This window comes from Panthera onca, chromosome A3, assembly GCF_046562875.1.
Source record: "Panthera onca isolate mPanOnc1 chromosome A3, mPanOnc1 haplotype 2, whole genome shotgun sequence".
NCBI classification, from domain to species: Eukaryota; Metazoa; Chordata; class Mammalia; order Carnivora; family Felidae; genus Panthera; species Panthera onca.
This window is the reverse complement of record NC_138341.1, coordinates 130,273,038-130,417,216: the sequence shown is the minus strand read 5'-3', so window position 1 is coordinate 130,417,216 and position 144,179 is coordinate 130,273,038.

The window sequence follows — 144,179 nt, the reverse complement described above, 5'->3', positions numbered from 1 at the left end:
CCGAACGAGAAGCGATCGGCTTTCCCTTTCTGATTGAAAAGTCATTTTTGAAGCATTTCATTAAGAAATGGTAGAGGAAACCTCAACTCTCATGAAACAGGACAGCAAGGGCTTAAGACCTTCTCATCATGAGAAACGCTGCAGCCAGAGTCACTCAGATGTAAACTTAAAGGTCAGTTCTTCACCAAGGAGGCTTTGTAACAGTTTGGAAAACGTGACCGTGACGCTGCCCGAAGCCAGCTCGGGATCCTCGCTGCTTGGTCAGCAGCTTCTGTAGCTCTCGGCTTCAGGTAAGAGAGTGGCATTTCTTGGGACAAACCCCTCTCTTCGTCCTCACGGTTTAGACTCTTTCCACACTTCATACCAGAAAAGGGTTAACTCTATCTTCCCCTCCACCGGAGCCCCAAGTTCATCGAAGCCCAACAGGCCCAGGTTGGCTAATTCCTAGAGGCGCCTTCCAAGCACAACCCCTCCCAGGAGCTTTCTCAAAAGCCCTCTTCATGTCTCCCCACGGGCTGCCAGGAGCCATTTCTCCCCTGTCTGGGTTGTTAAGCCCCAACCTGCCTGTAACACTCGCTTGATGTGCCGGTATGTTATCTGCGTGTGCGGGTACAGAGGAGAGGAAGTGGGTGCAGGCAAGCAAGGGCGAAGGTGGATGCCAGTCTTGCTTCCGAATATTTACAACACATAATGATAGTTATTGACTTAATATTGAACATTTATGCTGATACCTAAGGGCTGAGGACACTGGTACAGAAGCCAAGAAGTCTGCTCTTGGAGGCTTATAAGACTATCAGAGGGGGGTAGGCATTAAATCAAGTACTCGATATGTTATTTGCAAGTGTAAGAAGTGTTTTTCAGGAAGAACAAAACCCTGGAGAATGTGTCACAGAAGCTGATCTAGTCTTCCGATGGAGGTCAAAGAAGACCGCCTTCAGGAAGTACTAGATGAACAGGTGTTGGGTGGTCAAGGGAGAGAAAGGAATGCTTGCGAGAGCAAAGTAGCATGCACAAAGGCCCTGAGGCAGGCAGCATGGAGGTGGATTTTTTTTTTTTAAGACTTCAAAGACCAGCAGCACTGAAGCAAAGCGAAATCAGTAGAGGCTACATCGAGGTTCCAGATTCATGCAACACATTTCTCAAAAGCAATTGGGAGTCACAGAAAGTTTTGATAACTGATGTGGTGTGATCACTGATAAGAAAATCAACTGCAGGATTTTATTTGTTTTTTTTTAATGTTTATTTATTTTTGAGAGAGAGAGAGAGAGAGAGAGAGAGAGAGACAAAGTGGAAGCAGGGAAGGGGCTAAGAGAGAGGGAGACACAGAATCCAAAGCAGGTTCCAGGCTGTGAGCTGTCAGCCAGAGCCCGACATGGGACTCGAACTCACGAACTGTGAGATCATGCCTGAGCCGAAGTCTGATGCTTAACAGACTGAGCCACTCAGGTGCCCCAAGACTGCAGGATTTTAAATGGCATTGAACCCAATCTATAGAGATACTCACTTCCTATTCTTCACCTTGCTTTATGTGCCTGGGAGTTCTCTCCCCTTCCTGCTATTAGAGTATATATTCATTAGTTTATCACTTGTATTTGTCTTACTAGAATCTGAGCCCCAAAAAGTGGGCCCCTTGTCTTGTTCCCTGCTTTAACACCAGTGCCCCAAGTCCTGGCCCCCAGTGGGCACTCAGTGACAATGGGTTGCAAACAAATCAGTAGAGAATAGGTCAAATGGAGAATAGGTTGAATTCAGGACATCCATTCAGGAGGTGATAAGTACTGAGTCAAACAGGATTTGATTTTTTAAAAAAGATGATTCATATGACAAACTTCAGTCTTACTTTACTGTGTGCCAAGTACAGGGCTGGGACCTAGAGATGAAGCGAATTTTTTAAAAAATAAGATTCCTGGGACGCCTGGGTACCTCAGTCAGTTGAGCGTCTGACTCTTGATTTCGGCTCAGGTCATGATGTCACAGTTTGTGGGACTGAGCCCCGCATCAGGCTCCGTACCGAGCATGGAGCCTGCTTAAGATTCTTTCTCTCACTCTGCCCCTTTCCCCCACTCACACACACTCTGTGTGTGTGTGTGTGTGTGTGTGTGTGTGTGTGTAATTTTTAAAAATAAAAATAGGGGCACCTGGGGAGCTCAGTCAGTTAAGCATCAGACTTTTGGTTTTGGCTCAGGTCATGATCTCACAGTTCGCGGGTTCAAGCCCTGCATTGGGCTCTGCACAGACAGCGTAGAGCCTGCTGGGAGTTCTCTCTCTCCCTCTCTCAACGCCCCCCCCCCCCAACTTGTGCATGTGCTCACTCTCTCTCTGTCTCTCTCAAAATAAATAAACTTTAAAAAATAATAAAGATAAAAATAACAAGTAAGATTCCCATTACAACAGAGTTTGCAACCTAGGAATTTATTACCTGATGTAATAGGACAAATGACAGGAAATGACAGCTTCCATTAACTGAACACCAGACACAGGGCATGCTGTCACACACATTCACCCCTTTAACACGATGCATATATCAGTTTTATCTCGATTTTACAGGAGGAGAAACGAAAGCACGGAGGGGAGGGCCCCTGCATGATGGCGAAGGGACTTGCCGTTAGGATCATATGGTTCCAGAAGCCATGCCGTCACCCCTGACCTCTTCCTGCCTCCCCGATGCCATCACTAGAGTATCTAGCATTAACCAGGCACCTGTTGGCCCAGCACTTCATATGGATTGTCTCACTTAATTTTCCCCAAAACTTCAATCCCAAAGTATAACTATTACTATATCGGTAAGGATTCTTTTTTTTTTTTTTTTTTTTTTTTTTTGGTCAGATTTAAGGGACTGAACTTCAATTTAAACTGGATTACTGAAAAGAAAACTTAAGGAAATGCTTTAAGAATGACTTTCAAAGAGAAATTACTGGTTTAAAAAACTGGAAAGTCCCCACATACCACAGGCTTCAGGCAGGGATGGACGGAGAATCTCAAACAGGGTGAAGACTCCGTCCGCCTCTCGGTCAGCCTTCGGCAATACTGGCTGCCCTCTTGGCCACGTTCTGTCCACTTGGTGCTCCCAGCAGGTCTTGGGTTACAGAAGGCCCATCTACGTCAGGTTCAGTGGGAAGATGGGTCTCCTTTCTTTTCAACATCAGGATGAAAGTACCAGGATTGTATCCCGCTGTCCCAGCTCGGTTCACATACACACGCCTCTAAACCGGTCACTGAGATGAAGGAAGACAGAACCCTACATTGGTCAGGCCTTGATGCAGGTGATAACAACACATCACAGTGACCAGGGGGGGAAGCTGATGACCTCATCCCCCCAGGCCCCAAGAGCCCTGGAACAGGGATGGCATCCGTCCCAGCCAAACCACAGAGAGAAGAGGGAAGAGCCGTTCCAGGAGAAAACGGACTTTGTCACCAGCTGAAGGGGACAGGATATATGGGGCAGGTGAAAGCAACAGAGGCCTCTTGCACATACTGTCCCATTTCACGAATGAGGAATACAGAACTCCTAAAGGAGTCAGTTTGCTTGAGGCCACACAGGTGACAAGCAGCTATGGAAATCCAAGTGGCCGAAGCCCAGATATAGGTCACTTCATCCTCTACATACCTGCCTACCCAGGTATCTCTGTGTCTAGCAGATTTGTTAAGAAAGAAAGTAACCTCTATGATTGCTTAAAAGATCAGAAAATCACCAAATATTAGAGCAAGCAGTAATCTTTTAAGTCACCTGGTTTAGAGTTTCAAAGATGAATGAGGCCCAGAGATGTTAAGTAACTCACTTAAGGACATACTGCAACCTAGACTTGAATATAGGTTATTTTTTCAACCCTTTATTCAGCAAATACTTACTGTATGCCTATGTTTTCCCATCACTAGGCTATGTGCTAAGGACACAGACTTAAGTAAAGCATCTTTGCTGTTAGAAAGTTTACAGTCTTGCGGGTCAACGGAACCTTTTCTCAAAGCTCTTTATCTGTGACATCAAAGTCTCCCTTGAACTACAGTGGTTCTATTCCTACTAGCGATGGTAAATAATAATAATCATTGCTTCATTTGTCACGAATTTACTATGTTTCAAACACTGTCCTGAGTATATGGCATAAGTTAAGCAATTTGATGCCGTTAGGATGCCTTTAAAGACCAAAAAGTGAAACACAGCATTGCCAGGCACGGAGTTTAGGCACTTTGTAAATTGGGAAACTGGTCTGGCTGACATAACAAAGACAAAAATAATAATAACATAAAGAAAAAAAAAAAAGGTGTTTTTTGTTTTTTGTTTTTTCCATGAAACAGCCCAAGCACCAGCATGAGGCCGGATATGGTCGCTCCATGGTAGGAACACAGTCTCCTGTATTTTGTCGATTGTCTTTCTCGACACACAACTTCTCACCAGCTAAGGTGGCTGATCCAATCCCCACCACTTCCTTCCACATCTCAACCAGCAGGAAGGGGAAGAAAACCAGAGGAAATGCCCCCACTCTTTAAAGGTTTGATTACCACTTCTGCTCACTTTCTCTGGGCCAGTGCCCAGTGCAAAGGAGGCTGGGAAATGTAGTCTTTAGCTAGACTGCCATGTTCCCAGATGAAATCAAGGATCCCATTACTAGCGGGGCAAAGGGAACAACTGACTTTGGGGGCAACTAGGTCCCTCTGGCTCAGACAGAATGACAGGCAGCAGACATCATGGTCATAAGACTAGATACTCATGGAGGGTAAGGACAAAGCTTTATTTATCCCCACAGCCTCAGGGTCTTATACTATGGGTGCCTCTCACATAATAGGTGCCCCGCATAAAGTGAGAAAACAAAACCAATGGAGAATTTACACATTTGTTTAAGAAATAAGCCCACACAATGTCTTTCCCCTTGCAAGACAGCAGAGCAGTCATTACCCAATAGTCATTAGTATAATGCAGTCATTCCTTGACAAAACTACTCCTAGGACCTGACTGCCTATGTCAAGGACTCCTAGGTGGGGAGGTGGATACCCTACAAGAGTGTTAGAAAATGTCCAGATTAGATACATGTAGACACACAATGGTAGAGAAATCCCTAAATCACCCTTAGCTGTTTACAAAGAGTATGATCTTGGGAAATAGTCTGAGTTTGTTTTTTCTGAAAACTCGTTTGGTCAATTATAGAAATGGTGAAATTCATAAATTAGCACCCACCTCACATCGTTATTAGTAAGGTTACATTAGAAGTTTTACGTAACATATTTGGCATCATCTTGGGTACATATCTCTACTTATTGAGCTCTCCATTTGTTTAATGCTTGTCATTAACAACAGCAATACTAATCAGCAGGGTGCGAAAAAGACCATATACGATAAGAATAGAAAACCAACATTTTTCAGCACTGCCTGTGTGCCAGGCACGTGGCAAAGGACTGCATGAGAAACTGCCTCATTTAATTCGACCCTCGTGAACTAGGTCTTGTCATTTCTCTCGTTTTGTGAATAAGAAAACTGAGACAGAAAGGTGTGGCAGGCCACCTCCAAGATGGCCCTACTTCCCGCTACTCATGGGCTGTGTAATTCCCTCCATGAAGTAACTTGCTTCTAGCAGGAGAACATGGAAGCACTGAAGAGAAGTGACTAACCTCTGTGATTCCATTACTTAAAGACTCCAACTTCCTTCTTGAGAGCAAACTCCCCCTGCCTTGATGAAGGCGATAAAGCAAGCGGCCATTTTGGAGAGGCCCACGTGGCAAGAAACTAAGGCAGCCTCCAGCCAACAAAGAAGAGAGACCTCAGTGTCACAACCCTAAAGGAACTGAATTCTGCCAAGGATCATGCGAGCGAGCTTGGAAATGGGTCCTGCCCAGCTAAGCCTTCAGGTATGACTTCAGCCCTGACACCCGTATTACAACCTCAAGACAAACCAACGAAGCTGCACCCAGGTTCCTGACTCACAGAAACTCCGCGATAACCGCGTGTTGTTTTAAGCTGCTCAATGCAGCGGTAATCTGTTATACAGTAGTAGATAACACAAGAGGCTCTAAAGCTTGCCTAAAATAAAAGGAAAAAACACTAGCCCGCAAGGCAAGAGGCCCACTAGATAGCAAATCCTTACACGAGCAGGGGTGAACCCTCAGCATTTAGCGCAATGCAGGGAAGGATGGGGAAAACATCTGGGGGCAAAGAGACAGCATGGAAAAAGGCTCCAAGATAAAAGAAGGACATTGAGTCTGCTTTCAAAAGTCCTTCTCAAATTTTTATTGTGTACATGATCACCGGAGATAATGTTTAAGATGCTGATTCTGATTCAATAGGTCTGGGGTGGGCCTGAGAGTGTGCATTTTTCCAGCTTAAGTACTACCCAGGCCCAACCCTGCTTAGTTTCCGAGATCAGACAAGACCAGGCACATTCAGGGTGGTACGGCTGGCCGTAGACCAGATTTTGCGTTTCTGACAAGCTCCCAGGGTATGCCCGTGCAGCTGGTCCAAGGACCACACTTTGAGTAGCAGGGGCTGAAACCATAGGGATATTTATTGCTTCTTTAACAAAAGAACTGCCAAGTGGGTGGTCCAGAGATAATCAAAGCCGCTAGGACTTTTGGCCCAGGGTCTGACATTTGGGAGGACTTGACATAGGTCAACATATGTATATTCCACAATATAATACAGTGTCACGCAATATAAAATGATCTACGTAACTTACATTTTCTTCACATTTGTTTTTGCATTTCCTTATATTTTCTCACATATGGATATACGTTAACATAACAGCTTGTAATTATTCTATATGTATGGTGTACAGGTTTTAGCAACTGGCACTGCATGGTCACTGATCGGTCCAAAGGGATGAAAGGTGGGAACGGCAGGTACTAACATTTACGTATACGTGTGCGTACACGGGCCCAGTTGCGTGAATTCACACATCAGTGTATACGCAGGAGTGCCTGTGTGTGAGAGAGAGAGAGAACAAGAGCCCAAGAAGACAAGCGTGTTTCAACTCTAATTTCTTAGGAGCAAAGGAGTTGGGACACTCACACACACATTGCATGTACAAGTTTTCCATCTCTGGCCAAGGCACCAGAGCCCCAGCCCACCGTGACTCCTCCTTATTCACCAGAGAAAGAGTGAAAACCAATGTTGCAAGCCAGATCAGTCCCCAAAATGAGATTGGTTTGGCCTCAGCTCTGTTTTCAATTTGCGCCAAATTTAAGAGTCCCTGCCTTTTTTATTTTGGTTTCGTTTATTCATTTTTGAGAAAGAGTGAGACAGGGAGCTAGCAGGGGAGGGGCAGAAAGAGAGACACACACAGCATCTGAAGTGGGCTCCGGGCTCTGAGCCGTCGGCAGAGAGACGACGCGGGGCTCGAACCCACGAGCCGTGAGATCGTGATCTGAGCCCAAGTCGGGCGCTCAACTGCCGAGCCACCCAGGCGCCCCTCATTGTCATTATTTTCATAAAGAAAATAACATGAAAATCCAGGCTTCGGGTGTCTCAAAACAAAACAAAACAAAAAACAAAAAAAAACAAAAACAAGAAAAGAAACCAGGATCTTGGGGAAGGCTGAACCCACATCCCACACGGCAGCCGCTGGCTTGAGCTGCAGGCCTGTCCCATTCAGAGGCTACGGGACACCAGTTGGCCTGCCTTGACCCCTGGAAGCTTTGGAGCCTGAAACTCCTGCTTTAAAGCTCCTGTCCGTTTGGGGCTATGGCTCTTTCACAGTCTCTGTAGGGGACAGAAAATTTCGAACTCCCTTAGCGGGGCTTTGAGTGGTGACTGCCCAGTGCCTCTCCCGTAAGAAGGACCACCTTCTTTCCACCCTTCCACGCCTGTCTTGGGGGACAGCGGCAGACACCGTGCCCGTACCCCAGATCCCAATACCCTGTGCTTTGTACCGGATGAGGCCCTGCCGTTCTTGGTCACCCCTGACACTGTCTGGTACTCCGCTGACCTTCCCGGCCCCCGCGCCACACAACTGGCTTTAAGAAGCCTCTGTGCGTGAGCACAGAACCATTGAATGGAGGCACTGCCCTTTCTCCTCCCTTCTCTCCTCTTAATGTTGACAGAGGTTGACCAAAGAACTAACCCCCAGGGGCCGGGCTGTCCCGCTCTGTCTCGATATCTTTACAATACCAGGCCTGGGTGTCAAAACACACACATTCGCCTTTTCATCGTAATCCACCGTAACCCACGTTGAAATGGCTCTTAACTGCTACCTGCAAACACACAGACGCTTGAGATAAAGCAGCGCTAGTTAAAATGCTTATAAATTACATGCGAGGTTAAGCCAGGGCCCACGGGTAAAGTGACAGATATAGATACAAGTTAGGCATCTGGGGGATGCTTCCAGGTCCTAGTGCATCAGTTCTAAAGAGTTTCCCAAACTTACCGGGTAGGAAGGGTCAGCCAGAGTGCTCGTTAAAAATATATATTCCCAAAGGCCCTCCTTTGGAGACTGTCATAAATAGAGAATGGAGCCTGGGCGCTTCTGCTTTTAAAAACTTGCCCCAGGTGATTCTGATCATCAGGTAAGGCTGGGAAATATGCACACGAGGCAATGACCCCATTGCTGGCTGAGCCTCAGAATCACCTGGGATGCTTTTTCAGACGTTCAGATAATCGGCACGTTTGGAGGCCATCCAATGATGGCTGAGCCTCTCAGACTTGAATGGACAGGAATCATCCGGGGGTCTTGTAAAAATGCAGATTCTGAGTCAGCAGGTCTGGGGTGGGGTCTGAGATTCTCCCAGGTGATGCTACTGTTGACAGCCAGGACCAGCTACACAACTGGTAAAGCCAAGTGCAAAATGAAAATGCAGGGCCCCTTGTACACAAAGGGGGGGGAAAATGTTTCCTTTCTTCCTTTCTTCCCTAGTCCGTCTTTCCATTTGTCAGGGAGGTTTCTGATTTGCTTCTTGGCACTCCCTTGAGCATGGGGATCAGAGCCAAGGGCAGCAGCTGTCCCTGGGCAGCGTGGGGGAGTAGGCTGGGAGAACCCAGGGAGCCAGGCAGGCAGCAGAAGGGAGGATGTAGTGTGAGCTAAGGCCCCAAGTCCCTGGCACAAATGATGTCCCGTCCGACTTACAAAACAAAAATTTTAAGATAAAATTAATGATCTCAAGGTGGCAACCAAGAACATTCAACCCCAAACATAGGTTCCGCACCCCCCCACCCCCCGCTCCTGAGTGCAGGATCCTGTGGCTCTGAGCTGGTCATGTGCCCATGAAGTGACCCCCAAACCGTTAGCATCCATAAAGACAGAGTGTCCCCTTCTTTGGTTACTGACCCAGCAAGGGACACTTTGAGAAGTCAAAAATACCGTTTTTGGTAAAGGAGTCTTTAATAGGTACATAGGCTGGACTGGTTTTCTTACCAAGAAAAGCACGAATTCCACCAAGACTAAAGGAGTCAGTAGAGATAATGGCTTAATGTACTGAACCCAGAGCCAGATGGGCTGGGTTCACACCCTCTTCCTACCGCTTATTAGCAGTGTGACCTTGGCAAAATTACTTAATTTCCCTGTCCCTCAACTTCCTCGTTAGTGAAGATGCGTGATAAAGCTATCAACATACCTACCGAGTAAGGTCCTTGTTAGAATTAATAAGCCAATTCCCATAAGAAGCTGAAAACAAGGACTGACTCTGAGCCTTACTACAATATAGATGGCAAAGCAAAGTTGGCAAACTATGGCCCATGGCCCACCACCTATTCTGTAAGTAAAGTTGTATTGGAACGTCACTATGCCCATGTGTGTCCATTTTCATGCTACAGTGAGAGGGTCGAATAGAAGCAGGGCTGGGACGTATATTCTCTGGCCCTTTACATGCAAAGTTTGCTGGCCCCAGTGGGAGACTGCAGCAACACGGCTTTCAAGATCCGGTCTCCAGGAGTCAAGGCTTCACAGAGTGGATTCAGCCTTCATTGTGTTTAAACTGCACCTAAGTCCTTTTAAAACTATGAAGAGCAAACACACACCCTCTCAAATGTGTTGTAGATCATCCCGTGATACCACCGAGGCCACCGTCATTCTGATTCCAACAGCCAGATCAACTCACTTTTGTGCAGATCTCAGAATAAATCTCCTGACTCTGAGAACATATTTGAAGTACTTGTAAAGCATCACTGCTTGAGAAGCCTGTAACTCTGCCCTGGTCTTTTTCCGAAGTTCTAGGCCATGCATATCTACTCCTGTAAATTCATACATGCGAACGTACAGGGACAGCACACGCAAGACATCAGCAGTGAAAGGCCAGCCTCAGTGTGGACATAAAGGGACAGACAAGAAGTCATTCCGGAGGAATATTGTTACCCAGCTGTTGTAGCTAATGTGAACATCAGACCACCATCAATTTGATTAAATAAATATTATTACAATTCTCATTTTACACGTGAGGGAACTAAAGGTCAAAGAGGTTATGTAACTTGCCCAAGGTCACAGAACTGGTGAGTGGTGAAGCCAGGGTCTGAATAGGCAGTCTGGCTCCAGGCAAAACCCTCTAACCCCAGGGCTGGCAGATGTTCCGGTAAGGGACCATCAGATAGTTAATATTTTCCGCTTTGCAGCCCAGATGGTCTCTATCACAACTGCTCAACTCTGCTGTGGTAGCAGAAAGCAGTCATAGACACCTTGTAAATAAATAGACGTGGCTGTATTCCAATAAAACTTTATTGACAAAAACAGGTGGCAGGCTGGATTTGGCCCCTGGGTGCGGTTTGCCTACTCCTAAACATGACGTTTACTGCTTCTAATACATGTATCTGGTGCCTCTAAAATATGCCTGACCACCCAATAGAAATGGAACAAATAATCATTAATATTATTTGGACTGCCATTATGAAAATAAGCACAACTTTCTGGCTGTGCGTTACACAGCCAGCTCAAGCTGTCTTTTTTTTCCCCTCCCAGAGCTACATTCATTTCTGAGCTGAAAGGCTTCTTTATGTAATTTCATCTTGCCGCCATCCAAGAGAGGGACGCTGCGTCAGAATCCTCTCCGGTGGGATTCAGTCAATCACATCTACAATACGGCTTGACCTCGGCTTTCAACGAGGGCAGCCCGGACACATGCTACTGCTCCTGGGTCACGGCACAGCGAGCTGCTGCTATGCCAAGGCAGTAATCAGCTCACGGGTTTCTGCCCGACTCCTGGGGGCCGGGGATGCCAAAATGTGCCCCAAACTACCTGTCAGTAATTAGGAGCCCAGGAAACAGGGATCAGGCTTGCCGGATAGGGAGACGTTTTAAGCATCAGAAAGGCGAGCAAACGTCACACGATGGTGGCCCTGGCGTGGGGGTGGCAGAGAGCGACTCCCAGCCATCAAACGGCAGAGCCCAATTCCCTCCATTATGAAGATGCGACGCACCCTTTGATAAAGAGGACCGTATGTAACAGAAGCCGACAGAACTGGAGAAAAACTCATTTTTAGATTCAAAAGCAGTGATCGGTCTCGACAGGCTTCGTTCTACTCGTCTCTACCCCCTGCACTCCCCGGAAGCCAACGCCAGCCACGAGTGTGTATTCTCCTTCCCCCAAAGTTCAAAGGGTGAGTTGTGAACACAGGCAATAAAAAGCCCTGAATGTCCGTGGCTTGTAGGGGTCGTAATTCTTCCCCACAAAGTTACCTTTCCTGTTTCCATGAATTACTCTTACATTCTTGTAAGAGATATGGTTTGAGGTATTTATGGTGCATTCAATTCTGCTATCATTGATTTATTGAACGAAACCAGCTCGGGGATATGATGGAAAGGCCCTGATTCCAAAAACTCTTATGTCTCGGCACGAAGAGCATTTTCTGCCCTGTTGGCCTCCCGCAGATGACCAGCCGAGATAAACAGAGGGCACTCCACTCTCTGTTGCAACGTGCGTGGTGATGTGAAGGAATCAATCAGACAAAAGCAGATTATTACAGTGTCTGAGAGAGATCAAACAGTACTGGCATCCGCACCCACACATGCCTGATTTACAGGCGAGCTGATAAAGTGCTACAGCTCACTGTCAGGAGAACATGACAACTCCTTGAGCTCTGTGGATAAATTATTGCTGAAGCCCATGATAACATTTCTCCACCTAGCAACCAAACATAACAGGATGTGGCTTTGAGTACTAGAAGCCAAATGATACAAAGACAAGACGCCAAGAGCTCCCTGAGCTCTGAAGGCAGAGTCTAAGAGGGAATAGTGAAATAGCAGCCTGGTGAAACAGACATGAAATCTATGAGTGATTAGAATGCGGGCCCAGGAGCCCCAGACCTTTCCTATCCGTGAAGGTGAGCAGCAGAACGTGTGCTATTTGATGGTGAGTATTACTGCAGCCAAAAGTAGCTCCGATGAGCATTTTCCCCGTGCCAGGAAACGTGCTAAGCGCATTACTGGGTCAGATCTGAGTGGCATCTCCAGTGGAGGAACCTGTTGATGAATGAAGTCAACTGGGACAACAGAATTAAACGACACCGAATCGCACATGGAGAAAAGCTCTCTCTTTTCTGGGTCTTTATTGATTTTCCCAGTGATGCCAAGGAGAAAGCCTCAGTGTGCTACCAGTCAGTCCAAAGCACCCCTAACAGTTGAAAATCTCCCTTTTAAACAAAGAAAGGGCAAAGCTATCTAGCCGGAATCTGTGAGGCCAACGTTGTTTTGCTTTTACGACTTTCATTTTTTTAATGACCTTTTTTTTTTAGGTTATATTGGTTTTCAATTGACAGCAAGTGTCTTTGGTATCTTTTTTTTTCATTTGAGTGCTTTTAGTCAAAAGGCATATAATAGTTTCATTATATTTTTCAATATAATTTCTTGTCAAGTTGGCTAACATACAGTGTGTGAAGTGTGCTCTTGGTTTTGGGGGGAGATTCCCGCGGTTCATCACTTACACACAACACCCAGTGCTCATCCCAACAAGTGCCTTCCTCCATGCCCATCACCCACTCTCCCCTCTTCCCCACCCCCCCATCAATCCTCAGTTTGTTTTCTTTTTTAATTTTTTTTTTTTAACGTTTATTTATTTTTAAGACAGAGAGAGACAGAGCATGAACGGGGGAGGGTCAGAGAGAGCGAGACACAGAATCCGAAACAGGCTCCAGGCTCTGAGCTGTCAGCACAGAGCCCGACGCGGGGCTCGAACTCACGGACCGCGAGATCATGACCTGAGCCGAAGTCGGCCGCTCAACCGACTGAGCCACCCAGGCGCCCCATTGTTTTCTGTATTTAAGAGTCCCTGATGGTTTGCCTCCTTCCCTCTCTGTAACTATTTTTTCCCCTTCCTTTCCCCAATGGCCTTCTGTTAAGTTTCTCAAGATCCACATAGGAGTGAGAACATATGACATCTGTCCTTCTCTGGAACGGGAGCGAACGTCTTTTGAAGAGAAATGTGACACAGGAGCTCTGCGGAGGCACAGGGCTTTGTCTTACTCGTTCACTGCCGTGTCCCCAAACTTCAACAGTGCCTAGACAAGTAGATGGTCGGCAAATACTTGGTTAAGGAAATTAATTAAATGAAAGTATTAAGTAGATGATATAAGCAGTATCACGTAGGTATAAGCAGTACCTAAATATGACAAAATTTGTGATAAGTGTGCATGAGGAAGTGGAGATACAACGAAATACGTGAATGCTGGACCAAAGGACTAGGTTTAAGGAAGCTGGCAACTCACTGCAATTCACAAGACAGGAACTGCCTTGAATGAAGAAATGGTGTTCAAAGACATTAGGCAACACGCAAAAATCACAGGCCTAAATGTCGGTCTCAGAGGTGAGCTCCAAGTTACCCCATTCAACTTCCTCCCTCTTGCTTAAAAAACTACATTCTGAAGTGGCTGCTTGTGATCCCCCTTTTCATATGAAAGACAAAATAATTTCAACGAACCTGCCCAAGGCCATGGAATGCTCAGCACAGCAAGACTGGGATTCCAACCCCCAGGCAACCTGCCTCCAAAGAAACCTGCTCCAAACGATTGTGCAAACTGGCATCATCTGATTCTGGCAATCAGATTTTAAATGGTAGCTAATTAAAACTTGGGTCGCACTTGCCCTAGATGCTCTACGCGTATTCCAGAGAATAGAGCCATCGTGTTGTCCGTAAAAACAGGAAATTAGCTCAGCACCAGAATGCATTCAAAACATCACTTACGGTCACCAAGGACAGTGGCCAAAGGTGAGAACAATAGCCTCCGTAGCGTCTAATTTAGAAACATACAAACAGCCAGTTGCACAAATGGAAAAATTGAGTCCTTTCCTCACCTTGTTCCCACAGGTATCAAGATAAGCAACTGTTAATGGTAATAAGGAATCATGTCACACCTCCTCCAGAGGGGAAAAATGAACAAAAGGGCTAAGAATCCTATTAAATTCTAATCTTCAAAAAGTTGAAAGCATGGCTCATGTACAAATATAGAATGAATTTGTGTCAAAATGTTTATTCAACTCATTAATAAATGAGGGAACCAATATGATGGCAAGGGAGACTCAAAGCAGAAGTCAGAACGCAAATTTAGAAGTTGGACAAAAGGAAGCTGAAATGAATTTGTTAAGAGATTCAAAAGCAGGCGATGTCCTGCAGAATCACTCAATAGTAACCATTGGGGGTTATTTCTCCCCCCCACACACAGAAATCTATAAGTTAACATATAACTTACATTATCTGACTTTAACCAGATAGCAAATAGCAAATTGAACACAGATGCATTCTCCTAGATATTAAATAACCCTTGCGTGAGTCTGTTCAACATTCACAGTAAAACAGAACAAAGGAAACACACAGCCTTAGCTTTATTGGCAAGTTTTGGATAATTTTTCTTTTTTTTTTAAATTTTGTTTACTGCTTTTATTTATTTTTGAGACAGAGAGAGACAGAGCATCAGCAGGGGAAGGGGCAGAGAGAGAGGGAGACACAGAATCTGAAGCAGGCTCCAGGCTCGGAGCTGTCAGCACAGAGCCCGACACGGGGCTCGACCTCACGGACTGGGGCTCGAACTTTTGGAATGTGAGCCGGAAGCCACCCAGGCGCCCCTGGGTAATTTTTCTTTACAGAATCTCATCAAGCTGATGGTATTATTTCCAATGCCTTTGTGTGTGCGTGAGAACGCAGATGCCCCACTCAAATTTGAATTCAATATGTTTGCCGGAGGGGGGGGGGGGGGGCGGGGGGGGGCAGACTCTGTGCTTTAAGAAACCGCCCCCAAAGATTCTAGTACTGATAGGCCACAACCGTTTATTAAGAAATGACCAGTGTAACTAATTCCAACCATAGCTTTGGGGAGGTGTTTCCATTAAAGACGCTTTCACTTGCAATGCCAAGTTGCGCTGAAGCGTTTCAAGAATGACGACGTTTTATCAACAAAAAGGTAAGAGGTAATGTGGGTCCCAGGGTGGGTTGAGTCAGTAGCTCAGTGATGTCTGTATTAGAGAAGGAGGATCTGCGTCCATCTCTCATTTCTTTGCATCCCAGGGGTGCTATGGACAAAGGTGACTCAATGGCACGGGTCACCTCCTTGCCCAACGTAGAGAGAAATACGACTTCTCTGCCTGCGAAGCATCTCTTCCCTGGGACTGAAGAACCCTTTAACAGAAGCCTCCTCCCCTCCCGCCCCAGCAGGCCTCCCTTCACAACTTATTGGCCAGAACGACATCGAGTGATCATGCATGAGCCAATCACTGCCAAGCGGAATTTGAATGGCAATGCCTTAGACCAATCAGGTGTAAAGCTGGCCTCCCTCGGCCCCGGATTGAATGGGAAGGAGGGGCTGTCTGAACACTAGGATTCTATCAGGAGGGAAGTAGGGGGAGGGGGCGCCTGGGTGGCCCCCTGGCCTCAGCCCCAGACCCTTGATTTTGGTTCCGGTCATGATCTCATGGTTGATCCAGTGCAGCCCCAGGTCAGGCTCTGTGCATTGCAGAGCTTGCTTGGGATTCTCTCTATCCCTCTCTCTCTCTCTGCCTCTGCCCCTCCCTCTCAAGCTCGCTCTCTCTCTCTCTCTCAATAAATAAACTTAAAAAAAAAAAAAGAAGTATGCCGACGTGGGAGCGGGGAGGAAATTAGATCAGCAACCAGCATTAGGTGACTTAAAAACGAGTTACAAGCAGCGTCTTTAAATTAGGCTGCAAAGATGCGTGGGAAATTACTTTCAGGCAATGGTTGCCCCCCAAACACATTACCAGATCCCAGAAGTCACACCACAGAAGGGTTCACAGACCAAATGAAGATGCTTGAATCAAGTCTAACAAATCAGTTTAAACACCTATCAAGAATGGGGAAGGGGAGTGGGGGCAGATGGATGAATAAGCAGAGGATTGGGGGGGCAGTGAAAATACTTCGTAGGACGCTAATAATGACGGGTAGGGGTTGTCATACATTCATCTAAGCCCACAGAATGTACACCACCAAAAGTGAACCCTAATGTAGACTATGAATTCTGGATGAAAGTGGTGTGCCCATAACAAATACCCCAGGCTGGTGGGACATGTTGATGGTGGGGGAGGCTATGCATGCACAGGGGCAAGGGGGGTGGGAAATCTCCATACCTTCCTTTCAATATTGCTAGGAGCCTAAAACTTCTCAGAAAAACTGAAGTCTTTTTTTTTTAAAGTGTATTTACTTATTTTGAGAGAGAGCAAGCATGAGTGGGGAAGGGGCAGAGAGAGAGGGAGAGAGAATCCCAAGCAGGCTCTGTGCTATCAGCACAGAGCCCAACACAGGGCTCAGTCTCACAAACCGGCCAAACTAAAGGCTTTAAAATAGTGTTTAAAATTATAAAGGAAGAAGGGCGCCTGGGTGGCTCAGTTGGTTGAGCATCAGAGTTTTCATTTCAGTTCAGGTCGTGATCTCCAGATTGTGGGTTCGAGCCCCACACCGAGCTCTGTGTTGAGCATGGAGTCTGCTTGAGATTCTCTGTCTCTCTCTCTTTCTCTGCCTCTGGTCCTCTCCCCCACTCACGTGTGCTCTCTCTCTCTAAAATAAAAAAAAGTTTTAAAGATAAAGAAAAAATTTTTTGATTATAAAAGAAGAGGGACACCTGGGTGGCTCAGTCAGCTGAGCGTCTGACTTCAGCTCAGGTCATGATCTCACAGTTCGTGAGTTCGAGCCCCGCATCAGGCTTTGTGTTGACAGCTGGGAGCCTGCTTCAAATTCTGTGTCTCCCTGGCTCTCTGCCCCTCCCCCACTCACGCTCTGTCTCTCTCTGTCTCGAAAATAAATAAATATTTTTTTAAAAAAAAACTTTTTTAAAGAAGAAGCAAGGAGAAAGAGAAGGGCGGTTAACACACTTTGGATACGGCACAAGCAAGTGGAAGGATCCCAGGACTTGAGTTGTGGAATTAGAAACATTCATAGGTCCACTCTCGTTAGCACCTACTCCCCAACCCTAGAGAGGAGTTGCAAGGAACAGAGCTGTGGTTTGAGCAAGGGGGCCGCAGATGGAAGATGCTTAGGACCAGGGACACACGACTCATTCTCTCCGAGCAATGCCGCCTGTCCACAGCTGTCGTTAGCCACCTACCCTGCCGAGCAGCGATGGGTTTTCTCTGTGTGTCTTGAGTGGGGCACAGGCAAGGACAGAAGAGGACTACACTGGGTGTCTGCTGTGGGGGCTGATTTAGGGATGACAGAGCGGTCAGCCCAGAAGTGTCATGATCATTCATTGTGACTTGGGCTTTGCATCTCTATTTACTTGTAAGATTCTTATGGGTCCCACTGAATATCCCACTTATTCTGCCTTTATCATTCTTGTAAGTTACCCGCTTACACTGCATATTTCACATGTCTCATGAATTCCACCTACATCCCATAAGGTTCTTCCTTAGTCATTGTTTATCCTTAACATAGACTGTCACTTGCACCTCATAAGCCACTAGCTCGATGCTTAAAACTTAGGGATTTCATCCACCCCATTTGCTTTCTTGTCTTGTCTAGATTTTCATATACTCAAATAACATACCAAAGCCACATTATAAAAGACCTAAAACGTCATGATGAAGGGGAAAGAAAGAAGCAGGAATAACTAATAGATTAAAAGAGATTGAAAAGAAATGTTAATCCAATACAGTGTTTAAAAACTATTTGAAACAATTGAGGGACGTGAACTGTGGCTGGATAGATACCTGATGATCTCAAGACATTGTCATATATCTTAGATGCAAATGTTATATTTTTAAGTGTGAAAAAATGAAGAGTTTTTATGGTTTTGAAATTCATACCGAAGTATTTATAGACCGAATTGCATGATGTCTGAAGTTCGCTTCAAAATAACCAATGCTTTTCAACTCACATCAACAAAGAGTTCTTCAGCTTACGCTAAGTAGAGCTTTATAAACTGAGAATCATGACTCATTAGGAGATAAATTGATCTGCGGACTTTGGCCAGCACACGTTTCATGACAAACAGAATAGAATGGAATAGAAAACATCAGAGTGAATGGCATTCTATCATCGTAAATTTGGTTCCATGAAACTCTTGTTTCGTGTGTGTGTGTGTGTGTGTGTGCGTGTGTGTGTGTGTGTGTGTGTGTGTGTGTGTGTGTTATGAGCATATGTAGTAAATCACGGTGTAAAATGTAATTCATATCAGGGGTAGCCATTAATGAAGTTTGAAGATCACAGTTGAAAGCAGAATCCTGATCACCGAGGAGCACAGCAGATACAAGAAGACGTGTCTCCACTTTCCGGAAGAGACGGGCACAAAGAGGCAAATAGTGTGGAATGCTACGAGCTCTGTCAGATTCAAGGACCGTGAGAAGACAAAAAGAGGTGCTGAGTAACTCTGGCATGAGCTTCACAGAGCAGGTAATACGTGAGATGTGTGTCGAAGGATGGAAGGAGTGGACAAGGGTGAAAAGCCCATCTCTCGGGGAGGGAATGATTGGCAGGAAGGTGTCAACACGCACGTGGTACATTGAGGCACGTAGTTGGACGAGGCTGTGATCCAGCTGAGAAATAATGACGGCTTGGAGTAGAGCAGTGGTGAAGGAGGGGATTTTAGGCTGTTTCATGCTTCCTAAAACTCGGGTGCTTGTGAGTCATCATCCCCCCCGCCCAGCTCCCCTCCCAAATTCCTTTTCTCTACTAATGAGACGTCCATTTGTCAGATCACAGAGGAGAGCACTCAGATCGCCTCGAGGCCTTATTTTTCGTGGTGGACACTGTCCGCACTCCACACAGATGCCCTCGGGCCCCTTTGACCATCTCCGGGAACATGCCTTCTGGATTATGGGTGCTTTAGCTTTTAGACCGTCCCCTGCTACCCTCTTTGGAAGACTGCTCTCTGACTAAGGAAAGCAGGATGTTCTGGAAGGTACATCCCACACGACAGCCCTGAGCCAATGACTGGCTGGTTCAGGAGTGGGAAAGCCCAGCTCGCTTGGCTCAAATGCGGATCGACTTGGAGGTGTAACTTCTATCCCAGGGATCCTCTGTGGGGTCGGACTTCAGCTACCCTCCGGGGAACTTTGCCTGAAATCGCGCGTTTACTGGTTCCTCCTGGGAGCCCATGCCTCATAAGTCACTTTTACATGAACTCTCATCTCAGGGTTCTGCTCCGGTGGAAGTGGGACTAATACACGTACGTCCCGTGTAGAAAGAGTCACACAGTTCCTCTGACCCGCCAGTTTCTAATCACAGCAACCCATATTAGATATATATGTAAATAGTTATTACATTTTAATCTGTACTTTTAAATTAGTATTATAATCATCTATATTAAATTTATTGATATAAGTTATTATCATTAATAATATAAATATTATTTTATAATTATTGATAGTTATAGTTTTATACGTATCATACTACTGTGTCTGTGCTATCATCCAGGCACTGCTGTGTTCGACTTAAAGTCGTCCTCCATTAATTTGTCTTGAAACACCATTTTTACGAGGTCACCTTGTTGATCAAAACCTTCCAGTGGCTCCCAATCACTTAAAGGAGTTTTTCCTTAGGCTTGAGTAGTTTCCTTTGTAAGGGAAATATATATATACACACATACACATACATATATATATGCATATGTAACATACATATATATGTATACACACACACACACACACACACACACATATGTATTCTCATGGACTCTCATTATAATTTAATTTCATACGTATAAACATAAACCTAGTGAGAAACTCCTTAAACTGACAGCTTTGATAGGACTACAAATCCAGAATAAATTTTCAAATGATATTCAAGTACAACCGCAAAACCAATAAAATTTAAATTCCCAGCATTAATTTAATGTGACAGATGATGTTATTTGGCTGGAACAAAATCTCTGATATTTGGTTGAATAGGAGAAGGATGTAACCTCAGGGTTGTTTACTTAATCTGTTTCTGTATTTCAACTTCAGTAATACCAACGCAAGGAAGAGCCGTGGTCAGAAGCGTGTGTCTAAAATTGTATCAATCACGGACATTTTTTATTTCTAGTTCAGGATAACCGGAACCAAAAGCCTGCCGAAGAGTAATCCTCGTATGCCAGTTATATTGAGGCGTAGATTAAGAACTCCGCAGAACTGTTTCGTTCAGTTACAGATAATGTGAGCGCTGTGTTGGAATGGAAATAGTCATGAAATGCTTTGGGATCAGGATCAGGCTAGGTTCTCTCAAAAGCAAACCTGAGACAAAGATTTGGAACAGGGGTTTGTTTGGGAAGTGATCTTAGTAAGCCCCGGTAAGCAATGTAGGGAGATGGTACAGAAGGAAGGGAGGCCAATAGACCATACACTGATAAGCAGGTTACTGTGATAGGCGAATAGAGCTCAGGGCCCCTGGAACCACAGAATTAACCCCCCAGGAGGTAGAGGAGACGGGGGTATTTATCCCCCCAATGCCCCTTTGTCATTGTGGATGACTGCTCCTCACATTAACTCCCGAACACAACCGGTCTGCCCCAAGCACACAGGTGCCAAGAGAAATCTCCTAGGGAAAGACTCAGAGGTACCTGTAGCTGAACACCTAGGCACACGCAAGAACACTAAGTGTCATTCGGATGTGAATGGGACACCAACAGCATCTGCCTCCAGAGCTGATTATTTCTTCGTTGGGTTTTAATAAATAGCTCTACTGTCCAATACCGAAGGGTTTCACGTTGGCAAGTTTCGTAACGGGATCGGCTCAGCTGGGTAGGACGCGCACCCTGTAAGGGAAGTCTGGTATGTCCAGCCTACTGGATGCGGTGTGCAGATTCAATTTCCAAAACCTTCCTCAACGCGACAACTGCGAGATTTTGATGCGTTTCAGCAGCTGTGCTATTATCTAGCCTCCACGTGGCAAGACCATCACGAGATAGTATGTATACACTTATTGGGCTGGTTTTCCATCATGTGCTCACGATTTTTTTCTCATTATCACCAAGATTTAGAAAATAAAAAATGAACTATCCTGGAGAACTTCAAAACCCCTGAAAATAAGAGCAAGGAACCCCAAGGTGGTGTGGGAGGAGGGATGGAAAGACAGTCCACTGACCCTGGTAAGAGCAAAACTGACCTACTGAATGAAAGTCTAGAGAGCCTGAAATTTATGACCTGTTGAAGGCTTTCTTTAAGCTTCCTTCATAAAACCTTCCGTAGTCAAACGAGCTACTAACAACGCAACGAGCACACCTTGTGCTTATCACCTACAAGACTCATAGCTTCCAGCCTTCCCAGAATTCATCTGGACCTATGTCCTACGTAAAGGCGAGGCCTTCCCAGGTCGCCCTGCCTCACAACAAACTCACGACTCCTAGCTCTCACTTGCCAGTCAACCACAGGCTGCATTCTCATATCTGCATGCTAAAATTTGTTTTTATTTGTTAACACTTCATGTTAACATTTCCTACCGCATATCCCCAACTAGGCTCTGCTGTCTACCATGAGCCTGAGCCAACATGGCTCCATGGAAGGGCGTAGATTCCGTAATTTACTCTCCTGCTCATGGATGTGGGCTCCGCTATGTAAGTCGTGACCTTGAGCCTCTCTTTCTCCATCAGTAAAGGAGAGACCCAGCACCTTCCTCACGGTGTGGTTGCGTGGTAAATATACGAAAGCATGGTGCAGAGCGCTTACATACAGCAGGTGCCCAATAAACAGGAGTTCCCTTTCTTACTTCGCAAACTTTTGTTTTCATGGCACAGTTCTTTCCAACAGCCTTGAAAAACCCCCAGCATCGTCCCGAAGTTCTGGCCCTCGCGACGAGTTGAGAGACCGTCAGTTCCGCTGTGATTTGCTAATAATCCAAACAGCCTGAAAACACATTTTTATAAGACACTGTTCTGGGGAGAGAACATCTGGATCTCTCTCATCTGTCTCTTAAAAATTATCCTGCCTGTGCCCATAGAAAGCTAAGGAATTGATAAGGAGATTCTCATGGCCATAGTTACATTTTGTTTATAAGAAACATCTTTATTTGGCTGAAACAGATGTTCCACTAAGAAATTTTTGCCAGTGCACACCCTATCCCAGATGCATGTTATTGATTTACATGGAGACAGTGGCCACGTAGCCAAGGACTGTGCAAACCTTGGTCTTTCCTCTTCATGGGAAAGTAGAATTAAGAAATTTGATTTCCACGACCCTGACAACCAATGGCAAGTAAGGATTCTATGAAGCAGACACAGTAATCATTCATGCTTTCTTTGATTTGTTTGCCTTTGTTACCTAATATAGATTGTTGAGTTTTGCCTCATTTTAGCCTTATTTCTTTTTTTTTTCTCCCAATGTTTACTTATTTTTGAGAGAGAGAATGAGGGGTGGATAGAGACAGGGGAAGACAGAGGATCTGAAGAGGGTTCCATGCTGACAGCAGAGAACCACTGTGGGGCTCAAACTCACAAACCATGAGATCAGGACCTGAGCCAAAGTCAGACGCTCAACAGACTGAACCACCCAGCTGCCGCATAGCCTTATTTCTACGAGACCCGGCCCCAGGGTGGTATCCCAAACAACCCACTCCTCCTCACACCGAGGTACACTGAAGACAAACATTTAAAGCTCATTTGTGCTGGGGCACCAGGGCGGCTCAGTTGGTTGAGCATCCGACTCTCGATTTCGGCTCAAGTCATCGGCTCCAGTCCCGCATCAGTTTCCGCACTGAGCATGGAGCCGGCTTAAGATTCTCTCTCTCTCCCACTGCCCCTCTCCCCTGCTCGCGCTCTCTCATGCTCTCTCTCTAAGAAAATAAAAACTAAAATGTCATTTGTGTTCTTTGAAGGCACGATAATAAAATCACAATTAATATCGGTCAACTTTTAAGAGAAAGTTTCTCCTTGCACAAGTGAGATTTTAAATCTGTAATACACGACGGTCTCCTATTTTTGTGTGTGTGACGAAAACCAGCAGCAGCAAGAGAAGTCTCCAGGTCACTGAGCATTTATATCATTTGAGTTGCAAAAAGTAAAATAAAATAATAAAAGAAATAAAAGAATAGAATAGAATAGAATAGAATAGAATAGAATAGAATAGAATAGAATAGAATAGAATATCCTTTTCAGTGGGATAAGCCTTTGAAGCTGGGGTTACTATTCCAGACACTTTCCCAATATCCTGTCCCAATGTTCTCCCAAGCCCAGACAAACCATTTTCCAAGGATATGTACTTTGAAAATACGTGGGCTTACACAGTCACCTTTGTTACCAAAGTTTCTGACAGAGCTGGTTCCACCCCGTGGCAGCAATTGTCTCGTTTTTATTTTTAAATAATGCCTGCGCGTTTCTTAGAAAAGTGACGGCAGGTAACAAAATACTCAACACGTAGGTCTATTTGTTTATAGTAACCGAAATTCAGAGGGAGCAGCTCCACCTGTATGCGTCTATCAGCCAGGATCAAGGCTTTGTCTACACCTTGCTTCTTCATTTTTGGAGTATGTGCTTTATCCTCTTGATCGTAACATGGCTGCTGAAGCTGCAGGCATCACGTCTGTGTCCCAGGTAGAGAACAGAGGCAAGAGGCCATAAAGAAAGTGCCAGTCCAGTCTAAATCTTTTTGCAAAATCTCTCCCAGAAACCCTAGTATTTATATCTCATTAGATAAAACTGGGTCAGTTGCCATCCTAGCTGCAAGAGTCTTGGATATGAATGTTTTCAATGGACATATTTCCTCCCCAAAGAAAATCAGAGTTTTATTGGTACCATAAGAAGAGACCAACAAACAACTAGCAGTGTCTATTATATCAGGGTTTATGCATAAGAGTCATCTCTTAGTAGAAAATCACTTCCATTAAAAACACTAAAACTACCTTTTTTTTCTTTCTTTCTTTTTTTTGAGACATGTCTACTCCCAACAGCATCATAAGCACACTTAGCCAAAACATCAAAACAGGGATACTAACTTGATTGAATCGGCAAGCCTCAAACATCAGTGAAATGAACTTTGAATTGCATTGCCTTTCCTGGAGTTATAAATATATCTCTGAAAATATTTAATTTAAATTTTAATAGGTCTTTTCCATCATAGGGCAAGTTCATTCTAGAACCACGTGCATTAAAACCATATCCTCCATTACATCTTATGATCACACTGTCTTTCATTTTAAAATGAGAGCTCTATTCGTCTAAAATGAATGTGGGCTGCCTAAAATCACATCCAAGAAAACAGCCAGCTTCAAGCCACGCTGTTTTTCCTGTTTTCCCCAACTAGATTATTCAATCCATTAGGGAAAGAACCACATCTACTTTGTTCACTGGGGTATCCCAGACACTCAACACAGGATCTGAAGTGTACAAGACAGTCAGTACGTATTTTATTTTAAAAATTGATGTATTTAAAAGAAAAGTATTGTTTTCCTAAAAGCATCATTATTGGAGCTCAAAATAAATTTAAGATACCAGTATAAACGAGAAAACCACCATAATCTTAATCCTCTTAATCTGAAGACAGTAGATAAAATTCAAGGCTAATTTCTGAATGAACAATGACAAATTCTTCATAAACTTGAGGTCCAGGTAAACTTCGGAAACACAAGAAGAATATCGATCTCAAATCAATAGATTGGATCATGCTTTAAAGACTGTAACAACAGTCCCATTAAAACCAGAAGCAGGACAGATAAATAAATGAAGCCTTTGCCTTTGCCAATATTATTAGACTTTTTTTTTCAACCTGGCTAAGAAAATCAGACTTGAAAATAATCATAAGTACAATTATTGGAAATGATAAGGTGAAAGTATTGGACAATTATATGAGAGACTTTCCTAGAAAACTCAAGAGAATCCATTGAAAAGCCATTAGAAATAAAGTTTAATTAAGTAGGTCCGTTATAGAATTAATGTTGAAAATATGCCAGCACTAATCAGAAGATATTGGTGACATAATGTTGATGAATAATGCAGACTTTAACACATATGTACACACACAGATGTCTACCTCAACCTTGAAGTAAGAGTGGAAATGGGTTTATAGAGGTAGATGTTAAGGAAATTATTTCAGCTCACTAATGTTAGCCAAACAGCATTAAATTAAGAAATCCCTGCTGCTTTTCACCGGGAGCAGTCTGGAGAGCAGCCCATGTGAGAAGACGTCATCAGAATAATCAAGTTGGCGTGTGCACGATTGGCATCTGCGGCCCAGGGGCCCCTATTTGAAGCCACCAGTCCTTTGCGCACGGTACCTTAATACATGCGCATTTCAGTCTGTGCTCACGCCCATCACACATTCTACCCTAGTTTCACTTCTCCGAAACAATGACCATAGGCTTTGTCAAGTTGTCCTTCCAAAGTGGATTTTGTAAATGGCACGTACCCTTAGTTTACGAGAGGGCATCCTAAATCCACCCTCGAAATCAGGTTTAAATCAATCCAGACCAAGAGTCAAAAAGTTAATTTTATTTTCATCGATATATCAAAGCTTGAGAGGAAATACACTAAAACATTTATAATGGGATTAGAGCTTTTTGTTTGTTTTTATGCTTTTATATTATCAAATTTTTTTTACAACGAACAGGCATGACTTCTAGAGTTGTTTTTTTTTTAATCTTGATCCATCCTCTTCCCTTGTCCTTCATTTCTTATCTCTCAGTCGATCTTGCCAGGGTGCGTGTCAAATCCCAAATCTTCCAAATAACGTCTCACGTCTGTCTGGCACTTTGCGGCTACCAACCTGGTCCAAGGCCCTGTCGTTTCCTTCCAGGGTAACGCTAATAAACTCTTGATTCACCTCCCAAGCAATCTAGTTCTTCAGCCAATATAGGTCAAAGGAGACCTTACAAGGGATCTCGGTGTGAACGACAGGAAGTAGGCACAGAGTAAGTGGACAGAACGATGAGCAGAGGAAGGGCCGGCAGCTCCGCCATGAGACGGACTGTGAGACCAGGAGAGCGGCCAAGACCTATTCAGTCCCAAGGCCGAGCCACATTCATTGTCCTAATTAATTCCCTGTTTCCTAGCTTAATTTCAATACATCTCTGAGCCCAGTGAAAAGAATTAGGCAATGAGCAAAGACCAGACATTCTTGAAATAAAACAGTAATAAGCGAGCACCAAGACTAAAATGTGGTGACAGTTTACTACTGGATCTGAACACACATGCCATCAACAACTGTAACATATATAAGAATTTAGTGTACAATTAGGCAAGGTCCAAGGCCCTTGGACCAAGGCGTCAATCAGTGTGACGTTATAAACTATCCAATAAATGTGGCTAATTGGAGAGAGGAAGAAATTTCAAGTTAAGTCCACTCAATAAAACCAGTCTGAGATTTTTTTTTTAACTTCCCATTTAATTGATTGCATTTATTATTAAATGCATAATTGTCTGACTTAATTAATTAAAAGGATACATGTGAAAAACTGCCATAATTAAAATTAAAGGCAAAGTGCCAGGTATTCAGTGGCATTGCAAGAGATATAATAATGGTTCTGATCTTAACAGAAAGCATACTCTTATCATCAGCAAGAAAAAGAATGCATCCCTTTGGAAAAGGAGCAAAGAACATGAACAGGCAACTCACAAAAGAAAAAAAACATATGTGGCAAATAAACATGAGAAAAGCTCAACTTTAACTGTAGTCGGTCATTGCTAAGATCAAAGAAGGTGAATAAAATTGGCAAATATGAACAAAAAAGTTGATATTTATGGCTATGGAGCATGCCACCCTGAGACAAATATTCACGCTCTGTTAGTAGAAGCATGAACTGAAACTATAATTCAGTATCCCTGTTCTTAAAACATACTAAAATATTTACATCCTAGAAACTTATGTGTGTGCAACACACAGAAGGACTTATTTACAAGGACATTTATTACTTATAATAGTAAGAACCTGGCAACAATCAACAAATTAGTTAATGACAACATTTGAAATATCCTGTCTAGATACCATATGGTTTCACTCTTATGTGGATCCTGAGAAACTTAACAGGAACCCATGGGGGAGGGGAAGGAAAAAAAAAAAAAAAGAGGTTAGAGTGGAAGAGAGCCAAAGCATAAGAGACTCTTGAAAACTGAGAACAAACTGAGGGCTGATGGGGGGTGGGAGGGAGGGGAGGGTGGGTGATGGGTAGTGAGGAGGGCACCTTTTGGGATGAGCACTGGGTGTTGTATGGAAACCAATTTGACAATAAACTTCATATATTGAAAAAAAAATGAAATATCCTGTCTATTTAATGACACTGGAAAATTATTATGAATAAGTTGCTAAATTTTAAAAACAGTGCATAAAATAACAAAGTTAACATGATGCCAATCCCATTAAATTTTATGCATTTCCATGAAGACAGACAAGCGCCTGGCTAGAAATACAATATTAATAATGGCTACTTGGTGGTATTATGAGTGAAAATTATTGCATTCTTCCTGTTTTTTTCTGTTTTCCTAATTTTTCATAAAACTACTGCATGCTCATAGTAAGCTAGAAAAAAGCACCATAACTACACACATGTATGTATATATGCATGTACGTGGGTGGGTGGTGTCCTAAAAACTAATAAAAAGGATTGTCAATAATGGTTTCATAGAGAATAATAATGGTATTTTTTTAAAAATCAGGTTTGTTAAAACTCCCTCCCACACTCTGCCTTCTCTTATTTTAAAATAAATTCTGGGGGAGGGGGAGCGCCTGGGTGGCTCAGTCAGTTGAGTGTCTGACTTCAGCTCAGGTCATGATCTCACAGTTTGTGAGTTCAAGCCCCACGTCGGGCTCTGTGCTGACAGCTCAGAGCCTGGAACCTGCTTCGGATTCTGTGTCTCCTTCTATATACATTCCTCCTCCGCTCCTGCTCTGTCTTTCAAAAATAAATAAAAACTTTTAAAAATACAAAAAACAAACAAACAAACAAACAAACCAGGGCACCTGGGTGGCTCAGTCTGTTAAGCATCCAACTTCATCTCAGGTGATGATCTCATGGTTCATGGGTTTGAGCCCACACTGGGCTCCATGCTGACAGTGCAAAGCCTGCTTGGGATTCTCTCTCTCTCTCTCTCTCTCTCTCTCTCTCGTACACACACACACACTCTCTCTCTCAAAATAAATAAACTTTTTAAAAAAGTTCTGCTCTATTCCAATTGTGGAAAGTCGTATTGGGTCATCTGTCTGCATACTCCTGCGTGCACTGCCTGGCACATAGTGGGTCCTCATAAGTACTCACAGTAGGAATGAATGGCTGCCACAGTACAAATGAGGACAGGGTCTTCCAACCTTTTAATGATCTTTTTCTTGACACAATTTAGAATCCATCTAAACAAACTATCGGTCTTGCTGTTTAACTACTTTTAGAAATGTCTTAATATTAACTACTCTAAAAACAAAAATCATTATTTTTGACAGATGCTCTCTAAAATTTAATTGGTTTAACACCTATAATCCCATATAGCAAGTTAATTTACTTAGCTACTTGGGGGCACATTTTGCAATTAATTCTTTCCAGTGAGTTCACCATGATGTTCATTGCTTGAATCTAGATGATTCATAAGAGCATCGTTGAGATTTTCTACAGCTGCACTGGGTGAAAGCAACACCTATGGTGAAATTTTTCCAAAATTACCTTGGCCCTGCTCTATAAAGTGGGAATTTCAGGAATTAATTGATCAATCATTTATTTGTAGAGAAGGTACCAGAAATAATGTTTCTTTTATGGTTTCTGGATTCAAAACCTCTGCTCCCAAGCCAAGGTTACAAACCAATTTTTCTTTCTTTCTCTATTTCTTTCTTTCCTTCCTTCCTTCCTTCTCTTTCTTGCTTGTTTTATTTCAAATTTAAATGTTTACATTATTTGTAATCTCCGTTGGTGTACAAATTTGAGGTATAAATCCAATTAAATGTTTTCTTCAAAGCCCCCATACCATTGTTGAATAGTTTCAACTTCCCACCCCACTCCCATCTGAGATCACATTCTACTAACCTAGAATACAATGTCCCCCATCTCCCGGTAACAGCCTGTGAGGCTAAATGAATGAATGGTAGTTATCAACCACTTTTAAAGCATGCTCAGAATGTTAACAAAGCTGCAACGTGTGCTTTAGAACAGGAGCTGGCAAAGCAGATCTGGCCCACCACCCGTTTTTGCAAATAAAGTTTTACTGGAACATAGCCACACCCACTCATTTCTGCCTTCTGCACACTGAAGGCAGCAGTGAGTAGTTTCAACAGAGACCACACAACCTGCAAAGCCTCAAACGTTTACCACCTGACCCTCTTCAGAAAAAGTTTTCCAGCTCCTGCTTTGAAATTTGCAGAGCACTTGAACCTGCCTCGACTCCACAAAAGCCACAATCATCTAATGAGCGTATCATCCCCCATTTCAGCCGTAAAGAACACAAGACTTGGGAGGATAAGCAGCTCGTGAGGGGCAGACCCAGGGTCCAACCCAAGTCCGGTGAGCAACTATCTACAGATGTCTCTTCTACCATTTATACTACGTTTTGTAGTTTCCAAAGCCTTTGCACATACCTTCGTCCTCTGGATATTTCCAATAATTCTGTGAAGAAAAGCTGCGTCCCCTTTTATAGATGTCAAAACTGAATTCCAGAGAGGGTAAAGAAAATCCTGACGTGCTCGTCGCTCTTAGGTCTCTGAACCTCAGTCTCGACAAAAAAGATCTACTGTCTCTCCAATAGCTCGTGGCTGCTGATCTCAAGGCAAATCCTGGCTGCACCACCCAGAACACCCCAAGCATCCAGCTACTCTTTAGCTAGTGCTCATATCGCTATCTTTTTTTAATGTTGATAATGTATCAAAAGAAAACAAAATTAAGCCTAAGAAAGGGAGAAAGAAAATAGGAGGAGGGACGGCAGATCCTCAAAGTCAGATTTTTAAATACGATTAAATTAAATACATACGTACTCTTCAAAGCAAAGAGGAATCTTTTGAAAGGAAGAATTGGAAGAGGGGCACTGAATTTCTCCCAGCTTGGGATGCCCACTAGTGCTGATGTAAATCCCTCCCTAGTAAATTCCAGCTAAATTACACAAGCGTGTTGCACCCATTTGCTGAATTCACTTTCCCAAGGCAATGCCTGTCTTTTGCAGGAACCAGGAGGGCTCACACAGAGAGCAGAAAGAGGGATATTAAGTGTATTTTTTAAAGCCAACTTTTTAATAAATTATATCCATAATCTCTAAGCAACTCACACTATTCTCCCACAGACTTCATCTCCACTCCACCGGCCCCACTGGCTCAATAAAGTCACCTCTTTCTGTTATTAATAAGGAAGTTCACCTCAGGTACTTCTTTAATTTCCTGTATTTTTTCCAACACAAAGTTAATTTACTTTATCCCTTATCCCAAAAATGATAACAGGGTTTCTATAAAAGTGAACATCCATGATCAAAGAGAATCTTGTATTATAAACAAATGAGTGCAACTGGGCTCCCTTTGAAATATTTTAACTTAATTAAGCTCACACACTTTTGGCAAAGGCTTAAAAACTTGAGAGTGATTGAAGAGCCATTCCAGTTTGGCTGGATTTTCCTTTGAATGTTGGAACAGGGGGAGGATGGTTCACAGGCTTTGCGCCTAAAATGTTGCACTGGTATTATTTTTTTAGCTGCTACTTTGTTAAACAAAAGATATTAGGCAAAAGTGATTTTGTTTGGGCAAAGAGGGAATCGTGACTTAGCTCGGATACAGTGGTAACGACGGGACCCTATACATTGGTGAAAACACACAGAGAACTGTGTGCCTCCAGGAGCTGAATTTTACTATTTGTACGTCGCATCTCTGTGAACCTGACTTTCAAAAATGTTGGATTCTGACTACGCAGGTGAGTTGACAATATCCTCAAATGTTTTTTGAAGCGTTGTCTGTAATGACCAAAATGGAAAAAAAAAAAAAAAAAAGTAACTAGAAGCTACATACATAAATGTTGATAAAGTAGAGAATTTGGTTGATAAAAAAAAAAAAATGACTTCCTATCTGAATATATTCACCTGGAACACTCTGTAAAATATTGTTAAATTGGGGGAGGGGAGCAAACTGCAGAATAATGTCCCAGTGAGAGCAGTACCAGCAGCCCCTGAAGGAGTGGCTCTCATTTAATAAATAATTGTAGAGACGCCTGACTGGCTCAGTCAGGAGAGCATGTGACTCTTAGATCTCGGGGTTGTGAGTTCGAACCTCACGGTGAGTGTAGAGATTACTTCAAAATAAAAATACCTTTAAAAATAATGAAGAGGGGCGCCTGGGTGGCTCAGTCGGTTAAGCGGCCGACTTCAGCTCAGGTCACGATCTCACGTCCGTGAGTTCGAGCCCCGCATCGGGCTCTGTGCTGACAGCTCAGAGCCTGGAGCCTGTTTCAGATTCTGTGTCTCCCTCTCTGTGACCCTCTCCCGTTCATGCTCTCTCTCTGTCTCAAAAATAAATAAAAACGTTAAAAAAATTTTTTTAATAAATAAATAAAAATAATGAAGAAATAAAGAAAAAGAAAGGAAGGAACTAAGGGAGGGAGGGAGGGAGAAACCGGGGCACAGGGATGCAAGACGAGGGTCCAGCCCCTCTCTGCTGATGAAATCCGAAGGCAGAGAGACAAGCGGTAATGAAGCAAGAAAGGAACTCATTTCATGAGGCCAGTTCTGGGAAAACCGCAAAGTAGTGGCTCAAAAGACTGCCTCCAAAGGGCTGAAAATACGTCCAGGTTTACATAAGGAAACTGGGGGGCAAAGGTGGGTGGGTACGTGCAGGGAAGCAGTGCAAATCACACCAAACATTGTCTTACAGTCAATCACTGGCAGGGTCTTGCTGGCTCAGGGCAGACCCTTTTGCTTGAGGGGGTAGTTTCGGTTCCCATCAGGGGAAGCTTTGCCCTCAGGATCTCCCCGCGGGGCCAAGAGACGAGCTGGAAAGAAGAACCCAACCAGAAAGTTGGAGATCAAAATGGAGGCAAAGTCCTCTTTCATAAATGGGGGGGGTGGGGGAGGGGAATCTTGGTAAGATTGACAGTAACTGACATTTACTGACCACTTCAATGTGCCAGGCATGATTCTAAGCATTTTACAAGTATTATCTCATTTAGTTATCATAAAAACTCTATGAAGTAGGTAGGACAGGTCCACTGTCTCTCATTCAGGTTTTGTTTTTACCTGAATCTTTCAGGCCCAGAAATGTTTTGAAAATCAGATTACTTTAAATCTTAGAAAAAAAGAAAATGCGGTTCTGTGTCGGCTATTTATGGCTGTGAAACAAAATACCCAAAACTTGGTGGCTTTAAAACAGAAAACATTTGGGGTGCCCGGGTTGCTCAGCTGGCTAAGCATCCAACTCTTAATTTCAGCTCAGGTCATGATCTCTCAGTCATGGGATTGACCCCTGCATCAGGCTCCACATTGAGCATGGAGCTTGCTTAAGGTTCTCTCTCTCCTTTTCCCTCTGCCCCTCCCCTGCTTGGGCTCTCTAAAAGAAAAAAGAAAACATTTATTCTCTCACAGATCTTAAGGTCCACGAATCAGAGTGTGGCTTAGCTGGTGTCTGTGCCTCTTGGTTACGCTCAGGATGTCGGCCAAGGCTGTGGTCTCATCTGAAGGCTTGACCAGAGGTAATAGGGAAACTGCTTCAGCCCCACCCACACAGTCGTGGCTTGCCTCAGTTCCTCACCACTTGAATTTTTCTACCAAGATACCTCACAACATGGCAGCCAACTGCCCCCCCTCCCCAGGGCAGGTGATCCTAGAGAGAACACCCAAGACGGAAGTGACATCCCATCTAATCTAACCTCAAAAGTGGCATTCCACTACCTCTGCCATTTTCTATGTGTTGGAAGCAAATCAAGAAGTTCAGCCCACATTCAGAGGGAGAGTTTACAAACGGGCATGAATGTCAGGCGATAGGGGATCTGGGAAGCCACCTTGGAGCCTGCCTTCTCCAGAAGCACATAGCATGGATTACCGGATGCCCACAGCAGAGTCTGGGACAGCACCTTAAAAGAAAGAAATTGATATTTCTGCATCAAAACATTTGAATGTCAGTTTAGGTCAGATTTGCTTCCAAATGAGTTATGAAAATCTTTAGGTTTTCAGAGCCTTTTGGGTTCAAATTATGGGAGAGAGCCTGGATATCAATGCTATTGCCTTCTACTTTACAGATGATGACACCAAGACCCAGGGAGGTTAAGCAGGTGTATATACGTTTGCGTAGCTTTGCATGAGCCCAGACAATAGGCTCATGTACATCAATCACTTAGTGTTCTCAGAACAATGAGAATAATGAGCACAGGGGCTTTTATACATGTCTCCGTGACTTTCCTTTTTACAAAATCATTCAGTTAGTACTCTTAGTTTTTAAATGAATAGAATAGATTAATTTTTAGAAGAATAAAATAGCATTTCTCCCATAAGGTAAGGAATTTACGTGTTACAAGAGTCAAAGATCTTATGCCGTGTTATGCTGGATTCTAATGCGCCGGGCTGTTTGCGCCCTGTGGTATCACAAAAAGGAAAGAATTAAAGAAAAAAGTGAGAATAACAGAACAAGACGAACAAAAAGTGTAATCAGTTAGATGAATTTCTTCAGCTTACCTATAGATGGCAGTAGTCGGGGGACACACATGAGCCTGCAGTTTTAGAAAATGCCTTGATACATATGTGAGTGTATGAGGGAGAATTCCGGTTTGATACGGTTTTGATGTAAGTTAATGAAAACCACTGCATCATTTAAAGGTTGGCCAACCTTGACTAGAACTCAAATGCCAGTCAGGCTGAAACTTTATTTCTGCCTCTTAACTCATTCTCTCTCCTGGTTTGCACTGATTCCTAATCAGAATTTTGAGCATGTATTAAATATTGTAGGAGGGAGGGGGGGGGGGGTAGCCCTTTACTTTAGACTCTGCGTTTTTTTGCGACCTGTTTAAACAGATAAAAACTGACTTTAATAACTGCAAGCAATATCAGATATACTAAACGGCCCTGCTTCTGATTCTGTATATGTTTAACAAATTAAACATTTTGTCTTTATGACCAAAAGTAAAGTGCTTAGCAAGGCAAGCTGAGAAATTCATACGCTCTCCTTTAAGGGGTATGAATAAGCCAAAACGTCACTGGCTTCTGCTGTAATATTGTAACTTTCATTGTAAAACCTCAATTCCAAATGCATTCATGTCAGAATCCGAAATGGCTTTGAGACTATGACACGGGGAAAAAAAAAAAAATGTTTTAAGCACATTAAGGAGCCGAGACAGAAAAGGGAACCCGTAGCAATTCCAAAAGGGCAGCCAACACTGTCTTGTCATGACTCAGCCTCCCACTAGGTGGCGATGCTTTTCAACTGCTATCCGAGATATGGATGGATGGATGGATGGATGGATGGATGGACAGATAGACAGACAGACTTCATATGTATATATGAAGTAAAATAGGCTTTTCCTGACATTGACGATATGGCTGTTGTTGACCTCAAAGAGCTCATTAGTCCTAACCATCATGAACCACCTCTTTTCCCAAGGGGGAAGGATTCCTGGGTTGGTTCACTTTTAGCAGCCCATTTTTAAGTGTTACATGGGAGGAGATTAACAGTAAGAGCCAACAATTTACTGAGATGGTGTGGGGATGGTGTGGTAGTAAAGAATGTAGATTCTAGACCCAGACCGCCTGGGTTCAAATTCCAACTCTGCTCCTTACGGCTGTGTTACCTGGGGGCAAATTACTTGACCTCTCTGTGTCTCCATTCCCTCATCTATAAAACAGAGGCAGTCACAGTAGCTAACTCCGAGATCTGATGGGAAGCTTAAATGGATTGGTCTAAGTAAGGTCCTCAGAACGGTGCCTAGCACGAAGCAAGCAGGACTTAAGAGGCGGCTACCAACCCTATGAACACCCCGAGAATGCATGCCTGCCGTATTTGACTGAATCTGGTCAACAATACTGAGAGTGGTTTGATCTATCGGACCCATTTTACAGATAAGGAAACCAATGCCAAGTAAGTGAAATGAATTTCCCAAGGTCTAAGTTAATGGCAGGGCTAGAACATGAATCCACATCTACCTACTCTAAACCCATGTTCCTAACTGCTAGAATATATCATACCGGCCAAATATTATAAGCAATAAAAAGCAAAAAAAAAAAAAAAATGTATACAGTTCAAACTAAGAGATAATAGCAACTGTTCTCCCAAAAAACATGTTTTTCTCTTTGTCTTCCCCTCTCCAACATAATCCTATTTCCTTTCCTTTACATGATTAACCCCCCCCAAAAGTAAACTTTTGCCTTTACATTTATTTCTAAACCAGCAGGCAGTATCTATAACCTAAATCTTTAAAAATTCTTGAGATACGGTTTTGAGATGAACTTAAAAGATCCCACTAAAAAAGGTTAGATTATTTAAAAGTGGAGAAAAGATGATTCCTCAATTCTGCACCAGGATAAAAATAGAATTCGAAGTTCTCTACCCAAAAAACTCTACCAACCTTCCAACTGCTGGTTTTTTCCCTGTCTGTCCTTGAAATGACCTTGGTTTAATTACCTGCATCTCAATGAATGAATCTACATAGGAAGTGAAGGTTAATTAATGAAGGATCATTTCTTTTGCTAAGCCCACCAGGCAGTGGCTGACAGCAAGAGCCGACCACGCGGTATTATCCTATATCTCATTAGAAATGGTCAGATTGATGTGCTCACTCTGCACCAGGAAAACAAATGACAATAGTTGACCAACAATGGCCAATTGCGCTGAGCAATCACAAAGCTTCCTGCCTGTACCTCTAACCTTAGGTAACACCGCTCTTGAACTCACAGAATCCAAAATACCAGAAATGCAGAGATCACATTCTAATGAGGCTTAGAGATTTGCATGCCAGTTGCATATTAATATTCACATAACTTCTATACCATAATATTTCATACATTCCTTGTTTTCATGTTTTTTTTTTTTAAACTGGGTCGTTCTTGGGGCGCCTGGGTGGCTCAGTCGGTTAAGCGTCCAACTGCAGCTCAGGTCATGATCTCACGGTTGGTGAGTTCCAGCCCCGCGTCGGGCTCTGTGCTGACAGCTCTGAGCCTGGAGCCTGCTCCAGATTCTGTGTCTCCCTCTCTCTCTGCCCTGCTCATGCTCTGTCTCACTCTGTCTCTGTCTCTCAATAATAAATCAAAAGTTAAAAAAATAAAAAATAAAAAAGCTGGATCGTTCTAGAACAGGGTTTATGAAGCTCAGCACTAATCACTTTTTGAATTAGATAAATTTTTGGTATAAGCAGCTGTCCTGTGCAATGTGGGATATTTAGCAATGTCCCTGACTTCTATCCACTGGATTCAGTAGCACCCCTCCCCCAGTTGTGACAACCAAAATTGTCTCCAGACATTGCTAAATGTCCCTACAAAACTTCTCAGGTGCAAAACTGTCCCTACTGAGAACCACTGATCAAGAAAAAATATAGTTTTAGGGATACCTGGGTGGCTCAGTTGGTTGAGCATCCAACTCTTGATTTTAGCTCAGGTCATGATCCCAGGGTCATGGGATTGAGCCCTGAGTCAGGGATTCTGACTGTTTGGGATTCTCTCTCCCTCCTTCCCTCCCTCCCTTTCTTTCTCTCTCTCTCTCTCTCAAAAAAAAAAAAAAAAAAAAAAAAAAGGAAAGAAAAGAAAAAACATAGTTTTAGACTTTGAGGCTTCTCATGTTGAAATAATTTCAGACTTATGGGGGGGATTTTCAAAAATAGTATACCTGTATCCTCTTTACCCAGACTTTTCAAATATTTCCATTTTACACAACCATAGTCCAATTATGAAAAGCAGGAAATCAATGTTGATATAATAGTATTAGGTAGTTTATAGGTCTTACTCAGATATCACCCGTGTCTCACCAATGTGCTTTTCCTGATCACAAATTGCATGTAATCGTCATGGTACCTACAGTTTCCTCAAATCTGTGACGGCTCCTAGGTCTTTCTTTCATGACCTTGATATGTTTGATGAGCACTGATGCATTATTTTTGTAAAACATTCCTCAGTGTAGCTTTGTCTCGTGTGCTTTCATGACTAGATTGGAGTTACGCCTTTTTGCCACGAGTGCCACGTTAGTGTTGTGTCCTTCCCAGTGCGTCATGTCATGAGGTACGTGATGTGCTATTAATTTGGATCGCTTGGTGAGGCAGAGCCTACAATTTCTCCACTGTCAAGTTACTCTTTCCTCCTTTGTATGTCGTAAGGGTCTTGTGGGGAAATTCCCTGAAACTGTGTAAATATCCTCCTCCTCCCCTTAATTTCATCCACAAATGTTAGCATCCGTTGACGCCTCTTGCCTGCGATAATTATTACGGTGGTGTTTGCCAAATGGTGATTTGCTATTTTTGTCATTCGACATTCATCATTGGAGCTCCATTGTAGGCAGTAGCTGTTTCTTTTCCTCCACTTTTTAGTTATTTTTATTTTTATTTTTTTATTTTTTTTAAATGTTTCTTTTTTTTTTTTAATTTTTTTTTTTAACGTTTATTTATTTTTGAGACAGAGAGAGACAGAGCATGAACGGGGGAGGGTCAGAGAGAGGGAGACACAGAATCCGAAACAGGCTCCAGGCTGTCAGCACAGAGCCCGACGCGGGGCTCGAACTCACGGACCGCGAGATCGTGACCTGAGCCGAAGTCGGCCACTCAACCGACTGAGCCACCCAGGTGCCCCCACTTTTTAGTTATTTTTAAAGGAAGTTTTGTCTTACTACCATAACTGAAAAATCAGAATTCAAACAAGTGTTGTGAGGCTAAAAAATAACAGTACAAAATAAATTCAGTGAAAACCATTTATATCAGTTTCTAGCTGGGTGTTGCAGCTTTTCAAGGCTGATGTCTTGTGTCTTTCTGTTAAAGAGCTTAATAGGCGTTAGAAAAGTATTACAAACATATTGGAGTCCAACTGACTTTCTCCTTCATATATAAGCAGAAGGATTGGAAGACAATTAGAAAAGGAATCGCTACATGGTTCAATATTGCACGAGGTCAGATCTAAATAATATCTAAGATTTCATCTTTCTCCAGTGGTCTGTGTCCTGCATTTTGAAAAACACTAGCCAGCTTCTCCCATTTTCTAAAGTGACCGAGGCCCAGAGAAAGTAAATAACCTCTTCCATATTCACTGTTAGAGGATCTTTGCAATAAGGAACAGTAATAACTCAGACAAGCCTAAGAGTACGATGCTGGACGTAAGATGGGCTGGTAGGTGGAGACTGAGTATCAGGGTGCCATAGTGTCTCAGAAAACCCAAGGGCAAGAATGCAGCCAGACCAAGAATGGACAGGAACCTGGGAAACGAGAGTAAGCAGGTCCCATCTCTCATTTCTATTTTCCTCTGTACATACACCTGTGTTATTTTTCTCTCCCTATCTCCCTCTCTTCATCTCACAGCTACCTCCGCTTTTCCATCCAGATAGAAAAATGGAGCAGCCCCAGAACGACCAAGTCTGCTGTGGAAACCATGCTCGGAACCCCTCTGGGTCTCCCTGGCTCCCAATTCTCAACTCCCAAAAGAAGAATCTGATTGGCCCAGCTTAAGGGAGGGGCACGTTCTCAATCCAATCAGTTCGATGAGGGGCAACATCTCGTAATTCAAAAGGAGGGGTAGCCATCGTCGGTTATCCTAAGCAAGTACCACAGGGCAAGCACCTGGATCCAAAGGTCTAGAAAACTGGCTTCTCAATGGCCAATCCAGGTCCTCAAAATAGTGGTTCCCAACATCAGCCATTAATATACTAGGCATCCAAATACCACGGGTCGTATTTTTTTCTTCACACCATTTCTTGAATCGATGCAATGTTTTGTCTTAAAAAAAATAGCATTGAGTCAGGAAACTTATGATAGTATGAGCCTAATTAGGAAAATCGGATATTTTTCTAATACTGATTTAAATCCACGCATGTTACTTAAACCAAGAGTGCACATCCTGTGCCATAGAAAAGCCTCAGTCTTATATGCACCCCTTACTTAGGTAAGAACTGGGTCCTCTATACTTTGGAGTCTCTTCCCTGTTTTCTCTGTCCCCTGCAGCGAGATATTCTATGTTCAAATTGTTCAGACAGTTTTCAATCCATTCCTGCTTTATTCTTCCTAAAATTAAATTATTCTGACTTGAAGAGTTGCACATCATCGAGAAATTGGCTTTTGATGTTTCCCTGAGCCCTTCACACCAACTTTTAAAAAAATAAAGCCTTCTCAGTTTTTTACTCATTTATACCAGTATTGACTTAGTGGGAGATCATCTCAAGGGTAGATTTGGTTCATGTTTCAACCTTGCTTTTAAAGGTCAATGCAGATAAATGCCTTATACAAACTTTAGAAGATCTTACATTCTGGGGATACAAAGATGAGAAGCCCCTGAATCTCGAGGGGGGCTCTCGTATCTCGAGGGGGAATAGAAACCTAAATAAACAATCACAGTGAACAGGATAAGTGTCCCGCATGGGCCCACCAGGTACCCTGCACCCCTCCGCGCCCCCCCCCCAGAAGATGCAGAGTGAAAGGTATGGAAGGGGTGCTGAGTCCATGAAGGGACTGGAAAACCGAGGCACATTGGGGAAACCATTTGTATCAGAGGAAAGAGGAAGCACAAAAGTCTTGAGGCAGGAGCTTGCTTGGAATACCCCCAAGAAAGCTAGGAACTGTCTGTAGCTGGAATAGAGTGAGCGAGGGAGAGAGTGATAAGAGGATGGAATCAGGGAAGCAGTTGGGGGGTGGGATGCAGGTCAGGTGGGACCTTACGGACGACTTTGGCTTTTCCTTGGCCTGAGATGGGAGCTGCTGGGGTTTCTAGACAGAGGAGTGACCTACATTTTAAAAGGCTTCCTTGGGATGCTGTGCAAAGAATAGAGCATAGGGGCCAGCGGTGAAGACAGGGAGCCATTAGATCCTTAAGAATAGACTAGCTGAGTAGTAATGGCGGCTTGGCCTCTGGCTCTATTTTGCAGGTAGCACCGAGAGAATTTCAGAAGACCAGACCTGGGGTGTGAGACAAGGCATGAAGTCAGGCTGCATGTAAAGTTATGACTTGAGATACTGAATGGGTAGAGTTTGTAGCCACTGGAGCTGGCTGGTGGGAGGCTGGCAACCAGGGGTTTCATTCTGGACATGTCACGCTTCAGGGGCCAATGAAATGCATCCACGTGGGGATATCAAGAGGCCAGTTGGAAACACGATGCTGGCGTTCAGGAGAAAGCTCCACACCAGATCTATTGGGCAGGGTAGACACAATTAGTTCAATACCTGGCATATAGTAGGAATTCAATAAATGGCAAATGCATGAACCCCATGGCTTACATCAGCCCAAACATCTGTGTACCACTGGGAAAGAGCTAGGCCTTCACACCCTACTAATGATGGGTCACCAAGAGTTTCACATGAGAAGAAAAGCATTTTTTTTTCTTACCCCGAACGATCTGCAAAATCACGCAGTGTGGTTTCACTTAGGTTGTTTTCTATCTCCAACATAACATTAATAAACAAATTTGAAATCATACAAGTATGAACGTAAATTATTTACAGTGTACTTGAAGAGCTCAGAAGGGCTTTGTAAGCTAAATAATTTATAAACTCATAGAAGGAGTTTCTTTTTTCACTAATTAAGGGTGAAAATTCTCCCAATAAATCACGAGAGGTTTCGGGAAGTACGCAGAGTGGAGATCAATCCAGGACAACAAACATTTACTGAAAAACTACTATGTCCCAGGCACTTAGCTAGAGACGAGTTGTTCAAAGATCTGCATGATGGTGTTTGCACTTTGAAGGAGATGCCTGTGCCCTGGGGGAAATGGCATCCTTAGGGCCAAGCGTCGGGACTACAGCAGACAATGGTGCTGCCCACCGCGGAGTTCAGATGCTCACTTCGCAGGTGCACAGTAAGATGGCAATTCCCCACCCCCTCGAGGAAAGGCGTGACCCTGTGGCTTGCTTTAGCCAAGGAAATGTCAACAAAAGCTACCTGTGTTACTCCCAGGTGGAAGCCTTAAGAGGCGGTAAGTGATTTGCCATTGCTATGGGCTAAATGTTTGGGCTCCCCAAAATTCATGTATTGAAATTCATGTATTGAAATGTATTCTCCACCATTATGGTATATGAAGAGGTGTAGCCATTGGGAGGTGAGTAGGTCATGGGGGTGGTGGCCTCCCAAATACAATTAGTGCCTTTATAAGAAGAGGCCAGAGCTATAGCTCACTCTCTTTCCACCACATGAGACCATGAGAAGTCTGCAGCCTGCAACCCAGAAGACTCTGGCTCTCACCAGAACTCAACCATCCTGGCACCCTGATCTCAGACATCCAGCCTCCAGAACCATGAGACATAAGCGTCCTGACTGTGCCTGAACTAACAAAGACAGCAATGTTCTGGTCCACTGTTGCAGTGACACGGGTCAGTGTGGAGGGATCGCTTCCTTCAACCTCGGGGGCCCATTGGTGACTGCTGGGAGCAGATCGTCCCCACCCCATGGAGATGCCCTGCTGGAGGTCTAGCATGAATACGAAATAAACTTGTGTGTGCTGAGCCACTGATATTAAGGGATTGTTAGCTACTACACTGACTATCCCATCCTAAATGATACCAGCCCTATTTTGACAAAGGATACCTCCTTTGTGAATTTCCGAGTTCCAGATACTCCCTTAACCCCCATGCTTCGGGTTATCCACCTGCATTTTAAAATATAATGTCTTCCCTGTGTTTCCCAAATCACTTTTCTATGTTCCTTTATAGAAACAAAGCCATAGACCCAAGACCATCAAATACTTTTCTCCATTCCTCAATTTATTTAAAAATTCCACTTTCTAGTTAGAATCGTATCTTTCTATCCCCCATTGCCCTCCTCCTTCCTTCACCTCTACGCTTTTCTGTGCAAGCCATGGTCATCACCAGAAGCAAATCTGTACTTGTTGTTAACTTCACAAGCGTTTCCAGGTAGGTGAGAAGAGCGGAGGCCAAGAGAGTCACGTAAACCCCTCACTGCAGTTGACGAGCACGCCGAGACCAGACCTCGGCAAAGGTTATGAACGCCTATGCGCTAAGGGCCTTCCAAGGACAAGCAAGTTAGCAAAAACCATGAAAAACATACTGTCTCTGTGTGTTTTGTTGCCCGCGATCTTTCCAGTGCCTAGAAAATGAGTAGCACAGAGCATCTGTGATGGAAGAGAAGGAAGGAAGCATGGAAGACAGGGACGGAGGAAAAGAGGGAGGGGAGGAGGGTGAGAAAAGGGAAGGGGAAAAGGGGGAGAAATAAAGAAGTGCAAGGGCAAAGGCGAGCATGAGGCGAGGGTGCCCTGTGGGTACCGGGAGGAAAGGCAGGAAGCGCAGAGGGGAAGAGATACAAGCTGTGAAGTCTTCCCGGAGAACAGAATAAAACAAAAGCCGCCAGGTACTTTTCTTAAACAGTTCCGGGAAAGTTCCACCATCGTTAATTTCAGACCATAAGGAGAATTTCTGTGCAGGTCAGCAGTTGTTCTAATGGTTTGGAAAATCTACACTGGATCAGGGGCAAATGCTACCTACAGCAAAGGTTCTGGATGTTTCCTTAAGAGCAACCAAGTGCCATTTCAACTGTTATGGTAGACTGAGTTGGGAAAGGTCAAGGGGAAGAGAAAATGTGCTTGCGGCAGTGGAGGGGCCAAGATGGGATGGGGGAGGGGGGCTGTGGAGGGCTTGAGTCTGCCTCCAACCAGATGAAATCCATTATCCTCAAAAGTCAGCCCAAAGAAGCAGTAGCATAATATCTTTGTCTTTATTAATTGACATCTTCTTGATCTTAAGAAAATATGACTAGCGGCTATTTACTTTTCAAAACAGCTATTTATATCGATCTGTAATGCAACCTGAACAACAGTGTTCTTTCTACAAAAGTCCAGCTTCGGGACAAATTCCATCACCACTTAACCAGGTCGCTCTGGTACTGAATTTTGGAACAGACCTCGGCTAGGAGTGAATTATTTATTTTCAGCATCACCACCAACAAAAGACAGGGGTCCCGGCCTCAGCTGCCCACTCCCCCAGCTCCAACATGGGAGCTGTTCTTATTTGCTGAGTTTGACCACTGGCTTGTGCATTTGCTAATTACAACACACAATATCAGTTTTCACATACCCACCTGGAGACAGGAGAAACCCAGTCTTCGTTAAGATGAGTTTTGACTGTAAGGATAGGAAATCCAAAATAGCACTGAGGGAAAGTTCTTAAGTCTGGTGCTCAGAAGCAGAGGGTTGACACGGAAACTACAGAGTGGCAAGATTCCAGGCTCCCTCTGTCTTATTTCTCCCCCATGCACAGTTCCTATTCCCATGACCACTTCTTGCTCCAAAACGGTTGCTGGAGCTCCAGCTGTTACATCCACCTTCCAGCCATCAGGAAGGAATACGGCGGCGAAGGCGAAGAAGTACCCACCACCTCCTTTTAAATACATTTCTCTGAAGTTGTCACTGACTCTTACAACTAATTGGACAAGAAGTCGGGTTCACGGTCCCACTTAGGAGCAAGGGAATCTGGAAAATCTCGCTTTATTTGGGGCTTCCACGAGCCACTCAACAATTAAAGGTCAATTGTTAGGGAGTGAGGGGCGATGAGCACTGAGGGATAATCGGCACTTGCCGATTCCAATATGGTTTACGCCAGATTTTAATTTGTCTTACTCTGCCTCTTCTCAAGTGCTAAGAAAAATAATGAGCTATATAAAGTTTTCCGAAACCATGAAACCGAACTCATTTACCTTTATAATTTTCTATTAATCTGCTACCAGAATTCATTTTACATTTAATTCCAGCCTCTAACACTTTAATGTCATCTCTTTAGTCTTCACACATTAGTGGTCTCAGCCTTGTCAGACTTTTTCATCTCCTTTATGTTCATTTATTTTAACTTTTAGTGGTCTTCTAGCCAATCCTTTATCCTTTTTATTACAAGAGCATGAAATTTTATAATCCCCTAGAGCTTTGTTAGTCAGCTGCTACAAGGTTCTAAACCTCCACTAATTTATTCCCTCATTTTTGACTTTCAGATCTGAAGCATGCCTTAATATTTTGTTTTTGAATACGAAAGTAACTTTTATTAAGTGGGTTTATTGCATTAATAGATTTTTATTTCAGTTTTTACAGTTATATTTAAGTTCTCTGCTAGTTATGCCGCAGATCGCTTTAATAACAATTTATAATGCTATGTAATATAATTTATACTTTAATATCATAAAAATGTACGTAATATAATAAAGCAAGAGCAATTTTATAAAACTTTACCTGGAAATCGTTTCAAATAAGCATGTATTTTTTAACTCCCAAATAAACAACTTTATTGATATTTATTATAATAGAAAACTCCCTAAAACAAGAATAGCTTCTCTTGTTAAGAAAAAATAATAATAAAGACAGTGCCCCTTAAAATACCACATATGTTTTGATTTTTTATTTGCCTCATCCTTCCTTCTGTTTTGGTTTCTCAAAGGCAGAGAGGGGATTGTTTTTCTTTCTTCATACAATTACATGAATGATCAATACCCAGCTGTGAACGTTTCTAATTCACGTTACAACAGCAAGAACAATCATGTCGGCATTAACTGAGATATATATGTGACAATAAAATAATACTAATAATTATAAAACACTCTCTCCTCCTCCATTGCAAATCTGGCAGGGATTATAGAAAGACTGATCAAAATGCAAATGTTGGGCATATATTTGCACAGCAGGGGAAGGAAAACCCAGAGCATGAACTTGAGGACCTTAAACCTTCCAGGCTTTACAGTGAGACCAAATACAAGGGGGAAAAAATTGGTCACCAGAGTGTTGGACTCTGATAGTATTGCCATGCAGGCAAGAACCTATAACTACATCAGTGAACGTGCCTCACATGACAACACCCTCCTCCCCCACCGAAAAACAAACAAACAACTCAGTGACTTAAAACAAGAACTTTATTTTGCTCTTGAGTCTGCAAATTAGCAGTTGGGGGTGGGAGGGTCCGCAGATCCGGGCCAAGCCTGTTTGACCTTGACCGGGATTCACTGGCGACATTTGATTGGTTTCTGAGTGGGCTGGGGGTCTGGCTGGCTGCTGGAAAGCACCCCTCAGCTCTCGTCCACGTGGTCTCTCACCACCACCCCTCTCCGCCCCACCCCCCCCTCCGGCAGTCTAGCTCAGCCTGGCTCAAAGGGCAACAGAGTTCAAGAGCAGCAAGAAAACAAGCCCGATACACGGATGCTTTCCAAGCTCCTACTTGGGTACTGCTTGCTGATGTCCCACTGTCTAAATGAGGTCAAGTTCCCACCCCAGATGCGAGTGCGGAGTGGGGAACGAGACTTCACCTCTTTATGGGAGGAGTGGACAATTGTGAACATTCCATAATCATTTTATAAACACATCACACACAGGATTATCCACGACGTTTGCGCTCAGTTCTTAAATTCCTACAGCCGATTAAACATGCCATTCACTCAGTGGATGCCTGTTCCTTCGTGCCAAGCCCTGTTGTAGGAGTAGTGACCAAAATAAAAACTCTGGCCTCCTGAAGCTTACATTCTGGTGGGGCCTCGTGTTTTTCAACCAATATTTTTGACCACAGCCAGTGTCTCTTCCTCCTATTGCCAAAAATAGACCTCTGTGAGTTTTCCCCATTTAATATTACTTCCCTTCTCTTCAGGCAATAGCCTCCTCCCTTTCCCTTTGGGAATTGCCCCTTCTGCCTCCCAGGGGACTGTCAAACGTGGAGCCCCTCCTGCCACACACATGGCCATGAGATCCAGTCTGGCCGATCAGAATACCTCCTTCTGGACACAATTGGTCCAGGATTGGGCAAATGAGCCAGGCAGGACCGAGCAGAGACATTCTCAGGCATTGCTAGGGAGCTGCTTAAGAAAATATAGGATCTTGGGGTGAGCACTGAGTGTTGTACTTAAGGGATGAATCACGGGAATCTACCCCCCAAACCAAGAGCACGCTGTATACCCTGAATGTTAGCCAACTTGACAATAAATTATATTTTTTAAAAAATGAACTGTCGGGGCGCCTGGGTGGCGCAGTCGGTTAAGCGTCCGACTTCAGCCAGGTCACGATCTCGCGGTCCGTGAGTTCGAGCCCCGCGTCAGGCTCTGGGCTGATGGCTCGGAGCCTGGAGCCTGTTTCCGATTCTGTGTCTCCCTCTCTCTCTGCCCCTCCCCCGTTCATGCTCTGTCTCTCTCTGTCCCAAAAATAAAAAATAAAAAAAAAAAAACGTTGGAAAAAAAAAAAAAAAAATGAACTGTCAAAAAAATTTTTTAAACTGAGATTAAAAAAAAAGAAAATCTAGAATCTTTATCTATCGATACCGTGTGAGCTAGCAATGCCAATAATCTTAGACACCCCATGAGAATAAATCAACTAGAGGAAATAAAGAGAGAAATAAATCAATGAGAGAAAGTAAGGAGAGAAAGAATCCCAGTGACGTCATTGGAGCTCCTGGAAACAGCCATGCCTAAAGCCATTTCTACGTCACCTCCTGGTTACATAAATCAATGGCTTATCAAGTAGGAGCTGGGTTTTTGTCATCCGCAACCAAATGAGTTGTAAGTAATTCGACCTTCCAGAATTTAACACAGCTGTCCCAACCTCCCAAAGCCAGCTAGAGCCCCTGAAAGCCACGTGTACTGTTTACAGAACACCATGAAATACAGGAATCCACCAGAGAGCAATCAATTAGGCAGAAAATAACTACATGCTACAACTACATTATAACACCATAAATGGAATATTCTTTTATTTAAAAAAATGTAATATTCTTTATTTTAAAAAATGTAATATTCTTTTATTTAAAAATGTAATATTCTTTTATTTAAAAAAATGTAATATTCTTTATTTTAAAAAATGTAATATTCTTTTATTTTAAAAAATGTAATATTTTTTATTTAAAAAAATGTAATATTTTTTATTTTAAAAATGTAATATTTTTATTTTAAAAATGTAGTATTTTTCATTTAAAAAATGTAATATTTTTATTTAAAAAATATTAAATTAAATAAGGTCTGCCATTTACAATTTTTTTTTTAACAATCATTTGATTCTTGCTCATCCATTGGGTCACTTGAAGCCGGTACTCACAGTCTGTCTTGAGACAGACTCAAGAAAGAGTAACAGGAAGGAAAATAAAATGGAACAAAACTGTATCTGGTGGGTCATTTTTTTCCTACAAAGTCAAAAAAGATTAGCTTCTGCCCAGGTCATGGAAAACTCCAATGATCTTTTAGACCACTGACTAAAATCTTTTTCTAAAGTAATATTGGAGATTCTATTAAAATAACCATCGCAAGTTCCACTCTTCTCCAGCCGCCTTGCCAAGGAACACCCAGACATTCAAATGGCAGCCCTCTGGAGTATATTCCCCAAATTATTACCCAACCCAGCCTTTCTCAGATGTGACCTATGAAATGTAACACACAGACACACACACACACACAGCACACACACAGGTTAAAGGCTCTGGAAAGGAGGCTGTTTAACTTTGTCCGACCTAGCATTTCCCAAACTTATTTGACCCCATTTCTTTTTACCATGTCATACTTAATGTTCATGAAAACAGTTGTCCATGGAGTAGATACTAGTCTACCACCTAAACTAGGGGTCGACAAACTTTTTCTGTACGGGACTGAAGAATAAATAGTGTAGGCTTTGCAGGCCATGCTGTGTCTGTCTCAACTATTCAGCTTGGTCATTGCAGTAGTAAAGCAGCCATAGACGATAAGTAAACAATGGGTACGGCTATGTTTCAATAAAACTTTATTTATAAAAACAGATGGAGGACCAGATTTGGCCTGTGGGACATCGTTTGTTGGCCTATGTCTAACCCAAGGGGAGATATCAAGCCTAGAAGAGAGTGAATAAGACCATGGACTTAGAACCAATGTTGGGGGGCGCCTGGGTGGCTCAATTGGTTAAATGGCCGGCTTCGGTTCCGGTCATGATCTCGCAGTTTGTGAGCTCGAGCCCTGCGTGGGGCCCTGTGCTGACAGCTCAGAACCTGGAGCCTGCTCGGATTCTGTGTGTGTGTGTGTGTGTGTGTGTGTGTGTGTGTGTGTGTCTGTGTGTGTCTGTGTGTGTGTGTGTGTGTGTGTGTGTGTGTGTCTGTGTGTGTGTGTGTGTGTGTGTCTCTCTCTCTCTCTCTGCTCCTCCCCTGCTCACACTCTGTCTCTCCCTCTCTCAAAATAATAAACATTAAAAAATTAAACAAAAAAAGGAACCAATGTTGGGGTCCCAGCTCCATGCACAAGCTGCATAGCCTTGAGCCACTTAACTTTCTCGAAAACCTGTTTCAAAGTATAAAATGAAGAGTAGGTGTACTTCATACACCTATTGAATTTGTATTTCTACGCAATTTCTCCGAGTGGATGATGTGCAAATTATATGTATGTGTAATTTTAACACCTGGGCCACCAGCAAGGTGGGAGAGTGGAAAGACTCGTGAGCCCAAGTCATGCAGCAAACACAGCCCTCAGATCCAAAGGTGGTCGAGTTTAAAAAAATAAGCCTCCTAGGAATTTCGTGAAGTTTGGGGAGACTGTTCCGAACCTCCATTGTATGCAGTGAGGCTCCAGCCTATCTTATCTAACATCCAAGGGCCAGAGAGACCCAGTTAATGTCTTGTTTCCATGCACCTACCAGAAGCCACACTTGGGTTCATATCGCGTCTAGAGAGACAAGAGAAAGCTGCCATCCAGCTCACTCGCAAACACGTATTTTTGCGTTTTAATTTTCAACTGGAGCCTCTGCTGAGCAGGTAACCAGCAGAAAGTTCTCTTTTCCTGGTCTTGGTAGGACAGAATGAAGACTTGTGCTTTGTTTCTAAATGATTGGAATTTTTAACCCAAATGTTTGCTTTCACAAAGTTTTCTTCACACTCATCCTGGCAGAATTATATTTTTATTTTGCCACATGAACTGTGTTCATGATTTCGATTTTTACTGCATAATGTAGAGAGATCTTCTCCATTCATTCAATTTTTTTTTTTTAAATGCAGAGATGACAGAAGAAAAGAGATAAAATGCTCAAATCCCTCCAGAATTCCCCTTTGGTTCCATGGGGACCTAACATTTATCATGATTAATTTTTTTCCTTAAAAAAAAAAAAGAGAGAGAGAGAGAGAGAAATGAACATTTCTTTGTCAGGTAGAGGCTTTTAGTCATCCTGACACCAGGCTTTCACGCAGCAAAAATATTACTAATACTATTTTCCCTCTGAAGTGCATTTGTTATCAATATGCACTTAAACTGGTGATCAAGTCTGCTAGGAGAGACACCTGCTCTGCATTTTCTATCTGTTTAATACCTTAGGGATACATCACTTAATAATTTAGTGCTAAACCATTTAGCATTTTAGCCCATCATTGCTTATATTACACACAGGATTTCAGTAATGTCTGATAAAATTATGTGTTAGCTGCCTTATGTGTGTGTAAAACTTAATAAGTCTTCTTTACCCCCTCAAGTTTAATAACTGATTTTCTTACATTTATGGATGTGAAATTTTATTGCTCATGGATATAGTTTGAACCTAAATCTTCATATCTTATAAATTGATTTTTAGTTTCCTTTTTGACCTTATGAATTTCAATCAGACATTGACCTCTTGTTGCTCATGAATCTGACTGATTTAATGCCTTATAACAATAATAGTGGAGAAAAGCATTATCATAAGAGCCCACAGGGTTTGCAGAAACCCATAACTGGATCTTGGAGGCCTCAAGTAATAATAATTCTTGACCTAAGACCATTCTCTAAAGCCGGCATTCTTTACCATACTGGCCCATCCTTGTTGCCGCTTAACTAGGGAGAGCAATGAACAAGTCTCAAAAGGAGACTGGCTAGAATTGTTTCAAAGACACAGCCTTGAATATAAACCAGTAATAGGAAAGGTGCAAAAAGCTAACTTTATCTCAATTTTATCATGAACGGAAAGAAAAGAGAAACAACATACTGGAACTGTCTATTGGGGCAGAGGGAGGCATTTTAAATATTTTAACTTGATAAAAACGTGAAAAATCACTGTGAATGGTCTCAACAGACCGTATCGTTACTCCTCTGCCTCATATTGTGACTGCTGAGTCTATAGTATAAATGCAAGAGTTGAAGAATTGTTCCTTCGTTTCCCTGGCTGTGCTAATTTAATTTAATTGGTTTACTGAATAACTGGGTGTTGATGTTCATCATTCCTTATTAAGAAAGACTCTTAGGGGCGCCTGGGTGGCGCAGTCGGTTAAGCGTCCGACTTCAGCCAGGTCACGATCTCGCGGTCCGTGAGTTCGAGCCCCGTGTCAGGCTCTGGGCTGATGGCTCGGAGCCTGGATCCTGTTTCTGATTCTGTGTCTCCCTCTCTCTCTGCCCCTCCCCCGTTCATGCTCTGTCTCTCTCTGTCCCAAAAATAAATAAAAAAAAAAGTTGAAAAAAAAAAAAATAAAAAAAAAAAGAAAGACTCTTAAACCCAAAACAAAAGCAGCTCTCCTTTTCTTGTTCTTTCTTTTCATTAGGAGCACAAGGGTCCAACTTCTTCCTGCGTGGGGGATCAACACTTCCCAAAGGATGCAGGCTTACCCGAGAGCTTCCCCTCCATGATTCATTCTCTCAAAAACCTAAAAAGCCTCCAAATTGCTACAACAGAATGCTGGCAGTGGAATGCTGACTAAAACGGAAAATTACTTGGGGAGAATAAATCTTTTCTGCCGAGACAACTGAAGTAGGTGCCCTATTTAGCGCACTTGCTCTGTAGGTAACTGTTAAAAAAGAAAAAGAAAAGCAGACCTTTGAATATCTTCCTCTGAATGAGCCCCACCTCAAATCCTAGACGGAGTCCAACTATTGAGATTCCAAAGTACCTAAGACACTAATACCCATATCCCTGTTCGCCCACCGTCATACTAGAGACTCAGAATGACAGTCCTTGATTCTGCTCACCAAGATTTCCAATTCTGCCAAGCACTGGACAGGATTATACTTTCCCACCCGTGTGGCTGCTCTGACCAATGAGATTTGAGCAAATGCATTTACAAGTCAATGGTCAGTTAATTCCGCAGTGTCCTCTCCTGCTACCCGGACATGTCTGCAGGAACCTCTTATCCCCAGATACAGAGCAGGGTCATTGAATGCTACCTCGAAAAGTTGTGCAAACCATCGCAGATTTTACAGGAACAAGAAATTAATATCTAATCTAAGGAGATCTTGGCATTGAAGCCTATTGTGACCACCCCATCTACCCTTTCTTCATCTTCATTCTGGGGAGAAGATATCCTCGGGATAAGGGAAACAGGGAGTGGGATGCATGGAATGACTACCCAATCCCAAATAGCAACCCGATGGGTGACCCATCTTTAAGCTAAAAGGTCCCTGCAAAAGGATCCTACGGGAGCAAAATGCAAAGATAAATAAATATTTACAATCAGTCATCATTAACACATCAGAGTGCATTAGCAAATCTTTTCTACCAAAAGGGTTGGGGCCCTAAGGTAAAAAAGAGCAAAGGAAGGTCATCAGGTCAGAAGCTGAGGAACCGTATTTCTAAGAAAACCAGGGGAAGCCGTAAGGAAAACGAGAAGGAATGGAAACAAAACGAAAGCTGATGTAATTTATTTCACCATTTCCTCCACCTAACTCTTGAACTGGTTTTCCAGCATCTTCTGTGGTGAATGCAGAGTTAAGGGTTACCACAGGCTCCCTGAAAGAACCCGAGCAGTCGGTGGCTCACTCAGCCCTCGAACCCATGTTTGTGTACCATGACTGAGGGCCACACACCTTCACACGGCGCCATCAGGGGCTCTCACGCTGCCACTGGCCTCCAGCCTCCCATCACGGAAACACATCAGGCAGAGGAGTCCGCTCCCAAGTGTGAATAGCAACACGTAACCTCATCCCAAGTTGTCTGCCGTAACCTGAGAGCGTGTCCCGCCCCTGTTCTATCACCACTGTGATATGACAGACCAGGAGGCTCTGGACCGACCCCTGCTCCTTCAGAGGGGGTTAGGTTAGTGGGGGAAACAAGTCCACAAGAAGAAACCGTTGTTTTCAGAAAGGGAGATGGCCCAGAGCCACCAGAAACTATGAATGCCACTCCAGCCTCAAAACTCTTCACATCAGTAGGGATAAAGGACGATTTCTTCTACGTTTTACTTTTGCTTTTTAATTGCTTAAATGTTTCAAAAACACACGCAGCCTTTGACAGGACATAAAAAGACAAAAATCACATTACTTTCTTTCCGTGCCAATTGTTTTCATCCCTAAGGTTATAGTCTAAGCTAAAAAAAAAAAAAAAAAAATCTCAAAATCAGATATTGTCAAATCGGTGGCTTGACATCTTGAAATGTGACCGTCTATTCCAAAGTTATGTGAATGCTCCTGCAGTAATATCCTGAGGGGGCGGGGGGAGAGTCAATGACTTTTCTAAACTACAACAATTTATTTTCAGAAGATGAGACACAAATTATGAATCAATCGATCAATATTAGTTTCTCCTGATCATCTAAGGGCCTCTCCTGGTTCTGTTTTCTAGGATTCATTGGAAATAAGTTCTTTGGGGGAAAACTCATGGTTTCCTGGGATCTTGTTTGTTTCCTTTCCTTTCCTGTTAAGCCGTATTACTCATAATAGCAGAGCGCTACCTGACTACACAAACGTGCCCCTCCCTGTGTATCCTGTAGTTTCCTGTCAAAGCGAATCAGCCTGCTTTGCATCAGGGCTTGGAAATTAAATTGCAGGAGAGGAAGTCCCTCCACTTAAGGTAAACCAGAGTGGCGGCTTCATACCCAAAGGAGCGCGCAGCCAGGACACCTGCATCCGTGACAATTAGGCAACCACAGAGTGGGAAGGAAAACATTTTCGAAAGTGCATTTCTATAGCCAGCCAGTTTTCGCCAGCATAAAAACATCCGCTTTTTAAAGATCTTACCTTATGAAGGTCGAGACGGTAACAGTTAATTCTCACCGATGCCGTGAACATAACTAAGGAGGAAAACTCATTTCCCTCGTAGCTTCCTCTACCGCGGGGTCATAATCTTACATGGAACTCAAGTCGCTAAGAGATTCTCTCTTAAAACAGAGAAGGTACAGAAATCCACTTCCCACATTTCCCAGAATACTTTACATTCATCTCGGGTGAATAGTAATAAATATCATTGAGTCTAGGCCCTGGATATGCATTATCTTTCTTCAATCCAGACAACTCCAAGAGCTACACGTTTTTGTGCTCATTTCACAGATATCACAACTGAGATTCAATTAAGTAATTTGCCAATTACAATTCATTATTTTTTCCGAGTTCACATGAAAACACACGCATAACTCTTAAACTTAAAAAAATATACACATTTCATACGTGCACTATATAAAAATTTCTCTCTCATGCTACCTGTCACCTATGCACCCCGGTACGGAAAACTCAAGGGGAAGAAAACAGAAAACATCTGCCGAACACCTCAACATGCCAAGCCCGGTGTTTGTGCTTTCCAGATTGTCTGTTGGGACTGTGCAAACACAGGCTGCATTATCACAATCGAGGCAGAGCTAGGACTAGAGCTCGGGTCTCTCTGAGAAGGGTCTGTGGGGGGACCAAGGTCACCTCCACGCTCTGAACTTGGCCGTGTAAACTGCAATCCCGGCCCTTCCGCTCTCTAGCTGTGCGGCCTTAGACAAATTAGTGAAACGGATTTGTTTACATTTCTCATAATAATAGACCCCACCTTGTCCTGTTGCTGCTACCCTGAGAATCAAATGAGAAAGCACACGTGTCTGACGTACAGCAAGCGCTTATGGTGAGTAGCCTCCAGGATACCCCAGGGATGCCAGCCTCCTGATGTCACCAGCAGAGGGGGATATATGCCACTGTCACGTGAAATGGGAAAGAGCTGTGTAGTTTTGTGGAAGTGACTGTGCGTAGTTTCGGAGACTGGGTCACAAAAGACGTCGTACCTCCTGCCTTGCTCTCGGTTCACTCTGGGAGAAGCTATCCATTCTGCTGTGAAGACGCTCAGGCAGACTTCTGGAAGGGCCAGAGGGACAGGGGCTGAGGCCTCCTGCCAAGAGCCAGCACCAGCTTGCTGGCCCCGTGCGTGGACCCTCTTGGAAGCAGACGCTCTCGTCCACTAGACTCAAGCCTTCAGACTGCGGTCTTGGGAGAGACGTCAAGCCAGACTGACCATTTAATCCGCTTCTGAATTCCTAACCCAAAGAAACCATGAGGTCCTAAGTGTTTATTGTTGTTTTAAGCTACTGAGGTCTGGAGCAATTCGTTCTGCAGCAACAGATAACTGTTACAGCGCTCCAGAAACCTCAAGCCCTTCGCGGAAACCAAAGCTCATGTTCATTCTGCTTCACCAAGAAACCTCCTTCCCTGAAGGAAAGACTGACTAGTTTTGCGAGGCATTTTAAGCCCTCCAGCACAGGGTTGGAGATGTAAGTAAGGGGCTGGGGATTGTAGGGATGGGGCTCTGCGTGGTGCTACTCAGGTGACCACATGCCTATTCACGTGCACACAGTGCATAGTTATTGGGAAGTTCAGAATCCCCTTACTACCGCCACCAGCCGGGGACACCTGCCCCACCACTGCCACAAATCAGTAGGCTACTTTGCATTCTCTAGATCTATTTGCTCAGACCCCAGATATGCTATCTGTCCCCACAGTTCTGGCTGCTCACTGCCTTGTTTCTTTTCCTCGGATTTCTCCCGGCCACACAAAACAATGAAAGAGAAGCACGCAAAGCCATATTTCTGGTAAAGAATCCTGTTTTCCTGTATGGTGGATCTCTCCCATCGGAGGCACGCGGGGAGCAGGAACCGGCTTAATATTTTTGCGCTAACAAGACTCGCGGTGGTAACATCCCGGTGCAGCCCTCACACCCACATCAAAATGAATCACCACCTCATCAACCCACCCGAGCACTCCAGGTTCTGTTGCCCTGTACAAAACTCCCCATCTATTGTTCCAGAAAATTTCAGAACTGTAAAAAAAAAAAAAAAAAAAAAAAGAGTCCCTAGTCTTTTTCCCCAGGTCCTAGTGATAAATGGATCGACTTCTCTCCTGTCCTGCTCTAAATGTAAGGACACGTAGGTGAATAAGTGGTCAAAAATCTGGCATCCGCTCTCTCTACGGCATCCACTGGTGATGGGACCATAAGTGACCAAGTTAGAGCTCGTTCCGTGACACAATGATTTTTCATCAAGAGCTAATGTCACAGCAACTTTAGACCCTGGCGCACTTGTCAGATGCAATGTCGCTGTAAGGCAGAAGGTCAGGAAAGCAATACCAGGGGCAAGAGAGCAGAGGCAATGGAAGTGCCAACGTGGTGCCAATTTAGGGGCCAGGGAGCCCCCCTCTTGTCAACGAAGCAAATGTGTGTTGAGCACCTACTGTGTGCCAGGCTCTGGGCTGGGTTCCTCTTGCCTATGCTACTCTCCCCTCCGTCCCCAGAGCAAACCAATCCATTAGCAGCTGTCGTGTTCACAGAACGGCAGAAAACCAGGGGTGGGCAAAGAGCTTCCTGTTTTGTAAACAGGTTGAAATGGAACACATCTGGTCTACGGTATTTTGTTATGGCAGCCTGAGGTGACTAATACGGCCCACCGAACCTAACATATTTGCTACCTAGGCCTTTACCGAAAAGGTTTGCAGGCCTAGGGAAACCTTCGAGGCAAGACAGAAAACCCCGAGAATCTTCTCCACACTCTCCGTTTATGGCAGGGAGACCTGTCGTTCTCTCCCAGGAGGATGGTCTGGTCTGAGGAACCAGATCCGTGCTTATGCACCTTCCCTCTGCTTCTGTCCTGAGTCCCCAGCAGTTCCCAAAATGTGGTGAGGAATCTGCAACATAACACGTCCAGAACTGAACTCCAGGTTCACGGCCCCTTCCCAAACCTGCTCCCCCACCTCTGCCACCCCCGGTCCATCTCTCCCCTGGTGTCTTCCCAGACTCCTCTTTCTCTTTCAACCTCCCACCATCCAACCCACCAGCAGCCAAGCCTCCCTCCGAAGTCAGTCCAGAATCCAACCCCCCGCACCCAGCCACGGCCCCGCCACCAGTCTGTCTCCACCTGGGCTCTGCGTCCACCCTTGACCCTCTCAGCCCGGGCTTCACAGGCAGCTGTTAAACCGGAAGCCAGATGGCGCCCCCGTTCTCCTCAAACCTTCCACAAGACTCGGGACCTTCTCCAAGCGACAAGCCAGAGCTGGGCCCCGCCTGCCCCCTCCGCTCCCCTCTCCCACCGCAGCTCCCGCTAGTCTCCCTCACACTCGCTCTGCTGACCTCTCACTGTTCCTCAGACGTGTGGCGCACCACCTTCCTTCTGCGACAATGCTTGTCCCTCACTGCCTCAAGTCTCCATCACCTTCTCCGTGACTTCTCCCACCAGGATCCTATGTACAGCCACAGACTCCCCCACAAGCCCATCACCCTGAACTGCTGAGGGAATGTAAGAAACTCGTCCCAGCTCTCAAACTCCCACCTACGAAGTGAAAGAGCGAACAACAAGGACACGGCATTACTCTGGGGAATAAATAAGATAATGTGTGCACAGATTTTCTGTCAACTATAAATCTCTAAACCAGGAACTGGCAAGTGTTCTTCGCAAAGGGCCAGCTAGTAAATATTTCTAGGTTTCTCGGGTCATATAGTTTGTCCCAACTATGCAATTCTGATAAGGTGGTACAAAAACAGCCAGAGACAATACCTACAAAATGGGTGTGGCTATTTACCAATAAACCTTTATTTACAAAGACAAGTGATGGGCCAGATTTGTCCCATGGGCTATAGTATACACATCCTATTCCAAACCATTGTTTACTGTTATTATTGGTAACGATAAAGAACACACATCTACATGATAACCAAAGAGGTGAACAACCTATACGCTGAAAACTACAGAAAGCTTATGAATAAACTGAAGAAGACACAAAAATGGAAAAACATTCCATGCTCATGGGTTGGAAGAATATTGTTAAAATGTCAATAATACCCAAAGCAATCTACATATGCAATGCAATTCCTATCAAAATACCACGAGCATTCTTTACAGAGCTAAAAGAAACAATTCTAAAACTCATATGGAATCAGAAAAGACCTCGAATGGCCAAAGTAATGTTGAAAACGAAAACCAAGGCATCACAATTCCACACTTCAAGCTGTATTACAAAGCTGTAATCATCAAGACAGTATGATACTGACACAAAACAGACACAGAGATCAATGGAACAGAATAGAGAACCCAGAAATGGACCCACAAACGTATGGCCAACTCATCTTTGACAAAGCAGGAAAGAACATCCAATGGAATAAAGACAGTCTCTTCAGCAAGTGGTGCTGGGAGAACTGGACAGCAACATGCAGAAGAATGAACCTGGACCCCTTTCTTACACCAGACACAAAAATAAACTCAAAATGGATGAGAGACCTCAATGTAAGACAGGAGGCCATCAAAATCCTCGAGGAGAAAACAGGCAAAAACCTCTTTGATCTTGGCCGCAGCAACTTCTTACTCAACACATCTCCAGAGGCAAGGGAAACAAAAGCAAAAATGAACTATGGGGACCTCATCAAGATAAAAAGCTTCTGCACAGTGAAGGAAACAATCAGAAAAACTAAGAGGCAACCAATGGAATGGGAGAAGATATTTGCAAATGACATATACAAAATCAATAAAGAACTTAGCAAACTCGACACCCAAAAAACAAATAATTCAGTGAAGAAATGGGCAGAAGACATGAACAGACACTCTTCCAAAGAAGACAACCAGATGGCCAACAGACCCATGAAAAAATGCTCGACATCACTCATCATCAGGGAAAGACAAAGCAAAACCACAATGAGATACCACCCAACACCTGTCAGAACGTCTGAAATTAACAACTCAGGTAACAATAAATGTTGCCGAGGATGCCGAGAAAGAGGATCTCTTTTGCATTGTTGGTGGGAATGCAAACTGGTACAGCGACTCTGAAAAACAGTGTGGGTGTTCCTCAGAAAATTAGAAATAGAACTACCCTACAACCCAGCAATTGCCCTACTAGGTATCTATCCAAAGGATACAAAAATGCTGATTCAAAGGGGTACATGCACCCCAATGTTTAATAGCCGCACTATCAACAATAGCCAAAGTATGGAAAGAGCCTAAATGCCCATCCATAGATGAATGGATGAAGAAGATATGGTGTGTGTGTATATATATGTGTGTGTGTGTGTATATATATATATATATGTATATATGTATATATACACAATGTGTATACATATATATATGTATGTATTCCATTCCACACAATGGAATATTACTCGGCGATCAAAAAGAATGAAATCTTGCCATTTGCAACAACATGGATGGAATAGAGGGTGTTACGCTAAGCAAACTTAGAGAAAGACAAATATCATGTGATTTCACTCATATGTGGAATTTAAAAAACAATGCAGATGTACATAAGGGAAGGGAAACAAAAATAATATAAAAACAGAGAGGGAGATGACCATAAGAGACTCTTAAACAGAGGACAAACTAAGGGTTGCTGGCTGGGTGTTGGGTGGGGAGAAGGGCTAAATGGGTGATGGACATTAAGGAGGACACTTGTTGGGATGAGCACTGGGTGTTATACGTAAGCGATGAGTCACTAAATTCTGTTCCTGAAATGATTATTACACTATATGTCAACCAACTTGGATTTAAATTTTTTAAAATGTATGAAAAAAAAGGATGGTAAATGCCACATGATTCAAGACATACTGTATATGTTTGTACTTCATTTCTTATTTGTTTTCTCCTGGGAGAATATAAGCTCCAGGAGGGCAGCGATCTTTATCTGTTTTTATGTGCCCTGTATCCACACCATTTCTAGCATCAAGAATAGCACATGGCACGTAGTAGCCTTTCAATAAATACTTTTGCAGGAATGAATGAATTTTATATTTTGTCAGTGATTAAATAGATCCTTCAAGTGTATTTTTTTTTTTACTATATGTAATTTTTGCCTTACAATCTGATTTTAAAGCAGTGCTTCTCAACCAAGGGACATTTAGCAACGTCTGGAGATAATTTTTCTTGTAATTGGGAAGGGATGCTGCTACACATCCTACAATGCACAAGATAGACTCTCATGACATAAAATTATCCTGCCCCAAATAGCAAGAGTATTGAGGTTGAGAGACCCTGCTTTAGTGTCTAATGTTCCGTGAAATCCAACTTCACGGTACGTACCAACGTTTAAATATACATACTCTACATCTGCTAGAAGCTTAAACAAATAAGGCATTTTTTTACCTTTCCATAAATAGAAGCCAGTGTTAGAGAATCCAAGGCCGCTAAACGTTCTGTGTAATATTCCACAATGTCTCCTCCTCAGACAACTGAGAACCTGTTGCCTCACGTTCACAAGACGGCTGCACCACCTCCAGCATCACATCTCTGTTCTGGGCAGAAAAACGGGAGGGTCAGGAGGCAAAGGACATGTTCCAGGTGAATGTGGCTGCCATTGCCTTCCACTCCTGTGGAGCCCCATCCAATGACTTCCGCTTACATTTCGTTGATCAAAACGGTCTCTGTCTCCAAGGAAGGCTGAGAAGTATGGCATGTTTTTAACTAGGAATGTCAGTGCAGCCAACAAGTTGTTGTTCTGTCGGTAAGGAGAATGGAAAATGGACATTGTACAGGCTTCTAGCATTCTCTGCCACATCCTTTGGTTTAGAATTTTCACATCTTATAAGAATTTCTCATAGCACACAAAGATAGGAGGATATTCATCACAGTAGGTCAATAGGAAAAAAAAAATGAAGACTGGCTACCAAAAAAATATATGAAGCTAATGCTGTTGGTGTCCCACCCAGATCCCTTTAAGGGTCTGGTGTCCCTCCCTCCAAGCAAAAGTGAAGGTTGGCCACTAAGGGCTCAAACCTGAGCCTTCTCCGGAGGGTTGGCTGGGTTCCTCTCCACTAGTCTAGCATGTGTATACAAATGCTTCTCTTAAGCGCTGCCTCTAGGAAACCCAGACTAAGACAACATTCATCAATAGAAGACTGATCATTTAGATTAAATCCTAAGCATATAATCATGAATGCCAATCAGAATTAAGCAAAGCTATTTACGGCGATGTTGACAAGAAGTCTAAGATTTTTTCCTCAAAAAAGCAAACAACATTATGTATAATGGACACTGACTTTTATAAAATAAAAAAAGAATGTGCCTCAATATGCTTGCCTATATTTAAATTTTTTCTATTAGAACACAAAAGAAACTGTTAACATCTCTTTTCTCCAGTAACCTTTTCATCTTTTATCCTTCTGTAGCGTTTAAATCAAGAAAAATATGGTTTTCTATTAAGACTTGAGATTTTTCACTTAAAACATCCTCATTATCAGGGCCCCTGGGCGGCTCAGTCAGTTAAGCATCCAACTCTTAACTCAATGAGTCAGGTCGTGATCTCATGGTCATGAGATTGAGCCCCACATCATCAGGCCCTGCACTGACAGCACGGAGCCTGCTTGGGATTTTCTCTCTCTCCCTCTCTCTCTCTGACCCTCCACTTGTGCTCGCTCTCTCTCTCAAAGTAAATAAATAAACATTTTTAGAAAGTTTCCATTATCCAACGTGATCAGAGTTTGGAATTTTTGGTTAGCATAGTATTTGCCACCAAAAGATTTGAAACTTTAAGAGAATTAAATAAAGGGCTTGGATTTCGGTCCTGCTCTGCTATTTACTAGTTAACTCCGATAAGCCATCCCACCTCTCAGAGGCTACCTTGTAAAGTGTGAGTTAAATACAATATATGAACCCCCAGTGGTCTTTGAGGAAGGATGAAATGAGCACTTGTAGGCTCTCTGTGAACTAGGAGTCTTTAAAAGTTACTGTTGTTATCGGTAACCAAATATACATCGAGACTTTGATGTCCATGGATACAAATTAAATACTACTACCTGGTGTGCCTCAGCCATGGTTCTGTGATGCAAATAAGAAAAACTGTCTACGGTTGATTCACACAGGAGAGCTTACCGAGAAGCTCACAGAAACACGGAGAAAGGCTAGAGAAAACGGCTTCTAAAGACAGTCGCACAAAAGGTGGTTTTTCATCCAGAATTACAGACGAAGCACATTACAGCTTTCGTAATAGTCTGACAAGGATGTGCTGTGGCCACACGTGGGGGGACTGCAGCCCGCCTGGCCAGGACCACCAACCCGGCAGCCCCCAAGCCCTGGAGAGAGGCTGTTCCCATGAACTTGGTGCTGCTGGGGCGGGCGCTGCTGGGGCAGGCACTGCTGTTCCAGAAACATGAATGTGGCTGCAGCATCACTAAAAGAGAGTCCTCTGCCATGGTTTCTTGATCATCACTGGCTACTGGGGTTAAAAAAAAAAAAAAAAGGAGTTTTGCCACAGAGAAGTCCGGGACATCCTAGCTGCAAGGGAGTCTGGTAAAGTGGGCCTTTGATATGTTCAGTTTTGAACAAAAAGATCTGATTATAGCCAACATTTATATGGTGGGAAAATCCTTTTAGAAGGGGTTTCAGATACCACAAACAAACAAGCAAAATGCTCATGGTTACCTATTTTGCAGAGGCATAGAAGTCCTTATGAGTAGCCAAAATCTAAATCATTTTTATTTATATTTTTACCAATATATTTTTATAGATTGGGCTCCCAGGGAACCTGACTCTGAGACGGAAATCGGCATCTGGTTTTTTATCGGGAAGTGCTCTTGGGATCAATGTCTGGGAGGGGAGGGAAAGAGGATTGTATAGAGGGAGAAATTTTTATTTATATATTTACAAATATATTTTTATAGATTGGGTTCTCAGGGAAGCTGACTCTGAGACAGAAATCAGCATCTAGGCTTTTATTAGGAAATGCTCTTAGGATCCACATCTCAGAAGGGAAGGGAGGGAAGGAGGATTGGACAGAGGGGGAAGTTGAGCCGTGATGCAGCTTCCAGACAGGATTTGTGGCACTTTGGCAACAAAAGAGTTGTCACAATCTTCACCATCACAACCACATGCCAAGGCAGGAAGTTGGAGGTATGGAACGCAAGGTACAGGGGCCCTTTCCTTTCCCCGATCCCAAATTTTTCCCAGAGGTCCTGAGACGACTCTGCCTTACATCTCATTGGCCAGAACTAAGTCACATGACGGCCCTCAGCTGGAAGGGGGGCTGGAAGAGTGAGTCACTGGCCAAGAAGAGAGTCAGCCACATTTGAGTTAGACTCACTAGCAAAACGACAAAACACACAGAGCGCCCACCCTCACCTTGCTGACAACCTTCTGGAACTTTCACTGAGCACCTGCTTGGCGCTAACTGTTGAGCAAAGACTTTTTACATCAACAATCTCTTCTGAGTCTCACAATAAACTTATTAGGCGAGTTCTCTCATCATGCCCGTTCTACAGATGAGGGAACTCAAGTTCAGAGAAGTGATGGGTCCAAGGTCACACAGCTTAGTCGGTAGCAGAGCTTCAACTCGAACCCGAGCTTGCGTGACCCCAGAGTCTGTGTTCACAGCTGCTTCCCTGTGTTGCTTCTCAGCATGTTAGAACACATATGGCTACACTAGCAGAGTGAGAAAGGGACAAATCCAAGGGATCTGAGAGCCTAGAAAGACTTCGTAGCAGTCTGGGACCTGGGTTGGACCATATATGGCAAAGAAGGACAGAAGGCATCACTTCTTTGACCCTGCTTCTAGATGCAAGGAGAAAACTACACTGAAATGAAAACGTTTGAGCCAAACCATCTAGTGCCTTGCTGCCCAATGTGTGGTCCACAGGTCGGCAGCACAAACATCACTCGGGAGCTTATTCGAAGTGCAAAATCTCAGGCCCTGTCCTAGACCTACTGCATCAAAATCTGCACTTCAGCAAGGTCCCCAGGTGATTCTCATGCACTGAAAAGTCTGAGTGGCACTGTTCTGGAGGGTTCAGTGACAGCTCGGACTAGGGAGTAGGCAGAGCAACCCCTTGAATTCTGACTTTGAAACTAACTCTCTGTATAATTGACTGTGGACATCATCATAATAAGCCAGTCACCACGCTTTACACAGATGATCTCATTCAGTCCTCATGGGCCATAAACAGAGCTATGGGTTACCCACTACAATTACTGGCAGAAGAGGAAACTTCCCCGATTCAGTAACTTGAACTAATGTCACATCGCTAACAACTTGGCAAAAAGCAAGACGTGAAATCCCTACAGTTTGGTTCTTAAAGTTCCATTCTTCCGAACCACACGACCTCCCCTAATTATACAGCGTTGGAGGAAGGATGAGATCATCTTTGTAAAGGGCTGGATACAGTGCCTGGTGCTTAACATACACGAACGATGAAGAGAAATAACCAGACTCGCTTTAATGAGATTTGGGCCAGTGAACTCTCAATCACCTCAGTGTGGCTATCCGCCGAAAACTTCTCCTGCCAGTTCCTGCAACCACCCAGAATACACTTCAACAACTTTCCTCCCCCATCGATCCACGCTTTATCAAATGAAAACACGTTTTCCCACTCGTCTAAAGCAAAATGTAATTAGAAAGGTGAATCTGCAGCCCTGAGTAGACCTGCAAATGGACCTCCAAAGTCTCACATAAATGATTTTGGGTTTTCCACTGTTTTGAATTAACCATGCTCCTGCCCTTATTGGCGCTGATAACTGAGCGTTAACTACATTACATGCAATTAAATTCAAAATATTTGTGCAGCAATTATACGGATTCATCAAACCTAATGGCGCAGTCACAATTTCATGGGTACTCATCAGTACCGCTCAGGAAAAAAAAAAAAAATTGGCATATAGAAATATATTCCCACAAGCTGATAATTATAAAATAAACATTGTGTCTAATGTCCTCACATGTGCGGGTATCTATCAATAGTAAACAAATTAGAAGATCCTAACAATACAGACCCTCTGCCTCGAGTATTTTTTTTTTTCAACTTTTTTTTTTAATTTTTATTTTTGGGACAGAGAGAGACAGAGCATGAACGGGGGAGGGGCAGAGAGAGAGGGAGACACAGAATCGGAAACAGGCTCCAGGCTCCGAGCCATCAGCCCAGAGCCCGACGCGGGGCTCGAACTCACGGACCTCGAGATCATGACCTGAGCTGGAGTCGGACGCTTAACCGACTGCGCCACCCAGGCGCCCCAACCTCGAGTATTTTTATGCATTCCCCATGAGCCACCAGATCCATCAAGAGAGCGTTTGTTCCGCAATCAGTGAAGAAACCACACTTGGGTTTAGTCTTTTATAAGGTTATTTCTTTTCTTTCCCCTTTGGGGTTCTTCCCAGACTCCCCTTTTTGGTTACCAGTCTACGAACCCACTGTAACGGACTTTGCGGATTCCCACCCTTAGACTCAAGGCCACTTCCAAGCTTGCCAGAAACCAAGGGGGACGTTTTCTGTGCACGCTGACCGCTTCCCACCTCAAGCGTCTAGGACGCTTTCTCTCCCTGGGACGAAATGGATCTGCTTTGGGGAGAAACCCAAGCAATGCACCCTCTTCTGATGAGGGACTAGACTCTCTTATGAAACTTTGGTGGAGGCGTACGCTCCCCCCACCCCACCCCGTAGGAGATTTATTCTCACTTCCGCTGTAGTTAAGATGCACAGAACAGGCTCGGACAGTCAAGTGAGTCTTTAGGACAAAGAAGCGGGGCTTGTGTATCAGCTACTCTGCCAAAGGCACCAGCAGCTGTGACAGAGCTACACCCAGTTTCTAGAAATGTAGGTGGCGGTGGTTCCCACGGAAGCCCCAGCCCCGGTGAGCGCCCCGGTGAAGGCAGCAGCACCTGGGCCCCGCAGTGTGGACAGCTACCCCGGTGCGATAAAACCTGGTTTCTCTGGCCCTCTGGCCCTGTACAGACCCTCTCATCAATTCCTGTTCTATCTCAAAAAGCCAGAGTTCATTTTCCGTGACTTGAAACCGAAAAGACCAACTGACGTGGACTATGTTCTTCTGTATAAAACCAACAAGGATATTCATTATGACATCGTCTGTCAGAGGCAGATGCTGGAGACCGCCTAAATGCTCAGAGTAGGAGGCGGATCAATCACGAAGTATCAAATCAATGGCTAAAAGCTAACAAGGTAGCCCATATTGTGCATTCTGAACGCCCATACGTGGAATTATTCAGGATTGAGTGTTTAAAAATTAGAACCGTGTATACGGTTTGCTACCCTGTTATAAATGCATGTACCTATAGACAGACATGTATACATGTATATGTGTGTATGGGTAAGTCATATATTATCAAGAGAGAGAATCATCTATACGCTTACACAAGCATCACATGTCTGGTAACAGGGTTTGTACCTCAGGGGAACGAGGATCCTGAAAATCAGATATGGGACCAAGTCTTAAATTTCCCTGTATATCCTTTTAAATCTTTTGAGTTTACGCGTATAAACACACATCCTCTAGGCAACAGTCAACAAAATCTCCATTTAAAGGTGTCAATAAACTCAACAATCTGAACAAGAAGGAAAAGACAGATTCCCAAACCCTGACCGAACATCGTGCATTCTTAGCAAATACCTCCAGTGGCTTTAACACCAAGACCTGCTTCTAAAGCCCTGCTCCACATTCTCAGAGAGCAGGCGTGGTCAGTGCAAGGGGCTGCTTTCTACTGCCCAGATCTCTGCACTGAGCCCACATTAATATTGCATTTTGAAGTCAATTTTTTACAAAAGAGTTCATGCTGGAAAGAGCCGCGTTCGTTGGCATCCGGAGATTTCACCAGGCGTGTGAAAGGAAGCATCAATATATTGACAACCGGCAGAGTTTCTAGACCAGCACCAACTGCCCAAGGGCTAACGTTCTGATTTTTACCAACTTTCCCACCTTTCCTGGAATATTAAGTGGAGAAGAAGATCGTGGGCTCACAATGTGCGTTTTATTTCTACCTCGGGGTGCACACAAACACACCCTCACTCACACAGGCACATCTGCGCCCTAGTTCTTCCTCTCAGAAACCTTTCAGTTATGGGAGTGTTTTCCACCAAAACGTATTTTCAGCATGAGGACAAGGGTCACTCTTGGAAAGTTGACAGGTCACTACTGTCCTTGAATATTGGTGTGGTTGCCTTTCTCCGGTAACACTCTTCCCGCTCTCTCCCAATTTGGGTCTCTTTCCTACTTTTTCACGTTCTTTCTCTGGGCATCATGCCAGACATGTAAGGCGGTGACCCACTTTATCAATCTATTACGATCTTTTAAAGCCTCTGCCATTTCGAACCAATTTATTTTTATGTGGCATCTTCCATAAAAATTATCTCAAAATACTTTGTTGAGACAAAGCAAAATTATGATAAAGCGGTTTAAGCATTTCAAGACTTCTTGGTTGTGACGATCAAGAGTTAAGCACATTTCAATAATTTCCTGTAAGTTCACAGCTCTTAATGTAAGAGTCTTATTATTCTTAGCGATTCCTGTTTTAGAGAACGGTGGCTGGCAAAAACTTACACTGAAGTCTAGATTATTCAGTGTGAGAAACGTTTAAGAGCCAAAGTGGAAAAGCATGACTGCATTCGGTTGAGACCAGTGTCCCACCCTGCTCCCCACTCCTCGCGACTTTCCCCGTTGGTCCCCTCCAGTTACCGCCATGGCGTTTGACTTTGATCCCCTCTTGCAACCCTTCCCTGCTCTGTCCTCTGGGACCCCAGATCCTACAAGTTCTCCTAACTTCCTGGCCTCTCCTAACATCCTCATTTCTGTCTGGAACCTTCCACCTGTCCCTCAGATGTCCCCCCAAACCTTGTTTTAAGGCATTTGTGGGAGATCTAAATGTACACCCAAGCCGTTCCTGATTCCCTGTTCTCTTCTTCTTTCATGTATACCTTCAAGTTTGGAGGGTTTTATTCCCCCAGTGGAATCATTCATTCTGCTGACCAACACGTGGTTAGTGTATTATTCTTCTTTTGTTCTGCTCAGAGTTTATTCTCTCTTATTTTGGTAATTGCCCTCAAGATCCCTTTTGGAAAACAAGGCCTCTGTCATCTGTGGCCCATGTGGCTTAAGTGGGGTTTTCCCCAAGTCCAGGATGCAGAGGTGGGCACAAGATCCCAGCTGACCCAAACAGAGTTCTCCATTGAGCACCGCACCCCCCGCCCCCGCCCCACCCCACCACCACAACTGGTGCAAGGATCCGTATATGGCAATAGTCTATTTTGTATGTGATCCCAGGAAGCACCAGTAGGGGGAGTAGGAGTGTGAGACAGGAGAGAGGAGCAGCCCATACAAAGTTTGTTGTCAGTGCATTTACCATGTTGGGTACCTCTCGGCAACTCTGGCGTCCAGTATAAAACAGGCTCTCGTAGCACGAGAAAGACCTCTGGGAAAGAGAGGGCAAAGGGACAGAATCATGAGCATACCTGCTGTCACTCATAAGATGTAGTGACCATTTGCCATGCTTCTTTGCCTGTTCCCAAATATGAACCCTCTCTGATCCACTTGGGTGGACGCCTACTACTGAGTCTTGATGAGAAGTAGCAACCACCTACAACTGTAAAGGCTGAAATCCTTTAACTCACATGCCAAGCCTCCCTAGTAGTTATAATGCAGGTATGGGACACCTCTCCAACCAATGGAACGCACCCAAGCCGGATTTAACAAGTGAGCTCTTGGCACTCAAGCAGCAGATATCTGTTTTGGCAAAGTTGTCTAGGTCATAGTAGATGCTCAACATTTAGCTGTTATCATGATTAAAGGGGATATTTGCAAGTATTTTCTTATATTTAAAATATAGGACCCTAGGGCACCTGCGTGGCTCAGTTGGTTAAGCATCTGGCTCTTGACTTTGACTCAGGTCATGATCTCACAGTTCATGAGTTTGAGCCCCACATCAGGCTCTGCACTGCCAGTGCTTGGGATTCTCTCTCTCTCTCTCTGCCCCTTCCCCACTCGTGTGCTCTTTTTCTCTCTCTCAAAATAAATGAATAAACTTAAAAAAATTAAAAATAAGGGGGGGAGGGGCCAAGATGGCAGAACAGCATAGAAATTTGTTTTGCATCTCATGTCCATGAAATGCAGCAAGATCAACACTAAACCATCCTGCACACCTAGAAAACTGATTTGAGGATTAACACAGCAATCTGCACAACCTGAACCACAGAACTCAGCAGGTATGCAGTGTGGACAGGTGAACTGGGGGAGAGAGAAGCCATGGAGGGCAGGGAGCTGTTTTTGCATGCAGAGAGAGGATGGAGATGGGGCGGGGGAGAGTATGGGCAAAGCACCCCCCAAAAAGCAGCTGGAGAGAAAATGGAAAAGTGGTAACAGCCACGGGGACTGAACAAAAAAGGGAGAAAGGAGAGGGTTTAAATTCCTTTAAGACTCTGTAAACAGGGGGAGCGCAGAGTCTGAAACTCCACAGCTGGATACCTGGTGGTGCTCTGGTGAGAAGGGTGAATCCCCAGAAGCAGAGAGTGAAGTATGGGGGTCCACAGGCCCATTCATTCTTTAGTAGGATGTTCTTTATCTTTCCTCACCACAACAAAGTGAAAAAGCAGGAGGTTACATTAATGAGGTGCCAGGCACTATACTAAGTTTTTTAAAAACATTAACTTGGGGCACCTGGGTGGCTCAGTCGGTTAAGTGTCCGACTTCGGCTCAGGTGGTGATCTCACAGTTCATGGGTTCGAGCCCCGTGTCGGGCTCTGTGCTAACAGCTTGGAGCCTGCTTCAGATTCTGTGTCTCCCTCTCTCTCTGCCCCCTCCTCCTCTCTCTCTCTCTCTCTCTCTCTCTCTCTCTCTCAAAAAAACAAAAACAAAAACAAAACCATTAACTCTGGGAACGCAAGCTGGTACAGCCACTCTGGAAAACAATATGGAGGTTCCTCAAAAAATTAAAAATTGAACTACCCTACGACCCAGCAATTGCACTACTAGGTATTTATCCAAGGGATACAGGGGTGCTGTTTCGAAGGGGCACATGCACCCCCATGTTTATAGCAGCACTATCAACAATAGCCAAAGTATGGAAAGAGCCCCAATGTCCATCGATGGATGAATGGATAAAGATGTGGTATATATATATATACAATGGAGTATTACTCGGCAATCAAAAAGAACGAAATCTTGCCATTTGCAACTATGTGGATGGAACTGGAGGGTAGTATGCTAAGTGAAATTAGTCAGAGAGAAACAAAAATCATATGACTTCACTCATATGAGGACTTTAAGAGACAAAACAGATGAACATAAGGGAAGGGAAGCAAAAACAATATAAAAACAGGGAGGGGGGTGAAACATAAGAGACTCTTAAATATGGAGAACAAACAGAGGGTTATGGGAAGGGTGTGGGAGGGGGGATGGGCTAAATGGGTGAGGGGCACTAAGGAATCTACTCCTGAAATCATTGTTGCACTATACGCTAACTTGGATGTAAATTTTAAAAAATAAATAGAGCAAAAATAATAAAACAAAATATAGGGCCCTTCCCTTTAACAACAAAGTAATATGCCCCCTAAAAATGTTATTTAATATTCAAAAGAAATTAAATATCATCATGAAAAATAAACCAAAACAATGAAATAAAGCACTCTGCTGTTGGCAAAAAACACACACAGCCCGATCCTCACCAATGTGCCCAACCTCTGGATAGTCTCCCCCACTAAAACATAGAAGCATTTGGAAGAGAACTGATTATACTGACTAGCATATCTAATTGAACCTCACCATGTTCTAGACTCTGCTGGATGCTGGAGATAAAGAGGCGAAAGACAAAGTCTCTGCCCCTCAAAAGAAAGCAGATTAGGTGGGGAGGTACACAGGTAGAACAATAATTACCAACGTGTTACCACAAAAAGATTTCTGGAAGGCAAAGAGAGTGCCAAGGGTATACCTAAATCCGCGTTGGGATGCCCAATCGCCAATTTCTTCAGCTGCATCCTCTTTTTTTGTTGTTGTTATGAATTTATTTATTAAGAGAAAGAGGGAGAACATGCGTGTGTGAGTAGGAGAGGAGCAGAGAGAGAGGAGAGAGACAGAATCCCAAGCAGGCTCCGCACTCTCCGCGTGGAGCCCAATATGGGGCTTTGACCTCACAAACGCTGAGATCATGACCTGAGCTGAAATCAAGAGTCGGACACTAAGGGGCGCCCGGGTGGCTCAGTCGGCGAAGCGTCCCACTTTGGCTCAGGTCACGATCTCGCGGTTTGTGAGTTCGAGCCCCGCGTCGGGCTCTGTGCTGACAGCTCGGAGCCTGGAGCCTGCTTCGGATTCTGTGTCTCCCTCTCTGCTCCTCCCCCACTCACACTCCATCTCTGTCTCTCAATAATAAATAAACATTAAAAAAAAAAAAAAAAGAGTTGGACACTTAACTGACAGAGCCACCCAGGCACCCCTGTCTCAGCTGTCTTAAAGTTCAAGTAGGATTTAGCTGGGATGGGGGGAAGGGTGCAGAAATGTATTCCAGGAGGAGGAAATGGCACCAGCAAAGTCAAGGAGATGTGAGAATCTGGGTATAACCAGAAGGGGAAGTGAGTGTGGAAATGTGCAGACACGTCCAGGAGGCCCCTGCATCCAGTCCATGGTGGACAAACGCCACCATGGCTTTCTTCTTCCAGAAACTGAAGGGAGGAAAGGTGGGAGGGAGGGACGTCAGAGAAGAGATCAAAGCTGTCGCTCGCTGTCCTCTTGAGAACAAACATTATTCAATACTAAACACCGCCTCTGAAACAAGTACAGCCCACTTCTCTGATTTACCATGCGAGCGAAAGGTGACTGAACAATGGATCCTATTCATCAGGCTAGAAGAAATGTATAGAAATGTATAGGATAAGATATAACCAATATAAGAAATGCCAATAGGTGTGCCTGTGTGTGTGCACATTTCTTAAGAAGGGTTCTTAATTATAATTAATTTTTAAGGAAAACCAATGGATAAACGTATGGATTTCAAAGTCATTCTTCGAGCTAGTCAATTACTTCACAAATGGAAGCCATCATCATTAGAAACACAGTATTAGTCGAGATGACTTCAACTTCCTAAGATACATAAGCTCCACCTGGAATCATACTTTGTTCTAAGACATGTGTAAGTATTGTTATTAAAGAGATGAGGTGACAATTTCCATGTACTCTCTGTATCATATTTGGATTACTGCTGGTCTCGGGACTTCAAACTTTTCAAGTGTTGACCTTTATTTGCCTGCGTTAGGAGTTTAATTTCGTCTTCACAGTGGTCACCAATATAAGAAAAGCCAATTATTCATTTCTCTTTTCAACTTAAATCAAATCAACAGGCCTTATTGAATCCTGGTGCCTAGTAGCACTTAGGACTAAGAAACTAAATCTCCGGGGCACCTGGGCGGCTCAGTTGGTTAAGCGTCCGACTTCAGCTCAGGTCATGATCTTGCAATTTGTGAGTTCGAGCCCCGCGTTGGGCTCTGCACTGACAGCTCCGAGCCTGGAACCTGCTTCCGACTCTGTGTCTCCCTCTCTCTCTGCCCCTCCCCTATTCACGCTCTGTCTCTTAATAATAAATGTTAAAAAAAAAAATTTTTTTTTAAACTAAATTTCCTTCCTGTCTTTTTGTGTTTACTACTTTTTTAGCTATGAAATCCACTTGGGAGTAATTCTGTCCAATTTCTTATGATTTGTGGTAGGAAAATAATAAATGGATGTTTTAATTCTGAAAGGCCCAGTATGATTCAGCAAACAGATCATGCATAGGATTTTGTTACCGAACACATTCTGTTTGGAACCTACTTAGGATCAAAACCTACATGGGCTCTCAAGTTCCAAATCAAATTTGCCCAAAATATTCAAGCCAAAACATAAAATGTAGTAGATACCTATATGATCACTCTTGTTCTACGACTCATTTAAAGTCAGTCTTCTCCTTCCAGATTTGTGTGACAATTTATCTGGATGAAAGTCTAATTTAAACTCCTAGGTAATTTTAGGTTTGTTTGCAAGTGGGAAACCCAGATGTTAAGGGACTGAGAGATTCATTTGGGAGATGTAAAATGGATGATCCAGAAGTCAAACACACAACCCGTATTATTTCTACTCTATGGACACAATACCAGAAACCGTCAGAAACTTGGGATTTGCTTGGATTCTCACAGCAGGAGGAGGTACAATGATGAAATGAGAGGATTATTTGGTCTGGAAACCCCCACGAAATATACGGGACCTTAAGAAGAGAATCCTTTTGTGTGGTCTTAGGTCGACCCTCATTTTCCTAGAAGGCAGCTTTACCACATCCTTCAAAGTTAAGACGTGCTCGTTAGCCAGGTAACAAGACGCAAACACAACGACGTGGCAATTTGCGCAGGAGTTGGATTCTCGAGGCAGCGTGAAAAGCCTAAATTTCAAATGGCCAAATTATCCTTAAAAGGGTATCGTGTCTACACCTTGCACACCTAGCAAGCCGGACACAGACCATCTTTCCCAAGGAATTAGAACAGATGGTTGCTTTTCTGGCTCACCCTGTAGCTCACCTACATTTAAAGGCCATGTCATGTGACCAATATGCCTCTGTAAATGCTAGAACCACGACCAATGGGGTGATCTGCCTGCTCTTGGAGCAAAATGTGGAACCACAGATTCCCATTTCCCATCTCCGGCTCCGCCTGGCGCATAAAATGGTAAGCAGACTGGCGACTGTATTCCCCAGCTTTCTCTAGGTTTTCTCTTGTTCTCCTTTGTGTTGTATAGCTTTCATTGGTATACGACGGAGGTATACATGAAGACCTCACTCATCCCCCTCTGAGACCACAACGTGACTAAATGGCACACGGCATGGAGTTCATCTAAGGCCGCGTTCAGCTGGGAGGCCCCGGCAAGGCAGGGCCAATGAATTCATTTGTAGCATCTGTTCTGATTGGCTAGGCCCCTCTTCTGACCGATTGGTGCCTTCGGTTTAGTAGTTTTATTATCCCCATTGGATACAGCTCCCTAAATCCAAGGGCACGAAAATTTAGACCATTGACAGAATTTTCAGAAAAAGTCTAAGTATGTTCTAGCCTAACCAGTGTAGAAACTCTTGAAATCTAAAGAAGTCAGGACTTTGAAAACAAAAGGGATTTTCTGCCTTCTCTGCCTATAAGGCATGGTCAAGTGGGGCCCTTTTTCCCCAGTTCTCCCCACCCCCCAAAAAAGCCAACCTTGGGGGACACCTGCTGCTCATCAAGTACGGCTTCTGCAGGCCATGTGACATGGCCTGATGAACAGCTGTGTGATGGGGACCTTCAACAGCGGGGAGATGCCCCTCACACCCCCCTCACACGCCGCCACCAGCCTCCTTGGTCAGGAAATGCATGAAGCAAACGTCACATGGGAGGTGGCAGACCCCTCTCCTCCAGACGGAAGCTCAAGCCTTCCTTTGGCAGCCACACGAAGGCAGCTCGGGAAGAGAAAGATAGAAAAGAAGTCAAAAACTGAAAGAAAAATCTGGAGTGAAACGAGAGAACAGAGAAAGGGAGAAGGGGGGCGGGGGGGAATGCCAGATACCTTCCAACTGGTCCCGTCCAATCTGGCAGGAAAACAACGGGGCCATTATCTCGAGGGCATGAGTTGTGAAGACACACCTCGCCCCCGCATTTCCACTGAGGCTGGGAGGAACAGACAGGTTCCTCCTTTCTGGGCTGGGGCAGGAAGGCGCAGGCTTGGTCTCCAGCCTCAATGTGAGCATGGACGGGGGTGGGGGGAGAGGAGAGGTGGAGCTTCATTATCATATTCAATAGGCTTCTGGTGGAACAGCAATCTTTTTCACTTGTTCTTGCTAATGAGAAATTATTAGCTGGCTTCCAGAGGGAGGCATGCCCACGTGATTGCCTCTGCATCTGCCGTGCTGCCTGCGTCCCAGGGCTGCATTTATTTAGAATCTAGGAACAGCACCAGAAGTAAAGAATACGCTTAAACTTGAGTTAACTTTTCTTCCCAGCCACCAAAATCACCCTGCGTGATCTTCTCAGGGCTAGATGGCCTAAGGGGAGCCTGCAGTGGGAACTTCCTGGCCATTGACATTCCTGGCCATTGACTGGCCAGTGACAGTCCTATAAAGCCATCCTGGAGGGGTCCTGATAATGCTATGCCATGAAGTCACATCCTTAGGTGCCTTACACTCATGTCAGATAAATGATACGTGCTACGCCAAGAGAGAGAGACAGAGAGAGGCAAAAGGGAAGAAACCCATGCACGCTGGTGAGTCTGGTCCCTGTTTCCCGCAGGAATATGTGCCCCGAACAGGTTTGGAAATGAGGTGTAAATCTGAGCCTCCCTCTGTCATTCACCCCCACGTCCTTCCCATAGGTGACCATCTCACCTTGCTGAGCATAGATCCGGGGCAAATGTTTCATACAGTATGGCCCCTAAATGCAAGCCAGCTCTTCAGCTGGAGTTTCCACCAGAGAAGCTGTGATCCCTACTAACCTAGAAGAAAGCCCGGCTCCCTCGGACTTCATGCAAGACGCTATGTTTTTACGTTATAGCTCGGAGATTTTTCAGGGGTAGTTTTGAGTCTACGAGAATGTTCCCTTTAGTGAGGACTTTAGAACCCAACTCCCAGATGAGATGAGATGAGCGTCTTCTAGGAGCTGCTGAGAATAAAGTGTGGCACAAGCGGCCTCCATCGGTAATGCTTCCGAAGCAGGACCCAGGACCCGTGCTGTGCAGCCCCTGATCTGTGTCACAGTTAAAAAAACATTGCACGTGAGCAAAAGCAATTTCAGAATCATGACAGTCCTTTATTTGTATTTCTTTTTTTTTAAGTTTATTAGAGAGAGAGAGAGAGAGAGAGAGAGAGCACAAGCAGGGGAGGGGCAGAGGGAGAGGGAGAAGAAGAACCCCAAGCAGGCTCTGCACTCATAGCATGGGGTTCGAACCCACGAACCATGAGATCACGACCTGAGCTGAAATCAAGAGTCAGAGGCTTAACCAACCACAACCAACCACAGAGCCCCCCAAGTGCCTTTTTTATTTGTATTTCTTAAATAACCACTTAAGTATTTGTCCTATCTCTTTTTTATTTGTATTTCTTAAATGACCATTTAAATATTTGTCCTGTCTCCCCTACTGCCTCGCACAACCCAGCTTCTCACCCCAAACCGCTCTGTGATGCTCCCCCAGCCCAAACACTCAAACACCTGTCCCTTCCTCCCTCCTCTTCTCCCTCTTTATTCTCCACCTCAAAGACCCAAGGGACACAAGACCCTCTTTGAAGGGCAGAAAAGGGCATAAGATGGAAGCAAACTAAGCCAGAGTCTTCTTTAGGAACGTGGAAAGGATGAGGAACATTCCAAAATTAATGTCGCATTTTCCTGTCACCCATTTGTAGGCTCTTGGAAATCACAATTGTTTAGGCTCTGAAAACTAAACTACAACGGGGGAACGGCAGGTTGCAGAAGCTTCTACCTGGTGCCTCTTCGAGCTTCCCTGCAGAAGCTACTGAACATTCCACACCATCCAAGCAGTTGGCTTGTTAAGCCCCAGTTCCTTTAGTTCAGCACTTGAGGCTCATCAGAATCTACCCATTTGACCTCATCAGCCTTCTCTCTCACTGTCCTTTCTATGCACATTCACCCCTGCAAACCCCCCCCCCGACTTGCTATTTCCCATATCCACTCACGGATTCCTCCCAGCACCTCCCACTCGAATGCCCTTTCGCTCATTCCCACACGCTGAAAATCTGCCCAGTCTTCAATACTCCCTCCAAACACCATCCCCTTTCATGAAGCCCTTCTTAGACTCCCATGGCCCTTTTCCTCCACCTGTTTGATGGCATTTACCACCACCTATATTGTGTATCTGGAGACTTGTTTTGTTATTACTGAGTGAATATGGCTTAACCCCAGCACAGAACTAGACAACTAACGGGCATCTGTTAGGTGGGCAAAGAATACAGATGTAAATGTAAAGAGAGAAAACAAAACACGCAGCCATCAAAGACAACCAGAGAATGTATTTATGCCATCACTATGCCATGCTTCTAAATTAGAGTTTGCTAACATGTAACATGCATGCTGTCTTGTATAACCCCTACCCCCATAACAGAGGTTGACAAGTCATGACTCAGGGATGGTAAATATGTAGCATATGTGCTGGTTTGCATAACTTCTACACTCATGGCAGATATTGCCCATCAGTTGTGACTCGTTCTCCCTAAACTCTCGCACAACCTCAGCATCGCTCCAGCATAGAGCTCCAGGCTCTACAAAGGGGTTCGGATTACCGGGAGATAAAGTCCATTGCCCTGCTGGGTCTCCTTCTCCACCCAGAATCGCTTACTCCAATTATTGTCTATAATGTGCCATTCTCCCCTCGATCCTTCTGGCTTGCAGACTTGAGCTCATCCCACCCCAACCACCATACTTACCACTGGATATTGTTGCCAACACAACAAACTCAGCAACTGTTCGACCACAGTTCGAGCCTTCCAGCGAAGTGAGCTACCTCTGAGTCCAACCCACTTGTTGGATCCCACCCACCCAACCCACTTGGAGGATCTCCACCTCCAATCTGGAACTGTTCCTACCGTAGGAAAAGGAGCTTCTCCATTTTGTGCCCATCCCAGAAGCAGGAAACAGACACATTTGTTCAGGGAGGTCACATACCCAGCTCATAAACTGCAACTACTCTTTCCCATGCACGTTGCAAAGATGGCCGATTGAATAAGGTACTCCCTCACGTGACTTTAAGGCATCCTCGAAGCTCTCTTAACACAGGACTCTAAACAACCATTAAAAACCAATCTCGGTTTGCATATGAGATGAAATTTCATGCCACGTGGACCAAGGCGGACTCCAGTTTCCAAATGATACAACCCCATAGAGCGGATTAGTCTACAAAGGCCTCTCTTTATTTCCCTCTTAAACCTGGGAACATTCTTAGAATGAACCTAGAATCCAAAGGGACCATCCAAGGGTCCTGCCAAACAGGACTAAGGCCTCAGCTGGAATCTACTGCCCCATCCTATGGGCAGTGGCACACCACTGTGGCCAACAGAAACATGGCGGAGGTTCTGAGGTCCTGGGCAGTGAAAACCTTCTCAAATTCACTTCCTGCTTTTCCATCAGGGAAATCTTACAAAAATAAAAATTACAACCCGTCACATTACATTACATCAAAGCATGATGTAACATCATAATTTTTTAAAAGCATTTGTTTTAATTTATGGCGTTGCATTATGCCACAGGAAGCTTGATTTTCCCCTGAGTACCAATAAATTTTGACACTGATGGTTTGTCCCAAAACTTTGGCAGACTGAAACGCAGGGAAGGTTGGCCAAAATCAGGTGTTTAGCTGCCACTGAAGAACTGTTTATGAGTCACCAGGGCACCGTTCTCTCTCATGTCCTAAACTCAAACTGTATAGTCCTGTGCTGGCCGATAACCAATATGGCGAGTGAAGATTTCTCATGTGACTAATCCAACTTGAAACGTACCGCAAGTATAGGATACAATAAAATTGGATTTTAGTACGAAAAGGCTCAGTACCCCAGAAAGTGAATAATATCTCACTAATAACTTTTTTATACTGATTACATTTTGATAGTATATTTTGGGTATATTCAGCTAAATAAAATATATTATTAAAATTAATTTCACTTTTTTCTTTTAACTCTTTCAACTGAGCCCCCCAAGAGAAATCTTAAATTACATTTGTGGCTTGTGTTATTTTACTACTCTTAGTGTTACTACAGAACATCCCACTGCCTCCGTGAGCAGGGAGACCAAACAGTTGAAAATTTTGAATGAAAGAAACCTTAAACCTCTTGTGTGGGTTAAGACAAGAGATCGAAGGCTGATTCCAAAGAGTAAAACTAAATATTTTGGGGCGCCTGGGTGGCTCAGTCGGTTAAGTGTCTGACTTCAGCTCAGGTCGTGATCTCGCGGTTCGTGAGTTCGAGCCCCGCGTCAGGCTCTGGGCTGATGGCTCAGAGCCTGGAGCCTGCTTCCGATTCTGTGTCTCCCTCTCTCTCTGCCCCTCCCCCATTCATGCTCTGTCTCTCTCTGTCTCAAAAATAAATAAACGTTAAAAAAAATTTTTTTAACTGTAAATATTTTTATTTATGCATTCAAAAAACACTTACTGAGCACCTACCATATACCAGGCACTTTTTTAAAGTAAGCTCCATGCCCAGCCCAACACAGGGTTTGAACTCACGACCCTGAGACAAAGACCCGAGCTGAGATCAAGAGTCAGACACCTAACCAACTGAGCCACCCGGGCACCCCTATACCAGTACTTTACTAAGCACTGGGATAGGATAGCAGTGGGAAAAAATTAAGTCCCTTCGCTCATGGAATTCACATCATAGGGGAGAGACAGGAAATAAATACATATGACAAGAAGTGCCATGAAGAATAATAAAACAGATTATGGGAATGGTGTCTACCAAGACAAAGGCTCTTGCTATCACATAGAATAGTCAGAGAAGTCACCTCTGAGGAGCACAGATGAACCTGAACACGGGGAGAGGTGAGCCACAGGGGTGCCTGGGGAAGAGGTTTCCAAACCAATGCAATGACAAGTCCCAAGTACCGAGGTCGGTGCGTGTTCGGCATGCCTGGGCAGTAGCAGAAATCCTAGAGGGACAGAACAATTAAGAGAAGGAGAGGAAGAAGGTGCAGCAGAATGAGGGAGATGGGGTGTTTCCATTGTACAGGGCAGGGGCCAGCACACTAGGCCCAGTGGGCCGCATCTGTCTCTTTTATCAATAAAGTTTTATTGGAACACAGCGACGCCTGTTCGTTTATGTACTGTCCACAGGTGCTTTCATCAGGCAGGGCCGAGGAGTGGCAACGGAGATGGTGTAGCCAAGAAGTCAGATATTGGAAGATTAATTCCTATGGTGTTAATCAGGTTTTCAAATCTCCAGGGTGATATCTTTCGCCTTAAAGACAGAAACACGGGAATTTGGGGGACTGCTTTTGGAGAGGGTAGGGTTTCCCTCTTTTGTAATGTTCTGTGCAAGGGGTAGACAGCTCAAGTCTAGCCCACTGCCTGTTCTCGTATGGTTCCCGAGCAGACAAAGCTTTGTGTATTTTTCAAAGACTGAAAAAAATTAGGAAAAGAATAAGAATTTAGGGTATGAAAATGACATGAAGTCTGCCATCCATTGGTGATGTTTCATTGGAACACAGTCACGCCCATTTGTCTCCATATTGTTTCAGACTACAACAGCAGGGTCGGGTGGGAGCCACGGAGTCATATGGCCCCTAAAGTAGAAAACACTTACTCCCTGGCCCCTCACAGACAAACGTTGCCAGTCTCTAGGTCAGACGATGGTGCTTCCTGAGTGAGATACGAAACCAGTGAGACCCATGACACGACCAGACATGTGGTTTCAAGGGCGCTACTCATAAAAGCAGGGAGTCGCGCTTGTCACATGACCTTTCTGGGACCGCCCACTCCTCTGCAGTCATCCTGAGGGCAATTTCCTGTCTGATTAACCTCCAAGCCTCAGCAGCACCTTGCCTTATGCGTGAGACGTCCTCAGCGTTTGTCGAACCGCTGAATGACTGAATGACAGGCTGGCCCTCCTGTCATCCATCGGACACCATGGGCTGGGGTCACCCAGTGGGTCTTTTCTAAGGACAGAAACACTCTGCAAGTGCGTGCCTATGGGAAAGTTCCCTCTGCCTTGTCACACAGCCACTGACAACACGTACACTTCCTGTCCTACACACCAGCCACGTGAACTGGCCTAGGAGTTTAGTCTCACTTCCACGAGATTCCGCTGTCTAGTGTCCGGTGTGAAAGAGAGTGGCCTCCTTCGCCACATCAGGCCTGGCCCGTGACAAAAAAATAGAAAGCAGAATAAAGCAAACGCCCTTCAGGCTAACTCCTGACCACAAGCTTTTTACCCGGGCCTCAGGTTGTCTTTACTCTGCCCGCCTGTCTCTTGACAGATTATCACATTCACTCTTTCTTGGACAGTTCTGTCGAGACGTGTCGCCTTCGGGTTCTTGCAAAGACTGGGTCTTGTAGAAATGGAGTTTCCAGGACCACCAAATGTCCGCAGCCTGCTTCCTCCATCTAACTGTCCACCCCTGGGTACACGGTTGTCCCTTTAAATGCCTAGCAATACGTGACTCAGCCCTGGGAACATATGGTTGCAACTCCCACTTTTCGCCCCTAAATGCAAATCACCTGTGAAATGCTTGAGGCTAGGACATTTTCATAACAGTGAGACTTTTGAGTCTAGGGTAGGAAAGGGAGGGGAATGTATGATGATGTGTTGCACGGGGCCAGAAACCATAAAGCGAGCCTTCTCCTCCGTGGGCCCAAAACTTCCGAACTAGGGGAGGGGGAGGGGGCTGTCCTGTGCCTTACAGCGTCTCCAGCAGCATCCTTGGCCTCTATCCAATAGCGGTCAGCAGCGCCGTCCCTGTTTGTGACAACCAAAAATGTCTCCAGACGTTGTCAGATGTCCCCTTGGGGACAAAACCACCCCTATGGCCACGGAAACACCCAACCAAAGTCTGCCATTTGCAAAAGATCCGTTTGGAGGACCTCCTTCCCGAGAGAATGTTTCCGCACCGGCTTATCAGCGTTTCTATACTGAACCTGCAGTTTAAAAAACATGAGTGTGTCAGGAGGCCCTGCATCTAGGGAACCGCAGCGAAGACTGGCCTAATATTCACAGCAGCACAGAAAAGGGCATTCTCCCACCGCTCGGCAAATCCCCCTAAGTGTCCCCTCTTGCCAACTGCTCAAATTTGCTCGCGTCTCCGAACTTAATGCTTTCGTTAGGAAGCACAAGAGAAACAATCCTGAATATCACAGACTTCCTGGCTTTTCATCTCCAGAGCCTAACACACTGAAAACAAAACCTAGATTTTCTTTACCTTCTGTAATCTACTTTCACATTCTCTTCCTGGCTACCCGATTGTTTATATCAGGACTTCCCAGCCTCCGCACTATTGACATTCGGGGCCAAAGAATTCTTTGTTGTGAGAGCTGTCCTGGGCACGGCAGGGGCTTGAGCAGAATCCCTGGCCTCTACCCACTGGGTGCCGGGAGCATCCCCCAGTTGTGACAATCAAAAACGTCTCCAAATGTCCCCCGTGAGCAAAACTGCCCCTGGTTGGGGACCACTGGTTCATATGGATTTCTCTTTCCCAGGTATGCCGGCCAGATTAACTGTTCCTGGCCTTACCCAGCCGGTGAGTCACCAACCCAGGAGCCATTTAGTTTTTAAAACCAGGAATACGTGTCTGTTGTCTATACAGCTATACTCTATTAACAAACCCAGACATTTCTTTTTGAAACGGGGAAGATTATCACAAAAAATTGTTTTGGAGGACATCACAGGATGCAGCGGTGGCTCCCTTCTGGAGGGCTCCACCGCTCTCTCCGACCGGGAGCATGGGCCGCCCTCCCTAACCGCTGCAGCTGCACGTTGATGAGGGGTCATTGCAGAAAAATACGGAAAGAACCTCGAATCCTTACTGCCCTCTAGAGAAATTCCGGCAGAAGAGCTCGATCTGCCGCAGTCAGCAGAAAAACAACACCGCCAGACACAACCGTGCCTGACAGTTGTAACGCAAACAATTTGCTGAATTTTTTGAAAGACGAGCCTACCAGACCCTTCCTTCACGATCTCTCTCGCCAGAACCAGGGGCCCACGTTGGCTTCAACGTTGACGCAATCGTAGTCTGGCCAATTCCAGGTCCGCTCTCCGGCAGGATGATTTTAGGCCCACAGATGAATCCAATTCCGATACTACTCTCCGAAGTAACCGTGGGCCGTATTTAAATGCAAACACTCAGGTTTTATTTTAAATGCGCAAACTCAGGTTTGTACAAATGCGTTCTCCGGCCTTTGGGTACTCGCCTAGCAACAGTCATAGAGAGAGAGATTTCTTGTTTATGCATCTCAGAAACACCAGGCCTGAGAAGGTAATTCCCTAATTCTTCCTCTTTGCATGAGCTTTTGGCAGGTGGGAACTTTCCAGCATGTTGTGGAGCTAATCACTTTTTATGTCTTGAAAAAAAATTTTTTTTTCAACTTCAGACATTATTTTGATAAAGACTTACTTATTACTTAATGATCATCTATATTCCAATGAGAGCTTCAACACAGACATTCAAGTGAGTTTTCCCTACCACAGCCCTGAAAGAGTTATCCTAGGTCTAACTCATGTCTGTTTAGCACGGTTGGAAATAAATTTTTTTTTTAAATTAAAAAATAACTTTTAAAAATATATGCTTGAAGACATACACTAGATTCGAAATCTTGCATTTCCAAATCATTGTTTCCATTATGACAGGCAACAGCAAAAAAATGCTGAATGTTTATGCCTAATGGGTTTGCCCTTTGCCGGACAAATCCTTTTAGCTATGGCAGGGAAACATATAATTTTATGGGCTCTTGGAGAGAGCGCACACTGCCCTCTTATGGTTACACGTGCTCATAATTTTATGGGGTCCCCCTGATCAGGTTCCAGAAGGCTGCAGAATGTTACTACCAAAGGTATATCAATAATCCTATAGATTAATGGGTACCCATGGTTATCTTTACTTTTCCACGTTTCCACCCTCTTGACAGGGAAGATACTTGATCCTTTCCTTTGTTACCAAGAGCTATGAGAGCTCCTTTGCCAAAACGGAAATACGTCAAAAAATAATACTTAGAATATGTGAATGCCATCACACACAAAATAACATGCACGTGCATATACCACAGATATAAAGCCTCAACAAAATAGTGGCTTACTCCTAAGTAAAACAAATTTTTCTCTGAATCTGAACTATCAATAGGTAAGTCCCCTGTGATATCAGAAACTCAGATTCAAAATTAACACCCCCCCAAAAAAATTAGAAAGATTTGGGGGGTTGTAGCCAAAGCAGGAGTCTATAAAGGTTTTTTTTTTTTTAATGAATGAGACAGAAAATATGGTGTAGCATAAAATTTCCCCCAAGCCCTTTTTCAAGTCAAGATACAGCGCTGTGACCTCGTGAAAAGTGTACGAACTAATCACATTCAACTGCTTTCACCTACCAAATTATAGGTGCCTCCTCATTTTGCTAACCCCCAACAGCTAAGAAAGGGGAACAGGGTAAAATAAAAGCCAGCATTTTCACTGTCACCACAAAGCATTGGAACTGTAACCAAACGGAGCTGTTGATCTGTGGAAATGTAAATGTCACTTCTAAATATAGCATTAGGGAGCCAGAGAATCAGCATTTCTGTTGATGAAACACCTTTTCGGGAAGTGGCTTGTGCAAGGCAACGCTTCTCCCCAGCACAGGCAGCATCACGAATCTTCCGCCCCGCCCCCCATCCCGGAGGGGCCCTGGTTCGTGCGCAGAGCTGAGCACGTTCTCGCCCATTTCCTTAACCTGCTACCGCACCAGATTGTGAATCAAAGCAAATAATTTCCTGTTCCTCTCTCCTCTTGTCTTAAAAATAAAAAGTAGAATTTCATTCTGCCTCGTAAGGATCCCTTATGGTTGGGGAGGCTTGCAAATTCAAAAGAAACCCAAAAATGGGTCCGTGGGCTGAACCATGAAAGTGAGCTGCTCCTGCGATTTGGGGGTTGACCGCAGGGCACCAGCTGAAGGGACACTGCCGTGACCAGCTATTTAGCCTCGACTCGCGCTGTGCTGTTCGTCCCTCCCTCGATCATTCTGGAATGCTTTCGGCTTCTAGAATAAGCCATCCTCTTTCCCACCTCGGGTCCTTTGTGCACTCAACATCTTCCACACGCTTTATATTTCCAGCTCTTACCTTTTTCCACCTCAGATTGTCACTTTCTGGTAGGAGCGTCTGTGACATCCTTAACCCCGTGGCTTTAGCCTATGATAATCAGGCTGGGCCTGTACCTTCTCCTCAGAAGAGCCCATCTTTAGTTGAATGCTTTGCTGTAGCCATTTGAAATCCTTAATTTTGTTAACAAGTGAGGGCCCTGCGTTTTCATTTCCCACTGGGCCCCACAACTCATGTAACCAGTCCTGATCACCGCCCTTGGTTTCCATCATAAAACGGAATTTGTAATTGTTTATTTATCAGTTCATGGAGGTGGGGGGAGCGCCAGGGAGCTGATCCGTTTTGTCCATGAGGGTGGACATGGTGTCTATTTTGTGATTGTCTAATCCGGGACTGTCCAATAGAATTTTCTGCAGTGATGAAAATGCTATTTCAGTGGTCCAGTATGTTAGCTGCTGGCCACATGTGGCTATCGAACACTTGAAATGTGGGGCGCCTGGGTGGCTCAGTCGGTTGAGCATCCAACTTCGGCTCAGGTCATGATCTCAAGGTTCGATGAGTTCGAGCCCTGCATCGGGCTCACTGCTACCAGTGCACAGCCCGTTCAGACCCTCTTTCCCTCTCTCCTGGCGCCTCCCTGCTTGCACTCTCTCAAAGATAGATAGATAGATAGATAGATAGATAGATAGATGATCGATAGATATTTTTAAACGTTAAAAAAAATGAACACTTAAAATGTGGCTAACGCAACTGAGGAACTAATTTGTTTTATTTAACTTTAATTAACATAAATTAAAAATTGACATAAGCTCATGTGCCTGGTGGCCGTTATGCCGGGTACTTCTAACCCCTAAATCCTAGCACAGCTGGTAAACCCATCCAGGATATTATTAGGGCTTTCTCAAAGAAGCTCTATGGCAGTGATATGGCATATTGGTATAACCCGTCAGAATCCCTGAAAGAGCTTGTTGAAAATACAGGTATGGCTGCCCCACCCTCTAAGACTCTGATTAAGCAAACGTGTAGAAGGTCCAGGCATCTGGAATATCCCCAAATTTGAGAAACACTATGTTATAGTTTATGAAGGAAGCTTGTCTTTACATCAATTATTTAAATCTCTTTAGTTCCTCCCAATAATGTTACTACAAATACCATCTCCAGGTCAATTCTGTGGCCCCCAACGTGTCCCGACTGCAACCAATGGTGTTTTAAGCAGTATCTAACCCAGTCAAATTTGGGTGGAGAAAAATCCATCTATCATCCCTTCACTTTTGTTGCAATGAACTTTGACCTGTTATTTTGACTCTCAGGAGCCAGGAATGATGGAAAGTTTTTTGTGTTGTTTTTTTTTTTTTCCAAAGCTCAAAAATTATTGGTTCAATGGTACACAACACCAGGGGAGTGGTAGGACTTTTTTAAGGAGATATGTAGATCTCAGTTAGGAATTGTCCAAGGTATGAAGGTGGAAGGGGAAGTAGCAAGGTCTTTTTTCATAAATGGGGAGTATCTCCTTTTTTAATGACTTGATCTAATCTTATTCTTGCTTCTCACACACAGACACGCAAAAATGCAAAAGGCTGTTAATGTCCAACCCTCTCTTTATGTACCTTTGTCTTTAACCATTATTGTAATTCAGCCCTCCAACATGAGCATTTTTTCCTCCACTGAGCTATCAAAGACACCTTCCTAATCAACATTACACACAGTAGCATAATAGATGGCACCACAGTGAATACAAGGATAAGCTGTAATTCACTCTGGGGCTCTGCTGATGTCATAAACCGCACAACCAGCTTTATGGAGAGCGGCTGAGCCCAGAAAGCGAATTCTGATCTCGGCTCACTCTGGGAGCCATCTGTTAAGGAAACAGATTTAAATGCCGACCTTTTCATCTCTGTCGTTTACAGAGATTTCAAACTTTTGCTGTAAAATTTAAACTTTTCAGCCACGAACAGATTAAAATTCCTTCCTGGAATCACATTTGGTTTTGTATTCCCTCTTTGAATTGACAAATAGATTAGTGGTCTTACCACCCATTGCTACAAAATGGTGTTTAAAAAAGAAGAATGCACCAGGCTATGGTGATGGGGTAGCTCGGGGTGCCTGTTCCCAATGCCAGAACTATCTCCCACTCTAGAGGCTGAAAACCAGTGATTCACCCTCCCAGCCTCCTTTGCAGAAAGTGCTGGCCATGGGATCCAATTTTAGCCAATGAGACATAGAGGGGTGCCTTCTGGGAATGATGTTCTCCTTGTTTCAAGGAGAGATGCATGCCTCCCCTCTCCAGCCCTTGAAACTTTGGATGCTCAGTGGGGGGTGCGTTAGTTGAAGCTGCGGCAGCCATCTTGCAATCATGAAGGGACATAACGGAAGGTGAAAAGCCACTGGCCAAGGGGGGAGGAATAGACAGCTAGAAAAGTCGGCGTGCTTGGTTGGTCTTGCTGAGATGCGGAGCTGACCAGCCCCAGCACTGTCTACCTCCAGCCTTCTCGTTAAGTAAATCCGGGTGACCATTGAACAATGCAGGTTTGAACAACTTGAGTCCAATTACACGTGGATTTTTTTTTTATAAATACAATACATACTATAAATGTATTTGTTCTTATGATCATTTATTTGTTTGTTTTAAGTAAGCTCTATGCCCAGCACGGGGCTTGAACTCATAACCGTGAGACCAAGAGTCACATGCTCTGCTGTCCGAGCCAGCCAGGTGCCCCATCTATGATTTTCTTAGTAACATTTTCTTTTCTCTAGCTTCCTTTATTGTAAGAATACGGTATATAATACAAATAACATACAAAATACGTGTTGGGGCGCCTGGGTGGCTCAGTCAGTTAAAGGTCCGAATTTGGCTCAGGTCATGATCTCACAGTTGGTGAGTTCAAGCCCCACATTGGGCTCTGTGCTGACAGCTCAGAGCCTGGAGGCTGCTTTGTATTCTATGTCTCTCTTTCTGTCCCTTCCCAGCTTGTGCTTTTTTTTCTCTCTCTCTCTCGAAAGTAAATAAACATTAAAAAAAAAATTAAAATTCAAAATATGTGTTAATCGACTGTTGATGTTATCAGCAAGGCTTCCTGTCATCAGGAAGCTATTAATAGTTAAGTTCGGGGAAGACAAAAGTTATACGTGGATTTCCAACTGCACGGGGATTTGGCATCCTTAACCCCCACGTTATCCAAGGGCCAACTGTAACTTACACTGGGTTCCTCCAGGGAAAACCCTGAGACAAGCATTGGGCGCAAATAATTGACATGGAAGACAGGCCCAGGAGGCAGCACCAGCAGGGGAGCGGGAAGTAAGGCCGGCAAGGGAAGGAAACCAGTGCAGAGTGTGCTGATGGACAGGTAACCCCCGCGGACATCCAAGGCCCAGTGAGGAGAAGACCCTCAGGCAGAGAACCTGCTTTGAGTAAAAAGCCAGCGGCCCGTATGATGACACCGTGTCTGTGGGAGGCTGGGGGAAGGGATGATGGCAGGTGGAGTTCTCATACCTCACCAGCTGCTTCTACAGTCAGCCATAAAGGTCTTACATGCGGAGTCTCTATTTGTTGATGGTCTGTTACGGTTGCAGACGTCGTCCTAACCGACATCACCATGGAACCGTTCCGCTCAGTAACTTGTACCCCTCAAGTTTAACTGGAACCCCGTACCAGTGAGGTGACATGAACGCTAATTCATTCGGCAGGTTCCTCCAGAGTGCTGGCTCGGCGTCCAACACCAGAAGAATAATGGTGAACCCATCAGATGTGGTCCCTGGCCAGGTGGGATTGGGCACAGAACAAATAATCCCTCACGCTCCCAGCTAGAATGCGACGAGTGGTGGTAAGCGTTCTAAAGGAAGAGGATATGGAGAGAGTGCCACGAGTTGAAAATGCAGAGTCAGGGAAGGGTTTGTGAATTAGGGTAGAGGGGAGAGTCGGACACAGCCGGCAGACGAGAGAGAAATATTGCCCCTAATCCTTGCACAGATGAGGGAAGGAGAACCACTGGGTAGGGCATTATAGAGGCCCCAATAAGGTTCAAATAACCTCTTTCACGGGAACAGAAAATAAGAATTCGACCCTCACGCAAAACCTTGTCACTAGATGGTTTGACTGAAAAGTAAATTGGATCATTACAAGAGCCATCACTTTCTCTTGAAACAAACAAGAAGTCAGAGCCAAACTAAATAAATTCTGATCTTCCTGCTCCTTCGGACTAGAACACAACTCCTTTGGGACCTCATCCTTGCAGAAAGAGTTACTCACAAAAACTCATTTTTCCTGTGGAAAAATATCCCCATGCTTTACCACACTTTGGCTCTTATCCTCATGCACATGTAAAGAAGATCTGATTCCAAAGATGTGTGTCTTACAATGTCAGGTTCACGAACGCACCCACTGCCTGGGGTTAATCCTCCCTCTTCCCCTGCTTCTAATCCTTCCATCACTTCCTGAGACTTAATGCAATGCCATGGAAACCCTGGGGGACTGCAGAGCGCAATTGGAAAATCACTACTCTAGAAGTTTCTGTTTTACAAATAGTAAGTCCAGATATATATGTATATATAAAGATATTGTTGACCATCTAAGTTGGGGGCTAGCAAATCATGGCCCTGGGGCCAAATCTGACCCACCACCTTTTCTCTAAATAAAGCTTTAATGGAATATAGCCACCCCCACTCATTTGCATATTGTCCACACTGCTTTCGAATGGCAGAGTTGAGTGATTATGACAGAGACATGTATAGCCTGCAAAGCCTTAAAATATTTACTCCTTGGCCCTTTATGGAAAAAGTTAGCCAACCCCAGATCATAATCTAAGTCATTATCTGCAAGAAAATAGCAGAAGATACTCATCCAAACTCTAGTGCTGGCCCCTGATGACAATTGGATTGAAGCGAAAGCACAAAAGGGTAGGAAGAAGTCCAAGAAGAGTGAAAGGGAACCACCGTGGGACCAGGAGGCATCTGGGAAGTAAAGGTAGCTTCCTCCCTCTCCAGGCTCTCTGGCAAGCTCCAAATCACCTCTGTTCCTGGTCCTCACCTCTGGGGTTTGCACGTGCAGTCCCCTCCGCCTGCAACCCACTTCCCTCCTCCTTCTCTGTACGGGCTCAGCCTGCATCCATCCACTGCCATCTTCAATGTCATACCTGCTAGCCATCTTCCGGAGTCCCCCCCCCAGGGCTGGCCAGCTTCCGTCATCTCTGCTCTCACCTTGCTTTCTCTTTTCCTGGACTCCCAGATGTCACTGTGTGAACCTTGGGGGTTACTTGTCTGGTGCTGGTACTGAATACCAGCTCCATGAGGGCAGGGCTACACCTGATTTACTGTGGCATTAATGCCAGACTCTAAAACCGCTCCTGGCACATGGTAATACAAAAAGGTTTGTTAAGTGAATTATTTTGTGTGAAGGTTTTTGGATGGAATCACGATGAGGAGGGTTTGGTGCATATACATCAGGGAGAATTACACATTGTCTGTCTTAGGCATTGATCCCTGGCCCTACCTTATGAACAATTTCCATGAGATGAAGCGTGGGTGGGAGATGGCCAGACAGAGAAGACAGCATGTGCAAGAGACTTAAGGCAGGGAGAAGCAGGGGGCACTGGAGGCATGGAAACCAATCCAGCATGGCTTGAGCAGAGAAAGCCAGAGAGGAAGAAAGCCAGACCGTACGAGACCCATACATCATGTTAAGAATTTTTTTTTTATCTTATCCTAAGAGCAGTGGAAGAGTCACAGAAGGTTTTAACTAAGGCAGGGGATCATATAATCTGCACCATCAGCAGCAGAAGTTGTGAATTCACAGGTAGCAGATACACTTAATTGACTGCCTGCCATTGTGCTAGATATTAGAAACAAGATGCTTAGGGAATCGTTTCCCCTGAAATCAAGATATTTCATATAAAGCAAACATAACTACGGTATGATAGGGCTTCAGGAGAGTTAAGCGTAGGTGGCCGTGAAGCGAGCACCTGAAAGGAGCCTCTACATTTTGCTCAGATGCAGAAAAATAGTGAGTTCCTAGAGGAAACCGTTAGGACTGCTCTTTATTTACTAAGGGCAAACTAGTAAAAGAGTAATTCAACCCAATGGAAGTATTCTGTGGCCAAAATATATAATAATCATCATGAAGAATCTGAAGACATGAAAATTGTTCATAAGAAATCATTAAGTGAAGGGGCACCTGGGTGGCTCAGTCGGTGAAGCGTCCGACTTCGGCTCAGGTCATGATCTCACGTTTCGTGAGTTCGAGCCCCACGTCGGGCTCTGTGCTGACAGCTCGGAGCCTGGAGCCCACTTAGGATTCCGTGTCTCCCTCTCTCTCTGCCCCTCCCCCCACTCGCGCTCTGTCTCCCTCTGTCTCAAAAATAAATAAACATTAAAAAAAATTTTTAAAGAAAGAAATCATCAAGTGAAAAAGCAGAATTCTAATTCTAATATATACCAGAGGATGGCAAAGCCTTTCTGTAAAGACCCAGATAGTAAATATTTTTATGTTTCATGGACCATATGGCCTCTATCACAACTACTGAACTGCCTGATCTGTCTGTTGGAGCATGAAAACAGCCATAGACAAAATTCTGAGTGAATGGGCATGGCTGTGTTCCAATAAAACTTTATTTACAACAACAGGCAATGGGCCATATTTGGCCCTTGGACTGTAGTCTGCTGATGCCTGAGCTATCACATATAACAATTATAACCAAGTAAAGGTATAATGTTTATGAACATAGACAAAAGGGAACACAGAAGAACGGAAGGGTTCTTTGTGTTTGGGGAATGGAATTACCAGTTTGGTGACCCAGTTATTTTTGCCTGCTCGGCACTTATTTATCCTTCTGACTTGGGGATGGGAGAAGGAGAGAGAACTGCCTTTCCATCATCTTTAATCCATGTGATCCCTGGAGCGAACCCGCCCCCAAATCCAAAGTAAGGCTGAGTTCCCAGAACTGGCCCCTATCAGTCATTTCATCACCTTGGCCATGGTGGCTCATTCAGAGAGGAACATGGGCCCACACAGACCAATGAGAACCACTCCCTTGGATTTTTTTTCTTAGTGTTGAGACCTCCTACTGCTGAGATTGCTAAAATTATGGTGTCGGAGGCTGGAGTTGCTTATGATCGTCTTGCCACTTCAAGGGTAGGTCCCGCTCAAGAATGATGCCCACACATCGCAAAACAGAACTACAAAATGAAGAAACATGACGCCAGATGGACATTACGTGAGTTTCCGGATGGAGCCTTATCTGAAACAAGCCCTATTTCTGGATTTTTCTGTGACTTAATCCCATATGTTCTTTCTCCATCTTAGCTTGCTTCAATTCAGTTTTCAAAACTCCTAAATGAGGTCATCGTTAATGGGTTTCTTTCTTTCCTTATTCTATAAAGTCCTTTAATATCCTCATACTATCACTTTAGCAACAAGTAAAATTGAGAGAAGATGGATGAAAAGGCACCATATTTTAAAAATTCATTTCTCAAATGAAAGTCATGCTCCATTTTTTTCACTCTTCCTTATCAGTTGACTGACCTGAGCCAATTGCGAGCTCTTAAATTTGACCAAGAGAATCTAAGTACTCTCTCCAAAAATTGACTGGAAGCCTATTTTGAAGAAAATATATAAAGACAGGGCTATAGTGAAGATCACAAATGATGACAATAGAAAATAATTCAGGAAAGACCATCTTTCTCTGCAGAAATATAGTGACATATGTAGGACAGCTAAGAGTCTCCACGAGAGGGTGAAAACGATCCGTGACCATCACGTGGCCGCCAGCTCTAGAAAAAAGACTTTGGAAGAAAACACAAATCTGACAGTGTCACTGCCGTGCTTAAAACTCAGCAATGATTCCCGGTTGCCTACTTGAGCCCAAACTCCCAGAGTGGATATGATTTTCACAGAACACAAATTTGAGTGTGCAAGAAATATAACCGTCTTTTGTTTTTCTATAACTCAATTTAATTTCTTTTTTTTCTCAAGTCCGCAATCTACCTAATAGGAAATTTAGTCACTTCCGGGTAAATGCCATCATTTTGAGTTAAACACAATCAATTCAGGATTCTGCATGCATGCATACATATGCACACACACACACACACACACACACACACACACCCTTTCCTTCCCCCTTGGGGAGCCACCAAGGAAGAAGATATTCTGGAGTATAATCACATCCGGAAGCAGAATCTGGTCTGTCGCTATTCTCTGCTCTCTACTAGTATCTGCTAATATTTTGTGGTCTCTGGTGTTGTTGTCTTTTATCTCCCAGCATGCACTGAGATGTCCATGTTACCCTGCGTTTCTGGTTATCAGATCTACCAAGGTCAACACACACGTCCAGGTCCAAGAGAGCCACTCTACTGCCAATCCCCACAACCACGTTCAGCAAGCAAGCAGCCAATGGCCTCTCTGGGCAAAGATGCTTCCGAATAGTGGCGAGAAGGACCCTCCTTAAATCCCATCGGCCAGAAATTGGTCGAGGAGTCACTCATAGCCACAATCAATGCTGAGAGGTGTCATTATTGTTCTCAGTGACACATGCCTGGGTAACCTTTGGGGGATCCAATTCCTGAGAAAGAAGAGGAAAAAGAAACCTATCACTCTCTGCCTTGGGTGTTTAATATACAACTCAAAATTGTTCGAGATATAAAGACAATCACAGAGAAGCAGCAGGTCGGCTATACTGAGAACAAAGAACAAAGGAACAAAGGAAGACAATAAAATTAAGAGCAAACTTAACATTCATAATCACAAAGTGAAGAAGGTTTTAAGACGCACCATGACCAACAGCTGAACCAGGAAGGCAAAATCATCATCAAGAGCTGGGGGTGGGAGGGCAGATTCCAGCGAACAGAAGTATAAGAATTGAGGCCACCTCAAAACGTGAACAAACTTTTCACAGCCATTTTCTCAATCTTTAAGGGAAATAAACTGAGCGTGAAGCAGAGAAGGTGAGAAAAACACAGCTTATAAATGGAAACGCACCAAACAAAGTGGAAAATTCACATCAAGCCCGCAGATAAGTCTCAGAACAAAGGGAAGCTTCTTAGGGTCAGAAAAAGGAAAATGAGTCTCTCACATAAGAAAATGTGACGGTGTGGAGGAGGTAAGCTTCAGGAAGAAACCAAGAAGGTGCGCCCACCTAAAGCTGACCCACGGATTAGTAAAACTTAGGTATCAGGTTTTGTAAAATGGAAAATGGCATGCAAGCTTTACCCTGGAGTTTGAGAGCTTGCATTTTTCATTCGCCGGCTTTGTACGGTTCTAATTCTCAGGAAGAGAGAGAAGAATCTGCCTGCTTTAAACAACACGCAAATTAAGGTGTGACTTTTGGCTCCCGTTTTTATTATATATAGCTATCATCTGCTCTGGAATAAGCTGGATTTCTTCCACTGAGTTCATATCTCCTTCTGTCTTTTTTAAAATGCATTTTAAAGCCTCGTGTCTCTTCTGGAAGATCTACCATAATGTAACAACAGATTTTAAAGCTTAATGTATATTAAGCAGGATGCCAACAACCACAATCTAATATAGTCCTTACCTTTTCCTGACAATGTGAATTTTAATTAAGTGCATAATGCATCATTAAGATCCGAAATGCAGAATATATTTTTGATCCTGTTTACTGTGTACAAGAAACGCTAGCGTGGGATGGAGTTAACCTCCCTGCTGCAAAGATTTAATGTTTTACAAATTAGATGAATGGCGGCTACAATCGGGTCTTCAAAGACATTGTGACGACTCAATCAAGACAGCTGACAGAAATGGGAATAAGCTTTATGTTCATCAGTGGACTAGGGAATGATCACGTCCCTAGTTGTACCTCCATACCATGGAATATATGCTTTCCTCAAAATAACAAAGTAGCCTTATAGGTTCTGATATGGAAAATCCTCCAAGATATGTACACAGTATGACTTCCTTTGGCTAGAAATACATATGTGTGTGCGTGTGTGCATGTATTTGTGTGTGCATATATGTGCATATATATATATGTGGGTGTTTGTGTGTGGAAATGTGTTTGTGTGGTTGCACACGCACATACTCAGACATACTCAAAAACTCGAAAAGTATTTGGAATAGCAGACACAAAATGTAAACCCGGATTAGCTCTTGAGCAGAAGCTGGCAAACATTTTAGGCAAAGGGACCGATAATAAATAGTTCCAGTTTTGTGGGCATTATAGTCTCCGGCACATTCAACTTTGCCCACCCAAGCAGCCATAGACAATACAGAGTGAAATGTCGTGGCTGGGTCCCCATAAAATATATTCACAAGAGCAGGCAGGGGCAGGGGCAGCCGGAGGCCCCCTGTGGATCAGATTCCACCAAGCCCAGCTCTAGGGAATGAGTCGCAGGGGCAGGGAGTCAATGGAGGGATGAAGACAGACTTCTAGTAGGATGCCTGTACACGTCTGATTTGTCTTAGAAGCACTCTTACTTAGAAAGCACTTGTTTTTATTAAAAGACTTACTACCAGACATTAAAATTGAGTACATTTAAATTTAAAATGTTTTTTAAAGTTTATTTATTTATTTTGAGAGAGAGAGAGAGAGAGAGAGAGAGAGAGAGAGAATCCCAAGCAGGCACTGTCAGCACAGACCCCAACGCGGAGCTCGAAGCCTGAGATCATGACCTGAGCCGAGATCAAGAGCCAAATGCTCAACCAACTGAGCCACCCAGGAGCCCCTAGATTTAAAATTTTTAATTTAGATTTTTCAATTGAAGTTTGGTCAATTTAAGCCCATTACTAAACAAATAAACAAATAAACAAACTAACAGTTTTGTGTCCTCTTCCGGGGGGGTATGTCACTTTTTCTTCTCATGAAGTGGGGATTTGTATCCCCAGGTCACTAGCTGGGCCCAGGGTCACTCCACCAGAGAATACATTCCCTGGCCTCCTTCTTAGCCTAATGTGGCCAAGGGCCTCCACAATGACCCAGGGGATATGAGCGAAAGTGAAGAGAACGTCAATGCAGGTCATACGCACCTTTCTGGAGGCAGTCATCGCCTGGGCTCCACGGTGTCAAAGGCAGCACTCCAGGAGATGGGAGAGCCAACGAGAAAGGAATCTAGGTCATGGTGGACGTCATAGAAAACCCCTGACTGCCTATCCCCAGGTCTTTAGGCAACAGAGAATATATCTTAATAAAGGCATGTTAAAATGGGGATAATCACAGGGTGCCTGGGTGACTCAGTTGGTTAAACTTCTGACTTCAGCTCAGGTCACGATCTCCAAGTTCATGGGTTTGAGCCCCACATGGGATTCTCTCTCTCTCTCTCTCTCTCTCTCTCTCTCTCCTCCCCTGCTCACTCTTTCTCTCTCTCAAAATAAATAAATACATTTTTAACAAATGGGGATAGGAGTGCTCAGGTGGCTCAGTTGGTTATGCGTCTGACTCTTGATCTCAGCTCAGGTCATGATCTCAGGGTTCTCGAGTTCAAGACGCACATCAGGCTCTGTGCTGATGGTGTGCAGCCTGCTTCGGATTCTGTCTCTCCTTCTCTCTACCCTTCCCTGCTTGTGCTCTCTCTCTCAAAATAAATAAATAAACTAAAAACAATTTTTTTTAATGAAGATAATAATAGAATTGTCATTAGCAGAGAAACTCTAGATGATGGCAGGAATTGACCGAAACAATATAAAATGGCTCAAATATAACTGACACGATTTCTCACTGATACAACAGTATCGAGTGGTTCCAGATTGGCGTGTCTGTAGTGGGGAGAGGAAGGGTCCCGCCCCATGCTGTCATTCAAGGCCAGGATGATAGAGTGCTCTCATTGTCAGGAGGTGGCTTCCAGCTTATTGTGGCCATCCTTATCCAAAAGGAAGAACCATGGAAAATCACACGTAAGAGATTTTTATGAGCCACACCAGGAGATGGCCCCGATGACTCCTACTTACAGTCTGTTGGCTAGAACTGTCGTGGGACCTCACCCCACTGCAAGAGAGGCGAGGAAACGTGGTACAGGTATCACCCAGGAGCAGTTTTGAACAGTTAGCAATCTCTGCTACGAGTGCTACATAAATGAGCGCCCAGAAGGCAACGATTTTGGCCAATTATTTTCCACCACTGCTTTCCCAGTATCTAGAACAAGGGTCAGCAAACTTTTCTCTATAAAAGACTAGATAGTAGGGTTGCCTGAGTGGCTCAGTCGGTTAAGCGTCCGACTTCGGCTCGGGTCATGATCTCGCGGTTTGTGAGTTCGAGCCCCACGTCGGGCTCTATGCTGACAGCTCAGAGCCTGGAGCCTGGCTTCGGATTCTGTGTCCCCCCCCTCTCTCTCTGCCCCTCCTCCGCTCACGCTCTGTCTCTGTCTCTCAAAAATAAATAAACATTAAAAAAAAATTTAAAGTTAAAAGACTAATGGGTAAACATTTACACTTTGTGGGCCACACAGTCTCTGTCACAACTACTCAACTCTGCCATTGTAGCACAAAAAGTGGCCCTGGACAAGATATAAACAGAACATGGCTGAGTCCCAATAAAACTGCATTTCCATAAATAGGCAGAAGACCACAGTGGATCCGTGGGACCTAGTCTAGAGATCCTGATTTAGAACAGTGTCTGATAGGCGCTGAATAAATGTTTGCTAAATGAATAACAAGGACTGAATAGTATAGTACTATCTCACAGGTTTGTCCTAAGGAATAAATAAAATAGTGCATGAAAAGGTTTAGCAAAGTGCCTGATGCCTGATGCTTTAGTAAGTGCTCAATAAATGCCAGCTACTCATTATTTGAAGTTATAAAATATAAATAAAACACATTCCTCAAGGAATAACCAATGTAGCAGAGGATAGAGAGATTCCCAGGAAAAAAGAATGAAAAGAGTGTCCTTACGAGATTGTAGAAGCAGGTCCGGGACTCGGCTCTAGTACAGGGTGGTTAATTCTGGGATGAGAGAGGAGGCCGAGGAGAAATCACACAGCAGGTGAAATCTACAAAGGGGCTTGAAGGGGAAAAAAATGGGATCTGCACAGACATTCTAAGAAGTAGAAGTTTTTTTCACCTTTCTGAGCCAGAAACTCATCAAAGGGAAGCTGATGTCACACACCAGAGTCTGGATAGATGTTCCGTCTGCCTGGAACAGTCTTCCCTTCCCATCCTCCGTTCTTTAGTTTCCGCTGCCTTCCAAGTATCAGCTCAAACCTCACCTCCTAAGGGAAACTGCTTCTACCCTCTGGTCTCTGCCCCAGGCCTCAAAGACCACAAGCCCCTTAACATTCTACTCTTGTAAATTCTACTCTGTGTAGACTCTGTGTGTGTGTGCATGTACAATGTCAGATTCCCCTAGGGAAAAAAGGGGTACCGCACCGCTCACCACCGTAACCCCGGTTCCTAACACCATACGAAGTACATAGAAAGTACTCGATCATTACTTGCGGAATGAAAAAATACACTTTGCCTTATGTTCCGTGACGGAGCCCTGAATGTAGATAATCGGAGCCTCTAATTGGGGTCAGAGCTACACTCACTTAAGAAGCTAGATGAGCTGGTGATAAAGTTGACATGATTTGGTAAAATCTGAGAGCCTTAAGAGACAGCGAAACTCAGTGGTTAATCGGTAGGCTCACACGATCTCTGAAACTTTTCTGTAAATCTAAAATTATTCCGAAACGAAGGTGGTTGTTTTTTTTTAAACAGCAAACTTTAGTGTAAAGCCGCCCACCTGACTGCCATGTGACTGCCATCTGACTGCCCTGCCGTGTATTTATTCAACATCCTTGGGGGCTCACTTACGTCAACCTCCCCACCCATCAACTTGGGATGGCAGGAATAGAGGCTCTGATGCTAAGGTGGGTGAAATGCTCCCACGTGAGGAGTTCTCAGTAACAGCTATGCCTGAGGGTTTTGTTCCCTCCTACTGCTTGAGAACTCAACAGGAGAGCGGTTCCCCATCCTGCCAGAGGTGAGTTACAGTCACTAACGTCGGGGAAGGAGCACAGGCAAAAGAGATTCACTTCAGAGTAATCATCTCGTTGCCTTCACTCAGGATAGAATTAGGTCAGTATTGATCAAGAAGGCCAGAGGGTGCCCAGACACACGGCCGTGTGCACCCACTAAGCCGTGATATAACCAACACTGCAGAATGAAGACTCCAGGCACAGAGACGAGAACACGACTCACAGATATTGGGGCACAGACATTTGTTTACCGGCTTCGTGTTACTTAAGCATGCACACAAGCCATGAATCGGTCACTTGATAATTCAAGATTAGATGCACATACAGGCTCACAAGTCAACAACATCACTTCCATTTAAATAAAATGTGTGTGTGTGTGTGTGTGTGTGTTGGTGTTTTGTAATGAAACTTACATTGAGCAAGGGCTTTACTGTGTGGTAGGCATTGGACTGAGCATTTTATACGCATTAAGTCTACTTCCCAAATAGAAGCTGGGTTTTATTCTCATGTCCTCCTGACATACGAAGGAACAGTTGAGAAGTACGGCAACATATCCCAAATAACACAGCCAGAAGAGGGGAGAGGGATTCCAACGCTTGGAGACATGGAGCACTAGCTAATACTACCTACTATTGGGGTTGCTGTTAACAGCTAGTGTATAAAAAGACCAATAAATATAATAGTAAAAAAATAAAGCGAATGTCCAGTGTTTAGATACTAGGATTGGAATGATTGCAAAGAATAACCTTTAGCTCCATTTGCTATGAGGATCCATTTGCCTAACCTGCGAAATTAATTCTGGTCCATGAGTTCCGAGCCTAGATGGCACACAGCATCTTGACTGAAAGAATCATTTCTAGTTTATTAGAGACTCTGTGAGTTCCTGAACACTGCTTATAAAAATACTACAGAAGTAAAATAGGTTCAATAAAAGACTAAATTCTAATTAAAATAAACAGAACCAGGGGCTCCTGGGTGGCTCAGTTGGTTAAGCGACCAGCTCTTGATTTTAGCTCAGGTCACCGTCTTACAGTTGGTGAGATCAAGCCCCGCATGGGTCTCCGTGTTGAGCGTGGAGCCTGCTTGGGATTCTCCCTCACGCTCACTCAAAATAAGTACATAAACATTTTTAAAAAATAGTAAACAGAAACATAAGTAATAACAAAGACAAGGAAAAGGGGGGAGGAATAAAAGGAAATTCTCTGGTTTACTCTTTGTATCATCACATGGAAAAGGAGAAACCATGATGAATGGATCTGAGGAGTATCTACTGAAGGTGAGGGGGTGTGTGGACAAGAAAATGTTCTTTCACTAATTTGTCCCAAGACAGCTCAAGAAAAACAACAAAACACTACTCTTGGCAAAGCATAGACTTGTATTAACATTTTATTCCAGCATTTTTTTTTATTTTTTTATTTATTTTTTTATTTTTTTTTTAAGTTTATTTATTTTTGAGACAGAGAGAGACAGAGCATGAACGGGGGAGGGTCAGAGAGAGAGGGAGACACAGAATCGGAAGCAGGCTCCAGGCTCTGAGCCGTCAGCCCAGAGCCCGACGCGGGGCTCGAACTCACGGACCGCGAGATCGTGACCTGAGCCGAAGTCGGACGCTCAACCGACTGAGCCACCCAGGCGCCCCTATTCCAGCATTTTCTAGACACGGAAAAGGAAGATGGGTGATATGGAATTTCTGGAGTCAAAGCTTTTGCTGGACCGGAACATGCCAAGTTCTCTCCTCGGTGGAGTCGGCAACTCGGTGGCATCCGTCCCTACCACCGTCAAGGCCAGGCCCTTATCACCCGATGAATGTGCATCGAAGCCAATGGCACTTGCGTTTCTTTGTCTGAAGGGTTTCTCTAGCCTCTGGAGACCAGCTGGCCATCAGCATGGTGGAGCACGCCGGGGAGCAGCCCTCAAGCAACAAGGACAGTGTCGGTGTATAAATACATCAACTCCCTCCTTCCACAGGGGGAGCAACTGTGAGGCGTTTTTTCACACTCGCTTGCAGAGATATCCAGGAAGCCTTCAACCGCAGTGGCCTACGGTGGCAGCTGTCTTCATGATGCAACCTTCCTTCCCCGTGTCACTTCCTACCCCTTCCTCAGTACTTCCTGGTACCACCTGCCCAATAAACAACGTGCACACAAACCTTTATCTCAAGTTCTGCTCCTGGGAGAACCGTACACGAGACAGAATCTGTGCCCACGTTGAAGAGAGGGAGATTTGCAAGGAATCAGGTGAGGCCAGGTCCCTGATGGGAGTTGAAGAGGGAGGAAATTAGGAGGAGGAGAGAGTCGATTTCTTACCCCCTACATCCTCTTGTCTAAACCCGCCATGGACGTAGTTCCCACAGACAGACGCTGGATAAATAGTGCTCCCATTTTTATGCACACACGGGACACTCCACAGGGGGACTCTCGGAAACGCCTGAGGAGCTGCGGGGCCATGTCGTGACTCAGGGGAGTGATGGGCATTCTGTCACCCTCCCTGCTTGCTGCGGTGTGGGAAACCGGAATACCAGGGCTGTTGAGGAAGCCAAGGCTGACAATTGTCTCAAACGCACGGACACGCTTAAAGTGCTATATTCTAAGCGACGTCTTTAAAGTTCCCAAATCCTTTCCAAAACAGATGGTAAACTTCTAGAAACCACATCCCAAAAGGTAATGCCGCTTATAAAAATAAGTAGTTATGATGGAAACCAATTTGACAATAAATGTCATATATTGAAAAAAAAAGAAGTAGTTATGGACTTTTTTTTAACTCTTGAATGATATGCACACAGGGAGTGGTTTTTTTAAGTTTATTTTTTTATTTGGAGAGAGTGCGTGTGTGTGTGTGCCAGAGCACAAGTGGGGGAGAAGCAGAGAGAGGGAGAGACAAAGAATTCCAAGCGGGCTCCACACTGTCAGGGCAAAGCCCAATGCAGGGGCTCGAACTCATGAACTATGAGACCATGACCTGAGCCAAAGTTGGATGCTTACCTGACTGAGCCACCCGGGTGCCCCAGGGAGTGTTTGTTTTTGTTTTTTTTTTTTTTTCAACGATTATTTATTTTTGGGACAGAGAGAGACAGAGCATGAACGGGGGAGGGGCAGAGAGAGAGGGAGACACAGAATCGGAAACAGGCTCCAGGCTCTGAGCCATCAGCCCAGAGCCTGACGCGGGGCTCGAACTCACGGACCGCGAGATCGTGACCTGGCTGAAGTCGGACGCTTAAGGAGTGTTTTTTAAACAACCCCATAAGAATTACAGGAAGAGGTCAATATCAAGAACACTGATTTACCCCTCAGCCTGACGGCCTAAGGTCTATATTTTGACACATATTTAGATGTATTTTTAAACTTTCTGGGTTTCTAAATATATTTATAGTTGCTGTTTCAAAAAAAAATTCTATTTTTCAGATGATGATAAGCCCGGTCTCCGGAAATGGAGACCAAATGGAGAATCTGGATTGAAATCCTGGTGCTACCACTTACTGCCTCTGAAACCTTAGGCAAGTACTTACTTTCGCTAGGCCTCAGTGTTTTCATCTGTATTATGGGGATTATCGTAGGATTATTTATCTCCCAGGGTTGCTGCGACCTTGGACAACTTATTCAACCTCTCTGAGTCATTCCAGTTTATTATTTGAGAAGGAATGTGATACGTTCAGTGGGGATATTTATCACCTGTTACCGCATTTCCCCAGAGCCTTCTTCACTTAGGGCATGTATTCCACAAATGCACATCTACCGAAAGGCAAGTAGTTAAATGGACAGAGTTCAGTGGTTTGGAACCGGATGTTATGTGGCCTCTGAGCCTGAATTTCTCACTGTCCCAATATTTGCAAGAAGCCAGTATTCTCTTAATAAATCGAGGCTTTTTCAAAGTTAACCAGAGTGAGTTTCTGTTGTTTACAGCAACAGCATGCTAACTGATGAGACGTTTCCTTCTATCACCAGGCTGAAGTCTCTCTTAGGGTAGTTTCTTTGCCTTAATCGCCTGTTTGACCAAGGACTGAGCTGTCACCAGGGGCAGAGTACCAGAACTTTGACAGTGAGCTTGTGTGCTCACAGAAGGGTTGTGGAGAGAAACAGACGAAGCACAGTTTGAAATAAACATCTCAAGTTTACTTCCAACTTTGATAATATAATTTTACATCTGTAGAATAAAAAATAGTTTCTTAGCACGCAAAGGAGAGCAAAGACAGTTCTACAAAGCTCCCTGGCTTTTCAGACTCCATGGAAGTCGACGGGGGAAATGCAAGGCTGGGGAGAGGGTAAAAGCTCAAAACCCAGAATGAGACGGATGCAGGTTCAAATCTAAGTCCCGGTGCTTCCGAGCAAGAGGGTGCTGGGTAATGGATTTCTCGGGTCCTCGGCTTCCCCTCTGGCAAAAGGCAGAAAATCATTGCTCCCACCGGACAAGGTTATGGCGAGGATTAAATGCAAAAGGCATGCTTTGCACGCAGTACATGTAGACCGCCCGCAGTGAAGGCAGTGTTGATATCCGGTGCATAGCAGACAAAGCCTGTAGGAACCTGTTCACCTGCAGGTCTGAAGTAGATGCCCGAAGAGAACTCATCCCATAGGAATGACGTTCAAATACATGGCGACTGACCTACGACAAAAGCCTTAGGCACCTAAAAGAAGGCACGATGCTAAAAAGAACGTGGTTTGGGGCTCTTAGGTTTGTCTGCTGGTCCAGACCCTGTTGGGCTCCTGTCCCCAAGTCTGATGGGAAACTGGGAAGGTACAAGCAATAAAGGATCAGTAGCAGCACGGGCCACACTGGAGCCGGAGGCAGAAGGAAACCGCAGTTATCCTGACCCTGACTTCATTTAAAATTGTGATGTTCTGTTCATCACGGATTTTTTTTTTTTTTGCACCTTGTGATTTTTTTTTTAATATTCTGTTAAAATATTTATCTTGATGACTGAGTTTGGGGGTGCCCCCTTAAATTCTGTGACCAAGGCAAGGGCCTCCGTGGCTGTGCCCTGGAGGGGACCCAGAAGTACTCATGGGGGGATGCGGGGGTGGGATACTTGATGGTGGAGACCTGAGCCGATGGAACCAAGAAGCAGAAAAATGGGGGCTATTCCAGTCACTGTGACCCTCCCGTCCCCCACGCCCCGGTCACCAGTTGCACTCACCAACGCAAGTGGACAATATCCATGCGAAAACCATTTCAGAACCATTGATACTTTGACAGGAAGTTGAAAATTTACCTTGAAGGTTAAATTGGCTTTTCCACGTGCAGGGCCTGGTTCCCTCTCCTGCCCTGGGCTCCCCACTCCCCTCCCCCGCCCCCCTTACCACCACACACACACACACACACACACACACACACACACACACAGGAAGTTTGTCAGCAGCTAATCTAAGCCCATCTACGGCTCTTTTGTCAGTAATGGCACATCTCTATGTGGGGACACAGCACTGCATACGAAATAGGGCCTTCCTGCCTCGCCTTGCACACCCGCGCTTTGGGAGGCTGAGGTTGGTGCTGACAGACAAAGGCTAATTGGCAGGCTCCAGCAGTCACTTTCTGATGACACAGTAGAAATAATAAAAGACAGAGAGGGGAACAAAGAAAGTTTAGAGGGAATAATAAAGGAAATATCTATACCATGAACATTTCCCGACGAAGAGAGAGGGCACTTTGAAATAGAGGGAGGGCCTGCTCTCGGTAAACAAGAAGGAAAAACAAAAAAAAAAAAAGAAACAAAGAGAGAAATGCCTTCCTGGATAGATCGCGTTAAAATAGATCAGTGCACGGACAGATACATAAATCGACAGAAACACAGATGAAATAGATAATTTGGCATCTTCTGCTCTGAGCCTGCCATTTGCTGGAAGTCGGTGAGAGACACTCACTAGCATATACAAGTTAAATTTAGTCATAAGCAGAGAGTTCAAATTATAAAGTCAAATAGTGAAGCTACTCGAATGGCTACAATATATGTTTATATACCCGTGGATGCCCTAGAGTGTTCAGGAATATTTTTATCTTCTCATTTGTTACTTCACCCGTTATTAAATTCTATAAAGTGGGGGGGGGGGGGGGGGGAATCCCGCAAACATCCGGAAGGAAAGGAGAAAAAAATAAAAACAAATAACTGCCTTCCTTGAAGAGGCCAACGCCGTCTTAAGGGAGACTAAGCAGCTGATTGCATTCTGGCAAGAAAACCAATTTAGGGTTTCTGCTTACATTAATGTGATTAAAATTTTTACACTGCTTGAAGTTAGCATTTTTGTCAGACTTGGTTTCATTCTATCAAACCGTGTGGATGTTTGGGGGGGCGGGGGGGAAGCATGGACATGTGTAGCAGGAAAAATGATCAATTTTTTACTGCTTTTGTTTCAGAGAATTTCCCTGTCCGAGGAAATGACCTAGTTTGGGGCTTCTCTGCATTCAGAGCATGTTACCAACGTGCACACAAAGACAAAACATATATAGCAACAACAGGAAATATCCTTCAGATTATTTAAAAAAAAAAATCACAGGCCCCATCTGATGTATGGAAAACATTCCAGAGTTCTCTGACCAAAATTCAAACTTGTTTGCCTAGCTCCTGTGAGCAGGCCGCAGTTCAAACCCTAAAGGAAGTCGTAAGATAAAGCAGAGGTTGGAAACTGGTAGTCAGGGGGCCAAGCTGGGTTACAAATATGTTGTATCTGACCCTCATGTTGTAGCACTGCAGAAGTTTGGGCGGGGCGGGGGGGGGGTAGTTCTTAATTTTTTTTTTTTTTTTAAGCTGCCGGCATTTAAAAATTAGGAGACATCATCTAACATTTCCGGGTTTGGGCTTCACTTTCCAAACCTGAACCTGATAATGGAAGGTCTGCGTTCCCGCATGACAACCACCAGCCTGAGTAGTGGCCGCCCCCTTTAGACAGTGCAAGCCCTCCATTTTTTTTCCTGAGTCCCCACCGCTCCTTAATGTCCTCCCTCTTAGAAGCTGAGTCTCGGGTACCATTTATCATCATGCCCATACTATTGTTTTCCTTATAGAGAATTTCGGAAACCTGAAAAAGCTTCCTTGTACCCATATCTCTATCAAAACTGGGAAAGGTAAAGTCAGGTCAAGCAATTCGTGTGCTTCGAGAGAAAACATTTTCGCCATCTCACCTTGCTTGATTCACGTAAGTAGTAGATCCCCATAGAAATAACAGCTTGTACTGTGGTGTCCTAAGCCCTTCACACATTTTGGGTCATTTAATCTGCCCACCTATCCTATGAAGTAAGTATTGTTATGGTCCAATTTCACAGATGAGGAAACTGAGGCTCAGAGGGGCTGAGCGACTTGCTCTGGGTTCATTGCTAGCACTTGGCAGGACCCTGAGGGCATTTCAATATGTGTCCCTCGGCACCAATATATGATACAAGCATGTAATAAGAACAGCGAGTATGTATTACCCACCTTGTGTGTTCCAGGCACCAGAAGAGGCTCTTAAAATACAAGTCAGTATAAAAAGAAACATCATGGGATGCAAAAAGGCTTCAAGCAAGAGGCTTCAAAGGTTGGAAAGAGAAAACTGTTACATCGAATGCACAGAGGAAGCTCAGGAATTTTCCCTGAGGAAGCAAGAATTGCAACGGACCTTGAAGAAAAAGGAATAAAATACACAGAGACGTGGTTTGGGACACAGCGGCCTTTGGCTGGCGGGAACTGAAGAAATGGCGGGTTGCCAGCGGGAAAATACAGGTCACAGCCCGGGAAGAACAAGGGCAAGATCAAGGCAAATCTGGACCCTATTTCTTCATGCTTCTTGATATTTCTTGAAGCGTCAGCAACGTGTCACGCATTCTGGAAGAGACGTGGATGAACGAACCTTGGACCCCGCCCTCAAAGAGTCTGCACTCTGGAAAAGAAGAATGGAGTGTGCATGGAGGCATCTGCAATTTGAGGAAGAAGCAAACATGGCCGAGCAGAGCCACACACGTACCCGACCGTCCGATGAACCCCTTCACCTCACTGCTGGCCCTGCACCCCACCAGGAAACACCGAGAAGTCACCGTCCCCCACCACGCCTTCTCTGGCTAGCTCACGAAGGGCGCCCGCCTCCCCAGAGGACAATTCAGACAGTTGGGTGTCTCCATCGCTTCTCCCTCTTCCTCACCCCCAACCTCCCAGGCACCAAGCCCTGCCAACCCTCCTTCTTTCAGGTCTCCAAAACCCATTTTCTTCTCTCCTCACCCTCTACCCCAAGCCTAGCCCAGGCGGCCACCTTTTCTTGTCTGGATTGTTCCCACCACCTTGTCTCCGGATACCTCCCTTTCCACAATCACGTCATTTTCCCCGAGCTTCCTGCATGTATGTATTTTAACTTATCTACGGCATATTTTTCTCTGCCGCAGCCCACTTGATCTTGTGAATAGGCCTATAACGAGGATATACAGACTGACAAGTTATCAACATCGAAAATCTGTCTAATGCAAACAATGGCAATTCAGATAGCATGACAGGCTGCTAATCATCTCTACAGTTAGTGGCATAATGGTTAAGTCAAGTTTGGGGAGTCTAACAGGACCCAGCTCCCAGGGCCGTGTGACCACGGGCACATTAGTTCCTCGGTATCCCCTTCTATAAACTGGGGCTAAGAATAGTACTGGGCTTCGAGGTATTTCTAAAGACTGGATTAAATAGTGCTAATCATAAGGACGTAGCACAAAGAATAAGTGCTGAAAAGTTGTATTGTTTTTATTATAAAGGTTATTATTATTGTCATTAGGTCGTCAAAGGCCAGGCCAGCCTCACCGACATATAATCAAGGACTCCACGACCCCTGGAGGTCCTCGGGAGCCTTGGGAGCAGTGCAAAAACCAGCGTGGTTTGCCTCAATTAAGAAGAGAGGAATGGTTTCTTCTCCGTGTCGTGATTTTAAGTAATATCAATGTTTCATAAAACTTATTAGTGTAGGTCTAGGTGAAACAAAAATAAGGTAGCACAACCGAGAAATTAATTTTAAACAAATTACATGTAAAATGCAAAGATTCATAATATTGTTTCTAAAGCAGTCTACACTTAATACCATATATTTTGCTTTATGAAGCTCCCAGCTTTAGATTAATCATATTGTTTTTGATTTACTACTCCATATAATAATTGGCTTATCTGTGATATTAATATGCATGAATTTTTTTTGTTTACTTCTTCAAGAAAGCATTCAGCCTGATGTGTATAATATGTTGATTTTAATATGCAGTGGATGTGTTTATATGCAGGTTAAATTGGTTTGCATTTATACTAAACAAGAAAACCAAAATGCAGAGAGGTGCTGGGACCTGAGGAACTCTCATTAAAGTATAAGAATCCATGAGAGAATTTTCAGCTCATTCCCTCCTGCTAGTCTGGCCATAGATCAAAATTTACCCTGTCTACCTACGTATGATGCTATGTGTGTTTTTAGGGAGACAGAGAGGTATTTGAGTCTGGGTTTCTCCCATAGCAGTGGTTCTCAGTGAGGGAAAGGGGAAAGGTTTTTTTACCTCCAGAGGACATTTTGGCAATGACTGGAGACATTTTGGGTTGTCACGACTGGTGGGGCTCGGGGAGGGAGGACGCTACTGACATCTAACTGGCAGGGGCCATGGATGCTACTAAACATCCTACAATGCACAGAACAGCTTTCGAAACAAAGAATTATCCATCCCAATATTTCAATAATTCTGAGGCCGAGAAACCCTGTCCTGCAAGAAGAAAGGTTTCAAAAGAAGAATGACTGGACATTTTTGAGCTTAAATAAGTTGGGGCTACACAACCCTTGTTACACAAAAACAAATTACTGTGTGTTTATAAACAAATGATTTCTGTATATTTCTATATATTTACTCATTTATCCAACAGATATTTATCCAGTCCTTACTGTGCGTCAGAGACTATTCTAGACAAAGTCTTCACAGAGCTTACATTCATAGATAGAGATGATAGGTGATTGAAAAATATGATAGATAGATTGATATGATATGATGTAGTGGGTAAGAGCTATGGAGAAGTATAAAGCAGGTTAAGGAGATAGGGACTTCTGGAAACGCCTTGCTAAAGTGATGACATTTGAGAGGGACCCAGCTGAAGGAGAGAAGAGACCCAGGCAAATACACGGAGGCACAGACAGCAGCACACGCAAGAACCGTAAGGTGGAAATGCATCTGGCAGGAAGGAGCAAGGACACTGCACTGCAGGGAAGTGAACATGAGAAAGAAAGAGATGAGGTCAGGCATAGTCAGGGGCTGAGTCCTGGAGAGCCGTGACAGCCCCGCTAAGGACTTTGGGTGTTATTCTTTTTTTTAATGTTCATTTGTTTGTTTTGAGAGAGAGAGAGAGAGAGAGAGAGAGAGGATCCCAAGCAGGCTCCATGCAGTCAGCACAGAGCCCGACACGGGGCTCAAACTCACAAACCATGAGATCATGACCTGAGCTGAGATCAAGAGTGGAACACTTAACCAACTAAGCTACCCAGGCGCCCCCAGATGTTATTTGAAGTATGACACCTTCATAGTACATAACATATTTGGAGTTTCTCTTCCTCATTCCAAAAATAATACATACTCATTGGTAAACTCAAATGTGTATACACACACACACGCACACACACACACACACACACACATTAAGCACTGCAGATAATAATACTTAAAAATACACCAAAACACTAACATTAAGTTTGGTGTCTGTTCCTCCCAAGTTCTTTTCCATGCATATACTAACACCACCATATGTACTATTTATCTATTTCTTCATTTATTCATTCATTTATTACAAGTAAATATACAAATGTATATAGTTTGGGGCCACTTTCTTTTTTCCCATTTATTTCTACAGGTTTGGTCTTGTTTTGTTTTGTTTTTAACCTTTCCAGCTGCTCACTGAAAATCAACAGGGAAAGGGGGAGGGAACGTTTAAATGAAGTTTTACTCAAGTTCCTCACATTTCCACATCTAGCAGAAAATCAAGAAGAAGGTCAGAAGATTAAGAAAAAAAATGGCAAGATAAACCAACGAATAACCAGATACTGGGATAGGCAGCCAAGGGCTTTATGATGGCAGATCTCTCTATTTTTTTTCTCTCTTTAAGAGAGAGAAATGGGGGAGGGGCAGAGGGAGACGGGGAGAGAATCTTAATCAGGCTCCACACCCAGCACGGAGTCAGACTCGGGGCTCACTCCCACGACCGTGACATCATAACCTGAGCTGAAATCAAGAGTCAGATGCTCAACTGACTGAGCCACCTGGCGCCCCTGATCTCTCTATTTTTAAAGTGCCTGCTTTATTCCCTTTACTAATGCATTGTAGTTTTCTTTATGGGTAACTCGCATGCCTTTTGTTAGTTTTTTCCTGGGTGGCATTATCTCTCTGGAACACATCACTTCCCTGTTTAAGACCCTTCGAAGAGACCTTGTGGAGCGCTGGGAAAAGGCCAGATCCTTAGCCTGACACCCAAGCTCTTCCTCATTAAGGATTGGCCCACCCGCGCTTTCCAAAGCTGCAGCCATTTTCACACACATTTTATGAACTTTCAGACACCTTCCCCTTGGTGTCCTCCTGTCAAGAACATCTTTCCTCTTTGCTTTACCTCGGAGACACACTTATCCTTCAGTACCAGCTTAAAAAAAAAAAAAAAAAAAAAAAGAACACCTCTTAGAAAAACTTTCAATGACCCTTTAATCAAGGTCCGTGGCAGGAGTGGACCCAGAACCATTTCTCTGTTATTTCAGTTGACCTCCCTCACCTGCTATTCTCTCCGGAGTTTCCTCCCAAACCCAAAACAAAGAGAAGCCACAAGACCAACTCTGACACAGAAAAATTTGGACACCTGTTCACAGGGAGGGTAGGGGGCTCCCAGTGAAGAGGGGTCACACTAGGACTGTAGGAAAGGAGGAGCTGGAACCAGAAGAGTGACTCAGGCTTCGGAAGAAGTAAAGAAAACGGAAATCCTAAAACTACAAGAGAGAATTCGCTACCAATGGGATTTTGTCTCCAGGAGCACAGAGCAGGGGGTAAGAGACCTAATGCCCAAATATCCCTGTGCAGAAAGTGCCACCAAATGATCTGAGGTACCTGGAAACCCTCTAAGCAAAGAGTGAAGGACCTTTATATCTTGAGTAGGGAGAGGGCATCAAGGGAAATCCCTGGCCCCCGAGCAAGATAGAACAGGAGAGAAACAGAAATATTCGGACGCAAGTTTCCCAACAATGGAAAAGGAATCTCCAAAGAGCCCATGGCTTACCCATCTGCTAGGTCCAGAGGCCATGGAGGCATTTCAGAACAGCTTCAATAAAGTAGAAACCTCTCCTCCATCCACAATTCTCCTTGGAACAAACTTGTAGATAACTGAGTGATGGGGAAAAAAGAAGGTGGCTACGCCCCTACTTATTGGATGTAGGCTTTCCTAGAAAGTGTGTCTAAGAGAAGTTTCATTTTAAGTCAAGTTCAGAGGTTGGCTTATTACATGGTGCAAAACATTCCAATTTCTGAACTAAGATTGTTTTTAGCAACTTAATGTAACTGCAGAAATTTCTATTAAAATGAGCGATCCAAAAAAAAAAAAATCATCTAGGGTCAGAGGAAAAACCCTCCCGGTTTAATAAAGTTTTAAGCGATGGTGGGAGATAAAATAAAATTGTTTTATGTTTACACACCATTATCCCCTAACTTGTTTAATGTTCTATTATATATATAAAGCCTCTGCGTAGCATAATGTCTTACACATGGTAAATTCTCAATAAATGTCCTTGAAAGAACAAAAACATCCTTGAAAATTACCATCTCAAGATAAAAGAAAGAGTGAGAAGACAAAAGCCCCGTAGGTAACTTTTAGCCCACTTAAATTTAAAATGACATTAAAAGTATTATCCCATTTGTTTCTGGCCACTTGAAATCTTCTCCCTCATACCCATCCCTACATATTAAATCGGTGGATAAATGAGCTGGACAAGAACCCAAAGTTCCAGGGAAGAGAGGGCTTAGGAAATGGCTCTCCACCTTGGAGAAGAGCAGTGGGAAACGACTCAGAGTCTCAGATACTCAAGCGTTCAACTAGTTGTGCCACCAAAACACAAGCCTCCAGGAGGGAGCCAAGATGGCAAAACAGCATGGAAGTTTTTTTATGTGTCTCGCGTCCATGAAATACAGCCAGACCAACATTAAACTATCCTGCACGCCTAGAAAACTGACCTGAGGATTAAAACAACAATCTGCACAACCTGAACCACAGAATTCAGCAGGTACCCATCACGGAGAGGTGAACTTGGGGAGAGAGAAACCGCGGAGGGCAGGGAGGTGCTTTTGTGGGCAAAGAGAGGACAGAGAGGTGGGAAGAATATGGGGAAAGCACCCCTCCCCAAAAGCAGCTGGACAGTAAGTAGAAAATTGGAAACAGCCGCAGGAACTGAACTAAAAAGGGAGAAAGGAGAAAGGAGAGGGTTTAAATTCCATTAAGACTATAAACAGGGGAAGCGCAGAGTCTGAAACTCCGCAGCTCGATAACTGGCGGTGTTCGGGTGGGAAGGGCGAATCCCCAGGAGCAGAGTGGGGTCTGGGAGGTTCTCAGGCCACACAGGAAAAGCAGTTCCACTGCTGGAAGGACATTTGGTAGAGACTGTTGAGGCCACCTGGGCCCAGCAGACCCCAGAGAACAGCCACATTTGCTGGTGCTGGAAACAGGTCATTAAGGGTGAAGCCTGGTGCCAGATGTGTGTTGTGATTTTCCATAATCCCTGAAAAGCTGCTGCTACACTATCTCGCGAACTTTTTCTGGGACGGGCTGGCACCTGGCCGCAGTCTCAGGGCACCAGCAGCAGCAGCAGAGTCCTGCAAACTTTCCGGGGTGCAGCTGGCACCTGGCCATTGCTCAGTGAGACCCTCTGCAGAGGGGTGGAACGGGTCAAAGCCACAGTCCCTCAGAAGTAAGGGGTTGGGAAAACAGCCACATCTGAGACAAAACTCAGGAGAGAAGTGCCTGGGGCTTGGTCACGGAGGGTGAAAAAGCAGGGAGTGGATGAAAGCTGAAGACAAAGGATGGGTACGCGATTGCTGATCAGAGAGAACAGAGTTCCGATACTAGAGACTGGGTAGCCGGGTGACGTCATTTTCACTGCCCCCGTGCATGCCCATACGCACCTACAAGCGCCACAACACTCCACCCCAGTAGGCTACCAGCGCCATCTAGTGGAGAACGGAGCAGTTACACTAAGCCCCGCCCAACTGGGCCAACGTTGCTCTTCAAGAACAGAAGTCTCACCGCCTGATTAGTTTATGGACTATAAAGCACTTCGTATTCTGACTTTTAGGGGAAAAATAAGTAATTACAGTCATATTTCAGTCTGTTAGCAGGTCTACCCATTCAATTTTCTTTCTTTCTTTCTTTTTTCTTTTTCTTTTTTTCTCTTTTTCATTTCTTTTCTTTTTCTTAAATACAGAGGGAGAAAAAAACTCATTTTTATTTTCAATTTTTATTAAAAATGTTTTTCTGGGGCACCTGGGTGGCTCAGTCAGTTAAGCGTCCAACTTCGGCTCAGGTCATGATCTCGCAGTCCATGAGTTCAAGCCCCACGTTGGGCTCTCTGCTGACAACTCAGAGCCTGGAGCCTGTTTCAGATTCTGTGTCTCCCTCATGCTCTGTCTCTCCCTGTCTCAAAAATAAATAAATGTTAAAAAAATTTTTTTAATGTTTTTCTTTAATTTTTTGCTACTCTATTTTTTACTTTTGTGTAACTTTTTTTCAAATTCTAGTTTACTTCCATCATTTCATTTTAGTCTACTTCATTGTATTCATTTTTTCAAATTTTCACACGATTTCCTTTTTTTTTTCTTCTTTCCCCTTTTTTCTCTAATATATCAAGCCACTTTCAACACCCAGACCAAAATGCACCTAGGATCTAGCATCATTTATTTGATTGTGTGTGTGTGTGTGCTTTTAATTTTTTAATTTTTGTATTTTTTTAATTTTAATTTTCTTTTTAATTTTAATTTTTTTCTACCTCATTAATTCCTTTTCTCCCTTCAAAATTATGAAATGAAGGAATTCACACCAAAAGAAAGAGCAGGAAGAAATGACAGCCAGGGACTTAACCAACACAGATACAAGCAAGATGTCTGAACCAGAATTTAGAATCACGATAATAAGAATACCAGCTGGAGTCGAAAATAGATTAGAATCCCTCTCTGTGGAGATGAAAGAAGTAAAAACTACTCAGAATGAAATAAAAACTGCTATAACTGAGCTGCAATCACGAATGGATGCCACAGCAGCAAGGATGAATGAGGCAGAACAGAGAATCAATGATATACAGGACAAACTTATGGAGAATAACGAAGCAGGAAAAAAAAGAGGGAGATTAAGGCAAAAGAGCATGATTTAAGAATTAGAAAAATCAGTGACTCATTAAAAAGGAAAAACATCAGAATCAGGGGTCCCAGAAGAGGAAGAGAGAGAAATAGGTGTAAAAGGGTTATGTGAGCAAATCATAGCAGAAAACTTTCCTAACCTGGGAAAAGACACAGACATCAAAATCCAGGAAGCACAGAGGACTCCCATTAGGTTCAACAAAAACCGACCACCAACAAGACATATCATAGTCAAATTCACAAAATATTCAGACAAGGAGAGAATCATGAAAGCAGCAAGGGAAAAAAGTCCTTAACCCACAAGGGAAAACAGATCAGGTTTGCAGCACACCTATCCACAGAAACCACGCCAGGTCAGAAAGAAGTGGCAGGATATATTCAATGTGCTGAATCAGAAAAATATGCAGCCAAGAATTCTCTACCCAGCAAGGCTGTCATTCAAAATAGAAGGAGAGATCAAAAGTTTCCCAGACAAACAAAAATTAAAGGAGTTTGTGACCACTAAATCAGCCCGGCAAGGAATTTTCAGGGGGACACTCTGAGAGGAGAAAAGATGAAAATATAAATAAATAAATACATAAATAAATAAACAAACAAACAAACAAATACCAAAAGCAACAGAGATTGGAAAGGACCAGAGAACACCACCAGAAACTCCAGCTCTACAAGCAACATAATGGCAATAAATTCATCTTTCAATACTCAATCTAAACATCAGTGGACTCAATGCTCCAATCAAAAGACATAGGGTAACAGAATGGATAAGAAAACAAGATCCATCTATATGCTGTTTACAAGAGACCCACCTTAGACCTAAAGACGCCTTCAGATTGAAAGTAAGGGGATGGCGAACCATCTATTATGCTAATGCTCAACAAAAGAAAGCCAGAGTAGCCATACTTATATCAGACAATCTAGACTTTAAAATAAAGACTGTATCAAGAGATGCAGAAGGGCATTATATCATAATCAAGGGGTCTATCCACCAAGAAGACCTAACAATTGTAAACATTTACGCTCCAAATGTGAAAACACCCAGATATATAAATCAATTAATCACAAACATAAAGAAACTCATTGATACTAATACCATAATAGTAGGAGAGTTCAACAACCCACTCACAGCAATGGAAAGACCATCTAATCAAAAAAATCAATGAGGAAACAATGGCTTTGAATGACACACTGGACCAGATGGACTTAACAGATATATTCAGAATATTTCATCCTAAAGCAGCAGAATATACATTCTTCTCCAGTACACATGGAACGTTCTCCAGAATAGACCACATACTGGGATACAAATCCTCCCTCAGCAAGTACAAAAAGATCCAGATCATACCATGCATATTTTCAGACCACAACACTATGAAACTCAAAATCAACCACCACAAGAAAAAATTTGGAAAGGTAACAAATGCTTGGAGACTGAAGAACATCCTGCTAAAGAATGAATGGGTTAACCAAGAAGTTAAAGATGAAATCAAAAAGTATATGGAAGCCAATGAAAATGATAACTCCACAACCCAGAATCTCTGGGACGCAGCAAAGGCAGTCATAAGAGGGAAGTATATAGCAATCCAGGCCTTCCTAAAGAAGGAAGATCTCAAATACATAACCTAACCTTACGCCTTAAAGAGCTGGAAAAAGAACAGCAACTAAAACCCAAAACCAGCAGAAAACAGGAAATAATAAAGATTAGAGCAGAAATTAATGCTATTGAAACCAAAAAAACAATAGAACAGATCAATGAAACCAGAAGCTGGTTCTTTGAAAGAATTAACAAAACTGATAAACCACTAGCCTGTTTGATCAAAAAAGAAAGGACCCAAATACATAAAATCAAGAATGAAAGGGGAGAGATCACAACCAACACAGCAGAAATAAAAACATTAATAAGAGAATATTTTGAGCAATTATATGCCAGTAAAATGGGGAATCTGGAAGAAATGGACAAATTCATAGAAACATATACACTACCAAAACTGAAACAGGAAGAAATAGAAAATTTGAACAGACCCATAACCAGTAAAGAACCAAATTAGTAATCAAAAATCTCCCAAAAAACAGGAGTCCAGGGCCAGGTGGCTTTCCAGGGGACTTCTATCAAACATTTAAGGAAGAGTTAACAACACTTCTCTTGAAGTTGTTCCAAAAAACAGAAATGAAAGGAAAACTTCCAAATTCATTCTATGAAGCCAGCATTACCTTGATTCCAAAACCAGACAGAGACCCTACTAAAAAGGAGAACTATAGACCAATTTCCCTGATAAACATGGATGCAAAAATCCTCCACAAGACATTAGCCAACTGGATCCAACAATACATTAAAAAAATTATTCACCACGACCAAGTGGGATTTATACCTGGGATGCAGGGCTGGTTCAATATCCGCAAAACAATTAACGTGATTCGTCACATCAATAAAAGAAAGGACAAGAACCATATGATCCTCTCAACAGATGCAGGGAAAGCACTTAACAAAATACAGCATCCTTTCTTGATAAAAAAAAAAACCCTCAAGAAACTAGGGATAGAAGGATCATACCTCGAGATCATAAAAGCCATATATGAACGACCCAATGCTAACACCATCCTCAATGGAAAAACTGACAGCTTCCCCCTAAGGTCAGGAAGAAAAGAGGGATGTCCACTCTTGCCACTGTTATTCAACATAGTATTGGAAGTCTTAGCCTCGGCAATCAGGCAACACAAAGAAACAAAAGGCATCCAAATCGGCCAGGAAGAGGTCAAACTTTCAGTCTTCACAGATGACCTGATACTCTATATGAAAAACCCTAAAGATTCCACCAAAAAACTACGAGGACTGAGTCATAAATTCAGCAAAGTGGCAGGATATAAAATCAATGCACAGAAATCGGTTGCATTCCTATACACCAACAATGAAGCGACAGAAAGAGAAATCAAGGAATCGATCCCATTTACAGTTGCACCAAAAACCATAAAATACCTAGGAATAAATCTAACCAAAGAGGTGAAAAATCTATATACTGAAAACTATAGAAAGCTTATGAAAGAAATTGAAGAAGACAAAAAATGGAAAAAGATTCCATGCTCCTGGATAGGAAGAACAAATATTGTTAAAATGTCGATACTACCCAAAGCAATCTACATATTCAATGCAATCCCTATCAAAATAACACCAGCATTCTTCACAGAGCTAGAACAAATAATCCTAAAATTTGTATGGAACCAGAAAAGACCCTGAATAACCAAAGCAATCTTGAAAAAGAAAACCAAAGCTGGAGGCATCACAATCCTGGACTTCAAGCTATACTACCAAGTGGTAATCATCAAGACAGTCTGGTGCTGGCACAAAAACAGACACTCAGATCAATGGAACAGAATAGAGAACCCAGAAATGGACCCACAAACGTATGGCCAACTCATGTTTGACAAAGTAGGCAAGAATATCCAATGGAATAGAGACAGTCTTTTCAGCAAATGGTGCTGGGAAAACTGGACAGCGACATGCAGAAGAATGAACCTGGACCACTTTCTTACACCAGACACAAAAATAAACTAAAAATGGATGAAAGACCTAAACATAAGACAGGAAGCCATCAAAATCCTCGAGGAGAAAGCAGGCAAAAACCTCTTTGATCTTGGCCACAGCAACTTCTTACTCAACACGTCTCTGGAGGCAAGGGAAACAAAAACAAAAATGAACTACGGGACCTCATCAAAATAAAAAGCTTCTGCACAGTGAAGAAAACAATCAGCAAAACTAAAAGGCAACCGACGGGATGGGAGAAGATATTTGCAAACGACATATCAGATAAAGGCTTAGTATCCAAAATCTATAAAGAACTTATCAAACTCAACACCCAAAAAAACAAATAATCCAATTAAGAAATGGGCAAAAGATGTGAATAGACACTTCTCCAAAGAAGACATCCAGATGGCCAACTGACACATGAAAAAATGCTCAACATCACTCATCATCAGGGAAATACAAATCAAAACCATAATGAGATACCACCTCACACCTGTCAGAATGGCTCACATTAACAACTCAGACAAAAACAGATGTTGGAGAGGATGCGGAGAAAGAGGATCTCTTTTGCATCGTTGGTAGGAATGCAAACCGGTGCAGCCCCTCTGGAAAACAGTATGGAGGTTCCTCAAAAAACTAAAAATAGAACTACCCTATGACCCAGAAATTGCACTACTAAATATTTATCCAAGGGATACAGGTGTGCTGTTTTGAAGGGACACATGCACCCCAATGTTTATAGCAGCACTATCAACAATAGCCAAAGTATGGAAAGAGCCCAAATGTCCATCGAGGGATGAGTGGATAAAGAAGATGTGGTCTATATATCCAATGGAGTATTACTCGGCAATCAAAATGAATGAAATCTTGCCATTTGCAACTACGTGGATGGAACTGGAGGGTATTATGCTAAGTGAAATTAGTCAGAGAGAGACAAAAATCATATGACTTCACTCATATGAGGACTTTAAGAGACAAAACAGATGAACAGAAGGGAAGGGAAACAAAAATAATATAAAAACGGGGAGGCAGACAAAGCAGAAGAGACTCATAAATATGGAGAACCAACAGAGGGTTACTGGAGGGGGTGTGGGAGGGGGGATGGGCTAAATGGGTGAGGGGCACTAAGGAATCTACTCCTGAAATCATTGTTGCACTATACGCTAACTAATTTGGATGTAAATTTTTAAAAATTTTTAAAAATAATAATAATAATAATAATAATAAATAAAGGCATCCCATAGATGCTAAAAAAAAAAAAAAACAGAAGCCTCCAGAAAATAAGGACTTTGTCTACAGAAATTTCGCCAAATGGCCAAACTTTGTGTTGAAACATTTACCCAAATAGTGTCCATGCTACCAGTGTGGATTTCTTCTCTCCACTTCTTCTTCAGGGGTACTTAGGGTGTGGTCATGAAGAACAAGGAAACAAAGAAGATGACTGCACCCAAAGATGTGGAAGCAAGGAAGATAATCGAGTCACATCAGCTGGTTTGGTTTGGCGGGAACATTGGTTCCATGGAAAGGAGAAGTCACATTAGGAGGTGAGATCATTACAGTAGTACTGTGCTATGCTAAGTGGCTTGGAAATCCATTCTGCCAGGAAAGTAGCTTAGGTCCATACTTTATGACATTACCCTGTGGGAAATATTTTTCTGCTGTCTTCCTCATTTTTAATCAAGAAGTCAGATCTGCATTTGGTAGCTCAGGGCAGAACACAAATTGTTCTCATGGTTTTTTGGCTAATTTTTTCCCCCAAATCCTGGGACTGGTAAATGTGACTTTTAAAAGAGAGAGGAATGGGGCGCCTGGGTGGCTCAGCTGGTTGAGTGTCCGACTTCAGCTCAGGTCAAGATGTTGTGGTTTGTGAGTTCAAGCCCTGCGTCGGGCTCTGTGCTGGCAGCTCAGAGCCTGGAGCCTGCTTTGGATTCTGTGTCTCCCTCTCTCTCTGCCCCTCCCCCACTCGCTCTCTGTGTCCCTCTCAAAATAAATATTAAAAAAAAAAAAAAAAAGAGGGAGGAGAGAGAGAGAGAGGAGGTTTGCAAACAAACCCAAAGTATACTGGGCAAAATACAAAAGAAAAGTTTTGTATTTTGCCCAGAATAGTAAGAGGATGCTTACTAGAATAGTAAGAGGATGCTCCCAAGTGGGAGATGAATTTAAGCAAAAGAAGAGAAGGAAGGAAGTCCTCAAAAAGGCATGATTGCGGAGGAAGTTTAGGCAGGTGGGACCATAAACAGCTTCCCCGAAATCCTTTCATGGCAAACATGGCAGAGAGGTAGCAGAAAGTCACTGGGTTTGTCGGGCAAACGGGGCAACGGACATGCCTGCAGGAGCCAACGTTGTCTAAAGCCAGTAGATCAAGGGAACCACCTCTGATGCCCAGGCAGAGTGCCAACGTCCCAAAACTGTGGCACAAAGCAGAAAGGATCAGGCTTCACGGTTACAAGCAACAGAAGCAAATATTGACTAATTTCAGCAGGGGAAAAAAAAATGTATTAAAGCATTCTTTACAGCTTGCAGAATCTCCCGGAGCTCCAAAGAACCGGGCTTGGAGGCTTTGCTGGAATTGCGCTATAACACCGGTCCCATAAAGCCACTGCCACAGCCAGCGCCCGGCGCAGACACTGTGGTTTGTACCGTCTGACGTTAGGCCAACAGCGCTGGACATCAGACGCCGATGTCAGAACGACACCTGCCTCTGCCAGGTGTGACCGCCGCTACCGCCACAAGCTATTGCCAGAACAGACTTTGTGTGATCCTTGCTTTTCCCTGCTCCAAGCTCTTCGGGATCTGAAACTTTTCAGGAGGCCAGGCAAGCACGTATCCGGTGTTTGGACCTTCGGTAGTGGCAGGTGAGCTCAGCCTTGGAACCTTGAGGCCTCCTGAGACTTGGGAAGGGAACTCGGGTGCTTGGCGGCCACACACAGCGACAAACGTCCACCACAGGAAGGGATCTCGGGCAAGAGTTTAGTTTAATCTGTCCCCCAACTCAGCAGACTGGGAGCCCGAAGTTAGCGATTAGGGCGAGGTAGAGAAAGTAGAGGTCTATCGTGCATCTTCGCGTGTGAACTGAAATTTATACTCGCCTCACCAGGATGGGGCCTTATTTTCACTGAGCTACGGGTTTTGTGTTCATTATAAGCACACTGTCTAGCACAGCTGTAAAGGGCCCAGACTCCCAATTTCCAGCTCAACTACTTACCAGCCGGGGCCTGAGCTGTTTACTTAAGCACTTGTCTGTTCATTGTCTCCACTGCCAAGTGGGAAGGATAATAGTATCACGGTCAGGATTAATGAGCTATATGGTGGGTTGACTTAAGGTCTTCGATCTCCTCTGTCCCTGTATCTATACCCTTTGCCAGTCTGGGCTGAAAAGGTAGAGTCCTCGTATCTTTGTGACTTGCTTTGGTCCACGGAATGCAACGGAAACGACAGCGTGCCAGTCTTGAGTCTTGGCGTCAAGAGCCTTGTGTGTCCTCCTTGGTCTCGGCCACTGTCGTGAGAAGGTGTCCAGGTGAGCCCGCCAGAGACTGGGAGACACGTGGAACAGAGACCAGACATCCATCACCCCGTGGCCCCAACGGACGCCCGAATATATACGCAAGCCAGAGGCCACCTGGCTGATCACCTGCAAACAAAAGCAACCAATGCTCACGCGGCATGTCCCTAAGCTTTTGCAGCTGTATGTTACGCAGCAATAGCTTAATGCTGCAGAATAGTTCAAAGCCAGTTTAGCAAACAAACAGACAAACAAACAAAAACTAAGCACATACGAAGAAGTCCGTCAGGATTAACAAGCACACCAAAAAGAAGGCATCTTACAAATTGCTAACAGCTGCATATTTTGACAGAGCAAGGGCGGATATTGCATAGAAAATTATCACTGAGATTCATCAGCCAAGGGCACTGTCCAGGCACGGATATTCTTAAGGTCACAGGTAGAAAATGTCAGCCCTCACCCTAAACCACAGATCTGAGCGAGGGTTAAAAAATAAAGAACTTGCAGACCCCAGCTGTCCAGATTTGATGTCTACTAGAAGCGTATTTGGCCTTGCTGACTCAACACGTAAGTTACATGTGATAAAATAGACCACTGCAGCTCAAAGTCCTATTTAGGCCCCAGATCAATGGTTTAAACTCTTATGTCAGGACAGGTAGACACCACTATGTGATGGAAATGTTGTTTGGAAAAAAAGGATTTTTAGTGGTAAAAATCAAGACAACCACATCTGTTTTCACTGGTTTAATGTCAAGCCAACTCTTCAAGAGGTAAATTCCAGATGCACATGACTATATTGTGGTGAGTATCTGCGTATATTCTCTCCTACTGTACGTCTCATCCGGCCCCAGCCAATCCCCTTACAGACGTAAGTCTCCCAAAAAAACTCACTATAGTAATCACAAAATAGCTTTACTTTGCAAATCTACTGAGATTATCAAAAGTCTGTTCCCTGTGCCACCAATGTAGGTGGTTTATAATGAATTCAAAAACTCAGTAAATAGAGCTCAGTGGGCCTACTTTTTTCTCCTGACTCCTATGATTATCATAATTTGATTTTATAGTTTTCTGTCCTAAGCAACCAGCTAGGGAGTAATCTTTACTGAGTCATGAACTTTCCCATCATTAAATGTCTGCACCTATTTTCAACATATCAGAAGTGTCCAATAACTACATTTTATCTGCCTTGAATAAAGTCGAGTTGAGACCCTGGGGAGCATACATATAATAAAGTTTCCTTTATGCTTTAGCAAAGTCCTTGTGGGTTGGACTTCCAGCTTTGTCTTTGACTACTTTCCTGGAAGCATAAAGATTATAAAACACATCTTCTGTAGAGACCAGGACATATGTTTACAAGGACAGAAATCTGAGTAATTCCCCACTGGTCCAAAGGGAATATTAAACTCTTCTGTCATTCTGTAGTATATTATTTATGGTCCCCTTTTTGTTGGCTTTTTTTTTTTCATTTGTAAGTTCAACTCCATGTCCTGAGAGAAGGTGATAAAATGCTCAATATGTTAAAAAATCTTATCACTAAATCAGGAACAAAACTATAAATTTTGGCCTTTGAAATCAAACTGACTGGTGAGGATCATTTTGCTCCTGAAATATTACAGTAGTGATCAATTTGCTGTAAAACTAAGCAGTTTAGCTCAGCAATCTATAGTTGGAAAGCAAGTTGTTCAAGAGGAAAGTTTATGCCCGGCCCAAGGGATAAATTAAATTTTATGGAGAAAATATGCATTATTACATGCTTATCTGTTTAACATATTATTCTTTTCCACATCAGTATAATAAATATTTTTAATCGTATATTTTATCTCACATACATATAGTGATGTGGTAATTTTATTCCTCCTGTATTGGCCCAAACATGTTCAATTAATCACAGAACAGAGAAGAGCTTTCAAATCTTTTTTTTTTTTTTTTAAGAATTCTGATGTGCTTAGCAAATGTACATTCCCAGTGAAATGGAGTTAGTTTGCAACAGGAGAATTTTTCAAATTATATTTCCTCAAAGGGTGAAGATCCACTGGGCTGCTTTATCCTTTCTCCCAAGTTCAAACCTCTGCTCTTTCATAGCATCTTTCAACTAGAAATGCTTTGACCTTACTTGATTCCACTCATAAGGAGTGATTCCACACTGAAGATTTTGCATCAGAATACATGTTGGCTATAAGAAATCAAACTTGGAGCACCTAGGTGGCTCAGTTAAGCGTCCGACTTCGGCTCAGGTCATGATCTCATGGTTTGTGAGTTCGAGCCCCACATCGGGTTCTGTGCTGACAGCTCGGAGCCTGGAGCCCGCTTTGGATTCTGGGTCTCCCTCTCTGCCCCTCTCCTGCTCACTCTCTCTCTCTCTCTTTCTCTCTCTCTCTCTCCCCCTCAAAAATAAAATAAACATTTAAAAAAATTTTTTAAGAAATCAAACTTGGAGAATATGAGTTCAGGGTCTGTGCCTACAGAAGCAATAAATCATGAGAGCTAATATTAATTGAGCTTCAGTACTTGTCAGGCCGACTTGCACCATTCCACATAATTCTCACTGAATTTCTACCAGTAGGAATGTGGCCATGTCCATTTCAGAGATAAGGAAACTGGGCTTCCAGAGGCTAGCTAGGCAGTGACTGGAGCAGAAGGGAAGAAGCACTCAGGAAGCCATTGCTATAATCCCCAAGGGAGAAAATGGCGGCCTGAAACAAGATGGTGGCTACAGAAGTGGAGATAAGAATGAATTCAAGAAATATTCAGAAGATGGAATCAATAGAACTTGATGATTTGATGGCTGGTGCCATCCCCAGAGAAATGCATTTTCAAATGTTTGCCAGCACATTCTATGCATGTATAAAAATAATTTTATACAGAAAAACCCAGGCGTGTTTCTACATTTTCTCTTTATCCCATCTATCTTGCATGTAAATGAATATACAAGGAAACGTTACCTCATACTTCAAAGGGTAGAAAGGGTGTTGAGTTTAAAGCTCATTCTAAAAGCATTAACAGTTCAGTGCATTATAGTGACTCTAGAGGAAGGGAACAATTCTCCATAGCATTTCTACATGGCTTATAACAGCTTTTGTCCCAGACTATCTTTTCAAGGATGTTTATATAGCATATAACCTTGAAAAATACAGATAACGTCTCCTTCCAGGGCAGAGAGTAGATTTGTCTCCTGAACAGGGTAATAAAGGTAGGGCAGAGTGGCCAGTAGCCCTCTTATAATACGGAAGGCTTGTTAAATTCAGGGATCGTCAGCTATAACATAAACCTGTTGCCTGTGCAGAATCTGCCCAGATCACTCCACACTGCTCACCTGGGACTTGAGGGCAAGAGGAACAGACACAAATATGAAGCTCATGGCACCTGCTATGCTATGAGCAATCAACGACTTTGTCTCTGAACCGGGAGTCTTGTGTCTTCTGCCAGCATCTCTGAAACTGTGGGAGGCTCGCTTGTTAGCTTGTGAGCAAAGTGAAATCTTAGACCTTCCACAGTTTTAACAGTGACATTCCCTATTGCCTAGCAATTTTTTAATTAATTTATTTTTAAACTAAACAGTACTCCTGCGTCTTCTGCAAGGGATCTAGAACAGCCTATTAATTTACACTGCTCAAATTCCACCATTTCAGATGTCTACTTCCTTTCCTTATTGGTCAGTTGATATGACTACATAGCAAAGCAGTCGTATCACAATCCAGAAGTATGAATTATCACATCTATCTACACATGTAAATGTCTTCACAACACATTGAATAGACTGTTCCATACAAACGAACTAACATAAACACTCCATCAACAAGTATTTACCGAGAGACTTTTGGGTGCCAGACACCGCACATGTAATAGTGAAAAAAAGACACAATCCCTGCCCTCAGAAAGCTTTGAGTCCAAATAGGAATGCAGGTAATTGATGAAGCGATTACAAAAAAAAGGGACTGACCATCATGTTGGAGAGATGGCAGCTGCCACGGAGAGGAGTTAATCCGTGAGCTGATATTTGACACCATTCGTGCGTAGGAACTGACCAGGAAAAGGTGAAGAGGGTTCTGGAAAATGACTCAGCCTTTGGAAACACGATATGCAACATCCTACAGATGAGCAATGACATCAGGCATTTAAAAAGTAGGAGGAGGAAGATAAAAGAGATGAGGGAAAAAAGTAGGCAAGAAACAGGCAAGGGGGGTTTCATAATCATGGATAAGGATTCAGATCTTACCCTACAAGTGGTGAGAACACAATAAGGGTCTTAAGCAAGGAAGCAACACGATCAGATTTACATTTTAGAAGGTAAAAAAACCACTCTGGCTTTGGACTTGAGAGCCCATCGGAGGGAATGACTGCTACGGAGTTTCTCAATCATGGCACTGTTGACCTTTGGGGCTAGAGAGTCCTTTGATGGTGACAGGGGCCATATCACCATCTTGGACCTGTATTCACTAGATGTCAATAGCATCCTCCTCGTTATGACGACAACAAAAATATCCCCTGGGGAGCAAAATCACCCCACTTGAAAACCACTGGTGGGAAGAAGACCAGGTTGGGAAGTCATAAGCCAAGGAGATAGATAAAGGCAGCCTGCACCAAGGGAATGGAGGGAAAGAGACAGATTCAACAGAAGTGTAGATGCCGCCTTCACGTTTCTCATGGGTCTGTTAGAACGCCCCTGAGAAGGGTGTGCCGGAAAGACCCCCCCCACTCAACTTGTGTAAGGAAATGAATCTTACTATTTGCTTCTGCCTCTTTTTCTAAGCAAAACCTACTGTCGTGCTCAGCTGTCTCATCCCTGCTAAGTTGTATACTTTCATACATATGTATGCATACGCGAAGTTTTTGCAAGCATAATTTAGACTTTTCAAAACAGTGACACGGTAACAAAGAAAAATTGAGACGTGCATGCATTTTGAATATTGATTGCAATTTCTCACATACAACCCTGACGTTTTCCATGCTGCTTTGTTTCTATGCATTTGTTTTCTCTGCTTTCCCATGTCTTGCGCAACTTTAAAGGAATCTGCAGCTAACAAGCAATTAGGCCCACCCTTACCTATGGAATGCGGATGCTACCCCAGACCAACCCGCCAGAAAAATCTGCTGGTGACTAACTAGGGCCTTCACAGACTAAGAACTTAAATAACAGTATTCTCATAAAATTTCTTTTGGTAGAAATGGAAATTATGTTTATGGGAGGTGAACCGTGTGCTAGGACCTATACAAATATTACCTCGGATGTTAAATCTTCAAAAGTCATGTCGGGGACCAATTATTTATCCCCGTTTTCCATTTGCAAACTCTGAGACTCAGAGAAGTTAGTAAAGAAGCTTATCTAAGGCCACCCAACTGAGAAGTTACAAAGCTGGAATAAAAAGGCAGTCGAACAGGACTCAACAAACCAGTTCTGTAAAGGTTCTGTAAAGGTTTGCAAATATTTTTTGCCTTTGGAGGCCGTTCAGTCCTGGAAAGCAGCCACAGGTGATATGTAAATGAGCGGGCCTGGCTGTGTGCCAATAAAACTTTATTTGCGGACTCTGACATTCTAACTTCACATCATTTTCACACGTCAAAAAATCCAGTTCTTCTTTTTAGGATTATTGGTTTTTGACCATTTAAAAAGTGAAACACAATTCGTAGCTCACAGTCAGATGGAAACAGGCAGAGAACCAAATTTCACCAAAGGGTGTGGCAGAAAGTGGGTAAGAAAACACACTCTAGAGGCTGACACTCTGGGTGTGAATTCCTGATCTCTCATAATATCTTAAAAGTATTACCCCATCGTTGGTTCGAGCCCCACGTCGGGCTCTGTTTTGACAGCTTGGAGCCTGGAGCCTGCTTTGGATTCTGTGTTTCTCTCTCTCTCTCTGCCCCTCCCCTGCGCATTCCCTCTCTCTCTCTCTCTCTCTCTCTCTCTCTCTCTCTCTCAAATAAATAAACATTAAAAAAAAAACAGTATTACCTCAATGAGTTACTTAATGAACATCTCTGTGCTTCAGCATCTCAGGTTGGGTTCTCCCAAAACAGATCCTGAGATAGGCTTTTTTTGTTGTTGTTGTTTTTAATGTTTTTATTCATTTTTTGAGAGAGAGACAGAGCATGAGCAGGGGAGGGGCAGAGGGAGAGAGAGGGAGACACAGAGTCACAGGGGCCGGCATTAAGCCTTTGGTAGACCAGAGAATGCCTAAGAACTGGGTTGGGGCACCCAAAGGTCCTACCACTCAGCTTCCTCATCTGCAAAATACACATAATAAGAACGCCTACCTCTGGGTGTATTGAAAGATTAAATGAATACTACGCAAAGTGCATTAAGAATGAGACTAGGCGTGGGGCGCCTGGGTGGCTTGGTCGGTTGAGCGTCCGACTTTGGCTCAGGTCACAATCTCGCGGTCGGTGGGTTCGAGCCCCGCGTCGGGCTCTGTGCTGACAGCTCAGAGCCTGGAGTCTGTTTCGGATTCTGTGTCTCCCTCTCTCTGTGACCCTCCCCCGTTCATGCTCTGTCTCTCTCTGTCTCAAAAATAAATAAACGTTAAAAAAAAAAAATTAAAAAAAAAAAAAAAAAAAGAATGAGACTAGACGAGGCAGGAGAAGCGCTTGCCTTAGGCAAAGAATTTAAGGGGATGACAAAAAACTGAGTAATCAACAGAAATCAGAGTGTGATCAAAATTTTTTTGAAATCAAAATTAAAAGAAAAGATCCGTGATGAACAAAATACAAAATACACAAAAATAGTATCAGTAACGGTGCTGCGTGAATCATGATTGGAGCCCGAGGCAAAAGAGAAAATATGCGTTTCCATATGCATCCTTTCATGTATTTTTTTTTAATTGTTAAATTTTTTTCAGAATTAGATTTTGAAAACATGATTGATTATTTTGCTTCCGTTAAAGGCAGGAAAGTGAAATTACGATCAATGCCGTTTGGGGTAAAAATAAAATATTTAAACTTAATGTGGTGAGTTTTAATACACCTACAATTTTTCAATAATTTTTTTCAACCTTTTTAACGTTCTGGGGGGAAAAATAACTAACCATTAAAAAAATACATGAAAGGATGCATATGGAAACTCACATTTTCACTCTAGCCTCAGGCTCCAAAATGGACTCACACAGCACTGTTACTGATTCTTCATTTAAAATGTTGATATTTTGTTCATTATGGATTTTTATGTTAGGTTTGATTTTTTTAATACTGCATTGAAATATGATTGATGTCGATTACTGAATTTTTTATTTTTTTTATTTTTTTTGTATTTATTTATTTTTGAGAGACAGAGTGAGACAAAGTGAGAGTGGGGGAGGGGCAGAGAGAGGGAGACAACAGAATCCAAAGCAGGCTTCATCCAGGCTCTGAGCTGTCAGCATAGAGCCCGACGCGGAGCTCGAACTCACAAACCCTGAGATCACGACCCGAGCCGAAGTTGGACACTCAACCGACTGAGCCACCCAGGCGCCCCTCGATTACTGAATTTTTTAAATGCCCCTTCCCCCCAAACTTTGTACCCACGGCAGATGCCTCACTTTCCTTACCCCAGTCCTGGTTAGTATATGCCTGGTACATAACCAACCAAGTGCTTAAAAAAATGTTGGCTTTACAGTTCGTCTTCAAACCCAGTTTATACAGCCCTATCCCCAGCGTTCTTTTTTACAACCCCCACCCTGCTTCCTTGGTCCATCAGGATAACCACATATTCCTATCTTAACAGGTAACCAGTCACCACAATAAATTATATCTTTTTCCCCCCTATCCTGGCATGTGGGGAAAAAATGCAGCCCTTTATTGAATATTTCTGAGGCATATGTGTTGATAACTACTCACATAACCTGCTATGGAAGGGGAAAAAGTTAGCAAAGCCAAGGCAATTACGGCTGGATAATTTGAAGGGCCCACTTTTTCTTGACAGCATATTAATTGATGTTATAATGTCACCCTGTCATCCATCAACATTTATTGAGTTCTGACAATGTGCTAGGTTCAGAACACACACACACACACACGCATATGCACGCGCACACCAAAACCCCAACCTTTTTGGATCCTTACCAAGTGTAATCCATTGATGATACCATTTCTAGTATGCTTTTTCTGGGTAAAAGGAAAATAATATTGCCTGTACCCAGTGTTGTTTCTTAATATCTCTCCCTCTCTCTCTCTGTCTCTTTCTCTCTGGACCATCCCCCACCTCATATTTATCTTAACACGGTGGCTCTGGTTGGTTTTGAAAATGAGCCGTAATCAATTTCTGCAGTGGAATGAAGAGAATTCCGATCTGCGAAAAGTAGATTTGTCTGACAGACGCATTGTCATCACTCCTGTTTATTAATGGCCAGGCTTTCTAGAACCACATTAAAGAATCAAAGCTGTAATCAGCTCTCCGATTCGGTCTCACTCAGAAGCAATGAAAAAAATCGAGGGAAACTGTCTAACCAGCGAACCCCTCTCTGCTCCCTGGGCCTGTAAACAGGAAGACGCTGGGGTCTGGAGAAGTAAACCAACTACAGCTTTGTGAAAAATGCTTCTGGAGGAAAGAAAGAAAGAAAGAAAGAAAGAAAGAAAGAAAGAAAGAAAGAAAGAAGAAAGAAAGAACAAAGAGAGAAGAAAGAAAGAAAAGAAAAAGTCTGAGTCCAAAAAAAACAAAAACCAAGTAATTAAAAAAGAAACTTCATTTCCAATTGCCTAATAAGACATTAAAGAATTGCAGAAAGCAAAATCCAACAGGAAAAAAAAAAAAAAAAAGACAACAGCTATTTAAATTTTAGAGTTCTGTTAGAAATTAAAAGGAAAGAACACCCTGGAATGGATTTATGACTTGGTCTGTAATTCCTCGTTACCGTTGACTCATTTATTTATTTATTTGTGTCTGTGTATTTGCTTTGGGCAACACTCCCCGGTATTAGATCAAGGCCCACCGTCGTGAAATTTCGTCCTTAACCCCACATTGCCTTTAGTGCCGCAGCCCTAGTTCCAACCTAATGTTATTTTAACAGTTTTTCTTTAATTTAACGATATTTAATTTGCATTCGCTCAAGTGACATACAATAGATCATGCTATTACCATGATTTATATCAGATGAACTGGCATAAATTCAACATTATAAATTGCGCCTGTAAATGAAACTATTATTTTACAGGAATTACTGTAGCAGAAAGGGTAAGGACCCTCCAGTCAACCTTAGTCAAACCCACTCTTTAGAGTTTTATATTTTATGCCCGCGATAAATGCTTTTGTGAAAGCCCATAACCCACAAAAAAGTCATTCGAAGTACATTAATTACGATAATACTATCCAAAAAGCTGCAAGGGCCTATTTTTGTGACATCACTCTCTGATTTCTTGCTGCCTTAAATTATCCCTTTGATGGCTGCGGAGATTAACAGTCATGCTTTTGTCATTAAATATAAGGCATTTTAAAGCTTAATCCACCTAAGTTCTAATTGATATTGCTTTCAGTTGGCAGATAGCGACCTGATTTATAATTTAAATATGCGGCATTATATGCATCTCTTCAGTATAATGAAAAAGCAAAGTTCCTCTCATCTTTCTCGGCAATGTTAACATCAAGGAAAAGTCGCTTTTCTTTTCCCTTTTATATCCCGAGCCTAATTGAAAACTGTTCATTGAATTTCAACATGATAGAAAAGTCTTTTTATCTCTCAATTTGTCCATTAGCGATTATAATTGAAGTATCTGCTACACCGTTGAATTGATATTGTTCTTGTTTAAATTCTGAATTTCTCTAAATCTTTCAGAAGCCATCAAGAAATACATATATATATATATATATATATATATATATATATATTCACTCACACGTATGTATGTGGCTCAGGAGGTACCAGCTAAGGACGTCGCTTAAACGGAGCGTTAGACGCGCTGACTCGCCACGTGGATAAAAGCCACACAAAGAAGGAAGTCGTCTAATTTTGTTGGAGAATGTGTTGCATAATAATCTTACCGGCATGACCATAAGGTTTGCTAATTGCCACATCTGTTTAACAGCTGTCAGAGGCTTCCCACATGCGGCCATCAATATTACAACACAGTACATTACCGGGAGTTTTATTGTTTTCAACTGTTATTTATTTGCCATAGACATTACTACAGCTAATGACGTCTATTTATGTTATACCGCTAATTATTTTTTGCGTGTGTGTGTGTGTGTGTGTGTGTGTGTTTAGAAACCTCTATTCAATCTAGTTTCGGTCTGGATGATGCCTTTCTTCCCTTCTTCCTTGCCCCCCACCTGCTGACCCTTGGCTTCCGTAACCTCCCTGACAACTCCTTCGTGTTGATGACACTAATGTTTCTTCAGCCGCAGCTATAAATATCCTAATACGTTCATGGAATTAAAAAAAAAAAAAAAAAAAAAAAAACAAGGGAAGTTTGCAAAATGTCTTCATTCCTTAATGGCACTGCTGAATTCTTTCACTACATCTCTAAGCCAAGCTCATGTTAGTTATGATAAGTGCACAAATATATCACCGTTTAGGCTGCCTTTATGAGGGCAGAGTTAGTCTTGCTGATTTCTTGTAATTACTTTTATATTTCACCTGGTTCCTCACAACACTGCATTTTTTTTTTTTAAGCAGAGCAAAACCACAGCATCTATTAAGTAGAAAGGAGAGATTGACAACCTGCAGACTGAGCGAAATATGCATGACCCGATTTAAAATGAATTGATAGGTATCACTGATCTCTATTATACTTAGAAGTGTGAATTCCATATGATGTATTATTTATCCATATTAGATGCCTTTTTGTTTCATTAATAAACCTGTATATCAGAGATATACAGTACTGATGATTAGTTTTGAGGCAGTACAAAACGACATGGTATTTGCCTGCCATCGCTCAATTATTTTCCCCATTTTTCCCCCGCATCTTTGCATGAATTATTAAGATCCGGGCTGTTTATTTAAGAATCTAATTTTAGTGCATGTGTCCAGCTGAATTCTGTTTTCTCCTCTAATGAAATGAAAATAGTGTGAGAATTTCCAATCTCGGTCTCAAATTTTAGATTTGCAATGCACAGTCCAAGTTGTAAAGGTCACTCTGCTTTTGCACCAAATAGCATAGACATTTGATGAGCCTAAAAATCCATTTGGGTTACGCATCCCATCATGCCGATGAATTAAAGTAGAGCTGCTCGGTTAACTCAAGCACAGTTTGGCCGTGCTTAGAGAAAAATAGATTAAAGGAGCAAGGATCCAATTTGAGGAAACTTACAAAACAAATCGTTTCCAAAATGAAGGTAGGTGATTGGAGAGGACTCCCAGAAGATGACATGAGAGACTGCCATTACTGTTATATTGCCTAGCATTGCCTAGCCTTGTCACCGGATTTGGATGTCTTTAGTTCTCATGTCTAGTAATGCATATTCATTTATAATCAAATCATGCCACAGCCTGCATAAAATCCTTTGAAAAGGCTTATTTTTGAGATAGTGGATAGAGATGACCTTATACACAAAATTTCCTTTGCTTTTCTAAATATGGAGTGAAGGATAACACGTTGTTATGGATGGAAAGTGATTTAGGAAGATATGTAGCTATACCATTTGGGGATTTTCTTAGATTTTTTTTTTCATTAAATGACTTCCTCAAAGAGAGGTCTGAGACAAAGGTTCTTTAACTTGTTTGTTCAGGGTGGAAGGAAAATGATAAGATATCAATGTCCACATCGCTGGGAGAGAGTGGAAGGCGCTGCAGAGTCCGATAAGAAATCTCAGATGACATAAATCGAGCCGCGGCTGGAAGCGTACTGTCCCGCAATAGTCACATTTACATTAACCAGGGAAGTGGTAAGAAATGCAACGTGGCAAAATGAAAAAAGTCACAGCACAGTCAACAGCTCCTTTTTTCCGAACCAGGCACACTATGCCACTGGTGGGAAGGTAAGTGAGTGCAAACTTCTTAGGGCAATTTGGCAACAGCTTCCAAAATGTATAATGCCTTTCCACTTGACCCCGGTGTTCTCCTTATAGGAACGTACACAGTCTGGATAGTCTTGCACATGGGTACAAAGCTTAAGGCGCAAAACCAATTTCGCAAAGTTGTCTATGTGATAAAAAAAATTGTAATAGAAGTCTGGAAACACCTCAAGGTCGATCAATAGGAGAATATTTGAACAAATCACGCTTGATCCACTGTTTGTAATAGCAGAATATTGGAAATAATCTAAATGATCATTATGAGGAGAGCAGTGAATGATGCATTCATATAATGAAATGTCACGCAACCATTAAAAATAATAGAGGAGATCTATGATGCTAATACGGAAAAATGTACCAGATGATAAGTGGAGGAAAAAGTAGTGTATGGAACACTGCGTATAATATGGCCTGTGTGTGTGTGTGTGTGTGTGTGTCTGTCTGTCTGTCTGTCTGTCTTTGTGGAGCTGGGTATGCATGTGTTGAATAATTAAAGTTTAATACATCCACCTGAATGTACATCCCCATGAGGGAAGGAATCGGACCCATCCTGTGCGTCAACATGCCACTTCCTCTCCACATCAGTGCCTGGCACATAATAGAGACTCAAAAGCCATTTGGTGAATGAATGAATGAATGAATGATCATATGCTGGCACAAGCATAATTTAAAAACTATGGGGGCACCTGGGTGGTTCAGTTGGTTAAGCGTCTGACTCTTGATTTTGGCTCAGGTCATGATCTCACATTTTGTGCGTTCAAGCCCCACATTGGGGTCTGAGCTGACAGTGTGGAGCCTGCTTGGGATTCTCTCTCTCCCACTCTCTATGCCCCTCCCCTGCTCGTGCTCTATCTCTCAAAATAAATTAAGAAACATTAAAGAAAACTTTTTTTTAAGTATGGAGGGAGGGGCTCCTGGGTGGCTCAGTGGCTTGAACATCCGACTCTTGGTTTTGGCACGGGTCGTGATCTCACAGGGCGGAGCCTGCTGGGGATTTTTCTCTCTCTCCCTCTCTCTGTCCCTTCCCTACTCATACTCTCTTTGTCTCTCCCAAAATAAATAAATAAACCTTTCAAAATTTTTTGTAATTTAAAAAAATAAATAAATAAATAAATAAAAAGTATGGAGGGATACATACCAAGTTCATAACCGATCAGCCACAGGAAGAGAAGACAAAGAGACTAGGGAAGTATATGTTGATCCTCTATGCTGTTGGAGTATTTTTAGAATGAGTATGTTTCAAAAGGTTTTATCAGAAAAAAAGTTAAAGTCTTTTCAAAATACCATTAAACTGCAAAATGGAAAGCCATGTTGTGGCTCCCATTTACATTTAAGACTGTAGGATCTGTCACCAAGATCTATATAGCCTCTTTCATCTTGCCCCATTTCCCCCTTCTCCCAGCTGCTGTCGGAAAAGAGAGGGGGTAAGGACGAGCCAGGCAGCAGTCACAAGGAACAAGGCGCTCTTCCAAAGCTGGCATTACTGCGCACTTGGGGGGCTGACCTTAGCACTCCTGCATTCTGACCTTGTGATATACTCAACAAGAAAAGACTCAAAAGAAAGTCATCAAGGACAGCTCAATCAAGGTGTCTGAACAGTCTGGAGCAGCAGTGAAGAGTGAGGTGGGATGGATGGACACATTAAAAATGAATAGAAAGTATATTAAAGGACTTCCGGTTTAAAATGGTGGGTTGAATTCACCCGTTTATCTTCTCTCTGTCTCAAAACCCCACGAAAATGACAGTATGGGGATTAAAGAATTATAAACTCACAAGGACAAAGACAGTGGGAGAAAAGACAGTGACAGGGGAGAAATGTCAGCCAAATTTTGAAAAATGAAAGGGAATTGGATGAACAAGTGGCAGGTGGCTGGGCTTGCAGCACTTTTCCATCAGCCGGGGACTGAACGGTGGGAAGTCAACATGAAGCCAGTCCAAGCACCAGGATCCTGGAGAGCTTCAAGACCAGGAGGCGCCAGACAAAACTGGAGTGAAATCAGGAAACCTCTAAGGTGTTCCTCCCCTACCTTCCTCCTGCAGAAGGGAAGGACTATGTGGGGGCATGAGTTTAACGGCTCTGGATTGGACAACACCAGAGCAGAAGAGAGGGTAAGAGTGACACAAGCTGTCACACTGACAGATCCTTTTTCTGCTCAACTCCCAGTCGGGGCTCCTAGTCAATACTTACTTGCCTCCCTCCCAAGTGAGAGATGCACTGTTTCCATTTTGGAAAAAAAAGAAAAAAGAAAACCAGTATGTCCAAAAGGAAAAAGAAACTACAGACACTGACATTTTGGGGTCCTTTGATGAAACAGGCAAATCATCGCCCGTTGTCCCCACTCAGAGCCCCACCAGTCAACATGATCAATCCCAACATAAAGCATGGAGTCTGCTTTTAGTGCCTCACTTCAAAACAAAATGACATCCAAGCATCACCATGCATTTGATCAAAACCTCTGAGCTGAAATTCAGAGATGAAAATAAATAGGAGAAAAAAGGAAATGTGAGTAAACAAAGAGTATGTAATGTGCAAGAAAAAATGTCAAACATACTGAAATATCTTTGGGAAGATATGGTGTGCATGAACAAAATGCATAAAAGTGAAAAGTCAGAGGATGGTCACTAGTCTTGGAAGTTAGAAGATACAGTGACAGTGTGGCAACAAAAAAATTGAGAAGATCACTAGGAAGATGATGAAGAGAAAGCTCCCAGAAAAGAGAACTCTAAAAAAATAGATGGACAGCGGAGAGAGAACATATTAGCAAGAAAGTTAAAGCTAATAGTAGGAGTTTTAGAAAACAACAATACCAAAAATTAAGAAGAGAAAGGGAGAAATAACATAAGAAATGATTCAAGAAAATTTCCCCAAACTGAAGAACGCCAGTGTCAAGCACCCGCAAGCGCAGTGAGAAAAGTCCGCATCAAGTTATACCATCATGAAATTTCAAATCCCAACAACCTTCCACAGAGAGATCTTTTAAAAAGTATAATAAAAGCATCATCACACAGCACTCTAGCTATGCTACAAACTGAAAGATGACACATTTCTTCCAAATGCCAATGTAAGAGTGTTTCTTTCCGACCAAGAATTCTATACCCAGCCAAATTATTTCATGGTGAAAGACAGAATAAATGTATGTTTAAACTTGCAATACCTCAAAAATTGAAATCCCAGACCTCCTGTATCCAGAAAATACCTCAGAACTTTTCCCTGTCTTCTTTTTCCCCTTTCAGAGAAAGGGGGGGGGGTCCATGCCTATCTAGGAATGATGCCAACCCAGAGGTAAAGAGAGGGCAGGGAGAGGGAAGATGGCTTCCCGACATCATCATTTGAGCCCAGGACCCAGAAGTCAGAGGACTGTGGGCACACGGTCTGCACCACAGTCTGTGGTTCACTCTGGCAAATGCAACCTCTACCAGTTAGAGCCCATCCTACTCTGCTTCTTTGAAGTTTTTTTCAGTTGTGCCAATCAGAATTGATCTTTCTCTTTCCTGATCACTAATTGTTTCCGTTTATAATATTAAATCAGCAAGGTACTTTTTATTTCTAAGTCCTTGCTCCTTTGGCATGTAGGTTTTACATTTCTCTCCTATGTATGACCCCATGTTTCCCAATGGGTTAAAACTACTCTTGAACCAAAACAGTAAGCATTCTTGTGGATTTGCCTCTCCCTCGCACCCAGTCAGCCACCATGTTGATTCCATTCCTTGTTCCTCCCACTTTCTCTCATCTGCATTCCTACTGATCTCCTTGCTCTCAGTTTCCTTCCTCTGGAATCAGTCCTCTGCACTCAGCTGCCTGGGAGACCATTCTAAAATGCCAATCTTGGGGCGCCTGGGTGGCTTGGTCGGTTAAGCGTCTGACTTCAGCTCAGGTCATGATCTCACGGTCCGTGAGTTCGAGCCCCGCGTCGGGCTCTGTGCTGACGGCTCAGAGCCTGGAGCCTGTTTCAGATTCTGTGTCTCCCTCTCTCTCTGACCCTCCCCCGTTCATGCTCTGTCTCTCTCTGTCTTAAAAATAAATAAACGTTAAAAAAAAAAATTTTTTTTTTTAAATTTAAAAAAATGCCAATCTGATTATGACCCTTTTGCCTGCTTGAAATACCTTCATTACTCTCTCAACACAAGCAGGATAAAATCCAACGTCCTTAACATACCACACAAGATTCAGCCCTAGACTATCTCCTTCCTCTCTCCCACCTGCATCCAACCACTTAGAGCTATTTCGAAGCCCCATGACTTTACAAAAGCTGTACCCTCAGCCTGGCATGTCCCACCCCTCCTTGCATGGTTAGTCTAACAAATCCCCATTCATCCTTCTAGAACCAGCACAAACGAGTCCTGCTCTGTGAAACTTCCCCTAGCCTTTTCCTCCCATTCATGCTGCTAATGGGATGTTCTTCCACTAATACCTTTCCGGTTAGAGCTCTTGCTATATGTTTTACAACCTCTTGTTACGTGGCAGCTTCCCCCACTAAATGATAAGGGTTTTTTTATATCCCAGAATCAAGGTAGACTCCATCCTTGGTAGATAATAAATATTTGCTGAAGGATCAATGAATTCTCTTCTAGAACCTAATTCCTAGTGCTTTTGTGGAAATAGACCTCAATAGGTATTTAGCAAAATAAACTGAAGATTCTTTACATTCTGTAAGAGGCACCTGTTCAACTTGCCTGCCCCACTCCTATTCCCCATGACCCTGATGTTGGTACTATAGTATGACAGTTTTCCTTGAGGAAATTACCTCTCCAGCTCATGAAGGCTAACTGTTAAATTGTTAGCAACTTTCTAAGCTGTGTGAGATTATGCAGATCATTTGAAATCAACCGTGGTGGGAATATTTGTGCATGGAAATGTCACCTGCCCCCACCCCCAGAGTCAGGTGTTAAATATTTACCAGCTCACCCACCATCTCAGCCCATGTGGTTTGACAGCAGTTGACCCCACCCACAGCCCACTCAGGGTGGCCACTTGGCTCAAGCCTGGCCACTGAGCGTAGTCCAAGCCTCTCGGGGCCATAACAATTGGTTGGTAGGTGTGCATGTTACTCCTGCCTAACCAAAGAGAATCTCTCCTGGGACTATTGCTGAAACTGCTGAAGAGAGGTGCTTCCTGCCCTGAAATGCCTGTCTCTAAAGATGACAAGGAACCCCAGAACTGCTGGGCTTCCAGGCAGAGAAAACCCTTCGAGAATGTAGCCAACAGAGAGAGACAGGGAGACAGAGAGAAGCGGCCACCAAAACTAAGTCCCGATACCATCACTTGGAGCCCTGGATCCAGCAATGACTGAGACTGGCTCTCATTCCTAGACATTCCAGTTTTCCAAGTCAATAAAGCCCCAATTTGCTTAGGTCAATTTGTCTGTTTCATTGTCACTTGCACTTGGACATATCCTGCCTTATGGCCTGTCCCTCGCAGTTCATGAGTGTGTTCCTGTAATGTGAAAGGCACTTCTTCCCATGGTTACCCTTGCTCAAATCAGTGACTCTGCCCTGGGGACTGCCTCTAGACCCAGACCAGGGTCCCCAGCAGCTGCATAGACTCCATGACCTGCCCTTCCTGGCACAGCCAGACCTCTTCCTCCCATACGTTTGCAAGTTTCAACTGGAGACATTGGAGTTAAAGAACATCATTTGCGAGCACTTGAGAGAGAAGAGCCATAGTCCTCACCAAGTCCCTAGCCACCCAATGGCTGCTACGCCCATGACTGTTGCCTTGATTTTATGGGGAAAAAAAAAAAAAAAGCCTTATTTTGGCTTAAGCTATTCAGATCTGCCTTCTATTAAATGCACGAAAAGAATCATAACTGAGACTTTCCCAAAGGGTAACACAAGGGCCAGTGGAAGTCAAGACAGTGTTAGGTAGTATAGGAATGTTTACGTTTAACAATTATGTATTTATTTTCACGTATATTCAGAAAAGAAAAGTACTTAACACATCTAAAGGAATTTCATGGGTATGGTTACTTAGGATGAAGCCAAAATGTGTTTTGTTTTTTTTTAATCTGACAATTTAAAAAAAAAGCCTTCAATAAATGTTGGCTGCAAGCAACAGAAACCAGATCTGGTTAACTTAGGAGAAATGCAATTTCTTGGCAGAAAATCAGGAAGTCTCCCCAACTGAGGGAAACACCTAGAAAAAAAGAGCTAGAAACATGAGCACGAACCAAGGGAAGTTGTATCAGAGGAACCAGAGAGACATTATCATTAAGACACCACCCCCCAAGTACCATGGCCACTGCTGCTCCTAGACTTAGGTGCCACTGGGTTCGCAACACCGTCCGATGTCTTTGCCACACATTCTACTTGTGCCACAAGTGAAATATTTCTATGTGCTCAAGGTTAAGTACAACAGGGGATGATGTGAGGCGAGCCAAGATGCCATGCCTGTACCCGTGGGCCCCCAACATGGCCGCCCTTTGCCATCCCCTCTGGAGGTCTAAACCATGCTGCTTCCTGGTCCCACCCCAGAGGTTCAGATCGTATTGGTGTGAAGATAGCCTGGCCATTGGGGATTTTAAAGTTGTCCGGGGATTTAACTGTGCAGACTAGGTTGAAAACCAGTGGGCTAGATCGTTTGGCTTCCATAGTGGGCAATTTTATGCATCGAAGGGAGCTTGGCTTTATCTGAACTCCCCTCCCTTCCTGCATTCCACAATTGATTTCCTTGCTCTCCTTATATGCTCTAGTGCTAATGCTGTTTTCAGCTCTTTCAATTATGCGATTTCCTTATCTTTATACTATTGAGAATACCTTACAAGATTTCTTAAACAGCAACTGAATTTATTTGCCTGTCATTTTGTTTTCCTTATCCACGATAGCAATCTCTCGCATAGCTTATGAGAACATATCAAGTGATTGGTTTTAAACAAACAAACAAAAATCCACCCAGTCAACATTTGTCCCCAGGTGTAGAGGCTTCTGGCTGCTTCTGTGGCTTACACACAATATGCATCGGATTCGAGTGTTCACTCCAGCCCACAAAGACTTCTCTCCTGAAACTATGGGCGTTGGTTCTTATCTACTGTCCCCTCCTTATCACATATAATGGTGTGCTGTTTTCTGGAATGTGAGACTGTAGCCCAAGTTTTGCTCAGTAATGAAAGCAATAATTCTGAAAGCGTGCCAAAGGAATAAAGACGCATGGTAATTGTCAAAAGTTCTTCGTTTTGAACGCGAATAGGCATTTGCTCATCGTGGTTGACAGTTGATGGCTTTCAGCTGCAGAATGTCTGTAAAAATAACAAGAATCTTAACAACTTAACTTCTGTCTTGCTTTTGGATGAGATTGTCAACAAAAGGAGGTCTGGATCTATGGAATGCACGAGGAGATCAAAGTCAAAGTCACATTGAACCACAGCTCTGACTCCCGATGATTACCCATTTGGCTACCTGGGTACCAGCCTACCATCCCCCCCCTGCCCCAGAGTCAGAATCCTCATGATGAGGCAGCTGGTCTGCCTTTTCTGACTCCGGTAACCCAGGGCTTCCCCACCTTGGCTCTACCGACATTTGAGGCTAGGTAATTCTTTGTTGCTGTGGGCGGCTGTCCTGGGCATTGGAGGATGTTTAGCACCAAACCTGATCTCTCTCCTCAAGATGCCAGTAGCCACACACCTCTCTCCAAGCTGTGACAGCCAAAATTGTCTCCAGCCATTGCCAAATGTTCCCACAGGGCAAACTCAGTCCCGAATATTTCAGCCCTTGCTCCGTATTAGAATCACCTGGAGATCTCAAATGCCTTGACCTCCCTCCCCCATCCCCATGACTCAGAACCTCTGGCACGGAGCCCAGGCACCAGCACTGGAAAAGCTGCTCAGAGATTCTAAAGTGCAGCCTGGGTTGAGAATCTCCATCCTAACACAACAAGCAGCTGTGGCGTTTCTTTTTTATTTTGTTTTGGTTTTTTTTGAGAGAGAGAGAGAGAGAGAGACAGAGCACGAGCAGGGTAGGGGCAGAGAGAGAGGGCGACCCAGAATCTGATGCAGGCTCCAGGTTCCGAGCTGTCAGCACAGAGCCTGACACAGGGCTCGACCTCACGGACTGCGAGACCATGACCTGAGCCGAAGTCGGACGCTCAACCGACTGAGCCACCCAGGCCCCCCGCAGCTATGGCGCTTCTTAAAGTCCTTCTCAAATACTTTCATAATCCGGCCCTCCACTTAGCAACACATGAGCAACTACAATATAGAAACAATATTAGCTATCATGTCAAGTACCGTCCCATGGAATTTGCAATTTAATGAGGTCATGAGAGTGCAAGGGAAATAAATTGTTTTTCATATGTGAGTACATATGGGAAAATACCTAGAAAGGAGACTCAAAAGGACTAAGAGAAAATGAGTACTGATCTGCCAAAGGAGAGCGAGGGAAGTTAATGGACAGATAAGAACGCAAGGAGCTCATCAGGGGTGAACGTGCCCGACACTCGGAGACGACAGAAGGGGCCTGGGGCACGCTGATTCTTTGAAGCTCTTGGTAGATTTTTAAATGTAAGAGGTTACAAAAATTATCGTGTATGTTTAGCATTTGCCTTTCCTTAAATAACAACTTTATTATAATTCACACACCATAAAATTCACCATTTCAAAGTATACAATCCAGTGATTTCGAGCACATTCGCAGAGTTGTGCCATCATCACCGCTGTCAAACTTCAGAATATCTTCATCACCCCTAAAAACAAACCCCCACCCATTAGCAGCCACACCCCTCCCCATTCTTGCAAGCCCCAGCCCCTGGCGACCAATGATCTACTTTTCGTCTCTACAGGTTTGCCCGTTCCAGCCATTTAATATCAACAGAATCCTTGCCATACGTAGCCCTTTGCGTCTCGCCATCTAGACAGCATGTAAAAACAAAAGAAAGCAAAACAATCAGAGAAACAAAGCCGTCCTCCCAAGAGGCAATGAGATTTAGTGCCTAAGCGATAGATTTTGGCATCAGACAAAACCCCAACCAAATCGATTCCCCTACCCTCTAGCTGTATGATCTGGAGCAGATACCCAAAACATCCCCAGCAACCTACTCAGCGGCCAACCCTTATACAAGGACTCGAAAGGCGAAACGGGCATTGCCCTGGGACCTACAGGTTTGCTAAAAAGAGAAAATGGAAAGTCTCGGACAGTTCCTCGGGAAGGTGTTTCCTTCTGTGACTACAAAGACGAGCGTGAGGAAAAACTCTGCCGCCTGTCCTCTACCCCCTTCTTCCCTTGAAGAATGTGTGAAGGCAGAAACCCTGGACACACGGCTGCCATGCTGTGACCATGAGGGAAAGGCCAACGGGCTCACAGAGATGCCAGCCCAAATTCTGATATCGTTGATCTACTGAACCGGCACCAGCAACTGCCTTCTCACAAACTGGTATGCGCGAAAAACAAGCCTTTGTATGTCTAAGCTACCACTACTTGGGGTTTGGTTACATACAGCCACAAGTAGGCCTGAGACAGAAAGTTATTTCATTTCTGTGCACTAGTGCATGGGTTGGTGGGTGGAGCTCCCTCATCTACGAACCAAGAATCCTTACGGTGGTTGAACATCGAGAGCAGTTTCCTTTTGGGCGTGTCTCTTTCCCTTGGGTGCAAACCCGTGGGGCTAGTGTCTGGTTCTCTTTTAGCGAAGGTAGGGGTGCATTAGCCCTCCTGTACTCATCAGAAACTCCTCCCTGGAATTTGGTTGTTGAAACGGGAAGTTACTGGAGTTCACTTCTTCCAGGGGAAGAGGGTTGACTCGTTAGACTCTTCCCCACACAGGGCTGTTCCCATATTCACCCGTGCACACGTTCATTCATTCGTTCCAAAAAATATTTAGGGAGGCACTAATATGTGCAAGAGTGGGGACATGGAATTAAAGAAAAGAGGCAGGGGCGCCCGGGTGGCTCAGTCGGTTAAGCACCAACTTGGGCTCAGGTCACGATCTCGCGGTCCGTGAGGTCGAGCCCCGCGTCAGGCTCTGTGCTGACAGCTCGGAGCCTGGAACCTGCTTCGGAGCCTCTATCTCCCTCTATCTCTGCCCCTCCCCTGCTCTCTCTCTCTCTCTCTCAAAAAAAAATCAACCTTAAAAAAATTATTTAATCAAAGAATGAAAGACAAGAGGCAAATTCAAGTAACTTACATCCTAGGAGAGGGACTTAGACGCAAACGCGTCAATGTCTTATATAGCATCAGGTGGTGATGGGGCTGCAAAGAAAAATAAAGCGGGATGAAAGGGACAGATCGTTACAAGAATGGGGGAAGGGTGGCTCCTATTTTAGAGGATGACCAGAGAAGGCTTCACTCACAAAACTGTGTTTGAGCAGAGAGGGTCTGACAAGGGTGCTCCAGGCAGAAGTCAGAGCACATGCCAGGACCCTGAAGCAGGAGCACGCTTGGCGTATTAAAGCGACAGTGAGGAGAAAGCCAGTGTGGCTGGAACAGAAGGATGGAAGGGAAAGATGGTGGATGAGAAGTCTGGAGAGGTGGCAGGAGCCGGACAAGTCAGATGAAGCCATGTACTAAAACAGGAGTCACTTTCCGGAGTGATGGGATCTGGCTTAGGTTTCAACAGAATCCCTCGAGACCACGAGGAGGAGGAAGGCGACCAAACCGGCGAGGAGGTGATGGCAATGTTTTAGGTGAGAAATGAAATACCTAGACCCGGGTGTGAGTGTGGGGCTTGTGGGGAGTAGCCAGATTCCAAATATATTAACAAGGTAGAGTTAACCAGATTTACCAAAGGACAAGATGTGGAGTGGGGGGGAAATAGGACAGTCAAGGATAATTCCACCATGTTGGGTCTGAGGAACTGGGCAAATGCAGGTCCTGTCGGAGGTGGATAACCTAAAGGAGGCCGTTAAGATGGCGGCCGTCGCCGTGGGGCCTGCTTTGTAGCACTCCGAGGCTGCCTCTTGGGAAGTCTGGTCCCTCAACCTTCCCACTGATTCAGACTTCCCAACAGTCTTCCAGTGACTCCCTTCGGCTTAAATTAACCACAGTTCATTTCTATCACTAGAAACCAAAGCCTCTTAAGCGGTAACACAAGAGAAATCAGCTTTTATGTGTCCCCACAGGACACTAAATGTCATTCTCACCATGGGAAAATGTGTTCTGAGCAACAACCGACAAATTCACAAACGAACTTTCGGACGCCACCCCATTTCTCTGTTGCAGGCTGATTTTTCTTCTCATGGCATCTCTCCTCAGAGAGACAGTTTCTGCCAGTACAAGGTGGGGAAGTGTCAAATACTATTAAAACTTGATTGCTAATTCAAATGCTATTGTGCTTGATATGCTCGTCATGGAAAAGTGCACAATGTAGCTTAATACAATTGATAGAACTCCCTTTGAAGATATTTTTGTCACCGAGGCACTCAATAAAACTTTTTCCATCAGGCTGTTCTGCCTCTTCGACATTTTGTTAGTGACACATTTTCGTGAACTAGTCCAGGGCCTAGTTAGGCCTGTTTTGCAAAGAATGTTGGAGGGGGAAGAAGGAGTGTTCAGAGTTTTCTTTTTATTTCTTGTAATTAGGAAGACCTCTACCAACTGCCTAATGATGCAGTTCATCTGGGTCACTGGGAAACCAAATCAAAGCTGTTTTTCTCCAGTCATGGGCGATCAAATAAATAACCCACAGAGGTTGCTGTAACTAACTCCAAAATAGCTAATTATAAATACCAAGTCCAAAAATTAATCTGTTCGAGGAAATGTTCCCTTTCTTCTTGCCCGGATTCAACCAGTGTTTTTAGCCTGCGTCCCAAGAGAATCGCAGATTCAGATTCAATACCAAGATGGTGGAGCTTGGCTCCCACCTTTGGACATGACCAGCGTGGACAGAAATAGGTAAGTGATCTCTTAGTGGCAATACTGACCAGCCTTGGAGGCATATTGACCTGAGTTCAAAACTGGGTGCGTTGGGGAAATGACATCATCCTGGAGCTCAGATCCCACAGCGTTTCATTGGGGACAGTATACTGTTACTACCATGACAGGTAGTACTCTTTTGACCGTAAGTCCCAGAAAATCTAATTCAAACAGACTTAAGAAAGAAAAAGAGATTAACTGACTCAAATATTTGAAAATGTTGAAGACTGAGCTGGCTTCTAACCCAGCCTGATTTGGGGGCTCAAAAATCTCTTCAGGACCTGGGAGCTCTGTTTCTTGGC